The 144,179-nt window shown below is 44.6% G+C and overlaps 1 protein-coding gene across 1 annotated transcript; it reads right to left on the reverse strand.

Annotated features, from left to right (window-relative positions):
• Window positions 1-24,870: 24,870 nt before the first annotated feature.
• On the reverse strand, window positions 24,871-93,986 carry LOC141172980 (uncharacterized). Its single transcript, XM_073657592.1, has 9 exons — window positions 93,841-93,986; window positions 64,878-64,997; window positions 62,892-63,038; window positions 58,798-58,938; window positions 58,402-58,482; window positions 35,874-35,996; window positions 34,313-34,462; window positions 29,605-29,712; window positions 24,871-25,659 (listed from the first exon to the last, which is right to left on the reverse strand). The coding sequence occupies exons 1-9, from the start codon at window positions 93,887-93,889 to the stop codon at window positions 25,433-25,435; spliced, it is 1,146 nt and encodes a 381-aa protein (XP_073513693.1). The 5' UTR covers window positions 93,890-93,986; the 3' UTR covers window positions 24,871-25,432.
• Between the last annotated feature and the right edge of the window lie 50,193 nt (window positions 93,987-144,179).

A 144,179-nucleotide genomic window follows, 5' to 3' on the forward strand; every position in this document is an offset into this window, starting at 1 on the left:
GTTCATAGCACTTTTTGCCAGGCAGGTCTGTGCCAGTGCTGTGCAAGTGTTTTCACAGCATTTGGCGAAATGTAGCTCAGCCAATCCTTTTGGGCCTGTAGCCGTGTCTGATAGCCATTGGAGTAGCCTATCTGTGTTGCAAGCTACACCACCTGTGTATCTAATACCAATTTTTTACTACATCAAAGCCAGCCAATCATTTTGGGCCTGTAGCAGTGTCTGGTAGTCAGTGAAGTAGCCCATCTGAAGCAAGCTACACCACCTGTGTATCTAATAACAATTTTTTACTGCTTCTAACCCAGTAAATCTTTTTGGGCATAGTAGCAGTGTCTCGTAGTCAGCGGAGTAGCCCACCTGTGAAGGAAGCTACACCGCCTGTGTATCTAATTCTAATTTTTTACTGCATCTAACCTAGAAAATCTTTTGGGGCCTAGAAGCAGTGTTTGGTAGTCAGCAGAGTAGCCCACCTTTGAAGGAAGCTACACCGCCTGTGTATCTAATTCTAATTTTTTACTGCATCTAACCCAGGAAATCATTTTTGGGCCTAGTAGCAGTGTCTGGTAGTCAGTGGAGTAGCCCACCTGTGAAGGAAGCTACACCGCCTGTGTATCTAATTCTAATTTTTTACTGCATCTAACCCAGGAAATCTTTTTGGGCCTAGTAGCAGTGTCTCATAGTCAGCAGAGTAGGCCATCTGTGAAGGAAGCTACACCGCCTGTGTATCTAATTCTAATTTTTTCTGCATCTAACCCAGGAAATCCTTTTGGGCTAGTAGCAGTGTCTGTTATTCAGCGGAGTAGCCCACCTGTGAAGGAAGCTACACCGCCTGTTTATCTAATACTAATTTTTTACTGCATCTAACCCAGGAAATCCTTTTGGGCCTAGTAGCAGTGTCTCGTAGTCATTGGAGTAGCCCAGCAAGCTACACCACCTGTGTATCTAATAAAATTTTTTACTGCATCTAAGCCAGCCAATCTTTTTGGACTAGTACCACAGTTTGGCCACTCAGCTCTGCTCTGTTTCCATCCATCGTTTTTTGTGCAAACAACTACAGAGTTGCCAATTAGTTAACCACCAAAATGTGTGACAAAAGGCCTGCTGCTGATGGAAAGGGGAATAGGCGTGTTGGAAAGGGAAAAAAAGGTTGTGTCTGTGGGGTAGGTGGTAAAGCAACAGTAACATCTGCAGAAGAAAGACCATCTTCCAGCCAAACTAAGATGTCTACTTCTTTTTGTGGACAATGTGATATGATCCCTTTCTTACGGACACGTCCATCGCTACAAATTCCAGATGAGGCACAAAAACAGCAGGTGCTTCAACGGATATCAAGTGCTCCGTCAAGTGGGATCTCCTCCACCTCATCTTCAACATCACAAATACTCCAGTCCTCAGAGGTGTCACCTCAATCGCACTTGCTTCCTCACACCTCCCAAGTCTCCAGCTGCCTGTCTGAGTATGGGGTTACACAGATGGTTGAGTCTGCAGAGCTGTTTACTCATACTATCACCTGGGAATCAGAGGTCTGCTACAGAGCTTCTGTGAATCCAGATGAGGAAATGATCTGCACTGATGCCCAGAATGTTTATGAGTCAGATCCAGGCCCAGATGAAGAAGGTTCTGAGCATATTGTAGACCATCGCTCAAAAACTGTAACTCCTGTTGGTGGAGACAATGAGGAAGACGATGATGAGACTCAGATACCTGATTGGAGCAACAACTTGACTTTTCGGTCAGGGTAGGAAGAGGTTGGCTCTGAGGACGACGGGTGTGAGAACACACAGGGTGATGATGACGAGGTTGGAGATCCCACTTACTGTCAACCCACAGTCAGCCAGTCGATGAAGTCAGCAGAGGAGGTGGAGGAGGATGCTAGTGACGATGAGGTTCGGTTGCGCCTTCCTGGACAGAGACGGAGTACTGGAAGCACGTTAACAACTGCATCCTCAACCACAACTCTGCCTCTGACCACAATTGTGGTGGCTCTTCAGGTCACATGGGCTCTAAGCCTTGCATAGCCTGGGCATTTTTTGAGATCGCAAAGGATGACCCAACTCATGTTATCTTTAACATTTGTCACCAAAAGCTAAGTAGAGGCCAAAAAATCCATAGTTTGAGTACTTCATGCATGAACCGTCACATGGATATGAAGCATAAGTTGCAGTGGGAAGCTCACTGTGCTGCAATGCGGCCTAGCGGGCCGGGCCAACCACCATCTGCCCCATCTTGTGCATCCGCGGCCTCTTCATCCTCTGTGACTGGGGGGACAGCAGTCACACATGTTTTTAGATTCAGACCTGCAACCGCTTTACCCGCAACAGCCAGTGTGATTGGCAGGTCGTCAGTTCATTTGGAAGTGGAAACACCTGCTGTTGTTGAGCGCTCTCCGACATCGAGAGCACCACCTTTGGATCAAGGCAACATAACATGTCCGCCTGCATCTTCCTCACAGACCGGCACTTTGCCGGGGACACCCTACTCAACCCCGTCTAAGCACAACAGTCAGCCCTCGGTCCCTCAGATGTGGACAAGTAAAAGACCATTTCCTCCTAGCCATGGCAAAGCTAAGAGGTTGAATTTCACCATCTGCAAGCTGTTGGCTACAGAAATGCTGCCATTCTGCCTGGTGGACACAGAGGATTTTCGAGACCTTATGTCCGTCACAGTGCCCCAGTATCAGATGCCCAGTCACCACTACTTCTCAAAGAAAGCTGTGCCTGCGCTACACCAGCATTTCGCACACAACATCACTGCTTCCTTGAGAAACTCTGTGTGTGACGGTGCATTTCACCACAGACACTTGGACGAGTAGGCATGGACAGGGGCGTTACTTGTCGCTGACTGGGCACTGGGTAACTATGGTGACAGCAGAACAAGGGGCTGCTGTCCAAGTCTTGCCGTTCCCACGAGTTGTGCGTCAATCCTCTTTATCTCAAAGTTCCTCCACTGCTTCTGCCTCCTCAACCTTCTCTCGGTCCTCCACCTGCACCCAAAGCCTGTCTGGTAATGCCACCCGCGTTCTAACTGCGCAGAAGTAATCCTGAATACCTCCTTACTATGCTGGCAGCAGGGCTCAACGGCATCAGGTGGTGTTTACTTTGAAATGTCTGGGAAATGTGAGTCACACAGCTGAGGAATTGTGGTCAGCTCTGGAGACCGAGTTTCATGAATGGTTGTTTCCACTGAACCTGCAGCCTGGTAAGGCCATGTGCGACAATGCTACAAACCTGGGTGCGCCCCTCCGCCGGGGCAATGTCACACACGTGCCTTGTATGGCTCACGTGTTGAACCTGGTTATCCAGCAATTTTTAGCCCACTATCCCGGACTAGATGGCCTTCTGCAGAGGGCACGGTCACTGTGTGCTCACTTCCGCCATTCTCATCCCGCAGCTCAGCGACTTACATCTCTACAGAAGTCATTGGGCCTGCCAGTTCACCGGCTGAAATGCGATGTGCCGACACGATGGAATTCAACTCTGCACATGTTGCAGCAACTGTGGCAGCACCGACGAGCCCTGGTGCAATACGTTCTGACGTATAGCATGGGCCAACGAGATCCAGAGGTGGGGAAAATCACGCTGCAGGAGTGGTCTCAGATCAGGGACCTATGCACCCTTCTGCACAGTTTTGAAATGGCGACGAAGATGTTTAGTGCTGACGATGCCACTATCAGCATGACTATTCCGGTGATTTACATGCTGGAGCACACTTTAAAGAGTATTCGGAGTCAGGTGGTGGGATAAGAGGAAAGGGAGGAAGTACAGGAGGAGTCGTATGTGGAAGGGATAACATCTCCAAGGTCCAGAGGGTCGGCAGCACCAAGGAGGCAGGTATGAGAGGGTGGGGTAGAGGGATTGACAAGGGCGCATGATAGCAGCCAAACTGTTGAGGAAGGTGCAGGAGCCGAGGAAGAAGTGGAGGACGAACTGGCGATGGGCATGGAAGGCTCATCAGATGAAGGAGACCTTGATCACATTTCTGTTGTGCTAGGTTGGGGGGAGAGGGCAGAGGAAGGATGCATGATTCTTACCTCGCCACCAACACAACAAGGACTTGGTCCTCCTGGATGCGCAAGACACATGAGTGCCTTCTTGCTGCACTACCTGCAACATGACCCTCCGATTGTCAGAATTCGAAGTAATCTCGAATACTGGGTTGCCACACTCTTAGATCCCCGGTACAAAAGTAAATTTGCCGAAATAATTCCTGCCATAGAAAGGGATTCACGCATGCAGGAGAGGCTGTTACAGAATCTTACATCTGCTTTTCCACAAAACACCAGTGGTGCACGTAGTGAATCTCACAGTTCTAACTTGCCAACTGTGGGATTGTCGAGTCTTCATCACTCAAACCGTAACAGTAACACCGTATCTGCTGGTAACAGCAATTTTGTGCAATCGTTTAACCAATTTTTTAGACCATCCTTTGCAAGGCCACAGGAGACAAGAAGTCTGACACATAGTCAACGCCTAGAGAGGATGGTACAGGAGTGTCTCCAAGTGAACATCAAAGCCATGACTGTGTCACTGGACCCTTGCTCATTTTGGGCTTCCAATCTGGAAAAATGGCCTGAGCTCACCACTCACGCCTTCGAGATCTTGTCGTGCCCCGCAGCCAGCATTCTCTCTGAACATGTGTTCAGCGCTGCTCGTGGTGTGCTGACAGATAAGCGCACACGGCTGTCCACTGAGAATGTAGACAGACTCACGTTCATAAAGATGAACAAATCATGGATCTGCAAGGATCATCCTGGGGAGACTTAAAGCTTGAGGATTTTCGAAAATCACCTCACCAAACATTGTAAGCAACTCTGGGGCAATTGATGCCACTTAAGTGGTGTCTGTGCCACAATTTTTGTAAAAAATGGAGACTCTTTTTGGATTCCCCTTGCTGTGTTTTACATGACGTTGGCATCGTAAATTCCAGGTGAGTCGGGTCGCTCCCCCCCCTTTTAACCGTAAGAAACTACATACACTATGGCTTGGGGTAGCACAGATGGTTGAGTCTGCAGAGCTGTTTACTCATACTATAGCCTGGGAATCAATGGTCTGCTCCCAAGCTTCAGTGTCTGCTAGTCAGCGTAGTAGCCCAGCTGTGAAGCAAGCTACACCACCTGTGTATCTAATAACCATTTTTTACTGCATCTAACCCAGCCAATAATTTTGGGCTAGTAGCAGTGTCTTGTAGTCAGCGGAGTAGCCCATCTGAAGCAAGCTACACCTCCTTTGTATCGAATAACAATTTTTAACTGCATCTAGTCCAAGCAATACTTTGGGCCTAGTAGCAGTGTCTGCTAGTCAGCGGAGTAACCCAGCTGTTAAGCAAGGTAAACCACCTGTAGATCTAATTACAAATTTTTAACTGCATCTAGCCCAGGCAATACTTTGGGCCTAGTAGCTGTGTCTGCTAGTCAGCGGAGTAGCCCAGCGGTTTTGCAAGCTACACCACCTGTGCTTTGGACACTTAATTTTTTCAAAGGAAACGCTTCGGGCCCCCAGGACACTCAGGCAAGAGCATTGGGGATGCGCCCCAAGGCAAAGGGGCTGGGACTGGCGGTAGCACGCCTTGCGGCGGACCGCCAAGTTCGATTCTTATAAAAGCTTTTTAACTGCAGCAGCTTTAGTGGACGCTACTGGAGCTGGAATTACAGCGGCTGCTGGCACCAGACTTGCCCTCCAATAGATCCTTGTAAAAGGATTTAAAGTGTACTCATTCAAATTACAGAGCCAATTTAACTTACAGAGCTTAGACCTGCCTCCACCGCGGGGGGTCTCGACCCACCAGCGGACAGGAACCAGTATTGGGAGAGGGGAGCTGGCCGTCAGGGTCCACCACGGCTCTGGCACAAACCCGGCGACACGAAGGTCGAACGGGCAGGAACGGCTGTTCCCCGCCCAGCAGGAATGTGGGGGAGCTCAGGTCGGCCTTCCACCGTACTCCCTTACCTCCCTCGCCCTCTTTCCTTCTTGCGTTCTCCATCTAACCCCTCTTCTCTGTGGTGTCCGCTCTCCCTCCAGCTCTCTCCTTCTCACAGGTGAACTACCGCGTGTATTCACACTGTGGCGAATCTTTTGGGCCCAGGCATAAGAAGTCGTCGAGGTAATGGATAATATGTGCCTCCTTAGAAACGTCCATGACGACCCATTCGAGGAAGCAACTAAACACCTCAAATAGTAAGCATGATATGGAGCACCCCATGGGCAAACAGCAATCTATATAGTATGCACCTTCCCAGAAGCAGCCCAATAGGTGGACACTATTCGGAGGCACAGGTAACAAGTAACCGGAACGCCCCCTCAAAGTCTGCTTTGGCCATTAGGGTGCCCCTTCCCAACTTCTTGACCCGCCTGATTGCCTTGTCAAAGGAGGTACACTATATGCTACTTTACATGGTTCTGCGTCCATGTTGTCGTTTACTGACCTGCCCCTTGGATATGACAAATGGTGGATTAGTCCGAATGTATTGGGTTCCGTTTTTGGCACGACTCCCAACGGGGATACCACTAAGTCTTGTAAGGAAAGTGTTCTGAATGGAACCGCCATTCTACCTAAAGATATTTCTTTTTTTAATTTTCTTGTCACGACGTCTGGGTGTTAGTAGGCTGATTTTAGATTTTTGCTCCAGCCTTTCTTGATTTTAGAAGGGCATAACATGCCTATATCTGTGTCTCCTCCTCCTTTTACTCCTCCACCTCTTTTCTTTTCGCATGACTAGTCACTTTTCACTTTTCCATGTGTTAGTTGTGTCTTCTGAGCAGTTTGTCAGCTTTTGGACACATTTGATGGTGTTTTCTATGTGTTTTCTATGTGTTTTTATGTGTTTTTGTTTGCCTGCCATGGGTCTTAACGGTGTTCGACAGTGTTCGACGAACCGTTCGACGAACTGTTCGGCGAACATGCCGGTGTTCGACGAACCGAACCCGAGCACTACGGGGGAGGCTCAACACTAGTCTCGATATATTATTTGTCATGAAATAGTAGTATTTTTCTGTCCTCTCTGTATGGTAGTATTATTATAATAAGTTAGACTAATCAGAACGAAATTAATGCTAAATTCAAGAAGAGGCTCTTAATATCCCCGCCAAAAAAACATAAATAAATTGTATGTATGAATAGATAAATAGATAGATAGATAGATAGATAGACAGATAGATAGATAGATAGATAGATAGATAGATAGATAGATAGATAGATAGATAGACAGATAGACAGACAGACAGACAGACAGACAGACAGACAGACAGACAGACAGTGGGTACGGAAAGTATTCAGACCCCTTTAAATTTTTAATTTTTTAACTCTTTGTTTCATTGCAGCCATTTGCTCAATTTTTTTTCTCATTAATGTAAAAAACCCAGAAATGTAGAAATTTACATATATATAAATAATATATATATATATATATATATATATATATATATATATATACCAGCTATCGAACCCGTTCTACGCCCGGGTGGAGAGCAATTTTATTGGTATATGGTCTCCCATGCTGGTATGTGCTGCCCCCCATCCTGGTATTTGCACTGCCATCCTGTCATCCCATTCTGTCCTGGTATGCATGGCACCCTTCACCCCCAATCCTGGTATGCATGGTACCCATCACCCCCAATCTTGGTATGCATGGCATCTCTCACCCCCAATCCTGGTATGCATGGCACCCCTCAACCCCAATCCTGGTATGCATGGCGCCCCTCATCCCTCTTCCTGGCATTCATGATTCCTTCAAACCCAATCCTGGTATGCATGGCCTCCTCACCCCCATCCTGATATGCATGGTACCCCATCCCTCATCCCTATCCTGGTATGCATGGTACCCCTTAACCTGGTATGGATGGTATCCCTCATCCCTATCCTGGTATGCATGGCACTCCTCATCCCAATCCTAGCATGCATGTCACCCCTGATCCCAATCCTGGTATGCATGGCACCCCTTATCTCCAATCCTGGTATGCATGGCACCCCTCATCCCCAATACTGGTATGCATGGCACCCCTCATCCCCAATCCTGGTATGCATGGCACCACTCATCCCCAATCCTGGTATGCACGGCACCCCTCATCCCCAATCCTGGTATACATGGCACTCCTCATCCCCAATCCTGATTTGCCGGCACCCTTCATCCCCAATCCTGGTATGCATGGCACCCCTTATCCCTTATTCTGGTATACATGGCACCCTTCACCCCCAATCCTGGTATGCATGGCACCAATCATCCCCAATCCTAGTATGCATGGCACCCCTCATTCCAAATCTGATATATATTCCACCCCTCATCCCCAATCATGGCATGCATGGCACTCCTCATCACCAATCCTGGTATGCATGGCACCACTCATCCCCAATCTTGGTAAGCAGGGCACCCCTCATCCCCAATCCTTGCATGCATGGCACACCTTATCCCCATTCCTGGTATGCATGGCACCCCTCATCCCCAATCCTGGTATGCATGGCACCCCTCATCACCAATCCTGTTAAGCATGGCACCCCTCATTCCCAATCCTGGTATGCATGGCACCCCTCTTCCCCAATCCTGGTATACATAGCACCCCTCACCCCCAATCTTGGTATACATGGTACCCCTCATCCCCAATCCTGGTATGCATGGCACCTCTCATTCCAAATCTGGTATACATTGCACCCCACATCCCAATCCTGGCATTCATGGTGCACTTATCCCCAATCCTGGTATGCATGGCACCCCTCATCCCCAATCCTGGTAAGCATAGCACCCCTCATCCCCAATCCTGACATGCATGGCACACCTTATCCCCATTCCTGGTATGCATGGAACTCCTCATCCCCAATCCTGGTATGCATGGCACCCTTCACCCCCAATTTTGGTATGCAAGGCACATCTCACCACCGATACTGGTATGCATGGCACCCATCACCCCCAATCTTGGTATGCATGGCATCCCTCACCCCCAATCCTGGTATGCATGGCATCCCTCACACCCAATCCTGATATGCATGGCGCCCCTCATACCTCTTCCTGGTATTCAGGGTTCCTTCATACCCAATACTGGTATGCATGGCCCCCTCACCCCTATACTGGTATGCATGGTACCCCATCCCTCATCCCTATCCTGGTATGCATAGTACCCCTCATCCCGGTATGGATGGTATCCCTCATCCCTATCCTGGTATGCATGGCACTCCTCATCCCAATCCTGGTATGCATGGCACCCATCATTCCAGTACTGGTATGCATGTCACCCCTTATCTCCAATCCTGGTATGCATGGCACCCCTCATCCCCAATCCTGGTATGCATGGCACCCCTCATCCCCAATCCTGGTATTCATGGCACCCCTCATCCCCAATCCTGGTATGCATGGCATCCCTCATCCCCAATCCTGGTATGCATGGCACCCATCATCCCCAATCCCTGTATGATTGGCACCCCTTATCTCCTATCCTGGTATACATGGTACCCCTCACCACCATTCCTGGTATTCATGGCATCCCGCATCATCAATCCTAGTATGCATGGCAACCCTCATTCCAAATCTGGTATACATTGCACCCCTCATCCTCAATCCTGGCATGCATGGCACACCTTATCCCCAATCCTGGTGTGCATAGCACTCTTCATCCCCAATCGTGGCATGCATGGCACACCTCATCCCCAATCCTGGCATACATAGCACCCCTCACCCCAATCCTGGTATACATGGTACCCCTCATCCCGAATCCTGGTATGCTTGGCACCTCTCATTCCAAATCTGGTATTCATTGCACCCCTCATCCCAATCCTGACATGCATGGTGCACCTTATCCCCAATCCTGGTATGCATAGCACTCCTTATTACCAATCCTGGTATGCATGGCACTCCTCATCCCAAACTTGGTATGCATGGCACCCCTCATCCCCAACCCTGGTAAGCATGGCACCCCTCATCCCCAATTCTAGCATGCATGGCACACCTTATCCCCAATCCTGGTATGCATAGCACTCCTCATCCCCAATCCTGGTATGCATGGCACCCCTCATCCCCAATCCTGGTAAGCATGGCACACATCATCCCCAAATCTGGTATGCATGGCACCCCTCTTCCCCAATCCTGGTATACATAGCACCCCTCACCCTCAAGCCTGGTATGCATGGCACCCCTCATCCCAAATCCTGGTATGCATGGCACCTCTCATTCCAAATCTGGTATACATTGCACCCCACATCCCAATCATGGCATGCATGGCGCACCTTATCCTCAATCCTGGTATGCATGGCACTCCTCATCCCCAATCCTGGTATGCATGGCACACCTCATCCTCAATCCTGGTAAGCATGGCACACCTCATCCCCAAATCTGGTATGCATGGCACCCCTCATTCCCAATCCTGGTATACATAGCACCCCTCACCCTCAAGCCTGGTATGCATGGCACCCCTCATCCCCAATCCTGGTATGCATGGCACCTCTCATTCCAAATCTGGTATACATTGCACCCCACATCCCAATCATGGCATACATGGCGCACCTTATCCCCAATCCTGGTATGCATGGCACTCCTCATCCCCAATCCTGATTTGCATGGCAACCCTCATCCCCAATCCTAGTATCCATGGCACCCCTTATCCCCTGTCCTAGTATACATGGCAACCCTCATTCCAAATCTGGTATACATTGCACCCATCATCCCCAATCCTGGCATGCATGGCACACATTATCCCCAATCTTGGTATGCATGGCACTCCTCATCACCAAACCTGGTATGCATGGCACCCCTCATCCCCAATGCTGGTAAGCATGGCACCCCTCATCACCAATCCTGGCATGCATGGCACTCCTCATCACCAATCCTGGTATGCATGGCACCCCTCATCCCCAATCCTGGTATACATAGCACCCCTCACCCCCAATCCTGGTATACATGGTACCCCTCGTCCCCAATACTGGTATGCATGGCACCTCTCATTCCAAATCTGGTATACATTGCACCCCTCATTCCAATCCTGACATGCATGGCGCACCTTATCCCCAATCCTGGTATGCATGGCACTCCTCATCCCCAATCTTGGTATGCATGGCACCCCTCATCCTCAATCCTGGTAAGCATGGCACACCTCATCCCCAAATCTGGTACACCTTATGCCCAAACCTGGTATGCATGGCACTCCTCATTACCAATCCTGGTATACATGGCCCTCCTCATCCCCAATCCTGGTATGCATGGCACCTCTCATCCCCAATCCTGGTAAGCATGGCACCCCTCATCCTCAATCCTGGTATGCATTGCACCCCTCATCCCCAATCCTGGTATGCATGGCACACCTTATCCCCAATCCTGGTATGCATGGCATCCCTCATCCCCAATCCTGGCAAGCATGGCACCTATCATCCCCAATCCTGGAATGCATCGCACCCCTCATCCCCAATCCTGGTATGCATCGCCCCCACATCCCAATCCTGGTATGAATGGCTCCCCTCATCTCCAATTCTAGTATGCATGGCTCCCCTCATCCCTATCCTGGTATGTATGGCTCCCCTCATCCCCAATCCTGGTATGCATGGCACCCCTCACCCCCAATCCTGGTATGCATGGCACCCCTCATCCCCAATCCTGGTATGCATGGCACCCCTCATTCCAAATCTGGTATACATTTCACCCCTCATCCCAATCCTGGTATGCATGGCACCCCTCATTCCAAATCTGGTATACATTTCACCCCTCATCCCAATCCTGGTAAGCATGGCACCCCTCATTCCAAATCTGGTATACATTTCACCTCTCATCCCAATCCTTGCATGTATGGCACCCCTCATCCTTATCCTGATATGCATGGCACCCCTCATCCCCAATCCTGGTATGCATGGCACCCCTCATCCCTATCCTTGTATGCATGGCACCCCTCATCCTTATGCTGATATGCATGGAACCCCTCATCCCCAATCCTGGTATGTATGGCACCCCTCATCCCCCAATCCTGGTATGTATGGTACCCAATCCCTCATCCTGGTATGCATGGCACCACTCATCCTCCAATCCTGTTATGCATGGCACCCCATCCCTCATCCTGGTATATATGGTACCCCTCATTCCTATCATGGTATGTATGGTACCCCTCATCCTGGTATGCATGGCACCCCATCCCTCATCCTGGTATGTATGGTACCCCTCTTCCCTATTCTGGTATATATGGTACCCCTCATCCTGGTATACATGGCACCCCTCATCCCACTTCTGGTATGTATGGCCTCCTCATCCACCAATTCTGGTATGTATGGCCTCCTCATCCACCAATCCTGGTATGCATGACACCCCATCCCTCATCCTGGTATGCATGGCACCCCTCATCCCTATTCTGGTATGTATGGTACCCCTCATCCCTATCCTGGTATGTATGGTACCCCTCATCTTGGTATGCATGTCACCCCATTCCTCATCCTGGTATGCATGGTACCCCGCATCCCTATTCTGGTATATATGGTACCCCTCATCCTGAAATACATGGCACCACTCATCCCAATTCTGTTATGTATGGCCTCCTCATCCTCCAATCCTGGTATGTAAGGCACCAAGTCCCTCATCGTGGTATGCATGGCTCCCTCATCCCCAATCTTGGTATGCATGGCCCCCTGTTCCCTATCCTGGTATGTACAGTGCCTACAAGTAGTATTCAACCCCCTGCAGATTTAGCTGGTTGACACATGCGGAATTAACTTGGCATTGTGACATTTGTACTGTAGATCAGCCTGGAAGTGGGAAATGCACTGCCGCAAATTTTTTTTTTTTTTTTTTAAACGTTAAAAGTTAATTCAGAGTGTTATTTATTATTCAACCCCTCAAACCACAAGAATTCTGTTTGGTCCCCCTAAAGTATTAAGAAGTAGTTCAGGCACCAAGAATAATGAGCTTCACATGTGTGGATTAAAGATCTCTTTTGCCAGCCTTTTCTGACTATTTAAGACCCTCCCCAAACTTGTGAACAGCACTCAGACATGGTCAACATGGGAAAGACAAAGGAGCATTCCAAGGCCATCAGAGACAAGATCGTGGAGGGTCACAAGGCTGGCAAGGGGTACAAAACCCTTTCCAAGGAGTTGGGCCTACCTGTCTCCACTGTTGGGAGCATCATCCGTAAGTGGAAGGCTTATGGAACTACTGTTAGCCTTCCACGGCCTGGACAGCCTTTGAAAGTGTCCTCCCGTGCCGATGCCAGGCTTGTTCGAAGAGTCAAGGCTAACCCAAGGACAACAAGGAAGGAGCTCCGGGAAGATCTCATGGCAGTGGGGACATTGGTTTCAGTCAATACCATAAGTAACGTACTCCACCTCAATGGTCTCCGTTCCAGACGAGCCCGTAAGGTACCTTTACTTTCAAAGCGTCATGTCAAGGCTCGTCTACAGTTTGCTCATGATCACTTGGATGACTCTGAGACAGACTGGTTCAAGGTTCTATGGTCTGATGAGACCAAGATCGAGATCTTTGGTGCCAACCACACACGTGACGTTTGGAGACTGGATGGCACTGCATATGACCCCAAGAATACCATCCCTACAGTCAAGCATGGTGGTGGCAGCATCATGCTGTGGGGCTGTTTCTCTGCGAAGGGGCCTGGCCATCTGGTCCGCATCCATGGGAAGATGGATAGCACGGCCTACCTGGAGATTTTGGCCAAGAACCTCCGCTCCTCCATCAAGGATCTTAAGATGGGTCGTAATTTCATCTTCCAACAAGACAACGACCCAAAGCACACAGCCAAGAAAACCAAGGCTTGGTTCAAGAGGGAAAAAGTCAAGGTGTTGGAGTGGCCTAGTCAGTCTCCTGACCTTAACCCAATTGAAAACTTGTGGAAGGAGGTCAAGAATAAAGTCCACATGAGACACCCAAAGAACCTAGCTAACTTGGAGAAGATCTGCATGGAGGAGTGGGCCAAGATAACTCCACAGACCTGTGCTGGCCTGATCAGGTCTTATAAAAGACGATTATTAGCTGTAATTGCAAACAAGGGTTATTTCACAAAATATTAAACATAGGGGTTGTATAATAATTAACCCACACTTTTATGTTTAAAATTTAATAAAATTCAACTGAGCAACATAACTTTTTGGTTTGTAAGATTTATGCTTCTGTTCATAAAACCTACTCTCGTTTGCAGTTTGAAGGCTCTAACTTATTTGCATCTTATCAAACCAGCTAAATCTGCAGGGGGTTGAATACTACTTGTAGGCACTGTATGGCACTCCTCATCCCCCAATCCTGGTATGCATGGCCCCCTTATCCCCAATCCTGATATGCATGGTCCCCTCATCCCCCATCCTGGTAAGCATTGTCCCCTCATCCCTAATCTGGTATGCATGGTACCCCTCATCCCTATTTTGATATGCATGATACCCCTCATCTCTATCCTGGTATGCATGGCATCCTTCAACCCCAATCCTGGAATACATGGCACCCCTCATCCCCTATCCTGGTATGCATAATCCCCTCATCCCTATTCTGTTATGTATGGTACCCCTCATCCCTATTTTATTATGCATGCTACCCCTCATCCCTAATGTTGGTATGCATGGTCCCCTCACCCCCAATCCTGGTATGCATGGTACCCTCACACCCAATCCTGGTATGCATGGTACCCCTCACCCCACAATCCTGGTATGTATGGTACCTCTCATCCCCCAATCCTGGTATGTGTGGCCCGTTCACCCCCCAATCCTGGTATGTATGGCACCCCTCATCCCTTTCACGCTGCACACATACATAAAAAAAACACTTATACTCACCTTTCTTCCCTGTGCTCCAGCGCTGTGTTACTTTCTGCCAGAGGCCGGGAAGAAGTGCGGCACCGGAGTACGCGTGTGCCCATACTGCGCTGTCCGGCGCCATTTTGCTGAAGACACACTGCAAATGTGTATTCAGTAAAATGGTGCCGGATAGCGCTATGTGCATGCACCGATTCTGACATCTCACTCCTGCTCCAGTCTCCGGCGAGAACAGAGGTGCTTCGGCAACGCTCCTCCCGGTCAGGTAAGTATGTAAGTATGGCACCATACACTCTTCTTACCTGTAACGGCTCCAAGCGTTCTTCTGTCTGGAGCCAGACTGCGCAGGCATGTCGCGCTTGCGCAGTCTATAAAGTCTTCAGACAGAGGAGCGCTTGTAGCGTTATATAATATATATATATATATATATATGTGTGTGTATTTATTATTTAAATTATATATATATGTATAACATTTATTAATATATATATAAATGTATTATGCATGTGTTTATATTATATATATAATTTATTTTATTTATATATATGTATTATATATATATATATTCAATTTTACATATATATATATATATATATATATATATATCATTTATGTATTTTTTTTCTTTTCAGTTAATTTAATTCTGATTGGTATTACTTTTTACAAAAAGAATATCTATTGCAGGAAACAGTAACAAGAGACTTGTGCTAATATTATATATACACTGTGTTCCAAATTATTATGCAAATAATATTTTCTCAGATTTTCCCAAATAACCTATATGAATTGCAGTCATTGTAATTTTCCAGTCAAATAACTGTTAGAGTACAATTGAATGGTTTTTGTACAAACTGCCTATGATAACAGTATATTTAAAAAAAAATAAAACACTCAAACTGCACTTAAAATGCATGTTCCAAATTATTATGCACAGCAGAGTTTTCAACCTTTTCATTTTAATAAAGAACAAAAAAATGGTCATTTTTGAAATTATAAGCAATAGCAGGTTATTACAAACTGAAATCAAACAGTTTTCAACTCAAAACTTTATTCTAGGTGATGTAACATTTGCACATAGGACCCCTTGTTCAAAAGGAGATTCTGAACTCTCTCATTCATTGAATTTGTTAGGTTTTGGATGGTTTCTGCTTCAATTGTTTTGCATGAGGACAGAATACCCTCCCAGAGCTGTTGCTTAGATGTAAACTGTCTCCCGCTATCATAGACACTCCTTTTGATGATGCTCCAGAGGTTCTGAATGGGGTTGAGGTCAGGGGAGCATGGGGGTCACACCATAAGTTTGTCCCCTTTTATGCCCACAGCAGCCAGAGATGCAGATATGTTATGTGCAGCATGAGACGGGACATTATCATGCATGAAAATGATCTTGCTGCGGAATGCACGGTTCTTCTTCTTGAACCATGGCAGGAAGTGCTGTTTGAGAAACTCAACATACATTATGGAGTTCATCTTTACCCCTTCAGGGCTCCTAAAAGGGCCGACAATCTCTCTCCCCATGATTCCAGCCAAAAACATTACTCTACCTCCTCCTTGTTTGCGCTGTAGCCGTGTTTGCATGGGGTGTCCATCAACCAGCCATCCTCCACTCCATCCATCTGGACCATCGAGATCATTTCATGCATAATAATGCCCCGTCTCATGCTGCACATAACACATCTGCATCTCTGGCTGCTGTGGGCATAAAATGGGACAAACTTATGGTGTGGCCCCCATGCTCCCCTGATCTCAACCCCATTGAGAACCTTTGGAGCATCATCAAAAGGAGTGTCTATGATGTCGGGAGGCAGTTCACATCTAAGCAACAGCTCTGGGAGGGTATTCTGTCCTCATGCAAAACAATTGAAGCAGAAACCATCCAAAACCTGACAAATTCAATGAATGAGTGAGTTCAGAAGCTCCTTTTGAACAAGGGGTCCTATGTGCAAATGTTACATCACCTAGAATAAAGTTTTGAGCTGAAAACTGTTTGATTTCAGTTTGTAATAACCTGCTAATGCTTATAATTTCAAAAATGACCATTTTTTGGTTCTTTATTAAAATGAAAAGGTTGAAAACTCTGCTGTGCATAATAATTTGGAACATGCATTTTGAGTTCAGTTTGAGTGTTTTATTTTTTAAAAAATATACTGTTATCATAGGCAGTTTGTACAAAAACCTTTCAATTGTACTCTAATAGTTATTTGACTGGAAAATTACAATGACTGCAATTCATATACTGTAGGTAATTTGGGAAAATCTGAGAAAATATTATTTGCATAATAATTTGGAACACAGTGTATATATATATATATATATATATATATATATATATATATATATATATATATACACGGTATATATATATATATATATATATATATATTTATAAAAAATATATACAAGTACAGACCAAAAGTTTGGACACGCCTTCTCATTTAAAGATTTTTCTGTATTTTCATGACTATGAAAATTGTACATTCACACTGAAGGCATCAAAACTATAAATTAACACATGTGGAATCATATACTTAACAAAAAAGTGTGAAACATCTGAAAATATGTCTTATATTCTAGGTTCTTCAAAGTACAGTCTTGGCATTCTCTTGATGAGCTTCAAGAGGTAGTCACCGGAAATGTTCTTCCAACAATCTTGAAGGAGTTGCCAGAGAAGCTTAGCACTTGTTGGCCCTTTTGCCTTCACTCTACGGTACAGCTCACCCCAAACCATCTCGATTAGGTTCAGGTCTGGTGACTGTGGAGGCCAGGTCATCTGGCGTAGCACCCCATCACTCTCGTTCTTGGTCAAATAGCCCTTACACAGCCTGGAGGTGTGTTTGGGGTCATTGTCCTGTTGAAAAATAAATGATGGTCCAACTAAATGCAAACCGGATGGAATAGCATGCCGCTGCAAGATGCTGTGGTAGCCATGATGGTTCAGTATGCCTTCAATTTTGAATAAATCCCCAACAGTGTCACCAGCAAAGCATCCCCACACCAACACACCTCCTCCTCCATGCTTCACGGTGGGAACCAGGCATGTAGAGTCCATCCGTTTACCTTTTCTGCGTCGCACAAAGACACGGTGGTTGGAACCAAAGATCTCAAATTTGGACTCATCAGACCAAAGCACAGATTTCCACTGGTCTAATGTCCATTCCTTGTGTTCTTTAGCCCAAACAAGTCTCTTCTGCTTGTTGCCTGTCCTTAGCAGTGGTTTCCTAGCAGCTATTTTACCATGAAGGCCTGCTGCACAAAGTCTCCTCTTAACAGTTGTTGTAGAGATGTGTCTGCTGCTAGAACTCTGTGTGGCATTGACCTGGTCTCTAATCTGATCTGCTGTTAACCTGCAATTTCTGAGGCTGGTGACTCAGAGAAACTTATCCTAAGAAGCAGAGGTGACTCTTGGTCTTCCTTTCCTGGTGCGGTCATCATGTGAGCCAGTTTCTTTGTAGCGCTTGATGGTTTTTGCAACTGCACTTGGGGACACTTTCAAAGTTTTCCCAATTTTTCGCACTGACTGACCTTAATTTCTTAAAGTAATGATGGCCATTAGTTTTTCTTTACTTAGCTGCATTTTTCTTGCCATAATACAAATTCTAGCAGTCTATTCATTAGGACTATCAGCTGTGTATCCACCAGACTTCTGCACAACACAACTGATGGTCCCAACCCCATTTATAAGGCCAGAAATACCACTTATTAAACCTGACAGGGCACACCTGTGAAGTGAAAACCATTTCCGGTGACTACCTCTTGAAGCTCATCAAGAGAATGCCAAGACTGTGCAAAGCAGTCATCAAAGCAAAAGGTGGCAACTTTGAAGAACCTAGAATATAAGACATATTTTCAGTTGTTTCACGCTTTTTTGTTAAGTATATAATTCCACATGTGTTAATTCATAGTGTTGATGCCTTTAGTTTGAATGTACAATTTTCATAGTCATGAAAATACAGAAAAATCTTTAAATGAGAAAGTGTGTCCAAACTTTTGGTCTGTACTGTATATATATGTGTGTATATATATATATATATATATATATATATATATATATATATATATATATATAATATATATATAAAGTATTATTTATATATATTATAACATCCATCAGTCATATGTATTATACTTGCTGATGGTTTCTGAGTGACAATTTTTGTACAATCAAATGAAAAACGGTAAAAATAGCAAAGAGTTCAAAGAGTTTAGAATTTCAGTTGAAGAAAATATTCTCATCATAAGCAAAACTATTAGAAGCTTAAAAAATAATATTAACTGTGATAATAGCTATTAGAATTATCTAAAGTATATATACTGTAACATTTATTATTATTATTATTATTATTATTATTATCATTATTATTATTATTACCTAGTTTAATAAACATTGCAAGCTAATATTAAAAATCATGTGAATTCCGCTAAAAGTTATTTATTGCAGATTTTTTTTATTGTTTGTTTTTTTTCTTAAAAAGATATTATCATTTTTGTTACATTATTATTTTAGGTACACGATTAATTTGTCACCTTTAATCATTAGAATCTAGTTAAAATGTAACCACCAATTTGGTGACAGATTGCTGCTGTCAGTGCACAAGATTGACCTCTACCCCATTCACATGGGACTTTTAAGATCCTGTGTTGTCTGGATCAGTGGGGGTACCAGAGGTTGGATCCCCTACGATCGGGAAGTTTTCCCCCACAGTGTTGTCCTTTATTCTGTCATATCTAGCTAATTGGTGATAAAAAGATACGTACCAGGAAAAATGACCATATCTAAATTCAGTACTCCTATGATTGGTAAGAATCCAACATCAGGTCTGGGAATCCCCGATAAAATCCTAACCATAAATTTTCAGATCCACCATCATAGTACTTGGCTCCTCAGAAAACATCTAGCCGATGTACGTTGGTGCTTGGTTGAAGACGCTCTTGGTCAGGCTTAGATCACAGATTCTTGATCCTCCTCTTCTCCGTAATAATCCAAATAAAGGCACTCTCGAATTACTGCATACGATCAGAACTAATGGATCTCCCAATATTCATGCATGTGACTCTGCATCACGTAATTACTGACTTGTCTCTAAACATTACTGAAATGTTTTGGGTGAGTGCAATTTTTTGTCGAAATATCTGGGTGTGGAACAATTTCACAAAATATGCCTAATATGTAAAACCGGCTACGGCTGGAATTATTTTTTTTGTTTACCACTTTACTTTTTCTGTCTGAAAACTCACATGCAAAGCTCTGCAAACCTTATAAAGAAAGGAAGAATTCCTGACATTGTGAAGACTTTAGAACGTTGGCTCACAAATGACCTTTATCATCTATCTACAGGATATAGTAGTTGGTAAACTTTTGACTGCTTAGACCAACATGGAAGACAAAATTATGGGCCCCCAAGTCGCCTGTGTGAATGGAGAGGAAGTGCACATACTTGAACCCTGCTTTATTCACTGTCTTTAGGATTGTACCCAATTGTCTCCATAAATCCCATAGATAGTGAATGGAGCAGTGGTCAAGTATGTAAACTACTGCCCGATTCATACAAGCAACTTTGGGATCCACATTCTTGTATTTGGTGGGTTCCAGTGGTTGGAACTCCAGCAATTGTAGTTTTATCACCTACCGTGATGATAAATGTTATTTTTAGGCTAAATTCTTTAATTAATGTTGATGGTCCTAATTTGTCAATGTTTTTACGCCAGGAAACTGAAGTAAGAAGGTTGAAAAGTTGCTAAATTTTGTGACTATTAGCGTTTTCATGCAATTTTTGCTCAACTCTGATAAAATAGGCAAAGCTGGGAGTTCCTTATGCAACAAATCTTTCTCCAGTTTATGACTGGAGTAAGATTTGTGGTGCAGTGTACATGGTGGTGCAGCTTATCTGATTCACTAAGAGGTGTGTTCCTCACACTCTACCACGCCACCTCATCAAGACTGGCATGAGAAACGCAGGTTTTGATGAATTTGGGCTGATATTTCTAGGCCGATGTTTCTACTCTTGAGGAACTGGACCTAGATGGACTGACTTAACCCCTAAGGACAACACTTCCATTAGCTAGAAAAAAATATACACTACTGTGGGATTTTTCATGAGGTCAAGGCAGGGTTGGTCTACCAGAGTACCAGAGGATCCCATGGTGGCCGTAGCTCAGTTACATATCCCAATGATGTAGAGGAAGTCAGATCAGTAACAATTTCTCCGCTCAGTGAGTGACTGTTTTACTGCCCTATGGAATCTGGGTCACGCTGAGTTGTTAGTATGTTGATTGATAGCTTGGCCATCCAGTCTTGTGATGGGCATGCTGAGCTGTTCGTACTTTGATTGACAGCTCGGCCATCTAATCTGTGACTGGAAGTTGCTGGATTTTCTCCAGGTGTTCTCTGTTTTGGAGCTTGCCCAGCTACTTAACTTAGCTGTCTGCCTCTGATCCCTGCAAGATGTCGTTTTTACTTCCTTTTGAGTGTTTTCCTGATTCTGTTGTGCTCACATACTTACCGCGAAGCAGGATAGTCAAGAGGTTCGGGATCAGTGCTATGAGTGATCATAACAGACAAAGGGAAAAGACAAAAGCGTAGTCAGGTAACTGTCTGAGGTCAGAGTATCATGAAGGTAGTGGATCAATATAAAGGGGTAAGTCAAACGGATGGTCAAAAGTAAATCTAAGGTCAGCAATGAAGATCAGAATATAACTCAGATCACAGAGCAAACACAAACTTCACTTGAGCAAGGCTATAATTGGCAATCGTCTGACCGATGTCAGAGTGCTTAATAGCCCTGTAATCACCCAGAATAGATGACACCAGGAGGAGATCCCACAGACCCAGCCAGATAGGAAGGATGAGCTATCATTCACAATACTCACACCTCTGCCTCAGATTGGGTGGTAGAGCTCTCACTCACAATCCTGACAGCTTAGAAAGCTCTTGTTCCCATAAGGCGGCAAAGCTGTCATTCACTGCATCCATAGAACACTGAGTGGTGGAATCTTGACAATAGCACGCACCTGGAGTGGCAGCAACCAAGTCCTATGAAAGACCATAATCTTCCTTACCATTCCCATGCATAGTCCTTGCCATAGGACCCTTCGATAATTAAGAAACTAAAATATTATTTTTTTCTCTAAAAATTGAGCAACCCAACAGACTTGTTTTTATTTTTTTTATATATATTTGGAAAAGATAAGATTCGTTCTGTGCTAAAGACTCCAAAAAGTGCACAATGCCAGTCTTAATGAATTGGCCCGTAAGAGTACAATGATCGTCTGTGAGCTCCTGGAAAGTTACTCTTTGGTCATAGATGGACAGTAAAGGTTATTTTCATAGCAAATATTGTGGACTGTACTCTGAGCAGTCACGATGGCTCTTCAGTATCTAACTTGCTATAAATTTCTGTAGTCGAGAAGCACACATATTGCCCAGGGGGCAGTAGTGGGTGGATAAAAATGTACAGAAATCTGCACCGATTTCTAAACAGGTTATACATTGCAGGAAATAACCTAAACAATATAAAAAATAATAATCAATGAACTACTACTAAGAGTTTTATAGGACATGTGTCTCCATACAGTACACAGCATCCAGGGGAATAATCCCCCAGAAATATTCCTATAGGACAAACAGACATCCAATCAAGGTAAAAGCTATGAAGATTGATTTATTAGCTCGAATATATATTACTTGCATAGAAAAAAACAACACTTTGAGATAATTTAAAGTAAAAAAAACAGCGTGCTTCATATCTTGCCTGACCCAAGGTTTCGCTCTTCCAGGTTTGTCAAGAGTACATGGATGGTTTCCTCTACACAGTTGATGGAGATCCAAAGGAATAATCCAGGGGACATGATATACTTGATGTAGTTTTATTATCTATGCGTTTCAAAATCATCCAACTTCTTCATCAGGATTCGACCACAGTAGATAACAAAAACGCATCAAATTTATCGTGTCTTCTGGAATATTCCTTTGGACCTCCATCAGCTGCGTAGAGGAAACCACTTCATCAATATCCTTATGTTTCAGGGAAGGTGATAGAAGCTGCAATGAATTGACTGCGGGACCATCCTCCTATGACATCACGCTTAAGACTCCCCTTAAATGAAATTGCAAAGGAAGTAAAGTAAAAGAAAAAACAGACACGGGGATTAGCTTTATCGCGAGAACAGTAGGGAATTTTAAAATGAAGAAAACTAAAAAAGTTTTTAGAGTTTAAAGATAGATATTCATAAAGGGTATTATATCTATACGAGTAAACTTAGGTTAGGTACGAGTAAACTTCTTTAACTCGTACCTAAGCCCTGGAGTGTTTCACATACAGTATGTATCCATTGTTCTGGTGATACTGCATAAAAATCTTAATAGTTTTCACATTTGTGTTTCTGATAGACAGATTATCTCAGGTCTTTGTCATAAACACTTCCTCTAGGTGCTAAATGGTTTTAGTTAGTGTATTTGGAATGGAAAGTTGGCCTTGGGCCCATCATAAAAACTCATCCAAAGTGCTAGGTCGCCATCCACAGGAAAGATCACTTTTGAACTTCTGATACATCTTTGATCTAAGAGCGCCACTTTCAGGACAGTGTCAATGTCAGCAGGAATGTGTATGCTCCTGAAGAACTGAAAGACAATGACCTGATTAGATGCTTCTGTTATGTGGAGGTTTTACACAGAATATGTTTCTGAGTGTGTAGCTGATATACAATGACAGCAGATTTTTGTTATATCCTTGTCCGTTAGTTGGGTTCCTCCATTTTTGTACTTGCAAATACCCTGTTTATAATTAATGCCCTTTTAACCCTTCATCCCCGAGCTAATTTTTGTTTTTTGTTTTCAATTCTTTCGTCCCTTTTTCCAAGAGCCATAACTTTTTTATTTGTCCAACAATATAGCCGTGTTAAGGCTTTTATTTTGCACGAAGAATTGTACTTATGAATGATATCATTGATTTTACCACATAGTGTATTGGAAAACAGGAAAATTCCAAGTAAGGTGAAATTACCAAAAAAAAGTGCAATTTCATAATTGTTTTTTGGCTTTTTTTATTTACCATGTTCACTATATGGAAAAACTGAATGGGAAATATGATTCTCCAGTTCAGTACGAATACACAGATACCAAGCATGTATAGGTTCCTCTTTATTTAGGTGGTGAAAAAAAATTCTGAAATTTACACGAAAAACAGTTTTTGCATTTGTCACCATTTTCCAAGACCCGTAGCGTTTCCATTTTTCGAGATCTGGTGCCAAGTGAGGGCTTATTTTTTGCTGTCTGATCTGACGTTTCTATCTATACCATTCCAGCTAGTTACAATGCTTTGATCGCCTGTTATTGCATATTATTGTAATGTTGCGGCGACCAAAAAAAAAACAACTCTGGTATTTTGATTTCTTTTCTTGTTTCGCCGTTTACTGATCAGATTAATTTTCTTTAGATTTTGCATTTCTGAATGCAGTGATACCAAATATGTGTATTTTTTCTTTTTTTCTTCTTATTTTATTTGTAATGGGTTAAAAGGGGGGTGATTAGAATTTTGATGTTTTTTTTTTTAACTTTTTTTTTCACTTTTCACTGACTTTAATAGTCCCTTAGGGAAATTGAAGCCGCAGTCACATTGTGCTGTTTATATAGCAAAAATCACGGACTTTTAAGAATGCTGGCCACTGCTCCAAAAATTTTGCAGATTCTACTACTATTACTATGACTATTACTATCATTAATGCTCTCACTACTACTATTACTAATACTACTCTTTTAAAACTACCAACACCATTACTTCTACTATTACCACTATTATTAATCTGAGGAGCGGTGCTCTTCCGAAAAAATACACATGAGAATAACTTTTTGATTTATCACATAAAATCAATCTTCCAAATTAATAGAGTTGACTATTGCTCCTAAAAATTGAAAGTTTGACCAAGCGGCGCAGTAATGCTCGAAAGGCATAGTTGTTCGGTAACTTACCAATGTCCACAAAATATACAATAAAAAAGTCAGTGCTCCAATGTTCTTTTGTCCAAAAAGACAGATGCTTTATTTGCCCATAAAGTATAATGCAACATTTTGGGTAATGATCAAAATCATTCTGTACATATAACATATTTATAGTGCTTTGTGTCAAAGGGGTTGTCCACTACCAGGACAACCTCTTCTCATACCCCACCCTTGGCCCCAATAAAATAGAAAAGCTTATACTCATCTCCCGTGCTGGTACCATTCCAGCGGTGTCGGCACGCGCTCTCCCCATGGATCTCGTGCAGATTTGTGACACGTGACCCCGGTGCCCAATCAGTGCTGGCATCACTGTCCCCGCCTTTGTACAAATTGAACATGAAGAGGAAGTCCAAGAGCAGCCAATCTCTGACTTCCTCTTCATGTTCAATTCGACAATTAGACAGGAGGCGGGAACAGTGACGCCAGCACTGATTGGGTCACGTGTCACAACACTGCATCTTTATCAGGCACTGTATCAAGTGATATAGCCATAAGACACAATGTTAGGATTCAGCTCTGCTTGCTGATTTGATCGGATATCATGTGAATGTTCAGATACTGTTGAAATCCAGATGGTGGAGCTAGGTTGTCCCCCACTCAAGAGCCTCATAGCAGCTGCACAGTTTGCACTATAAACTCTCCTGAAGGGGAAGCTATGAATATGGGGATAACCCTTCAAAAGAAAATGCCTTTTCTAAGTCAGACAATGCCTTTAACTTTTACACTCCTGTTTCAAAATATACATGCATTAAAAGGCACTAGAACCATAATGAATGGCAGCACAGATGACAATATTGTTTTGGCAGTAGATTTTGTAGTAGATGATACATCATTTGTTGCCCGGGTGCAGGTATATGTGGTTTCTGACAGCACTGTACCAGCGGTTGAAGACTCATTTCTTTGGTAACAGAAACCTTCAGAGGCGCAGCCACCCTCTATTGAAGTCACAGTCTCGGAGCCTAGAAAACAAAAAATATGAATGTGTGTCACCCTGGCCTGGATGCCACAAAATGTAATAAAGCTGTGTCTGAGAGCAAGGGGGAGGTTCTCTAGTCAGGGGAACATGAGCATGCAATGCCTCCTTTCTCAGGCCAGTAGGGGGAGCTGGCTGCCCCTATAAAAGCTGGTACTGGGGGCAGGGTTAGAAAGAACTTGAAGGCCTGTCTCAGGACTGAGACTTGTCCCAGAGCAGAGCAAGGACAGACAGTTGTATTGCACCTAAGAGGAAGTGTGGCAGGAGGAGAGCCACAAGCCAGAGACAAGAGGCGAAGCGAGCCTGTCTTGGCAGATAACGGACTTAATTTACCAGACTTTGGTGTCTGAGGCTGGGAGGATTCCACATCCCCCAGCAGAGAACCAGTCCGCAAGGGACTGTATATTCCTTGGCCTAAGAAGTCTGGAGGCCCTGCCACAACCGAAGGGACCAGTAAAGCCGTACAAGGCTGGGAGCAGAAAGGAACCCACGTCGCAGGCCATACAGGCGAGAATACACGGAAAGCTGGGAAACGTGGGCTGTTACCCTATAACGAGGAGATAGCCAGAAGGAGCGCAGGAAGCACGGTAGGCCTACACCCTCACCCTGACCAGGGCCAATTTCCCCGTTGCTCTCAGACATCCAGGTCCCCTCCTAGCTGGGACTGTTTAAGGGTCAGTTTACCTGTTTTAGTAAAGACCCTGGACTGCAACCTGTTGTCTGTGTGCTCCTTGCTCCTCCAGCACTATCAGCACTGGGACTCTCACTACCATCACTCCCACCATCCATTATACTGCCCTGGGGCCGCACTCTTCCCGTGGGGAGTCACACCATCCCAGCTGCACACCTCATCAGCCCCAGCGGTCTGCCTTGCAGCGGCGGTACCTATTGACCGCAAATCCACGGGTGGCGTAGTCGGACATAATCGATAGCACATAACGGACTACCACTGGCCTGACCACCCTGAGCCACGGAACCGGGTTGCCACTACTACTCCCATCGTTCCCTATTGCCCGGATCCGAGTGCCCCACGTCCCAGGGGGCGAGTCAAATGGTTTTCATTGTAATTACCAGATGGGTTACAATTGTGATCCAAGGGGCTGCAACAGCAATTAGGACTAGAGGAAGGTCAACTGTGCCCTATGGCTAATTATGATAAGTGACAGCACATTTTTTAGTCTTGCTTGTATATCGCCAAAGTCCAGATTTTTGGAATGAAAGAGGAGTAGGCGACTCGCTGGCTGGTGCAGCGTTCTGGACTCTAGCACTGTGTACTGTGTACATGTAGGCAGAGCAGCACAAGCGGATGATGGCTGACCTAGCGAGCTGATGTCTACAGGATGTGCCCTGTGCTGGTGGAAAGTGTAGAAGCATTGAGTTGGGCTTTGAGGGACTTTGTTCAAAATTTGTTTTGGGGCTTGTAGAACCCTTGTTATGCCACTGATAACAATATACTGAAAACTATGCCGTATGTTATCTTCTTAAATAGCAACCGTCATTTTAATTAATTTCATAAATCTAGAAATACACATGAAAACTAGAAGCTTTGTAATATATCTTATCAGGGAAATCTTTTTTTTTCTCCTCCCGGACAAATCAGTTATTTTTAAAATTCTCAAATTAAGGGTAAAATCTGAATTCAGTGAAGACAGATTGTTACATTACTGATATAGGAGATGACAGAAGCTACATACAAGATTCTATGTAGATGAGGTGAGTGTCTACATCTATGGAGAGACTTATTAGAAGCTGCTGTCATCTCCTAATTTAGTAATGTCTTCACCAAATACAGATTTTACCTGGGAATTGAGAATTTTTTAAATGATTGATCAGCCCAGGAAGAGAAAGTTGCTATAGAATTTCCATTATCAATTTCCAAGTCCAAAATAGTCCAGCCTATTACAGCAGCATCAACATGGATAAGATTTTGATTTAGTATGAGACTGGCCCCCAAGTGATTCAGAGGGTCCAGGCACTACCCCTCTTGGGTGTAGCCAGTGGGTAGCTCACATTGGCTAGTAGCTCTTCCTTTGGTTGGACAACCCAGGAGAGATTGGTATGTTGACGACCACTGTATTGTGGTGTGGAGTGGTAGCCGTGAGCAAGGTACTCGTCACTTGCGACCCAGCACGTTACATGATGGTGGTGGCCCTGGCTGGGTGTGTGGACTTGTGCTGTGAGGGCACTATGTCTTTGCAGGCCACATGTAACCGATGACGCTGGTTTGCCAGGACCAGATGTTGGACAGTTCAATGAGGAAGACCACCAATCCAAAATAAAATTTTTACTCAATAAGGGATTATATACAGGAGATAGCGGGTACATATCTTGATGAATGTTTCTTTCAAAAGACGGAGCATTTTCCACACACTGATTTCTTCCTCTTTAATCTCTTGTCCTCTATCTTCAGGTTTCCTTTTTACTTCACCAAAACCCAGCTCAGTTTTACAGTCCAGTTTGTAAGAGTCCTATGCTCAACCTGCGGTTCTGCATCCTTTTCCCCTTAGGGGAGCTACTTTGTCACTATGGCCATTACTTATCTCCTCTGTCTCTGACACTCTGGAACTCCTGCCAGGGGCACTCTCTTCATCTTACATACATGTTCTGTTTAAGTCCATTACCTCTTTGGCTTATAAACTTTAGGTCGCACTACTAGGCATCCTCTCCTAGGACCCGTCTCTGATTGATCATTCCATAATTTTAGTCACTTATCTCTCTCCACCGGAGAGCTATACATCCTCTTGGTCTCCTCTCACTTTAGGGACACCCAAGTCATTCAACTCTGCTGAGCAATCAGACCAGAGGTCGACTCTAGCTGCAAGCTAGGCCCCATCTGAATCACTACCAGGAAGTAATCTCTGATCTTCCTACATAGCCCCTCCCTCTCTGGGCTTGTCCCAAATCCAAACTCTATTGATCCCCACTTGCTACCTGTTGCTGAGGGCAGAACACAACTTCATAACATGACAATTAGTGATGAGCGAGCATGCTCATTTATTCCTTTAACCGAGTATGATCAGGTGCTTACGGAGTATCTTCGGCATGCTTGTCTAATATGTTCGAGTCCCTGCGTCTGCATGATTAGTGGCTGTTAAACAGCCTGAACACAGGTGAGGATTCCCTAACAAACAAGCAATCCCTGGATGTGTTCAGGCTGTTTAACAGTCGTAAATCATGCAGACACAGGGGCTCTAACATAACATACGAGCACGTCGAAAATATTCGGTAAGCACCCAAGCATGCTTGAAAAACTCGAGTAATGAGCATGCTCGCTCATCACTAATGACAATACAAAACATTAAACAGGAAAACCTTATAATGCATCACATCACAACAACACACTTGGCTTCAAGGTGGAACATAGGCACCATATCCATTTCCTTACACCACTACATAGAGAACTATAATGATAGCCTAGCCACAGCTCACAGTACTGATTGGCGAGCCACCCAATTTGGGCATCAGACTGCTTATCACTTACCTTCCCGAGCAATTAACATATTAAGGCTAGCGCTCCATCCTTCTACTCAACAACTCAGGTAATGAGCCTGTGAAGACTCAGAAACTGAGCCACAGCCCACACTGCTGCCAGTCAACGTCTTGTTGCTTTATTGTCTGTTCTGCACCGAAGTAAGAAACTAGTAAACTGTCTCACCATTACCGCCATTATCATCCATAACTGACTGGGGTCAACCATTGCTGCTTCAAATCTGCACCAAAAATTTCAAATAAGAAGGGAAAGTAGGAGTCTATCTATAGTGGTTGTAGGGGTTGCAATACGGCGGCATATACATGGTATAAATGACACAATATTTTATATCTGTCACTTATTATGCATGCAAAGATCTTACTGTTAGGTGTGTTGTGACCTCAAGTCCAGAATTGTAATTGCAATTTATTGCACATTTTATTTTTCTACTTAATATTTCACCTGTACTTTGCTTTCCGGTTTTAACAAGACACATAGTTTGATCTCCTGCACAATTTAAATTCCACTCTGGACACTTTAGTCCATTGGGCGTCGAACTTCCATCTGGCGCTTCAACAAACAAAGAGCAGAAAAATATACTTTGATGAAATTGCAACTGAGTAGAAAATCAGAAAGAGGAACATTTTGCTGAATAAATAATTCTAAGATCAGGATGGAACTTTCCTTACATAGCAGACATTTATTTACAAGTGGAGCTAATATTATATTCATAGATTATGTTCAATATTGCAAGTTACTTTATTATGGCTTTCATGTATCAGAAATAAAAACTGAACCAACTTTTCTAAAACTCTTAATTAATAATATCTTACTTCTTAGTTTCTAGAGCTTCTAGGTGAACCTTGATAGAATTCTAGGTTCTTCAAAGTAGCCACCTTTTGCTTTGATGACTGCTTTGCACACTCTTGCCATTCTCTTGATGAGATTCAAGAGGTAGTCACTGGAAATGGTCTTCCAACAATCTTGAAGGAGTTCCCAGAGATGCTTAGCACTTGTTGGCCCTTTTGCCTTCACTCTGCGGTCCAGCTCACCCAAAACAATCTCGATTGGGTTCAGGTCTGGTAACTGTGGAGGCCAGGTCATCTGGTGTTGCACCCCATCACTCTGCTTCTTGGTCAAATAGCCCTTACCCAGCCTGGAGGTGTGTTTGGGGTCATTGTCCTGTTGAAAAATAAATGATGGTCCAACTAAACGCAAACCGGATGGAATAGCATGCCGCTGCAAGATGCTGTGGTAGCCATGCTGGTTCAGTATGCATTCAATTTTGAATAAATCCCCAACAGTGTCACCAACAAAGCACCCCCACACCATCACACCTCCTCCTCCATGCTTCACGGTGGGAATCAGGCATGCAGAGCCCATCCGTTCACCTTTTCTGCGTCACACAAAGACAAGGTGGTTGGAACGAAAGATCTCAAATTTGGACTCATCAGACCAAAGCACAGATTTCCACTGGTCTAATGTCCATTCCTTGTGTTCTTTAGCCCAAACAAGTCTCTTCTGCTTGTTGCCTGTCCTTAGCAGTGGTTTCCTAGCAGCTATTTTACCATGAAGGCCTGCTGCACAAAGTCTCCTCTTAACAGCTGTTGAAGAGATGTGTCTGCTGCTAGAACTCTGTGTGGCATTGACCTGGTCTCTAATCTGAGCTACTGTTAACCTGTGATTTCTGAGGCTGGTGACTCGGATAAACTTATCCTCAGAAGCAGAGGTGACTCTTGGTCTTCCTTTCCTGGGGCGGTCATCATGTGAGCCAGTTTCTATGTATCGCTTGATGGTTTTTGCAAATGCACTTGGGGACACTTTCAAAGTTTGCCCAATTTTTCGGACTAACTGACCATTTCTTAAAGTAATGATGGCCACTCATTTTTCTTTACTTAGCTGCTATTTTCTTGCAATAATACAAATTCTAACAGTCTATTCAGTAGGACTATCAGCTGTGTATCCACCTGACATCTGCACAACACAGCTGATGGTCCCAACCCCATTTATAAGGCAAGAAATCCACTTATTAAACCTGACAGGGCACACCTGTGAAGTGAAAACCATTTCCGGTGACTACCTCTTCAAGCTCATCAAGAGAATGCTAAGAGTGTGCAGAGCAGTCATCAAAGCAAAAGGTGGCTACTTTGAAGAAACTAGGATATAAGACATATTTTCAGTTGTTTCACACTTTTTTGTTAAGTATATAATTCCACATGTGCTAAGTCATAGTTTTGATGCCTTCAGTGTGAATGTACAATTTTCAAAGTCATGAAAATACAGAAAAATCTTTAAATGAGAAGGTGTGTCCAAAGTTTTGGTCTGTACTGTGTATATATATATATATATATATATATATATATATATACACTGCTTAAAAAAATAAAGGGAACACTCAAATAACAAACCCTAGATCTGAATGAATGAAATATTCTCATTGAATACTTTGTTCTGTACAAAGTTGAATGTGCTGACAACAAAGTCACACAAAAATCATCAATGAAATCAAATTTAATAAGCAATGGAGGCCTGGATTTGGAGTCACTCCCAAAATTAAAGTGGAAAAACACACTACAGGCTGATCCAACTTTGATGTAATGTCCTTAAAACAAGTCAAAATGAGGCTCAGTATTGTGCGGGGCCTCCACGTGCCTGTATGACCTCCCTACAATGCCTGGGCATGCTCCTGATGAGGTTGCGGATGGTCTCCTGTGGGATCCCCTTCCAGACCTGGACTAAAGCATCCGCCAACTCCTGGACAGTCAGTGGTGCAACATGACGTTAGTGGATGGAGCGAGACATGATGTCCCAGATGTGCTCAATCGGATTCAGGTCTGGAAAACGGGCAAGCAAGTCCATAGCTTCAATGCCTTCATATTGCAGGAACTTCTGACACATTCCAGGCACATGAGGTCTGGCATTGTCCTGCATTAGGAGGAACCCAGGGCCAACCGCACCAGCATATGGTCTCACAAGGGGTCTGAGGATCTCATCTCAGTACCTAATGGCAGTCAGGCTATGTTTGGCGAGCACAAGGAGGGCTGTGCGGCCCTCCAAAGAAATGGCACCCCACACCATTACTGACCCACTGCCAAACCGGTCATGCTGAAGGCGGTTGCAGGCAGCAGATTGCTCTCCACGGCGTCTCCAGACTCTGTCACGTCTGTCACATGTGCTCAGTGTGAACCTGCTTTCATCTGTGAAGAGCACAGGGAGCCAGTGGCGACTTTGCCAATCCTGGTGTTCTGTGACAAATGGCAAGCGTCCTGAACTGTGTTGGGCTGTAAGCACAACCCCAATCTGTGGATGTCGGGCCCTCATACCACCCTCATGGAGTCAGTTTCTAACCGTTTGTGCAGACACATGCACATTTGTGGCCTGCTGGAGGTCATTTTGCAGGGCTCTGGCAGTGCTCCTCCTGTTCCTCCTTGCACAAAGGAGGAGGTAGCGGTCCTGCTGCTGGGTTATTGCCCTCCTATGACCCCCTCCACATCTCCTGGTGTACTGGCCTGTCTCCTGGTAGTGCCTCCATCCTCTGGACACTACGCTGACAGACACAGCAAACCTTCTTGCCACAGCTCGCATTGATGTGCCATTCTGGATGAGCAGCACTACCTGAGCAACTTCTGTGGGTTGTAGAGTCCGTCTCATGCTACCACGAGTTTGAAAGCACAACCAACATTCAAAAGTGACCAAAACAGAAAACATTGGTACTGAGATGTGGTCTGTGGTCCCCACTTGCAGAACCACTACTTTATTGAGTGCGTCTTGATAATTGCCAATAATTCCCATCTATTGTCTATTCCATTTGCACAACAGCATGTGAAATTGATTGTCAATCAGTGTTGCTTCCTAAATGGACAGTTTGATTTCACAGAAGTTTGATGTGTTCCCTTTATTTTTTTTGAGCAGTGTATATATATATATATATATATATATATATATATATATATATATATATATATATATATACAGGGTGGGCCATTTATATGGATACAAGTAAATTAAATGGGAATGGTTGGTAATATTAACTTTCTGTTTGTGGCACATTAGTACATGGGAGTGGGAAAACTTTTCCAGATGGGTGGTGACCATGTGGCCATTTTGAAGTCGGACATTTTGGATCCAGCTTTATTTTTTTCAATGGGAAGAGGGTCATGTGACACATCAAACTTATTGATAATTTCAGAAGAAAAACAATGGTGTGCTTGGTTTTAACGTAACTGAATTCTTTCATGAGTTTTTTACAAGTTTATGACCACTTATAAAATGTGTTCAAAGTGCTGCCCATTGTGTTGTATTGTCAATGCAACCCTCTTCTCCCACTCTTGACACACTGATAGCAACAACGCAGAAGAAATGCTAGCACAGGCTTCCAGTATCCGTTGTTTCAGATGCTGCACATCTCGTATCTTGATGGTATGGTGTGGTATATGGGATACAAAGATATTGGGGCCATTCTTCATCAATGGAAACCACAATGCCACTGGATATCTTAAATTGCTACATGATGATGTGTTGCCCTCTTTATGCACTGAAGATGGCACGTTCCCTGAGTATTTCCAATAAGATGGTGCACCACCACATTATGGGTGTCAGGTCCGAGCATCCCTACATGAATAGTTTCCTGGAAAGTGGATTGGTCATCATGGGCCAGTTGAATGGCCACCAAGGTCTCCTGATCTGACCCCCTTAGACTTTTATCTTTGGGGTCATCTGAAGGCAATTGCCTATGCTGTGAAGATACGAGATGTGCAGCATCTGAAACAACGGATACTGGAAGCCTGATGTGCAGCATCTGAAACAACGGATACTGGAATGCCAAGAGTGTGCAAAGCAGTCATCAAAGCCAAAGGCGGCTACTTTGAATAACCTAGAATATAAGACATATTTTCAGTTGTTTCACACTTTTTTGTTAAGTATATAATTCCACATGTGTTAATTCATAGTTTTGATGCCTTCAGTGTGAATGTACAATTTTCATAGTAATGAAAATACAGAAAATCTTTAAATGAGAAGATGTGTCCAAACTTTTGGTCTGTACTGTATATTTTATACACCTGCTATAAATTTACTGCCCCCTGCTGGAAATATTTATGGTGAAATATTTGAGACATTGAATCCATGAACCTTTTTTTCCTTGGATTGGACTCGGCACTTGACGACTTACCAATGGGCTTTTCTGGCGTACAAAGATTTTCAGAACAACATGTAGTCGCCATCCTCTCTGAACTATGGAATGATGTGCTGAAGATCCCGGTTGCATTACATTCACTTGGTTGAGCGCAGAATCTATAAAACTTCTGGAAGATTAATATGTCTATAAAGAAAAAAGTATGAAAAACAAGTCACAAAGTTTTTAAGCTTTTCAGAATTCACTATAAGTACGATGAGGACCGTTCTTCCACTAAAAAAAAGTAATTCTGGTGTTCTGATTTATTTTCTCGTTACGCCATTTACCGAACAGATTCTCTTTATATTTTGATAGATCGGTGATTCTGAATGCGGCAATACCAAATATGTGTATTTCTTATTTTTTTAGTGTTTTAGTTTCAATGGGCCCTGAAAATAATGTGACAAAAGGGACATTTTAAATCAATAGCAGATCGGCAATGACAACCACGTGTGTCTCCTGCAGACCCTGGCCAACCCACTGTATCTCCACGATCATGTGACACCGGCGCGGAAGGGCAGGTCTTATGACGTTCTTCCGGCACGTGCATGTTAAATGCCGCTGTCAAAGATTGACAGCGGCATTTAACATGTTAACAGCTGCAGGTGGACCGTGATTCCACCCACAGCTGTTAGGGGTACATGACAGGTGATCAGATCATCTGTCATGTGCCTGAAAAGTGATGGAGGCGATCTATGAAGTACCTATACGTCATAGGTTGCTTTTCATTGCATACATAAATAGGAGGAATTGGTTAAACAAGAATTGCAAAGACTTCTTCTTTTTCAAATGTAAGGAAGAAACGAATATATGCACCCTGCCACACCTCCATCTCATCAAGCCACCTCTACTCAATATGCACTACTCCGATCCAGAAAATGGATGAGAAGGGTCCGTGAATATTCTTCAATGGTACTCACGACACATGCACTAGGTTTCTTGACATCTAGGATTTGCACAAACGCAGATGAATGTATTCGGTCTTCTTAGCACCAATTTTCTTCTGCAATTTCTGGAACTAGCACAAGTGCAGTGTGTTAAAAGAGATGATTCCGATGGACATGTCTCATAAGTTGTCTTTCGAAGCATCTGCTGCCATTTTCTGGAAGGGGGTAGTGCATGTTCAGGCTTTTCTGTTAGGGAGGCATGACTTCACATATTGGGAAAAGGAAGAATTGTTGGAAAATTATGTCTACAATAATCATTAAGTAATAATTACAACATTGACAGTAAATATGGGGGTGGAGGAGTTGGCCACTCTATGACTACTATTACTAAATGGGTGTTAAATTGTTATTCTCAAAAACAATCAAGGTATCCTCCACCCATTGGATAGGGAATAACTGGCTGATTGCTTGGGGTCTGATCACTGGGACTCTCAGGGCTCATAAGAAGGATTCTCTGGAACCTGAAGAACAAAGCTTTGCAGCTCCATTCTGAATGTGGCCAAAGTGCACATGCTCGGTTCACACTCCATTGAATGTCTATACGAATGACAGAAATATAAATATATATAGTAGAAATTACAACACACATTTAAAATAGCACCACCCCTTACTTGATGATATGCTATATCGAGAGGCACACACATTGCCAGCGGGGCAAGAGGAAATGGCGGAAAGGAGAAATAAACAGGTATCTGAGTTGATGTTCGAACAAGTGTAACATTGAAGACATTGACCTGAAATAAAACATAATGAATAAACTATGAAAATGTATCAAGATGTTGAGGAACAGAACAAGAATCCTGGAAGAATCTTAAACATTAGAAATGTAAATTGAAGCTCCTTGGCCCCAATGTAAAATCTGTAACTTGACCTTCCATCTACAAGGAGCCATTATCAATAATGGTGATAGCACAGCAGAAAAAAGACACAGGTCCATCACGACCAGCCTGTAATCTTACTATAGTTCTCCAGAGAAAGACAAAACCCCTGAGTAAGAAGCTAATAGACCCATATTAAGGGACCCATTCTTACTGTCTAAATTACAAGATTAAAGGGGCTGACATATCTTCTCATAAAAGTCAGCAGTTGCTGTATGCTATCGCAGACTTTTGAATCTTGACAGCATGCAGTGTGCACACCCTCAGAATTCCATGTTATTGCCGGAGAAAGTGATCAGTCACGTGACCATGAGTATGCAATGGCATTCACATGCAGACTAGATGTGCTTGGTCTCTTCAATTCACTTAATTTAAGAGAAGCTAGGCACAGATAGTCGAAATATGACCGGAAGTATGCAAATTGGCCGGAAGTATGCATACTTCTAGTCATGTGACCGTCAACTCTCATCGGGGAATCCTGACAGTGTGTGCACCACACGCAGTCAGGATTCAGAGGTTTGAGGTCACATAAAGTGAATGCAGCCTTTTATTTTAGAAGACCAGAAAATATCTTTAATTCCAATCTTAGAGATAAACAGATCAATTTAATTCAATTTAGTTAGAAAATCGCTGACCTCGACAAATTAGACAATTTGTGATCTGGTTCACGCAAATCGCCTAAAATGGAAATTGCCATTTTACAAACTGGAGGAGTTGCATCAGCTAAAAAAAGAACATTTAACATATGATGAGCTTCATCATAATGTTTTGAAACTGTCAAATCACATAATATAGCAAAGCCAATTAAATGGGACTATTATAGCCTGTATAAAAGCCAAGGTAGGGAATGCAGCAGATATTTTCAAGTGATTTAGGATAGTGATAGGATGTCAGAACTGAGCAGTAGAGATAGGGAGAGAAAGCCAGAAAACACTGAATAAACTGTACAGATAATGTGAGACAGAACAACAGTGAAAAAAATTAGTATGAAGAAAAGAGATATTTTTCAGGCCATTGGAGGCTTCAAGGTAATTTTAAATCACCACAAATCAAATTTCTTGGGAAAATTTAGCAAAACTGGTAAACTAGAATTTAGAATGATAAGCTCATGTACCCTGCATCACATTCACATTTTCTGCAATCTGAAATCCATAGTTTACACCATCCTTTGATTTTATTCACCTTGGCAGCAGCTGCCTGGCATTGGTTGCTAAAGTTGAGTTTAATGTCTACTCTCTTATTGTGTTAGTCAGTGACCATTTGTTTCCTGGGCACCAAGGAATGACTTTACATTTATCAGTTACCCTTCTGTAATACAATATTACCCTCCTATATATTAATTTCTTTAACTCCTTAAAGGAGTCGGCCACTACTTTTTATGATTGCCCCAATCGATGGACCCTGTGCCCCTAAGTGATTTTCTAATTAGCACCTGCTGTCCTTCTTGTCTGTGAGCGGCGCTACCACTTGCCGCTCACAGGCATCACGGGACCTGCTGCTGTCATGTCAAGTGAGGTGTGACATCAGTGACGCGGTCCCCGCGGTGGCTGATGGGCTGTGGGCAAGTTTACCCCACGTGTCACACCCAGCATCCACCGCATGCTTTCCCAATGAATGGGGAGAGGGAGAGCGCACGGTGGATGCTTCGTATGACGCGCGGGGTAACCCTGCCCACAATCCAGCATCCACTGTGGAACACAGAAGAGAGAGACCCCCAGCTGCTGCGTGGACTTGCAGTGACATCAGCGAATGTCAGAGCCGGCTGCAGAGGGGGTCACGTGATGCCTGTGAGCGGCCAGTGATAACCTCGCTCACAGGCAAGAATGACAACAGGAGGTAATTAGAAAAACACTAAGGGGCACAGGGTCCGTCAATTGGGGCAATCATAAAAAGTAGTGGCCAACTTCTTTAATGCCACATTCACACATCTGTTTGTCATGACCCGAGATACACTGACTGTCCATGGGTCTCCAGACCTGAGCTTGATAGCTTCATAGACCTATATGGGGCTGTGAAGTTCAGGTTTGGAGACCTCCGGACATTCAATGTATCATGGACTGTGCTCGGGTCTTGAGAAATGGATTTGTGAATGCGGCATTGAGCACGGTCCATGATACATTGACTGTCAGAATTGATAAAAAAAACAGTATTGATAAAAAATATATATTACCTGTTGCTGCCAAAGCAGAGAGGAAAGACGCCAATCTCCAGAGATACATGGCTAATGTGACAATAGTTCCATTCAGTGGAGATTTTATAACAGTGGATACAGGTTTTTTCCAAAACGAAACTTAACCTGTTTCATTTCCAGCAAACTGACATACAATGGAAACAAAGATAAATTCCTCGTGCATTTGCAGGGGTGTGGTTCTGTCTCATACATTAAAGATCTCACCTCCATCATACTGTATTGGTAGTAAGAATTGTGGTTTATGTCATAACTCTTGTAGAAGGCTTGTCCACTACTTTTTTACTGATGGTCTATCCTAAGGATAGGTCACCAATATGAGATCGGTGGGGGTCACTAGGAGGTGATTTGCAGTACTCGGCAGGGGCCACTAAAAAGTGTACAAAGCTTGGGTCTTCTGCTCCTAACTAGTGTTGAGCCACCCCCGTAGTGTTCGGGTTCGGTTCGGTTCGTCGAACACCGGGATGTTCGAGGAACTGTTCGTCGAACACCTTAGAACACTGTCGAACACCGTTAAAACCAATGGCAGGCAAACAAAAACACATAGAAACACATAGAAAACACCTGCAGAGGTGTCCAAAAGCTGACAAACTGCTCAGAAGACACTCTCTTTAAAAAAGCCGGCCGGCAAATTCAGCAGCGGCATACACCGGTACCCGACAATTTAGACAAGAAGGAATAGAGCATCACACATAGATTAGATAGATAGAAACATGTCAGTCACACATATAAGAAGCACAGTGACAGTGTTGGTTACTGCACTTGTCATTTAGTGTAAAGGATTTATTAAAAAAAATATTAGTGTTTTCATGCACCGTCTCTTTAAAAAAGCCGGCCGGCAATTCAGCAGCGGTACCCGACAATTTAGAACAGAAAGAATAGAGCTTCACACATAGATTAGATAGATAGAAACATGTCAGTCACATATATATGAAGTACAGTGATAGTGTTGCTTACTGTACTTGTCATTTAGTGTAAAGGATTTATTTAAAAAAATAATAGTGTTTTCATGCACTGTCTCTTTAAAAAAGCCGGCCGGCAATTCAGCAGCGGTACCCGACAATTTAGAACAGAAAGATAGAGCATCACACATAGATTAGATAGATAGAAACATGTCAGTCACATATATATGAAGTACAGTGATAGTGTTGGTTACTGTACTTGTCATTTAGTATTAAAATAAAGGATTTATTATCAAAAAAATTGGCGTGGGGTTCCCCTTAATTTTAGGCTCTAGCGGAGGTTAAGCAGACGGCTGGGGCAGATGTTTGAAGCCTGGGAAGGGGGTAATACCCACGGAGCTTCCCAGGCTACTAATATCAGCCCCCAGCTGAATACATAGCCTTTACTAGCTATTAAAATGGGGGACCCCCCAAAAAAAATGACGTGGGGTCCCCCCTAATTTAATAGCTAGCAAAGGCTAGGCAGACAGCTGGGGGCTGATATTAATAGCCCAGGAAGGGAGCCATGAATATTGGCCCCCTCCCAGGCTAGAAACACCAGCCGTCAGCCGCCCCAGAAATGGCGCATTCATAGGATGCGCCAATTCTGGCACTTAGCCTCGCTCTTCCACGCTGCCCTGGTGCGGTGGCAGGGGGTAATAGGGTTGGGGTTGATGTCAGCTTATAATGCCAGCTGACATCAAGCCCAGGTTAGTAATGGAGAGGCGTCTATAAGACACCCCCATTACTAACCCCATAGTCAAAGTTAAAAAAAACACAAACACCCAGAATAAAGTCCTTTAATTGAAATAAAGACACAATCCTTTATTGTTCTAAATTAAACCATACTTACCATCACGCCCATTCCAGCTGAAGCCAACGATCTCCTGCAATAAAAGAAAAATAATAAAGCAACCTCATCCTTACCTTTCCATGGTTCCCACGACAGCTTCAGCTCTGCTACATCGAGATGACAGGCTGGACCGCAGCAGAACGCTGCCATCCAGCCTCTCATCCCGCAGACACTGAGAAGCGCAGGCTTGCTTGCGCTGCTCAGCGTCTCTCTGTGACGACATCCAGATGAGCCGAGTTCATGTCCAATGAACTCGGCTCACCTCATGCACGTCACTGACAGCGTGGGAAAATTCTCACGCTGAAGCGCTGATTGCAGGAGAATTTTCCCACGCTGTCAGTGACGTGCAGGAGGTGAGCTGAGTTCATTGGACATGAGCTCACCTCATGCACATCACTGACAGCGTGGGAGAATTCTCCTGCACTCAGCACTTCAGCGTGAGAATTTTCCCACGCTGTCAGTGACGTGCATGAGGTGAGCCGAGTTCATTGGACATGACCTCGGCTCATCTGGATGCCGTCACAGCCAGACACTGAGGAGCGCAAGCATGCCTGCGCTTCTCAGTGTCTGCGGGATGACAGACTGGATGGCAGCGTTCTGCTGCGGTCCAGCCTGTCATCTCGATGTAGCAGAGCTGAAGCTGTCGTGGGAACCATGGAAAGGTAAGGATGAGGTTGGTTTATTATTTTTCTTTTATTGCAGGAGATCGTTGGCTTCAGCTGGAATGGGTGTGATGGTAAGTATGGTTTAATTTAGAACAATAAAGAATTGTGTCTTTATTTCAATTAAAGGACTTTATTCTGTGTGTTGTGTTTTTTTTAAATACTTTACTAGAAATTCATGGCGGTCATGTCTAATACTGGCGTGACCCCATGAATTTTGGGCTTGGGGCCAGCTGATAATACCAAGCTGGCCCTAACCCCTTTATTACCCAGTGAGCCACCGCACCAGGGCCCTGTATGAGTTGGGTACAGCGCCAGAAGATGGCGCTTCTATGAACGCGCCATTTTCCGGGGTAGCTGCGGACTGCAATTTGTAGCGGGGGGGGGGCCCAGAAAGCTTGGGCCTCCCTGCGCTGCAGATTCCAGCCCCCAGCTGCCTAGTTGTACCTGTCTGGACACAAAAATAGGGCGAAGCCCCACGTACTTTTTTTTTAATTATTTCATGAAATTCATGAAATAATTAAGAAAAAAAGGCCTTCCCTATATTGTTGTGTCCGGCCAGGTACAAATAGGCAGCTGGTGGATGGGGGCAGCCCGTTCCTGCCTGCTGTACCTGGCTGGACACAAATATAGTGCGGAGCCCCACTTCAATTTTTTTTAATTATTTCATGAAATTCATGAAATAATTAAGAAAAAAAGGGCTTCCCTATATTGTTGTGTCCGGCCAGGTACAAATAGGCAGCTGGTGGATGGGGGCAGCCCGTTCCTGCCTGCTGTACCTGGCTGGACACAAATATAGTGCGAAGCCCCACTTCAATTTTTTTTAATTATTTCATGAAATTCATGAAATAATTAAGAAAAAAAGGGCTTCCCTATATTGTTGTGTCCGGCCAGGTACAAATAGTCAGCTGGTGGATGGGGGCAGCCCGTTCCTGCCTGCTGTACCTGGCTGGACACAAATATAGTGCGGAGCCCCACTTCAATTTTTTTTAATTATTTCATGAAATTCATGAAATAATTAAGAAAAAAAGGGCTTCCCTATATTGTTGTGTCCGGCCAGGTACAAATAGGCAGCTGGTGGATGGGGGCAGCCCGTTCCTGCCTGCTGTACCTGGCTGGACACAAATATAGTGCGAAGCCCCACTTCAATTTTTTTAAATTATTTCAGGAAATTCATGAAATAATTTAAAAAAAATTGACGTGGGGCTTCGCACTATATTTGTGTCCAGCCAGGTACAGCAGGCAGGAACGGGCTGCCCCCAACCACCAGCTGCCTATTTGTACCTGGCCGGACACAACAATATAGGGAAGCCCTTTTTTTCTTAATTATTTCATGAAATAATTTAAAGAAAATTGACGTGGGGCTTCGCCCTGTTTTTGTGTCCAGCCAGGTACAACTAGGCAGCTGGGGGCTGGAATCCGCAGCGCAGGGAGGCCCAAGCTTTCTGGGCCACCCCCGCTGCAAATTGCAGTCCGCAGCCACCCCGGAAAATGGCGCGTTCATAGAAGCGCCATCTTCTGGCGCTGTACCCAACTCATCCAGGGCCCTGATGCGGTGGCTCACTGGGTAATAAAGGGGTTAGGGCCAGCTTGGCATTATCAGCTGGCCCTAAGCCCGAAATTCATGGGGTCACGCCAATATTAGACATGACCACCATGAATTTCTAGTAAAGTATTTAAAAAAAACACAACACCCAGAAAAAAGTCCTTTAATTGAAATAAACACACAATTCTTTATTGTTCTAAATTAAACCATACTTACCATCACGCCCATTCCAGCTGAAGCCAACGATCTCCTGAAATAAAAGAAAAATAATAAAGCAACATCATCCTTACCTTTCCATGGTTCCCATGACAGCTTCAGCTCTGCTACATCGAGATGACAGGCTGGACCGCAGCAGAACGCTGCCATCCAGCCTGTCATCCCGCAGACACTGAGAAGCGCAGGCTTGCTTGCGCTCCACAGTGTCTCTCTGTGAGGGCATCCAGATGAGCCGAGTTAATGTCCAATGAACTCGGCTCACCTCATGCACGTCACTGACAGCGTGGGAAAATTCTCCTGCACTCAGCGCTTCAGCGTGGGAGAATTCTCACACTGAAGCGCTGAGTGCAGGAGAATTCTCCCACGCTGTCAGTGATGTGCAGGAGGTGAGCTGAGTTCATTGGACATGAGCTCACCTTATGCACGTCACTGACAGCGTGGGAAAATTCTCCTGCACTCAGCGCTTCAGCGGGAGAATTCTCACGCTGAAGTGCTGAGTGCAGGAGAATTCTCCCACGCTGTCAGTGACGTGCAGGAGGTGAGCTGAGTTCATTGGACATGAGCTCACCTTATGCACGTCACTGACAGCGTGGGAGAATTCTCCTGCACTCACCGCTTCAGCGTGAGAATTTTCCCACGCTGTCAGTGACGTGCATGAGGTGAGCCGAGTTCATTGGACATGAACTCGGCTCATCTGGATGTCGTCACAGAGAGACGCTGAGCAGCGCAAGCAAGCCTGCGCTTCTCAGTGTCTGCGGGATGAGAGGCTGGATGGCAGCGTTCTGCTGCGGTCCAGCCTGTCATCTCGATGTAGCAGAGCTGAAGCTGTCGTGGGAACCATGGAAAGGTAAGGATGAGGTTGCTTTATTATTTTTCTTTTATTGCAGGAGATCGTTGGCTTCAGCTGGAATGGGCGTGATGGTAAGTATGGTTTAATTTAGAACAATAAAGGATTGTGTCTTTATTTCAATTAAAGGACTTTATTCTGGGTGTTTGTGTTTTTTTTAACTTTGACTATGGGGTTAGTAATGGGGGTGTCTTATAGACGCCTCTCCATTACTAACCTGGGCTTGATGTCAGCTGGCATTATAAGCTGACATCAACCCCAACCCTATTACCCCCTGCCACCGCACCAGGGCAGCGTGGAAGAGCGAGGCTAAGTGCCAGAATTGGCGCATCCTATGAATGCGCCATTTCTGGGGCGGCTGACGGCTGGTGTTTCTAGCCTGGGAGGGGGCCAATATTCATGGCTCCCTTCCTGGGCTATTAATATCAGCCCCCAGCTGTCTGCCTAGCCTTTGCTAGCTATTAAATTAGGGGGGACCCCACGTCATTTTTTTTGGGGGGTCCCCCATTTTAATAGCTAGTAAAGGCTATGTATTCAGCTGGGGGCTGATATTAGTAGCCTGGGAAGCTCCGTGGGTATTACCCCCTTCCCAGGCTTCAAACATCTGCCCCAGCCGTCTGCTTAACCTCCTCTAGAGCCTAAAATTAAGGGGAACCCCACGCCAATTTTTTTAATAATAAATCCTTTATTTTAATACTAAATGACAAGTACAGTAACCAACACTATCACTGTACTTCATATATATGTGACTGACATGTTTCTATCTATCTAATCTATGTGTGAAGCTCTATTCTGTCTGTTATAAATTGTCGGGTACCGCTGCTGAATTGCCGGCCGGCTTTTTTAAAGAGATGGTGCATGAAAACACTATTATTTTTTTTGATAAATCCTTTACGCTAAATGACAAGTACAGTAAGCAACACTGTCACTGTACTTCATATATATGTGGCTGACATGTTTATATCTATCTAATCTATGTGTGAAGCTCTATTCTTTCGGTTCTAAATTGTCGGGTACAGGTGTATGCCTCTGCTGAATTGCCGGCTTTTCATGTTTCACTGTTGGCACTGTTCCCATCGATTTGGGCAATCACTTTAATGCCACAACCACCATGGCTGTGGCATTACAGTGAGTGGCAGACAATCCCTGCATGATTGGTGCTCTAAATAGCGCCAGAGATGCAGGACAGCTTTTGGTGCACGAACAGTTATCGAACATAACCTCGAACAGCCGAATTTTTTGCAAATCGTTCGGGTTCGTCGAACAACTCGAACACCGCCCAAAACAGCTCGAATTTGAGATTGGCGAACAGTTCTAGTCGAACACCGCTCATCTCTACTCCTAACACTGTTCACATTTTGCCATCACCAGGTTTGATAGCAGCTGACCGGTGGGAATGCCATGAGGATAGGTCATCAATGGTGAAGATCAAATCTGTTCTTCAACTCGAATTTTTAAGAAAAAAAATTGGGATTCTTAAACAGTTCACATAAAAGGACAAAAAATCAAAAGAAACCATAGAATAAAAGGCAGCCTTCATGACCAACACCAAATGGTACACTACAGGAGGCAGAAGACTCCCATGATAAAGACAGCAGGCAGCATAGGTGCAAAATACTGATGAAGTGACCACTCCCAAACCTAGCAATTCATGGAGGGAGTGGTTGTTTAGTATTATAAATGCACACAGATGGGGCTTGCATAGGACATCAGTCACACAGATACGTGTGAAGAGCAGTTTATGGTTTACATCCTATCAACGAAACCTATACTATTAGATCAGGCGGGCTGCCCAACGCTATGTAAATGCACCCCATCGGACAGACGCCCAAATTTACCCAACCAACACTAGATGGTCTAGCTTCATCCTGCAAACAAAGGGAAAAATGTGCAATAAAAAGATGTGTAAAGGACTGGAGAAGCTGTCCACCCTCCCCCTCAAAGATGTTACAGTTTTATAATGCATTGTAGTGCTATAAATGTAGTTTCATCTATTTTTTTTTGTTTACCACTAAACTAAAGAAAGGAGGAATCCCTGACATTTTGAAGAATGTAGGATGTTGGTTCATGATGCATGAAAGCTTTTCCACCAGAATATTGGTGTAAAAAGCTTTGAAAAGTTGCCAAATTATTGTACAATGCAAAAATTTTGTTTTCATGTCATTTTTGCGCCACTCTGACAAAGTGGGTGAAGCTGTGGTAGGACAGGTACGTGACGAGACTGGAGTAAAATTTGTGGCAAAGATTACACAAAGGAGCGCCACACATTGCGCCTCAACTGATTCACTAAGAGGCATGCTCTTCCAACTCCACTTCATCTACTCAGGAAAATTTGCATGGGAAATGCCAGTCTTGATGAATCAGGGCTGATGTTTCTGCTCTTGAGGAACTGGATCTACATGGCCTTACATAACCAATGATGGTGCCGCTTACTTTAGCTAGAAAAATATATAACTACAATGGGACTTCGTCAGGGAAAGGCTGGATTGGTCTACGTGATTACCAGGAGATCCCATGGTGGCTGTGGTTCAGTTACATGATCCAAAGATTTAGAAGAATATCACCCTACTTCAAGTTGGTTTGAAGTTTATTACTCAATGCCTGGGCCAATTATTACATTTTTGACTCACCAGTGCCATAAAAGAATATGTTAATGATATTACTGGTATGTGTACAATGATAACAAGATATCATTCATGTGTTCTGTACAAATTATTGGTTGGTCTTCAGAATAATGTCTCCCGATGGACACTCTACTGAAAGATCTTCAGGTTACATATTTTCTGTTAAAACTTCAAGATGCTGATGGCAGTTTGTTGATTGGTCTGTCATCATGAATGCCAAAAATGCTGCTAATAAATTCTTCAATGTCCCAACTCTATAGATAGCACTCACCCTGTGTGGTACCAACCAAGTCCAATGTAAGACCATAATCCCATTATTATCCCTTACCATTCCCATGCATAGCCTTGTCATTAAATCCTTCAAACTAAATTATGATTTTTTTTTCTAAAATGTGAACCCAGCAGACTTGTTTTTATGTTTTGCTTCATTAGTTTGAAAAGAATGGCTTCCTTTGGTACTAATGTGTCATCCAGGGGGAATATAGGGGACTCGGTACACAGGCCTTTTACCTTGTTTAGGAGGTCACGTCAGTCGGCTCCCGGGCCCGTACTCTGGGTTTTAGTGTACAGTTTGTCTCGTGACGCCACCTGTGGTTTCCGGTAATGGTTACCGGCGCTGCTGCAGACCTCCGGAGGGGTAATGGGATGGCAGCAGGGATGTTTCTGCTCCTCACAGGCGGAGCCGGCCCCTGGGGTAGTGTAGGTGCAAATGGTGGTGATGGTGGGGCTTGTAGTGCTGGAGAGATGGCGCAGCAGAAATAACTGACGGAGGCAGTGCAGTGCAGTCATCCGATTTTTACTCACAGTTCTTGATCAAGTTTCTCAGGTGCACTGTATGGGTGTCAGCCTCCGCGTCGCACTGCGTCTGCCAGTCAGGGGCTCAGCACTGCTTCAGGTATATTAGAACCCCCTTTCTTATGTTCCTTTCTTTGATCGACTTCACACGCTGGGTCTTCTCCCTCCTGCCCTGCGCTCCCCCACACACAGTCCCAATCGGGTGCTCAGAAGTCCCTTCTGGGCAACCTGGAGTTCCCGGACCTACTTGATGCCCTTCACGGCGACTAGGGTGAGGCTGTGGCAACTGCACCTTGGAAGTGCAGAAGCCTCCGGTTTTTCCAGCCGAGACCTGGAGTAACACAGCTGGTACAGGGACCGGTTCCCTTCCTGCGCCCTGATCCCTCTGACACCTGGCAGATTTGGGGCGTGCGGGTGCCGTCCTGCACTCACCGTACCCCGTGGGATCCCTTCTGTTACCGGAGCCTTTCTCCTCTGCTCCCCTCCTGGGCTTCTTTTAGTAGGCCCCACTTGTGTAGCAGAGCTCCTGAAGAGACTCTGCTCCCCTCCTCTCCTTACTGTATCCACACTGATTAACTGACCTGCCACCCTAAGATGGCTTCCCTTTATATACCTCCTACAATGGTGCTCACCTACTCTACATCCTCCACCCACACCCACTACTGTTTCCCCCTCTCTTTGGTCCCCCCCCCACTCCATCCAGGGACAGGGCTCAGCAGGAACACAATGCATCTTGCCCTTCCAGCCGGCCTGGAGCAGTGTAGTGTTGAATGTGGGTGTTGGGGTCCCGGGCAGTACTCCCTCCTTACCTGAGAGAAGGAGACACCACACCTCTCGGTGAGGTGCAGTATCTCTGTGGCGACTGAAGCCTCAGGGGCACCTCACTAAAGACTCCTTAAAACGTGAACGCCAGTCTTAATGAATTGGCCACTAAGAGAATAATGATCATCTGTGAGTTCCTGGAAAGTTAATCTATGGTCATAGATGCATAGATGTTACTTTCATAGTAAATATGGTGGACTGTACTCTGTGCAGTCACAATGGCTCTTTTGGATCTAGCCTGCTCTATGTGTCAATAGTTGAGGAGCACATGTGGCACCCCAGGGGTCTGGTTTCCACAGTAACAGCAGTGTTATGTCTGAGAGCAGGTGGGAGGTCTCTTGGTCAGGAATCCTATGCATGCCACACCTCCTGCCCAGTCCTGGGAGGGGAAGGACTTCCCCTATATTTAACCTGGGGCTGAGGCAGGGTTAGGGAGAAGAGTAGAGAGAAGAAGAGAAGCAGTGATAGGAAAGAAAGATCAGGAGCTCTGTGGGAGTCGTGCTAAGAGGAGATCAGGGCTGGAAGCTGTAGAGCTCGCCCTGATTGAAGATTTCTTACCGAACCCGGAGTCCGAGGCTGTGGGGACTAACTCCTACCCAGCAACAGAAACCGGCCGGCAGGGGATTTCAGGACCTCTGGCCCAGAAACCCGAAGGCTCGGTCACACATGTGGGACCAGCACCGCCGTCGTGGAGCGGAAGCTACTAGAAGGCCCCGAGTCACCGGCCATACGGGTGAGCACCACACGGTACACTCAGGGACGTGGGCTACCTTTACCCGCCTCTAGCAAGGTAACCAGAAGAGTACAATTAGTTGGGGAGGCCTACAACTCCGCCTGGCCAAGGGGGATCCCATCTGCTCAAGGACTGACCAGGCCCTGACCGCTAGCCAGTACTCCGGGAGGGTCTATCTTTGTCACCAGTAAAGACCCTGAACTACACCGTATCGTTTCTGAGTGATTCCTGCTACCCCCATCATCCACGTCGGCTGCCCTGAGGCCATACCCCTCCCGTTGGGGGTTATACCATCCACGCTGCACCATCCTCCCACCGGCCTCAGCGGTTTGCCCTGCAGCGGCAGCTCCATAGCTGCATTCAACGGGTGGCGTAGTCGTCCTACATCTACTGCTAATATACCGCCACTTAGTCTGACTCCCTGGGCACGGACGGGGTCACCGCCACGAGACTACTACCCCTATCAGATCCGGCTCCGGGTAGTCCCTGCGTGCGCAACGCTACATCACATAGGCCCAGGGCGCGTCAACTTTTGGCGTAGTCGGCAGGATCTCGTGCCCGCAACCACCGGGTACTGCGTGCCTGAAAAAGACTGTTCAAACTTACCAGTGGTGAAGATTCCCGCCATCCGGCGCCATCTTCTACCTTCTTCCCGCCATCCGCGAAGTTTTCCCGCCATCCGGCGCCATCTTCTGCCTTCTTCCCGCCATCCGTGGAGTTTTCCCGCCGTTGGACGCCATCTTGAAGACGCCGCGCGGGAAGAAGAGGGGCGTGGACTCCGAAAGCGCGCGAGAACTGAAGCCCCGCCTCACGTCCGGACGTTTGCGTAAGGTCCTGGAAGGAGCCCAGCAGACGCCGACGTCACAGGAGCGCGACGGAAGGTCCTCAATCCTGACGATCCACTGCGGAGCCGCGGCCTACGGAAGAGGATCATCGCAAGGTAGGCCACGGTCCACTAGGGGGGAGGAAGATGTCGGATACGGAGGAGAGCTTCACTGCCTCAACCCCCACCAGCGCCACCGCTGCTGCAGTCATGCCTTTCACCATGCCCTATATCCCGGGAGCGGCCTGGCTACCCCAGTACTCAGGGGAGTCACATACTCTGCATGACTTTAGAGAAAAGCTGGATAGCCTCTTCCAGGTGTACCCCCTCACAGAAAAGCAAAAAGTGAGCATCCTGGTGGCCCAATTAACTGGGGCAGCCCAAAGGGAGGTAAAGTCCTGGCCACCTGGGGGAAGGACTGTCGCAGGGATACTAACCCGGCTGAAGGATACCTTTGATACCCGCACCTCAGCCGAGATCAAGCTTAGATTCTACGGGTGCAAGCAGCGAGCACAAGAGAGTATAAGGGACTATGCACTAAACCTACAAGAGGCCCTGAGAGCCATTAAGCAGACCGACCCTGACGGCGTGGGAGACGAGGACCGGCTGTTGACTGAACAATTTATAGAGGGTTTATATTGCAATGCCTACCGAACCCAGTTGCGGGCAATGGCCTTACAGGACCCTCATCTGGGATTTGCACAGTTCAAGGACAGAGCCATCCGGGTGCTCCGAGAACCGGCACCAGGTGGCGTTGTGACCCACAGACGCCCCACTACCACTTACCACCAAGAGGCGGCGCCCTTGTCGGCAGGGCCTGTGGGAGCTGATGCGCAGGCTTTGAACAATGACCCGGCTCCCGACCTGCACCATCAAGTCCAAGAGCTAGCTAAAAGCGTTGCTGCGCTAACCCGAACTGGGCAGTCTTTACAGGTTTCTACTCCAGGGAAGATCCAGCTGGCATCCGGACCGGAGGACATCCTGTGGCGCCGACCAAGGAGGACCCCACCGGCCAGAGGAAGACCTAGCGACCGATACAACGAGGACGGACAACCTATCTGCCGCCGCTGCAATCAACCCGGACATATGGCAAGGTACTGTCCTTTAAACTGGCACAACCTAGGGTAGAGGGCCAACCCCTAGGAAAAAGATCATCAGGCCCATCAAACTGTCGTGACAAATATGTGGGAGGACGTCCAGTCTTGCCTGTGGTACTGGATGGCATTCCTATGAGTGCCCTACTGGACACTGGGTCACAGGTCACCACCATCCCGTACGTGCTCTTCAAGCAGTACTGGAATGACTCGGATATAACCCGCTACCCTGACGACGACTTGAGTATCATCGCCAGCAATCGTCAGCCCATGCCACAGATCGGATTTAAAGAGGTGACCATTAAAATCGGTAGAGTCGAGCTGGCAGCCCAGGGACTGATCATTGTGGACATTGATAAGCGCGAGAGTCACCCTAAGATAACTCTAGGAACTAATGTAATTGAAAATTGTCTTGCAGAGGTGATTTTTATTTTACAGCAGGTTGCCAAGAACGCCAGCTCCGGCCAGCAGCGAGTGCTCCAAAAAGAGATCCGGGCACTGATGCGACGGCAACAGGTGGAACTCTCCGGCGGTGAGATTGGTAGCGTGAGAATGTGTGACCCTTTCCCTATTGCCATGCCCCCAAAAAGTGAAATGATGATTTGGTGCCGGGCGGCTATTGGTCTGAGAGGTAGAGATTACCAGGCAATGATAGAACCAGTTTACTCAGACTGTAGGCCCACCATTTTGACAGCACGGGGGGTGGTCAATGTACGCCATGGGAGGGTGTCCGTTCGCATAATAAATATCGGGAAGAGGGAAGTGTACCTGCCCCGGTATGCCACGCTAGCCAAATTGTATACCATCAATCAGAATTCTATACAGTCCGTAGAACCCTTGCCTCCATCTTCTCCGGAGGAAGGTAACGGCTCTAAACAACAAATGGAGGATTGGTGTCAGCAAATACATTTGGGTACTGACTCCACTCCCTCTCACCAGAAACAGGGAGTCTACCGGGTGGTTCAAGAGTACGAGAGAGTGTTTAGCAAACACCCGTTAGACTTCGGGCGAGTCAAGGGGGTAGAACATCACATCCCCACGGGAGACCATCCTCCCATAAAAGAGAGGTATCGACCCGTACCCCCTGCACACTACCAACACGCCAAGGGGATGCTTAGAGACATGAAGGAGGCTGGGGTAATCAGGGAAAGCTGTAGCCCCTGGGCAGCTCCACTAGTCTTGGTCAAAAAGAAAGACAACACCATGAGAATGTGTGTAGATTACCGGAAAATAAACCGTATCACACACAAAGATGCGTACCCCTTACCAAGAATAGAGGAGTCTTTGGCTGCTTTAAAATCTGCTAACTTCTCCTCCACCTTGGATCTCACTAGCGGGTACTGGCAGGTTCCTGTAGCAGAGGCGGATCGGGAAAAAACCGCATTCATCACCCCGATGGGACTTAGTGAGTTTACCTGCATGCCGTTTGGACTCTGCAACGCACCAGGAACCTTCCAGCGATTGATGGAGTGCTGTCTGGGACACCGGAACTTTGAGACGGTCCTGTTATACCTGGACGATGTCATCGTCTACTCCAAAACCTACGAGGACCACCTGAAGCACCTGGCGGAAGTGTTTGAAGCTCTGGCAAGTTACGGCCTAAAGGTGAAACCCTCCAAGTGTCACCTCCTGAAGCCAAAGGTGCAGTACCTGGGACACGTGGTGAGTGCTGACGGAGTGGCTCCCGACCCTGATAAGATCACCGCAATTAAGGAATGGCCAAGCCCCTCCAGTGTAAAGGAAGTGAGGCAGTTCCTCGGGTTGGTAAGCTACTACCGAAGGTTCATACCCGGTTTCACCAAAAAGGCAGCTCCTATGCAGGACCTCCTGATAGGCCAGTCCAGGAAGGCCAAGAACCAGAAGCCGCCCTTCAGATGGGAGAAGTTGGAAGAAGAGTCCTTCCGCCAGCTGAAGATGGCCCTCACGGGGGATGAAATCCTGGCGTACCCTGATTATAGCCAACCCTTTATCCTCTACACCGACGCCAGTAACATCGGGCTAGGAGCCGTACTATCCCAGATCCAGCAGGGGAAAGAACGGGTAATTGCTTACGCCAGCCGAAAACTGCGACCCACCGAAAGAAATCCTGAGAATTACAGCTCATTTAAGCTAGAGTTCCTGGCAGTGGTGTGGGCAGTCACCGAACGCTTTAAGCACTACCTCGCTTCTTCCCGGTTCACCGTGTACACGGATAACAACCCGTTGACACACCTGGACACTGCAAGACTCGGTGCCCTAGAGCAGAGATGGATGGCCCGCTTGTCCAACTATGAGTTTACAATCAAATACCGGGCAGGACGCTCCAATACCAACGCGGACGCCCTGTCCAGGATGCCAAACCTACCGGACGAGGGTGAGGATTCAGAAGATTTGGAAGAGGTCGAACTCCCTGCGTTCCACCGTCATGGGACTATCCAGTATTCCCACCGTGTAAGGGGTAAGCAAGCCGCTACGTTCAACCCCTTACCTCACTACAACTGGGCGGAAACGCAAGACAGTGACCCTGCCGTCCGGCTGGTGAAGGAGATGCTGACTCAGCCAGAAGCTCGCCTTGACCCAGACGCTCCGGAGGAGGCCAAGCAACTGTGGGCAGAGAAGAGTCGACTGTTCCTTTACAAGGGGAAGTTGTGCCGCAGAATGGTTAACTCCCGGACGCATGAACTGATCTGGCAAGTAGTGGTGCCAAGAAGGGACGCAGCTATGGTGATGGAGGCATACCACGACGGGGCTGGGCACTTCGGATGGAAGAAGCTGGAGTTCCTGCTGCGCGGGCGGTTCCATTGGGTAGGCATGAGAGGAACCATCGAGAGGTGGTGCAGAGACTGTGGCCCATGCAACCTAAGAAGGAAGGACCGTGCCAGCCAGAAGACCCCCCTTCAGTCCATCGTCACCCGGCAGCCGTTGGAACTGGTAGCCTTGGATCATGTAAAACTGACCCCAAGCAGAAGTGGCTACGTCTACGCATTAACCATCGTGGATCACTACTCCCGGTTCTTGGTTGTCGTCCCCGTCAAGGACTTAACGGCTCAAACAGCAGCTAGAGCCTTCCAGCAGCACTTCTGCCGTCCACACGGCTACCCAGAGCAGGTGCTGACGGATCAGGGACCTGCCTTTGAAGCGGAGGTCTTCCAAGAGTTCTGTACTCTGTATGGCTGCCGGAAGATCAGGACGACACCCTATCATCCGCAAACTAATGGACTTTGTGAGAAAATGAACCAGGTGGTGATAGATCTTCTAAAAACATTGCCCCTGGAAGAACGCAGTCTGTGGCCTGAGAAGCTGCCCGACCTGGTGGACCTATACAACTACATCCCTGTAGGTTCCACCAACTGTACCCCGGCTTACCTAATGAGGGCAAGACCCGGTAAGCTACCTGTTGACCTGGAGATGGGAGTCCTGACACCCGAGGACACTTCACCGGAAGCAGACTGGGACACAGAGAGGCAGCAGCAGTGCCGGAAAGTACAGGAGAGCGTGGAGCGAAGTCTCTGTCTAGCTAGGGAAAGACAAGAGAAAACTTACAACCAGTATGCTCCCGCTGTTCCCTTGGTACCCGGAGAGCAGGTCTTGAAGAGGAAAAGACGGCTCCACAAGTTGGACGACCAGTGGGAGAAGGACCCGTACATCGTACTGCCCTCAAGCCACGACAACCCGAAGGTCTGTACCATCAGTAAAGACGGAGGGGAAACCACAACCATTGTATCCCAGGATCACCTGAAGAGGTGTCCCGAACAGCTACGTTATCCTGAAGAGGAACAAGAAGACCCTCGACCCGTAGAGGAAAGGGAAGATGTGGTTAGTACTGTGCTCGGAGACTTCCCTCGGTCCTGGACTCAAGTCAATGGTGCAGTTGTGGTACCCGTCCTCACGTTCCTCCAACCAGCATCCCAAGTACTCACGGAGCAACCAGTAGAGCTGGAAGAACAGCCGGTCCAGGAGGCAGAAGACTCCACACAAGCAGATCAGGAGGATCAACCCTCTGCTTATAGTGAGCCTGCCATACCCCTAGTGAGCCAAAGAGCCTGTAGACAGCTGCCCAGTTTACCCTTGACAGCTCCTACACCCTGTAGTTCAGGGCCAGACAGTCAGCTCCGTAGGTCCACTAGGGCCACTAAAGGCCAGTTACCCGCACGTTGGAGAATTTGAAGTGTTTAAATTGTTTTATTTGTGGTCACCTGTCTGTTACTTGTAAAAAATTATGTGTTTCTAGTTATTTTTAGGAGTCCTTGGTGGATTTACCGGGAATCCTTGTACAATTGGTTGGAGCGTAACTTAGGAATGGACTAAAGACTGTTAAGGACTCGGGGCAGGACAGACCCCTACCTGGTTACGTCTCCCTGTTTTGGTGAAATGGACACCTTGCTTTGCTTCAAAAACTGCACCCGGTTGCGGATACGCCGTGACCATTCTAATATGTTTTTTTTTTTCTATTGTACCGTTTCTGTTTGTATTGGTTATGTTTTTCTAAAATATGTTTAGTCCCGGAGTACTAAATTTCACTAGGGGGGAATGTGGCACCCCAGGGGTCTGGTTTCCACAGTAACAGCAGTGTTATGTCTGAGAGCAGGTGGGAGGTCTCTTGGTCAGGAATCCTATGCATGCCACACCTCCTGCCCAGTCCTGGGAGGGGAAGGACTTCCCCTATATAAACCTGGGGCTGAGGCAGGGTTAGGGAGAAGAGTAGAGAGAAGAAGAGAAGCAGTGATAGGAAAGAAAGATCAGGAGCTCTGTGGGAGTCGTGCTAAGAGGAGATCAGGGCTGGAAGCTGTAGAGCTCGCCCTGATTGAAGATTTCTTACCGAACCCGGAGTCCGAGGCTGTGGGGACTAACTCCTACCCAGCAGCAGAAACCGGCCGGCAGGGGATTTCAGGTCCTCTGGCCCAGAAACCCGAAGGCTCGGTCACACGTGTGGGACCAGCACCGCCGTCGTGGAGCGGAAGCTACTAGAAGGCCCCGAGTCACCGGCCATACGGGTGAGCACCACACGGTACACTCAGGGACGTGGGCTACCTTTACCCGCCTCTAGCAAGGTAGCCAGAAGAGTACAATTAGTTGGGGAGGCCTACAACTCCGCCTGGCCAAGGGGGATCCCATCTGCTCAAGGACTGACCAGGCCCCGACCGCTAGCCAGTACTACGGGAGGGTCTATCTTTGTCACCAGTAAAGACCCTGAACTACACCGTATCGTCTCTGAGTGATTCCTGCTACCCCCATCATCCACGTCGGCTGCCCTGAGGCCATACCCCTCCCGTTGGGGGTTATACCATCCACGCTGCACCATCCTCCCACCGGCCTCAGCGGTTTGCCCTGCAGCGGCAGCTCCATAGCTGCATTCAACGGGTGGCGTAGTCGTCCTACATCTACTGCTAATATACCGCCACTTATTCTGACTCCCTGGGCACGGACCGGGTCACCGCCACGAGACTACTACCCCTATCAGATCCGGCTCCGGGTAGTCCCTGCGTGCGCAACGCTACATCACATAGGCCCAGGGCGCGTCACACACACATTGCCCGAGGCAGTAGTGGATGGATAAAAATGCACAGAAATCTGCACCGGTTTCTAAACAGGTTATACATTGCAGGAATTTAAAAATTAATAGTAAATGAACAACTACTAAGAGTTTTATAGGACAGATGTCTCCAGATAAGATGTCCCCTGATGTCTCTATACAGTATACAGCATCTAGGGAAATAATCCCCAAGCACTATTCCTGTATGACAAGCAGACATCAAATTATGGTGTAAAACTGTAAGGATTGATTTATTAGCTCCAATGTATTTTATATAGGCAGTAAAAACAGCACTTTAAGATAATTTAAAAGTTCATAAAAAAGCGTTCTTCGTATTTTGCAGGATTTCGCCCTTACAGTTTTGTCAAGAGTACATGGTTGTGTATATGATCAATGATTTAAGTAATCTCCCAGGCAATTTAGGAAATTTATATTATCAATATAATCAACAAATCAAAGGTAGCTGCATAGCCACTCAGTGTGACTGTGAATTGATTTAAATGAGATATACTGCAGTATCGGCACTATTTTTGTTTTATTACTGAATCAATACAAACAAGGAGGACCGTTTAAGTCCCCTCAGTCTTAATTATCCTGCTGAAAAAAACACTGAAACCACATCTCTGCTTTCTGAAAAGTTTTGCTTTCTATTGCATTTTTTCTTTTTAAAGGCGGGGTGTTTATTTTTGTAACACAACAAAAACGCTGTCAACATTCTGAAAACGTAGATGCAATTTTTTTGTATACTTGTAATGATCCATTATGAGACCTGTCCTTGACATTTAAATACAATGGCCTGTTGCAGGTGCTTGCTTTTGGGATGCAAATCTTTTCCCTTTATGAAGGATTAGGTGCATATTTCTTCTTTTTTTAAAAGAACACTTTCATTTTTTATACCCATTTTATTACTTCAAATTAGCAATATAAGTTTTGTTACTGCTGCAGCATCCTTTTCATGTGTACTTGATGAAGCTAACACATTCGTTTTTTTTTTGTATTTTTTATTTCTTTATTTTTCGTGGAGCGAAAAAAGGTGATTTGAATTTTTATTATTTTTTTCTGATTTTTCATTATTTTTTTTTATCTCTTTTGCAGTCTCCTTATTCCCCCACCACTTTGCTTGCATTTTTTAATTTATTATTTATTTATTTATTTTGCTTACTGGCAAAGAATAAAAAAAAAGTTTGTTAGACATTAAGACTTCATACGAATTTTTCGTCTTAAATTTGACATCATAAAAAGAAATGAGGAAATCTTGCAACAATGATGTTGCAAAATAAATTAATTTTTGTGAGAATTTATTCTTTGTGAATCTAAATTATTCTAAAACGTTTTTCTTTGAAAAGACATGTATAGCACTGTATCCAATCCCTTTCATTGTCTTTAACTAAAACATGTTCTCTCACCATCCAGATTCACCATAAAATGGCTGCTGAATTCCCTGCTTCTGCTTTTATACAAGATCTGATAGACCCTCCTGATTGGTTGTGCTAAATTATATGAAGTGATATTTGCATGGCATTATCAGGGAGCTGACCTCCTGCTATATATACATAGTGCTCCATTATGAATTACACTGACATGGCATGTGTGAGATAATTTTCAGTGCATATTATCTTGGAGATCATCTAACAGCCATGGTCCCCCAATTGACTGAGGGTATAACAGTCTTTTGTCAAGTTTTCAACTCGGTAGAACAGCTTAACCAGGTGCTGTAGAGATGCAATTCAGCCAAAAAAATGTTTTTCAAAATTGCACTTGCACACATCATTGTTAATGAATGGGCTCACCAAATTCCATAAGGGGCACACACCCCTTAATGAATTACTCACATTTCCTAACTGGAGTGCAAGAGGGACTGGAGTACATTTCTGGAGCAAGTTATGATACTAAAGTGATGTAACTTTTCATGAATTTGTTGGCATAACCACTCCCCATTCCACCCATGCCATGCTTATATTGGCATTGCTACCCAAGACTGGGGAGTAAATGTCAAAAGTTGCAATATTTTTGCAAAATTTGTGAGCTGCGCAAAAATATTGTGACTTATTAAGGTTTTTTTATGCTAATATTTTAATATAACCAACTTAATAATTCAGCCCCTTAATATGTTAACCAAAAACTTTGCTTTACGTGTTTATGGATTAACCCTATGTTGTAATCTGTGTTGCTTACCAGCACACGTTGTGGCCAGGAAAGGTATCGCAAGTACCCTGTCAAAAAGTCTTTAAAACGTTTTAAATTAGGAACAATAAGCAATTTTTCACTGGGTGAAGATTCTGAAATGAAGTTCTAAATAAGGAAATAAAACAGCATATTTATTTTTTGGTATGTTGGTTAATACAGCGTTTGAAGATCATCTATATATCTGCGCTCAAATGGCTAGTAATGGAAATACAATCAGTGTGATAGTCTAAGCAGCAATAGTAGCAATTCTCTATCAAAATTAATGTCCAAGCTCAACAATATCATACATTATTTTGCATTACAGCTAAAATGAGTGGGAATACAAAAGATAACAATGCTGTTTTTACAGTACAGGTAGTAGTAGATGAAGAGCCACTTCCAGGAGTGCATGAGTATGTAATTTCTGTATGGACATCACCTCTAGTGGAAATCTCATTACTTGTAAAGCAGAAGCCTTCGGAGGCACAGCCACGATTGATTGTAGTCAATGTTAGGGAGCCTATGGAAAAAAACTGTTTTATTGTCTCAGAGTATTGAAAAAGTAGTCTTATGCCATAAATAGCGATCACTGGGCTAAACAGAACAAGATGGCAGAGGTGCTTGTTGAAACAATCCTACTGATCACAGCAGTATCGACACAGTGACATCCATGTAAATGAAGTCAAGTTTTACACTACATCTCAAATCACAAAAATGAATGGGGATAATGTGGCTGAGCTGCAATATGATATAGCAGATGGGGGTCCTCATAGGCGGGGCCTATCATCACAACTTAATTATATGAATAAGCCATTAATGTAAAAATCTCTTTTACCTATGGTTTGCTTTTTAGTTACAAGACGACACATTGTTTCCTCTCCGGTGCAATCCATGGTGTCCAGATCTTCACATGAATCGCTACCTAAAGCACACCTGGGACATACAAGTCCATTGGGTTCTACACTTTGATCCGGCACTTTAATAAAACATAAAAAAAGAATAGGCAATGTAATAATAGACTGTAATAGGCAATGTTATTGGCCAGTGACTATAACAGGTGATATTATGGGTCATTGACTGTAATAGGACATGATATGGGCCTAAACTAAAATAAACAATGTTATGGGGGAAGCGATTATAACAGATCATGTTGTGGGGTATGGCTTTAATAGGCCATGCTATGGGGCAGTGATAATAACTGGCCATTTTATGATGACAATGACTATAAGGCTTCTTTCACACATCCGATTTTTTTTGCGTACGAGAAAATTGGACCAATTATATTATTATTATTATTATTATTAATAATTTATATAGATCCATTGATTCCATGGTGCTGTACATAAGAAGGGGTTACATACCAAATACAGATATCACTTACAGTAAATAAACTAATGATTGACTGGTACGGAGAGAAGAGGGCCATGCCCTTGCGGGCTTACATTCCACAGGAACGGGGAAGGAGACAGTAGGTTGAGGGGTTGCAGTAGCTCCGGTGTTGTTGAGGTAGCAGCAAGCAAGGTCATGGCAGGCTGTAAGCTTGTTTGAAGAGATGGGTTTTCAGGTTCCATCTGAAGGATCCAAGTGTGGTGGATAATCGGATGTGTTGAGGCACAGCATTCCATAGGATGGGGGATATTTGGGTGAAATTTTGGAGGCGATTGTGCAAGGAACGAATAAGTGTGGAGGAGAGAAGGAGGTCTTGGGAGGACTGGAGATTATGTGAGGGAATATATCGGGAGATTAGTTCAGAGATGTACGGAGGAGATAGGTTATGGATGACTTTGAAGATCAGTGTTAGTAGTTTGAACTGGATATACTGTTGAAATGGGAGCCAGTGAAGGGATTTGCAAAGGGGGATAGCAGAGGAGTAGTGAAGCAAGAGATGGACCAATCGCGCAGCAGTGTTAAGGGTGGACTGGAAGAGTGCGAGAGTGCTAGCAGTTAGGCAACATAGGAGGATGTTGCAGTAGTCGATGCAGGAGATGATGAGGGCATGCACAAGCAGTTTAGTAGATTGAGGGTTGAGGAAAGGACGGATTCTGGAAATATTTTTGAGCTGGACGTGACAGGAGGTGGCGAGAGCTTGGGTGTGGGGTTTGAAGGACAAGGGAAATTCAAGGGTTAGTCCGAGGCAGCAGATTGTCGGTACAGGGGAAAGAGTGATGTCATTTATTGTGATAGAAAGATCACTTGGGAAAGATGTGCGAAATGGGGGAAAGATAATGAGTTCAGTTTTGTCCACATTGAGTTTGAGGTAGCGGGAGGAGAAGAAGGAGGATATGGTTGCTAGATATGCTGGGATTCTGGACAGCAGAGAGGCATCACCTGGGCCAGAGAGGTAGATCTGGGTGTCATCAGCGTACAGATGGTACTGGAAGCCATGGGATTTTATGAGCTGTCCCAGGCCCAGGGTATAGATTGAGAAGAGTAGGGGTCCTAGGACAGAGCCTTGAGGGACTGCAACAGAGAGAGGGAGGTGCGAGGAGGCAGTGTGAGAGTGAGAGATGCTAAATGTGTGGTTATGTTGGGAATGGAGGTTATGGGGGTAAGGCAATAGTGTGGAAAACAAAGAGGTTGTGGTGGTCGGACAGTAAAGACTTGCCGTGTTTGGTCAATCTTATTTTTGAAGTGTGTGGCAAACTCCTCAGCAGAGATGATGGAGGTCGGAGGGGGCAGTGGAGGGCGGAGGATAGAGTTAAAAGTGTTGAATACCTGTTTGGAGTTGTAGGATAGGGAAGATATGAGGGTTGTGAAGTGGGCCTGTTTAGCAGTGGTGAGTGCTGATTTGAATAGTAGTGTTGCTTGTTTGAATACAGTGAAGTCATCTTGAGTATATGGCTTCTTACAATGCCGCTCCGCAACCCTGGACGCTTGTCAAAGCTGTTTAGTGAGGTTGTTGTGCCAGTGTTGCCTGTTGACTCGTCGCTCTCTGCCATGCATAAGAGGGACGACCGAGTCAATAGCTGATCTGAGAGTGACATTGTAGAAAGCAGTGGTGCTGTCTGTGTTGTGAAGTGAAGATATGGATGTCAGTGGTAGAACAGAGTCAGAGAGTGGGTGTCTAAATATGCATGGTTTCTGAGGGGGGTGTGCCATTTGCTGGACATGTGTGACAAGTGAGGAGGACAGGGATGAGAAAGTGAGTAGATGGTGGTCAGATAGGGGTAGGGGGGAGGTTGTGAGGTTAGATAAGGAGCAGAGTCAGGTGAAGATGAGGTCTAGTGTGTGTCCATCTGTGTGTGTGGCTGAGGAGGATCACTGAGTAAGTCCAAAGGATGAAGTAAGCGACAGGAGTTTGGATGCTATTGACTGCCGAGTGTCAGTGGGGATGTTGAAATCACTCATGATGTGTATGGGAATGTTAGCAGAGAGAAAGTAAAGAAGCAAGGTGGAGAATTGGTCAATAAAGGCAGTGACTGAGCCTGCAGGTCGGTATATGAGGTTGGAGGGAGAGTAAATGTGGACAGAGTGGACTTCAAAAGAAGGGAGATTAAGGGAGGGAAGAGGAGGAGTAGGGCTAAAGGTGCAGCTGCTAGAGAGGAGAAGGCCCACTCCTCCACCATGTCTGTTACCAGAGCGAGGAGTGATTTATGGAGCTCTGGCCAGCACATTATATTATACTAATCAGAGTTTGATCAGAGCGTGGCACGAGTGTCATCTGATTTTTTTCACGAACCTGTTGAATGGCATGGTCAATATTGATCCGATCCTCGGATCAAAATTGGACATGTCTCCGATATATGTAGTGGACCACTTGGTCCGAGGAAAAAATCGGACATGTGAATGAAGTCTAAAGGTCAGTTTTCTGGGGGAAGTGACTGTAAGGTTAAGTGCCCATGTAGCGTTTTTGAAGCATTTTTGCGAAGTTTTTACGGCTGCAAAAACGCTGCGAAAATGCTTGTAAAACAGTCTGCCATGCAAAGCAATGTGAATTCGGATGTGCTGTGCACATGATGCGCTAATTTATGCGCCGAATTCGCATTGCGTTGCAAAACGCAGCATGACCATTTCTACCGCAATTCCGCTGCAAATTCGCGGCCATTGAGGAACATTGAAATGCAGCAAACCCGCAGGTATATGTGGATTTGCTGCATTTCAATTAAATTCAATGGCCGCTAATTTTCAGTGTAATTGCAGTGCGTGTGGTACCCGGGATGAAGAGGAGACTACAACTCCTCTTCATCCCGGCTACCACGCGGTGAAAAAAAGAAATAAAAAAGTTAAAAATAAACAAAACCTGTATATTCACCTCTCCGGCGGCCCCCGGTCTGCTCCCTGCCACGTCCTCTCTCCTTGGCGTCCCGCGGTGTACTGTCAGGACCTGAGGTGACGTCATTTAGTCACCTGATGGTCACGCGACCGCCGACGTCGGCGGTCAGGTGATGGTCGCGTGACCATCAGCTAAGTGACGTCACCACAGGTCTTGACAGTACACCGCGGGACGCTGAAGAGAGAGGACGTGGCAGGGAGCAGACTAGAGGAGACTGGAGAGGTGAGTATACAGGTTTTTTTCTATTTTTAGTGTTTTAATTCTCTTTTTTTTTACTATAGATGCAGCATTTAAAGCAGCAGTTGTTCACACATTATAAATAAATGCCAGTTGCATGTATTTATATTGTGTGACCAACTTGTCAAGCATTTTTCCAAGTGATGCTCAAAATCGCTTGGAAAACTGCTTGAAAAAACACAAGCGAAAACGCATGTAAAAACGCTGAAAAAAAGCTTCTCTCTGGCAGAAAAAACTCATGCAAATCTGCATGCATTTTTTTCTGTCAGAGAGAGGCAACACCTTTCTGCATCAAATCTGCTATGTGGGAACATAGCTTAATGGACAATTCTATGGGGCAGTCACTTTAACATGCAATGTAATGAGAACAACAATAGTTTTCTCTTTATCACCAATCCCTCTACACATTCAGCTATTACCTTTGGGTTTTTCTGGCATGCACAGATCCTCAGAACAACATCTGGTGGCTACCCTCTCTTTACTGTAAGGGGTAGTAAACGTCCCCGTCACGTTACATTCATTTGGTGGAGCACAAAATTTTTCAAAGCTCTGGAATACAATTTCAGCTGTAGAAAAGGCAAAATGTGCAAGAGGAAACCAAACAAAAAAAAAACAGATATTCGTTTTTAGAAGAATGTGAACATATTAATAATTTTTTACATAAAAAGTTAAACATCCCTTTAAAAATAGACTAATCACAGGTTTTCCCAATTGTTGGATGCCCCTGCGGGTCCAGTTGCCACAGAGGTACTGCATCTCAGCCAGTGGTGTGGTACCCCACTCTCTCGTAAGGAGGGAGCACTACCCGGGACCCAACCACTCACATTCAACACTACACCATTCCTGAGGGAGGGTCCAGATAGCTTCTGAGGGAGAGCACAGAACTGGTCCCTGTTTGGAGGGTGGAACTAAGTAGAGGAGGTGGGTGAAGGAAGTAGTTTAGGGGAGCACTGAAGTAAAAGTATAAAAAGAAGGGTAGAGACATCTAGAAGGAGTTCTGTCTGAGCGCCACTCCTGTTCCAGTGTTAGGAGCAGGAGTTCACGGAGTGAGGAGTAGGGCCCAGTCAGAGAGGCCCAGTAGGAGAATGAGGAGAGAAGACCAGAGCAGCGAGGAGTGCTCCAGAGAGAGAGAGGATCCTAGGGGCACGGTAAGTGCGGAATCCACCCATGCGCCCGAGTTCACACTGACTGTGAAGGGATCAGGCTGCAGTAGGGGACCAGCCCCAGACTAGTGGAGGACTGCAAGACTCAGCTAGCAAACCGGAGGTTGCGGTACCTTCAAGTGCCGTAGCCAACAACCACACATATTCGCTGAAAATGTGGCCTTATAGGACAAAAGGGGACAGACAGGACGTTGCCCAACTAGGCCCACGGCCACTGGCTCGGGACAGTGTGTGTGAGGCGCAGGGCAGGAGGGTGAGAGCCAGCACCGAGAGATGACCTGGGAAGGTACACAAGAAGGGAATCCTGATCAATTGCACCCAAATTATCTGAGAGTTGGCTGGATCACTTCCCCAGAGGACACAGGACAACGTGGCCAGTTATAATCTGGCCGGTGTAACCTGGAACTCCATAATAACTGGGAGTATACAGTTGAAGACTGCACCCCGCTGTGTCCTTCACATAATTGCTGCGTCACCTGCCTTGCACAACACCAACATCCAAAATCTCCTATTTAACTGCCCTGGGGCCTAGCTCTACCCGTGGAGAGCTGAACCATCTCTGCTGCGTCACCAACAGCCCTAGTGGATCTGAACAGCAGCCACCTATAGCCGCATACCATGGGTGGCGTCACGAAACATTATCCCCAAAACTTTATTTCCCCAATTGACCTTTCGTTTGTTGACATGCCCTGGGCCACGGACTGGGTCACTGCCGCTGTGACTACCCCAAATAGAACCGACCGGCCCGTCTACCGAGTACCCTACGGCCCCAGGGGGCACGTCAACAGCATGTTTGGTTATTTTGGCAACTGTTACATGGGCATGGAGAGAGCTGGGAAAATATCTAAGCTTAAAGAATTAAGCCTCCTAACTTCATAAATGGTCATTGTTGGATAGTGCTTGTAAAAACAAGCAGTTTTGCAATTTATTGCTTATAAAAATGTTCTATTCCTTTGATTACAGTACGTTGCCATGGAGACCGACCACTGTAAATTGTAATAAGTAGTAAATTGTATAAGCACTATCCAACAATAACTCTTTGCATAGACAAAATTTGCCTACGTAGTTTCCATAGTGGCTGGTTGTACCTTCCTATCACATCTCAGAAGCAAAAACAGATGGCGCCCAAACGATATTCTGTGAGTCTTGGAGTCTTGGAAAGATACAGATGCACAGTACAGTCAACTTTCATACTGAATATGGTAGACTCTCTATATTCCCAACAGCTTCTCTGTATCTTACCTGCTATAGTCATCTGCTGTCGAGAAGCGCACACGTTCCCCTGAGGGCAGGATTCAGTGGATGAAACTATACAAGAATCTACTCCGATTCCTGGACAGGTTGTACATTGCAGGCAATAACCTAAAAGAGACCGAAATTGTAGTAAGAAAACTATTACCACTACAGCTATTATCTCCACCAGCGCTATCATTACTATTACTGCTACTTACAATTACGCGTCCTTCTTCAGCTTGTACTACTATTACTGCTTCTAATACTGCTGCTATTATTACTACTGCGTCTTCTACTACTACTAATACTACTACTCCTACTATTGCTGCTATTATTACTGATTCTACTATTATTATTATTGCTATTGCTCCAAATGTTGGATCTACTTTTACTAGAACTATTACTCCTACTGCTTCTCCTATTACTACTGTTAATGTTATTGCTACTACTACAACAATAGCAACAACGCCTGCTGTTATTACTGTCACCACTAAAACCTCCAATACAATTACTGCTGCTACCATAAACATTTGTACTGCACTTTACTCAAACGGACTCAAATAGTAATGTAATGTATGTACACAGTGACTGCCCCAGCAGAATAGTGAGTGCAGCTCTGGAGTATAATACAGGATGTAATTCAGGATCAGTAAAGTAATGTATGTACACAGTGACTGCACCAGCAGAATAGTGAGTGCAGCTCTGGAGTATAATACAGGATGTAACTCAGGATCAGTAATGTATGTACACAGTGACTGCACCAACAGAATAGTGAGTGCAGCTCTGGAGTATAATACAGAATGTATCTCAGGATCAGTAATGTAATGTATGTACACAGTGACTGCACCAGCAGAACAGTGAGTGCAGCTCTGGAGTATAATACAGAATGTATCTCAGGATCAGTAATGTAATGTATGTACACAGTGACTGCACCAGCAGAATAGTGAGTGCAGCTCTGGAGTATAATACAGGATGTAACTCAGGATCAGTACAGGATCAGTAATATAATGTATGTACACAGTGACTGCACCAGCAGAATAGTGAGTGCAGCTCTGGAGTATAATACAGAATGTATCTCAGGATCAGTAATGTAAGGTATGTACACAGTGACTGCACCAGCAGAACAGTGAGTGCAGCTCTGGAGTATAATACAGAATGTATCTCAGGATCAGTAATGTAATGTATGTACACAGTGACTGCACCAGCAGAATAGTGAGTGCAGCTCTGGAGTATAATACAGGATGTAACTCAGGATCAGTACAGGATCAGTAATATAATGTATGTACACAGTGACTGCACCAGCAGAATAGTGAGTGCAGCTCTGGAGTATAATACAGGATGTAACTCAGGATCAGTACAGGATCAGTAATGTAATGTATGTACACAGTGACTACACCAGCAGAATAGTGAGTGCAGCTCTGGAGTATAATACAGGATGTAACTCAGGATCAGTACAGGATCAGTAATGTAATGTATGTGCACAGTGACTGCACCAGCAGAATAGTGAGTGCAGCTCTGGAGTATAATACAGGATGTAACTCAGGATCAGTAATGTAATATATGTACACAGTGACTGCACCAGCAGAATAGTGAATGCAGCTCTGGAGTATAATACAGAATGTATCTCAGGATCAGTAATGTATGCAGTAAGTGCATTGAGGTGAAGGGTGCATTGCTGGAAAAGGGAAAAAAAAAAAAACTCTTTAAATCTCTTAGTTTGCGAGTGTGAACAAGCTGCGTGTATCCGGAGCGTAAGTGCGAACGGAAGTAAGTGTGTGACTTGTTTTTCAGTGACTTTGGATTCAGGGAGTTTGGAAGGGAGGACTTTGGACTGAATTGCTGACTGTATTTCATTAATTCTTTACTTTACTTTTTACTTAACATTCTGTATATTGCAATCCCCATTAGGAAATGAGCTCCATTATTGACAATGCTATCCAGTGTACATCTTGCCACATGTATGTATTCCTTGAACTATCCAGTCGTGGGTGCATACTGCTGTGCGAGATGTGTGCACGTTGTGCGTTTGGAAGCCCAGATACTGGATCTAAATGAGCAGCTGGCAACACTGAGATCCATTGACAACATGGAAAGGAGTCTGCTGCTCACTGGGGTAGATGTGGGGGAGGGTGGTAGTCGGGAGCTGCAGGACAGTGAGGCAGCTAGCTGGGTGACAGTTAGAAGGGGTGGTAGAGGGAAGATTGCCAGGGAGGCTAGTCCTGATCTGGCACACCCCAATAAGTTTGCAAAGTTGGCAGATGAGGGGAGTGACGGTACAGGGGTAGCACTACTGCAACAAGGCATGTCCCCTGAAAGCCGGAGGAGTGTCAGCTCCAGTAAAGAGGGAAATAGGAGAGTAGGGCAGGCCAGGCAGGTGCTGGTAGTGGGGGACTCAATTATTAGGGGAACAGATAGGGCAATCTGTCACAAAGACAGGGATCGTCGAACAGTGTGCTGTCTACCTGAAGTCCGGCACATCGCTGATCGGATTGACAGATTACTGGGAGGGGCTGGTGAGGACCCAGCGGTCAAGGTGCACATTGGCACAAATGACAAAGTTAGAGGTAGGTGGAAGGTTCTTAAAGATGATTTCAGGGAATTAGGCTGCAAGCTGAAAGCAAGGACCTCCAAGGTGGTATTCTCTGAAATACTACTGGTACCACGTGCCACGCCAGAGAGGCAACGGGAGATTAGGGAGATAAATAAGTGGCTCAAGAACTGGTGTAGGAAGGAGGGATTTGGGTTCCTGGAGAACTGGGCCGACTTCTCAGTTGGCTACAGACTCTACGCTAGGGACTGGCTGCACCTTAATGGGGAGGGTGCAGCTGTGCTCGGGAGAAAATGGCTAGAAGGTTGGAGGAGTGTTTAAACTAGGGATTGGGGGGGAGGGTATTCATTTTATAGGTGGGGAAGATAGTGCAGATAGTGACCTGGACACAAATAAAGAAATTGGGAGTGGGGTTAGAACAGTCAATAAAGTAAGAAGGAATAGAGGTACAGAGAGATACATAAAATGCATGTACACTAATGCCAGAAGCCTCACTAACAAAATGGAGGAATTAGAATTAATTTTGTTGGAAAATAATTATGACATGGTAGGGATATCTGAGACGTGGCTGGACGAGAGCCATGACTGGGCAGTTAATTTACAGGGCTATATTCTGTTCAAAAATGACCATACAAACAAGCGAGGGGGGGGTGTTTATATGTAAAATCATCCTTAAAACCTGTCTTGCGGGAGGATATATGTGAATCTAATGAAAATGTAGAGTCCCTGTGGGTGGATATAAGGGGAGGGGGAAAAATAATAAATTACTGATAGGGGTTTGTTATAAGTCTCCAAAAATAATGGAAGTAGCGGAGAATATCCTCGTAAAGCAAATAGATGAAGCAGCGACTCAAGGAGAAGTCATTATTATGGGAGACTTCAACTACCCTGAAATACATTGGGGGACAGAAACATGTAGTTCAAGCAAAGGAAATAGGTTTTTGACTACTATGAGAGACAATTACCTTTCACAACTGGTTCAGGACTAGAGATGAGCGGTGTTCGACTAGAACTGTTCGCCAATCTCAAATTCGAGCTGTTTTGGGCGGTGTTCGAGTTGTTCGACGAACCCGAACGATTTGCAAAAAATTCGGCTGTTCGAGGTTATGTTCGATAACTGTTCGTGCACCAAAAGCGTGTCCTGCATGTCTGGCGCTATTTAGAGCACCAATCATGCAGGGATTGTCTGCCACTCACTGTAATGCCACAGCCATGGTGGTTGTGGCATTACAGTGATTGCCCAAATCGATGGGAACAGTGCCAACAGTGAAACATGAAAAGCCGGCAATTCAGCAGCGGCATACACCGGTACCCGACAATTTAGAACCGAAAGAATAGAGCTTCACACATAGATTAGATAGATAGAAACATGTCAGTCACATATATATGAAGTACAGTGACAGTGTTGATTACTGTACTTGTCATTTAGTGTAAAGGATTTATCAAAAAAAATAATAGTGTTTTCATGCACCGTCTCTTTAAAAAAGCCGGCCGGCAATTCAGCAGCGGTACCCGACAATTTATAACAGACAGAATAGAGCTTCACACATAGATTAGATAGATAGAAACATGTCAGTCACATATATATGAAGTACAGTGATAGTGTTGGTTACTGTACTTGTCATTTAGTATTAAAATAAAGGATTTATTATTAAAAAAATTGGCGTGGGGTTCCCCTTAATTTTAGGCTCTAGCGGAGGTTAAGCAGACGGCTGGGGCAGATGTTTGAAGCCTGGGAAGGGGGTAATACCCACGGAGCTTCCCAGGCTACTAATATCAGCCCCCAGCTGAATACATAGCCTTTACTAGCTATTAAAATGGGGGACCCCCCCAAAAAAATGACGTGGGGTCCCCCCTAATTTAATAGCTAGCAAAGGCTAGGCAGACAGCTGGGGGCTGATATTAATAGCCCAGGAAGGGAGCCATGAATATTGGCCCCCTCCCAGGCTAGAAACACCAGCCGTCAGCCGCCCCAGAAATGGCGCATCCATAGGATGCGCCAATTCTGGCACTTAGCCTCGCTCTTCCACGCTGCCCTGGTGCGGTGGCAGGGGGTAATAGGGCTGGGGTTGATGTCAGCTTATAATGCCAGCTGACATCAAGCCCAGGTTAGTAATGGAGAGGCGTCTATAAGACACCCCCATTACTAACCCCATAGTCAAAGTTAAAAAAAACACAAACACCCAGAATAAAGTCCTTTAATTGAAATAAAGACACAATCCTTTATTGTTCTAAATTAAACCATACTTACCGTCACGCCCATTCCAGCTGAAGCCAACGATCTCCTGCAATAAAAGAAAAATAATAAAGCAACCTCATCCTTACCTTTCCATGGTTCCCACGACAGCTTCAGCTCTGCTACATCGAGATGACAGGCTGGACCGCAGCAGAACGCTGCCATCCAGCCTCTCATCCCGCAGACACTGAGAAGCGCAGGCTCGCTTGCGCTGCTCAGCGTCTCTCTGTGACGACATCCAGATGAGCCGAGTTCATGTCCAATGAACTCGGCTCACCTCATGCACGTCACTGACAGCGTGGGAAAATTCTCACGCTGAAGCGGTGAGTGCAGGAGAATTCTCCCACGCTGTCAGTGACGTGCATAAGGTGAGCTCATGTCCAATGTACTCAGCTCACCTCCTGCACGTCACTGACAGCGTGGGAGAATTCTCCTGCACTCAGCGCTTCAGCGTGAGAATTCTCCCACGCTGAAGCGCTGAGTGCAGGAGAATTTTCCCACGCTGTCAGTGACGTGCCTAAGGTGAGCTCATGTCCAATGAACTCAGCTCACCTCCTGCACGTCACTGACAGCGTGGGAGAATTCTCCTGCACTCAGCGCTTCAGTGTGAGAATTCTCCCACGCTGAAGCGCTGAGTGCAGGAGAATTTTCCCACGCTGTCAGTGACGTGCATGAGGTGAGCCGAGTTCATTGGACATTAACTCGGCTCATCTGGATGCCCTCACAGAGAGACACTGTGGAGCGCAAGCAAGCCTGCGCTTCTCAGTGTCTGCGGGATGACAGGCTGGATGGCAGCGTTCTGCTGCGGTCCAGCCTGTCATCTCGATGTAGCAGAGCTGAAGCTGTCATGGGAACCATGGAAAGGTAAGGATGATGTTGCTTTATTATTTTTCTTTTATTTCAGGAGATCGTTGGCTTCAGCTGGAATGGGCGTGATGGTAAGTATGGTTTAATTTAGAACAATAAAGAATTGTGTGTTTATTTCAATTAAAGGACTTTTTTCAGGGTGTTGTGTTTTTTTTAAATACTTTACTAGAAATTCATGGTGGTCATGTCTAATATTGGCGTGACCCCATGAATTTCGGGCTTAGGGCCAGCTGATAATGCCAAGCTGGCCCTAACCCCTTTATTACCCAGTGAGCCACCGCATCAGGGCCCTGGATGAGTTGGGTACAGCGCCAGAAGATGGCGCTTCTATGAACGCGCCATTTTCCGGGGTGGCTGCGGACTGCAATTTGCAGCGGGGGTGGCCCAGAAAGCTTGGGCCTCCCTGTGCTGCGGATTCCAGCCCCCAGCTGCCTAGTTGTACCTGGCTGGACACAAAAACAGGGCGAAGCCCCACGTCAATTTTCTTTAAATTATTTCATGAAACAATTAAGAAAAAAAGGGCTTCCCTATATTGTTGTGTCCGGCCAGGTACAAATAGGCAGCTGGTGGTTGGGGGCAGCCCGTTCCTGCCTGCTGTACCTGGCTGGACACAAATATAGTGCGAAGCCCCACGTCAATTTTTTTTAAATTATTTCATGAATTTCCTGAAATAATTTAAAAAAATTGAAGTGGGGCTTCGCACTATATTTGTGTCCAGCCAGGTACAGCAGGCAGGAACGGGCTGCCCCCATCCACCAGCTGCCTATTTGTACCTGGCCGGACACAACAATATAGGGAAGCCCTTTTTTTCTTAATTATTTCATGAATTTCATGAAATAATTAAAAAAAAAGTACGTGGGGCTTCGCCCTATTTTTGTGTCCAGCCAGGTACAACTAGGCAGCTGGGGGCTGGAATCTGCAGCGCAGGGAGGCCCAAGCTTTCTGGGCCCCCCCCCGCTACAAATTTCAGTCCGCAGCCACCCCGGAAAATGGCGCGTTCATAGAAGCGCCATCTTCTGGCGCTGTACCCAACTCATCCAGGGCCCTGGTGCGGTGGCTCACTGGGTAATAAAGGGGTTAGGGCCAGCTTGGTATTATCAGCTGGCCCCAAGCCCAAAATTCATGGGGTCACGCCAGTATTAGACATGACCACCATGAATTTCTAGTAAATTATTTAAAAAAAACACAACACCCAGAATAAAGTCCTTTAATTGAAATAAAGACACAATTCTTTATTGTTCTAAATTAAACCATACTTACCATCACACCCATTCCAGCTGAAGCCAACGATCTCCTGCAATAAAAGAAAAATAATAAACCAACCTCATCCTTACCTTTCCATGGTTCCCACGACAGCTTCAGCTCTGCTACATCGAGATGACTGGCTGGACCGCAGCAGAACGCTGCCATCCAGTCTGTCATCCCGCAGACACTGAGAAGCGCAGGCATGCTTGCGCTCCTCACTGTCTCGCTGTGACGGCATCCAGATGAGCCGAGGTCATGTCCAATGAACTCGGCTCACCTCATGCACGTCACTGACAGCGTGGGAAAATTCTCACGCTGAAGTGCTGAGTGCAGGAGAATTCTCCCACGCTGTCAGTGATGTGCATGAGGTGAGCTCATGTCCAATGAACTCAGCTCACCTCCTGCACGTCACTGACAGCGTGGGAAAATTCTCCTGCAATCAGCGCTTCAGCGTGAGAAGTTTCCCACGCTGTCAGTGACGTGCATGAGGTGAGCCGAGTTCATTGGACATGAACTCGGCTCATCTGGATGTTGTCACAGAGAAACGCTGAGCAGCGCAAGCAAGCCTGCGCTTCTCAGTGTCTGCGGGATGACAGGCTGGATGGCAGCGTTCTGCTGCGGTCCAGCCTGTCATCTCGATGTAGCAGAGCTGAAGCTGTCGTGGGAACCATGGAAAGGTAAGGATGAGGTTGCTTTATTATTTTTCTTTTATTGCAGGAGATCGTTGGCTTCAGCTGGAATGGGCGTGATGATAAGTATGGTTTAATTTAGAACAATAAAGGATTGTGTCTTTATTTCAATTAAAGGACTTTATTCTGGGTGTTTGTGTTTTTTTTAACTTTGACTATGGGGTTAGTAATGGGGGTGTCTTATAGACGCCTCTCCATTACTAACCTGGGCTTGATGTCAGCTGGCATTATAAGCTGACATCAACCCCAACCCTATTACCCCCTGCCACCGCACCAGGGCAGCGTGGAAGAGCGAGGCTAAGTGCCAGAATTGGCGCATCCTTTGAATGCGCCATTTCTGGGGCGGCTGACGGCTGGTGTTTCTAGCCTGGGAGGGGGCCAATATTCATGGCTCCCTTCCTGGGCTATTAATATCAGCCCCCAGCTGTCTGCCTTGCCTTTGCTAGCTATTAAATTAGGGGGGACCCCACGTCATTTCTTTTGGGGGGTCCCCCATTTTAATAGCTAGTAAAGGCTATGTATTCAGCTGGGGGCTGATATTAGTAGCCTGGGAAGCTCCGTGGGTATTACCCTCTTCCCAGGCTTCAAACATCTGCCCCAGCCGTCTGCTTAACCTCCGCTAGAGCCTAAAATTAAGGGGAACCCCACGCCAATTTTTTTAATAATAAATCCTTTATTTTAATACTAAATGACAAGTACAGTAACCAACACTATCACTGTACTTCATATATATGTGACTGACATGTTTCTATCTATCTAATCTATGTGTGATGCTCTATCTTTCTGTTCTAAATTGTCGGGTACCGCTGCTGAATTGCCGGCCGGCTTTTTTAAAGAGACAGTGCATGAAAACACTATTATTTTTTTAAATAAATCCTTTACGCTAAATGACAAGTACAGTAAGCAACAGTATCACTGTACTTATTATATATGTGACTGACATGTTTCTATCTATCTAATCTATGTGTGAAGCTCTATTCTTTCTGTTATAAATTGTCGGGTACAGATGCTGAATTGCCGGCCGGCTTTTTTAAAGAGACGGTGCATGAAAACACTAATATTTTTTTTAATAAATCCTTTACACTAAATGACAAGTGCAGTAACCAACACTGTCACTGTGCTTCTTATATGTGTGACTGACATGTTTCTATCTATCTAATCTATGTGTGAGGCTCTATTCCTTCTTGTCTAAATTGTCGGGTACCGGTGTATGCCGCTGCTGAATTTGCCGGCCGGCTTTTTTAAAGAGAGTGTCTTCTGAGCAGTTTGTCAGCTTTTGGACACCTTTGCAGGTGTTTTCTATGTGTTTCTATGTGTTTTTGTTTGCCTGCCATTGGTTTTAACGGTGTTCGACGGTGTTCTAAGGTGTTCGACGACCAGTTCGACGAACAGTTCCTCGAACATCCCGGTGTTCGACGAACCGAACCGAACCCGAACACTACGGGGGTGGCTCAACACTATTCAGGACCCAACAAGAAGGGGAGCACTGCTAGACCTAATATTAACCAATAGGCCAGACCGCATATCAAATATACGAGTTGGGGGTCACTTCGGTAATAGTGATCACAAAATAATACGTTTTCATGTAACCTTTAATAAGATGTGTAGTAGAGGGGTTACAAGGACACTAAACTTCAGGAAGGCAAATTTCCAACGGTTAAGAGATGATCTTAGTGCAATAAACTGGGACGATATCCTGAGACATAAAGCTAAACAAAGCAAATGGAAGACATTTATTAACATCCTGAATAGGACCTGTGCACAATATATACCCCTTGGGAATAAACATGCTAGAAATAGGAGGAAACCACTATGGCTAAATAGAGCTGTAAGGGGCGCAATAAGTGACAAAAAGAAAGCATTTAGAGAACTAAAGCAAGTAGGTAGTGATGAGGCATTAAATAAATATAGAAAAATAAATTAATTATGTAAAAAACAAATCAAGACAGCAAAGATTGAGGCAGAGAGAATCATTGCCAGAGAAAATAAAAATAACCCCAAAATATTCTTTAACTGCATAAAAACTAAAAAATGATAGTGTTTGCCCCCTTAAAAATAGTCTGGGTGAAATGGTGGATGAGGATGAGGAAAAAGCCAATATGCTAAATGATTTTTTTTCAACCGTATTTACACAAGAAAATCGCATGACAGAAAACATGATTAGTGATAACAAAAATTCTCCAGTAAATGTCACTTGCTTAACCCAGCAGGAAGTACGGCGGCGTCTAAAAATCACTAAAGTTGACAAATCCCCGGGCCCGGATGGGATACACCCGCGAGTACTGCAGGAATTAAGTAACGTCATAGATGGACCATTATTTTTAATCTTTAAAGATTCCATAATAACAGGGTCTGTACCACACGACTGGCGTAGAGCAAATGTGGTGCCAATATTCAAAAAGGGGACAAAAACTGAACTTGGAAATTATAGGCTGGTAAGCTTAACCTCTACTGTGGGTAAAATCCTGGAGGGTTTCCTAAGAGATGCTATGATAGAGTATCTGAAGGAGAATAACCTCATGACCCAATATCAACATGGGTTTATGAGGGACCGCTCCTGTCAAACTAATCTGATCAGTTTTTATGAGGAGGCAAGTTCTGGACTGGACCAAGGAAATGCTGTGGATGTTGTGTATATGGACTTTTCAAAAGCTTTTGATACGGTTCCACACAAAAGGTTGATACATAAAATGAGAACATTGGGCATAGGGGAAAATATATGTATGTGGGTTAAGAATTGGCTCAGTGATAGGAAACAAAGGGTGGTTATTAATGGAAAACACTCAGACTGGGTCTCAGTTAACAGTGGGGTACCACAGGGGTCAGTATTGGGCCCCCTTCTTTTTAACATATTTATTAATGACCTTGTAGGGGGCATACAGAGGAATATTTCAATATTTGCAGATGACACTAAACTCTGCAGGGTAATCAATACAGAGGAGGACAATTTTATATTACAGGAGGATCTATGTAAACTAGAAGCTTGGGCTTATAAATGGCAAATGAGCTTTAATGGGGATAAATGTAAGGTAATGCACTTGGGCAGAGGAAATAAAATGTATAATTATATGCTTAATTGTAAAACACTGGGCAAAACTGTAACTGAAAAAGACCTTGGTGTATTGGTGGACGACAAGCTCACGTTTAGTGGCCAGTGTCAGGCAGCTGCTGCAAAGGCAAATAAAATAATGGGATGCATTAAAAAAGGCATAGATGCTCATGAGGAGAACATAATTTTACCTCTATACAAGTCATTAGTGCGACCAAACTTAGAATACTGTCTACAGTTCTGGTCTCTGGTGTATAAGAAAGACATAGCTGAACTAGAGAGGGTGCAGAGAAGAGTGACCAAGGTTATTAGAGGACTGGTGGGTCTACAATACCAAGACAGGTTATTACACTTGGGGCTATTTACTGTGGAAAAAAGAAGGCTTAGGGGCGATCTTATTACTATGTACAAGTATATGAGGGGACAGTACAAAGACCTTTCTACTGAACTTTTTACTTTGAGGCCTGAGACGGGGACAAGGGGGCATCTTCTACGTCTGGAAGAAAGAAGGTTTAATCATAATCACAGACGCGGATTCTTTACTGTACAGCCTACAAAATTGGAGTAATTTCCCAAATCAAATGTAAATCCATATTAATATATAAAAAACACTTTATTTCATAGATAAGATAAAATCACATAACAAAGTTAAGAAAATAGATCTTATGAGGTAAGGATACATACAAATGCAGAGCAGCAATAAATAAGTGGGTCCTAGGGGAACAACTGGCTGACCCTATTCAACTATAGCATATCGTAGTCTATAGTACATGTGTACAGTAAAAAAGTAGCAAGAGGCACTGTATGGAGTTAAAATGGTCTCCCCAAGGTAGGTACCTCCACACAGAGAGAAGCAATCATAGAAAGTCACTGAAAGAAGTTGAACAGGCAAAAATAGCGATCACAGGTGGAACCAGAGTGCTCACCCATAAGGTACAGAAGTTACCACTAAGCCACTCTGCAGCCCCGACGCGCGTTTTGCGTGGCTTCTTCGGGGAGCAGTGGTTGTGGAACGAATAGGCACCATTTTATCTCCTGCACAGACTGAACGCAGGTGACAGCGCTGATTACTGCAGCGCATGCGGAGTGACAGGACGTCCCCCCGCACCGCGTCACATCCGGCCAGTTTCCCGACGGAACCATGGGCAGGGACGTGCAACTAGTGACGTCACCATCCACAGCCCCGATGTACGGAAGCCCGACGGGACGCGGCCGGAGCAGGACGGCACTGCGCATGCGCGGCTCAGCTGCAGCCATGACAAGTAAGGGATGAAGTGAGGGCACAGAGATACAACTAAATGTATGTAACAAAGCACAGTATACAAGAAAGGGAAAACAGTGAATCAATATATAGAAAACGGCTGTCACCCTAATCGGGAGAGACACCAGTACAGTATAAACATATATACAGATGCAATGTCAATACAGATACAATAATGTCATTCCATTGAATCATTGAAATCTTGTATATGGTGATTGATTCCTGATTGATGAGATCGTTACATCCCTAGAGTGTCCAGTAGTTCCATGTAGTAGTCGAGGCATATAAATGGTGATAACAAGATGCAAAGCTATGAAGGAAAAATTTCAACATAAACAAAAGAAGTTAAAATCCACATAAAAAACAAGGGAAAAGATATTTCTATAAGAATGATGAAAAACTGTTCATTTCGTTCAAACCACCAGGGGTCACCGTGTCCAGGATAGCAATCCAGCGGCATTCAAGCTGCGCCAAAGTATACTCGTGCCCAAATGTACCATGTCAATGCCCCTGAATATAAGGGATGAGGGATCACAATTATGGCGCAGCTTGAAGTGCCGCGGGATAGTCTTGAGTGTTGAGACGTCAGAGATATCCCGCGCAGCAATCACGTCCCTGATATGTTCCCTAACACGCACCCGAAATTCACGGGACGTAAGTCCCACATAACTAAGATTACATGGACAGGTAGCCATATATACAATGTGTGTAGAGCTGCAAGAAATATAGTGCGTGATTTTAAATTCTTGGCCATTATTGGCAAAGAATGATTTAGTACGAATTATATTTCTGCACGCCATACAGGATCCACATGGGTAACATCCCCATCTTTTTTTGACCATCCCAAAGGGAGCAGGGGTGGGGGCAACATAATGACTCCTGACTAACGAGTCTCTCAGACTTTTACCCCTCCGGGCCGTCATTAATGGTCTATCAGGCAGAATCTTATTGAGTGTAGGTTCGGTTTTAAGAATTGACCAATGTTTATTGAGAATTCCTCGTATCGCATGCCAATGACTATTGTATGTCGATATGAACCTAATGGGGGGATCATTCTCTGGTAACTTTTTGACGCTAGTTAGAAGGAGATCGCGCTGAGTCCTCCTCGCCTGTCTATAGCCTCTTTTAATACTCCGTGCGCTGTAACCTCGATCATGGAATCTCTGTTGGAGGTCCCGAGACTGAGCCTTAAACGCCGCATCAGTAGAACAAATGCGATTTGCTCTGAGATACTGTCCCACTGGAATGGCCCGTATAGTAGACGGTATATGCGCAGATGTTGCATGAAGTAATGCATTCACTGATGTCTTTTTGCGAAAAACATCAGTCAGCACTAGGTCATCCTGTTGGACAGTAATCCCAATATCCAAAAAATCAATATGGGTCGGATCCCATGTGTAAGTAAGTCTAATATTTTGGTCGTTTGAATTCAGAGAAGAGAAAAAATCATGAAGCTCACTCTCGGGACCTTGCCAAATGATAAAGATATCATCTATATATCTATACCAGCAATGCGCATGGGTAGCGGCTCACGCGGCCCCCCCGAAAACCTCCCTCTCCCAGAAACCGAGAGAGAGGCTAGCGTAGGACGGCGCGGGATTCTTTACTGTAAGAGAAGTGAGACTATTGAACTCTCTGCCGCATGATGTTGTAATGAGTGATTCACTGTTAAAATTTAAGAAGGGCATGGATGCCTTTCTTGAAAAGTATAATATTACAGGTTATAAATACTAGATTCCTTGATAGGGCGTTGATCCAGGGATCTAGTGTGATTGTCGTATGGAGTCGGGAAGGAATTTTTTTCCCCAATGTGGAGCTTAGTGTTTGCCACATTGGGGAAAAACATTGCCACATGTTTTTGCCATTCTCTGGATCAACAAGTTAGGCTATGGGTTGAACTAGATGGACTTAGTCTTCCTTCAACCTTAAAAACTATGTTACTATGTTACTATGTTACTATGTAATGTATGTACACAGTGACTGCCCAGGCTGAATAGTGAGTGCAGCTCTGGGGTATAATACAGGATGTAACTCAGGATCAGTACAGGGTCAGTAATGTAATGTATGTACACAGTGACTATACCAGCAGAATAGTGAGTGCTGCTCAGGATAATAATACAGGATGTAACTCAGGATCAGGAATGTAATGTAGGAACACAGTGACTTCACCAGTAGAATAATGAATGCTGCTCTGGAGCATAATACAGGATGTATAATACAGCGGTGTTCGACTCGAACTGTTCGCCAATCTCAAATTCGAGCTGTTTTGGGCGGTGTTCGAGCTGTTCGTCGAACACAAAGGATTCGAAAAAAATTCGGCTGTTCGAGGTTATGTTCGATAACTGTTCGTGCACCAAAATCATAACTGGATTTTTTCTCAATAACGCTGAAAATTAATGTTAATACGCAGTTTGAGTGTACAGCGGGGCGGGGGGAGGGGCAGGGGATGGATCTCTGCAGGAATAATGAAGATCTCCATTTTTTTTTCTCTTTCCCGCATTTACAGTGGGGAGGTGCAGTCTGTCAGCCTATCAGCAGCGCACACACGGAGTGAACTGCTTTTTTTCACACAAGCAAGGGCATGTGTCATTGGCAGTGTATGTCACATGTCCTTGCCCTATAAGACCCAGCCATTTTCCCCGTCGCCACCATTTTCTCACTGCTGCAGCTGCGTGTTAGACGGCACCGCTGTGGCTGTGTGCGCTATACTTTGTTAATTTCAAGCCAATTTTCGCACAAATCTACAGATAGCTTGGGAGTAGGGAAGAGTTGTGATTGCAGTCCTTTTAAGGACTAGGTTACAGCATTTCCTACGACTTTTATCAGGCAGGTCTGTGCTCTTAAATAGATAGGTTGTGGGAGTAAAGACTAATTGTAATTGCAAGTAAGAAAAAGATCTTCAGCTCACCTGGCCCAGCTTGCCCAGCCCTCATTTCTATGATCACGGTGCTCGGAATTAATCCATCCCCATCTGGGAGAAAAATCCTCAGTGAAAGCAAAAAATAGTTTTCCAGCACACGATGTAGAAAAATTAAAAAAAGCTTTTATTTAATCCATCGTTAAAAATTGCAATTCCAACAGAAATAAAAGCATGTGTAGGCTGACGCGTTTCGGATCATATTTGACCCTTAGTCATAGCATGAATTGTAATTGCAGTCCTTTTCAGGATTAAGTTACATCAGTTCCTATCACTTTTTGCCAGGCAGATCTGTGCCAGTGCTGTGCAAGTTTTTTTCACAGCATTTGGCTAAATCTAGCAAAGCAAATCCTTTTTGGCCTATTGCAGAGTGTGTTAGTCAGTGGAGTAGCCTATCTGTGTTGCAAGCTACACCACGTGTGTATAGAATACAAATGTTTTTACTGCACCTAGTGAAGTAAAACCTTTTGGGCTTGCATCATTCTATTAGTCCATCTATACTGACCTCCATCAGGTTGCAAATTCAATCTAATTTTTTCTGCATCTAGCTCTGAAAAAATATTTCAGCTTCTAGCAGTGTGTGGGACTTGTTCTATTAGTCCATCTATACTGACCTCCATCAGGTTGCAAATTCAATATAATTTTTTTCTGCATCTAGCTCTGAAAAAATATTTAGGCTTCAAGCAGTGTGTGGGACTTGGTCTATTAGTCCATCCATACTAACCTCCACCAGGTTGCAAATTAAAAATAATTTTTATCTGCATCTAGCTCTGAAAAAATATTTAGGCTTCAAGCAGTGTGTGGAACTTGGTCTATTAGTCCATCTATACTGAACTCCATCAGGTTGCAAATTCAATTTAATTTTTTTCTGCATCTAGCTCTGAAAAAATATTTAGGCTTCTAGCAGTGTGTGGGACTTGTTCTATTAGTCCATCTATACTGACCTCCATCAGGTTGCAAATACAATATAATTTTTTTCTGCATCTAGCTCTGAAAAAATATCTCAGCTTCTAGCAGTGTGTGGGACTTGTTCTATTAGTCCATCTATACTGACCTCCATCAGGTTAAAAATTTAATATAATTTTTTTCTGCATCTAGCTCTGAAAAAATATTTCAGCTTGTAGCAGTGTGTGGGACTTGTTCTATTAGTCCATCTATACTGACCTCCATCAGGTTGCAAACTGAATATAATTTTTTTCTGCATCTACGTCTGAAAAAATATTTGGCCTTCTAGCAGTGTGTGGGACTTGTTCTATTAGTCCATCTATACTGACCTCCATCAGGCTGCAAATTAAAAATATTTTGTATCTGCATCTAGCTCTGAAAAAATATTTAGGCTTCTAGCAGTGCGTGGGACTTGGTCTATTAGTCCATCTATACTGACCTCCATCAGGTTGAAAATTCAATCGAATTTTTTTCTGCATCTAGCTCTGAAAAAATATTTAGGCTTCTAGCAGTATGTGGGACTTGTTCTATTAGTCCATCTATACTGACCTCCATCAGGTTGCAAATTCAATATCATTTTTTTCTGCATCTTGCTCTGAAAAAATATTTCAGCTTCTAGCAGTGTGTGGGACTTGTTCTATTAGTCCATCTATACTGGCCTCCATCAGGTTGCAAATTCAATATAATTTTTTCTGCATCTAGCTCTGAAAAAATATTTCAGCTTGTAGCAGTGTGTGGGACTTGTTCTATTAGTCCATCTATACTGACCTCCATCAGGTTGCAAATTCAATCTAATTTTTTTCTGAATCTAGCTCTGAAAAAATATTTCAGCTTCTAGCAGTGTGTGGGACTTGGTCTATTATTCATTCTATTCTGACCTCCATCAGATTGCAAATTCAATCTAATTTTTTTCTGAATCTAGCTCTGATAAAATATTTGGGCTTCTAGCAGTGTGTGGGACTTGGTCTATTAGTCCATCTATACTGACCTCCACCAGGTTGCAAATTAAAAATAATTTTTATCTGCATCTAGCTCTGAAAAAATATTTAGGCTTCTCTCAGTGTGTGGGACTTGTTCTATTAGTCCAGGGTTCCCCAACTCCAGTCCTCAAGGCCCACCAACAGGTCATGTTTTCAGGATTTCCTTAGTATTGCACAGGTGATGTAACTATTGCCTGTGCAGGTGATGTAATTATCACCTGTGCAATACTAAGGAAATCCTGAAAACATGACCTGCTGGTGGGCCTTGAGGACTGGAGTTGGGGAACCCTGTATTAGTCCATCTATACTGACCTCCATCAGGTTGCAAATTCAATATAATTTTTATCTGCATCTAACCCAGCCAATAGTTTTGGCCTAATACCACAGTTTGGCCACTCAGCTCTGCTCGGTTCCCATCCATTGATATTTTGTGCAAACAACTCCAGAGTTGTGAATTAATTAACCACCAAAATGAGTGGAGAAAGGCCTGCTGCTGGTGGAAAGGGGAATAGGCATGTTGGGAAGGGGAAAAAAGGTTGTGTCCTTGGGGTAGGTGTTAAAGCAACAGTAACATCTGCAGAAGAAAGATCATCTTCCAGCCAAACTAAAATGTCTACTTCTTTTAGCGGACAATGTGATAAGATCCCTTTCTTACGGCCACGCCAATCGCTACAAATTCCAGATGAGGCACAAAAACAGCAGGTGCTTCAAAGGATATCAAGTGCTCCTTTAAGTGGGCTCTCCTCCACCTCAACTTCAATATCACAAATACTCCAGTCCTCAGAGGTGTCACCCCAATCGCACTTGCTTCCTCACAGCTCCCAAGTCTCCAGCTGCCCATCTGAGTATGGGGTAGAACAGATCGTTGAGTCTGCCGAGATGTTTACTCATACTATAGCCTAGGAATCAGAGGTCGGCTCCAGAGCTTCTGTGAATCCAGATGAGGAAATGATCTGCACTGATGCCCAGAATCTTTATGAGTCGGATGCAGGACCAGATGCAGAAGGTTCTGACAATAATGTAGACCCTCGTTCCCAAACTGTAACTCCTGTTGGTGGAGACAATGAGGAAGACGATGATGAGACTCAAATACCTGATTGGAGCGACAACTTTAGTTTTTTGTCAGGGCAGGAACAGGTTGGCTCTGGGGACGACGGCTGTGATAACACACAGGGTGATGATGATGAGGTTGGAGATCCCACTTACTGTCAACCCACAGTCAGCCAAGAGATGAGGTAAGCAGAGGAGGTGGAGGAGGATGCTAGTGACGACGAGGACAGGTTGCGCCTTCCTGGACAGAGACGTAGTACTGGAAGCACGTCAACAACTGCATCCTCAAACACAACTCTGCCTCTGACCAGAAATCGTGGTGGCTCTTCTGGTTGCATGGGTGCTAAGCCTTGCATAGCCTGGGCTAGCGGCAGAGGTCACAGTTCGTTGCCCAACCAAGGCGTACAGGCGAGAGAGATGCAACTCCAATCCAGCAGAGGCAGTGGAACATTGTCAACGTTCGGGGACAGATTTCTGACACCCGCCCAGCTTACAGGCCCTGAGGAGTGGGGTACTCTCACAAGGAGTGGAAAGTTTCAAAAGATGGTGAGGGAGTACCTTGTCGACCGTACCAGCGTCCTCCGTGATTCCTCTGTTCCTTTTAATTAGTGGGTATCCAAGCTGGACACTTGGAATGAACACGCTCTGTACCCCTTGGAGGTCAGGGCCTGCCCTGCCGCTAGTGTGTTATCGGAGCATGTTTTTAACGCCGCTGGGGGAATTATAACTGATAAGCGCACTCACCTGTCAACTGACAATGCTGACAAGCTGACCCTTATCAAAATGAACAAGGCCTGGATTGGCCCAGACTTCTCATCACCCCCAAATGACAGCAGAGTAACATAAAGTCAAATCCACTGTGTTATTTCGGAAGGTGTATTCACATGCACTGCTTCACACCCACACATCGGTTTACGCTTCCTCATTTCGGCTGTTTTATGTTCTTCTACTTACCCTCAGCCTCCACCACCACTATACCACCAGGGTGCCAGCATTGCAAGTTCCTCCGTCCTTATTTTTGTCAGCTTTTGCTTGGAAGGCATAAGCAAATCCTATGGGAGACCCACTCCGCAATAATGGGACTTATGTTTGTAATATGCTGTACTGCATGGTTCTTGTAAGGGGCATTGCAAGTTGCTCCGTCCTAATTTTTGGAAGCTTTTGCTTGGAAGGCATAAGCAAATCCTATGGGAGACCCACTCCGCAATAATGGGACTTATGTTTGTAATATGCTGTACTGCATGGTTCTTGTAAGGGGCATTGCAAGTTGCTCCGTCCTAATTTTTGGAAGCTTTTGCTTGGAAGGCATAAGCAAATCCTATGGGAGACCCACTCCGCAATAATGGGACTTATGTTTGTAATATGCTGTACTGCATTGTTCTTGTAAGGGGCATTGCAAGTTGCTCCTTCCTAATTTTTAGAAGCTTTTGCTTGGAAGGAGTAAGAAAATCCTATGCGAGACCCACTCCGCAATAATGGGACTTATGTTTGTAATATGCTGTACTGCATGGTTCTTGTAAGGGGCATTGCAAGTTGCTCCATCCTAATTTTTGGAAGCTTTTGCTTGGAAGGCACAAGCAAATCCTATTGGAGACCCACTCCGCAATAATGGGACTTATGTTTGTAATATGCTGTACTGCATGGTTCTTGTAAGGGGCATTGCAAGTTGCTCCGTCCTAATTTTTGGAAGCTTTTGCTTGGAAGGCAGAAGCAAATCCTATGAGAGACCCACTCCGCAATAATGGGACTTACATTTGAAATATGCAAATACCTGATTGGAGCGACAACTTTTGTTTTTTGTCAGGGCAGGAACAGGTTGGCTCTGAGGACTACGGGTGTGATAACACACAGGGTGATGATGATGAGGTTGGAGATCTCACTTACTGTCAACCCACAGTCAGCCAAGAGATGAGGTAAGCAGAGGAGGTGGAGGAGGATGATAGTGACGATGAGGTCAGGTTGCGCCTTCCTGGACAGAGACGTAGTACTGGAAGCACGTCAACAACTGCATCCTCAAACACAACTCTACCTCTGCCTAAAAGTCGTGGTGGCTCTTCAGGTTGCATGGGTGATAAGCCTTGCATAGCCTGGGCATTTTTTCAGATCGATAAAGATGACCCAACTCGTGTTATCTGTAAAATTTGTCAGCAAAAGCTAAGTAGAGGCCAAAAAATACATAGTTTGAGTACTTCATGCATGAACTGGCACATGGACATGAAGCATAAGTTGCAGTGGGAAGCTCACTGTGCTACAATGAGGCCTAGCCGGCCAGGCCAACCACCGTCTGCCCCATCTTGTGCATCCGCAGCCTCTTCATCCTCTGTGACTGGGGGGACAGCAGTGACACCTGTTTTGGGACGCAGACCAGCCACCTCTTTACCCGCAACAGCCAGCGTGATTGGCAGGTTATCATTTTCTTTGGAGGTGGTAACACCAACTGGTGTTGAGCGCTGTCCGACATCGATAGCACCACCTTTGGATCAAGGTAACCTAACATGTCCGCCTGCATCTTCCTCACAGACCGGCAGTTTGCCGGGGACACCCTTCTCAACCCCGTCTAAGCACAACAGCCAGCCCTCGGTCCCTCAGATGTGGACAAGTAAAAGACCATTTCCTCCTAGCCATGAGAAAGCTAAGAGGTTGAATTTCACCATCTGCAAGCTCTTGGCTAGAGAAATGCTGCCTTTCCGCCTGGTGGACACAGAGAATTTTCGAGACCTTATGTCCGTCGCAGTGCCCCAGTACCAGATGCCCAGTCGGCACTACTTCTCAAAGAAAGGTGTGCCTGCGCTCCACCAGCATGTCGCACACAACATCACTGCTTCTTTGATAATCTCTGTGTGTGACAGGGTGCATTTCACCACAGACACTTGGACGAGTAGACATGGACAGGGGCATTACATGTCGCTGACTGGGCACTGGGTAACAATGGTGACAGCAGGACAAGGGACTGCTGTCCAAGCCTTGCCGTCCCCACGAGTTGTGCATCAATTCTCTTTATCTCGAAGTTCCTCCACTGCTTCTGCCTCCTCAACCTCCTCTCGGTCCTCCACCTGCACCCAAAGCCTGTCTGGTCATGCCACAAGCTTTCTAACTGCGCAGAAGGGATCCTGCACACCTCCTTACTATGCTGGCAGCAGGGCTCAAAGTCATCAGGCGGTTTTTACTTTGAAATGTCTGGGAAATGTGAGTCACACAGCTGAGGAGTTATGGTCAGCTCTGGAGAACCAGTTTCATGAATGGTTGCCTCCACTGGACCTGAAACCAGGGAAGGCCGTGTGCGACAGTGCTGCAAATTTCAGTGCGGCCTTTCGCCGGGGCAATGTCACACATGTGACTTGTATGGCTCACGTGTTGAACCTGGTTGTCCAGCAATTTTTAGGCCACTATCCCAGACTAGATGGCCTTCTGCAGAGGGCATGGTCGCTGTGTGCTCTCCTCTGCCGTTCGCATCCCGCAGCTCAGCAACTTACATCTCTACAGAAGTCGTTAGGACTGCCACTTCACCGGCTAAAATGCGATGTGCCTACCCGGTGGAATTCAACTCTGAACATGTTGCAGCGACTGTGGCAGCACCAACAAGCCCTGGTGCAATACGTTCTGACATATAGCCTAGGCCAACGAGATCCAGAGGTGGGGCAAATCACGCTGGAGGAGTGGTCTCAGATCAAGGACCTATGCACCCTTCCGCACAGTTTTGAAATGGCGACGAAGATGTTTAGTGCTGACGATGCCATTATCAGCATGACTATTCCAGTGATTTACATGCTGGAGCACATGTTAAACAGAATTCGGAGTCAGGTGGTGGCACAAGAGGAGATGGAGGAAGTAGAGGAGGAGGAGTTGTATGCGGAAGGGCTAACATCTGCAAGGTCCAGACGGTCGGCAGCACTAAGGCGGCAGGCATGTGAGGGTGGGGGAGATGGTTTTACCAGGGCGCATGGTAGCAGCCAAACTAGTGAGGAAGGTGCAGGAGCCCAGGAACAAGTGGAGGACGAACTGATGGAAGACTCATCAGATGAGGGAGACCTTGATCACATTTCTGTTGTGCGAGGTTGGGGGGAGAGGACAGAGGAAGGAAGCATGATTGTTACCTCGCCACCAACACAACAGGGACTTGGTGCTCCTGGATGCGCAAGACACATGAGTGCCTTCCTTCTGCACTACCTGCAACATGACCCTCGAATTGTGTGAATTAGAAATAATCCTGACTACTGGGTTGCCACACTGTTAGATCCCCGGTACAAAAGTAAATTTGCAGAAATTATTCCTGCCATAGAAAGGGATGCACGCATGCAGGAGTATCAGGAGAGATTGTTGCAGAATCTTACATGTGCTTTTCCACAAAACAACAGTGGTGTACGTAATGAATCTCACAGTTCCAACTTGCCAACTGTGGGTCCGTCGAGTGTTCAGCACTCAAACCGTAACAGAAACACAGTATCTGCTGGTAACATCAATTTTGCAGAAGCATTTCACCACTTTTTTAGCCCATCCTTTGCAAGGCCACAGGAGACAAGAAGTCTGACACATAGTCAACGCCTAGAGACGATGGTACAGGAGTATCTCCAAGTAAACATTGAAGCCATGACTGTGTCACTGGACCCTTGCTCTTTTTGGGCTTCCAATCTGGATAAATGGCCGGAGCTAGCCACTTACGCCTTGGAGATCTTGTCATGCCCCGCAGCCAGCGTTCTGTCTGAACGTGTATTCAGCGCTGCTGGTGGTGTGCTGACAGATAAGCGCACGCGGCTCTCCACTGATAATGTAGACAGACTCACGTTCATAAAGATGAACAAATCATGGATCCGAAACGACTTTTCTACCCCTGTGTCATCCTGAGGAGAGTAAAAGCTTGATGATTTGTTAAAATCACCTCACCAACCGTTTTAAGCTTTAAAATTACTAATCATGTTTATCTGTATCTTGGCTGGAAAATAATTTGGGCTTTGTAGCAGTGTGCAGTACTGATTCTATTAGGCCATCTATACTAAGCTCCACCAGATTTAAAATTACTAATCATTTTTATCTGTATCTTGGCTGGAAAATAATTTGGGCTTTGTAGCAGTGTGCAGTACTGATTCTATTAGGCCATCTATACTAAGCTCCACCAGCTTTCAAATTACTAATAAATTTTAGCTGCATCTAGCCCGGAAAATAATTTTGGGTCTCCTAGATGCGCAAGACACATGAGTGCCTTCTTGCTGCACTACCTGCAACATGACCCTCAGATTGTCAGAATTCGAAGTAATCCTGACTACTGGGATGCCACACTCTTAGATCCCCCACACTCTTCGATCAACCTTTTCATTTTAATAAAGATCAAAAAAATGGTCATTTTTGAAATTATAAGCATTAGCAGGTTATTAGAAACTGAAATCAAGCAGTTTTCAACTCAAAACTTTATTCTAGGTGATGTTACATTTGCACATAGGGCCCCTTGTTCGAAAGGAGCTTCTGAACTGTCTCGTCCATTGAATTTGTCAGGTTTTGGATGGTTTCTGCTTCAATTGTTTTGCATGAGGACAGAATACCCTCCCAGAGCTGTTGCTTAGATGTGAACTGCCTCCCGCCATCATAGACACTCCTTTTGATGATGCTCCAGAGGTTCTGAATGGGGTTGAGGTCAGAGGAGCATGGGGGTCACACCATAAGTTTGTCCCCTTTTATGCCCATATCAGCCAGAGATGCAGAAGTGTTATGCGCAGCATGAGACGGTGCATTATCATGCATGAAAATGATCTTGCTGCGGAATACACGGTTCTTCTTCTTGAACCATGGCAGGAAGTGCTGTTTGAGAAACTCCACATACATTATGGAGTTCATCTTTACCCCTTCAGGGATCCTAAAGGGGCCGACAATCTCTCTCCCCATGATTCCAGCCCAAAACATTACTCCACCTCCTCCTTGTTGGAGCCGTAGCCGTGTTTGCATGACGTGTCCATCATCCAGCCATCCTCCACTCCATCCATCAGGACCATCGAGCGTTGCACAGCACTCATCGGTGAACAAAACAGTTTTGAGGTCAGTTTTCATGTATTGTATGGCCCACTGGAGCCATTTCTGCTTGTGTACAGTGGATAGAGGAGGTTGACAGGATGGTTTACGCACAGCTGCAAACCTCTGAAGGACCCTGCATCTTGTTGTTCGGGGGACGTTGGAGGCACCAGCAGCTTCAAAAACTTGTCTGCTACTATGACAAGGCTTTTTTGCTGCTGCTCTTTTAACCTGACGTAATTGCCTGTAGGAAAGAGTCCTAAATTTTCCCTTATCAGCACGCACACGTGTGTACTGTGAATCAACTACATACTTCTTGATTGTGCGATGATCAGGATGAAGTGTCTTGGCAATGTTGATTGTAGTCATGCCTTGACCTAAACACTCCACAATTTGTTGCTTCTCAGCAGCTGACAGATCCTTTTTCTTTCCCATTTTGGCAGAAAATGTAGGCTGCTTAATAATGTCGGACAGCCTTCTTAAGTAGTCTTGCCTTTCATTGGACACACCTGCCAAACTAATTAGCACAGGTGTCTGCAGTTGCTTACAGTGATATAAAGAGCCCCGACACACATCACAATCAATGAGTTTAACTGACAAACAAACAAATTCTTCCCTTATTACTTCTAAACACTTTTTGCATAATAATTTGGAACACAGTGTACATGTGCTTTTCCACAAAACACCAGTGGTTCATGTAGAGGTATTGCACCTCACCCAGAATAGGTGACGTATTGCGATACAGGCCCGTGATTTTGGCTATAAAAGGATCTCCTAGACCCCTACCCCAAGCTTTTTAAGAGAATAATATATGGCGTGCCAGGAGACTCTATGGAGTGCTTTCTCAGCATCCAACGAGAGTATCTAATTACAAATTTTTAACTGCATCTAGCCCAGGAATTACTTTGTGCCTAGTAGCAGTGTTTGCTGGTCAGCGGATTATCCCAGCTGTTAAGCAAGCTACACCACCTGTAGTTTGGACACTTAATTTTTTCAAAGTAAATGCTTCGGGACCCCGGAATAATCAGTGAAGAGCATCAGAAGGCACCCAAAGGCATAGGGGCTGGGACTGGCGGTAGGACGCCTTGTGGTGGACCGCCGAGCTCGATCCTTATAAAAGCTTTTTAACTGCAGCAGCTTTAGTGGATGCTACTGGAGCTGGAATTACCGCGGCTGCTGGCATGAGACTTGCCCTCCAATAGATCCTTGTAAAAGGATTTAAAATGTATTCATTCAAATTAGAGAGACAATTTAAATTAAAAAGATTACACCTGCCTCCACCGCAGGGGGGCTCGCACAACCCACCAGCGGACAGGCACCAGTATTGGGAGAGGGGGGCTGGCCATCAGGGTCCACCGCAGCTCTGGCACAAAGCCGGCGACACGGAGATCGCACGGGCAGGAACGGACTGGCCGTGTCGGCTTCGCACTTTTTTGGTTTTAGAAGGGCATGACATGCCTATATCTTTGTCTCCCCCTCCTTTTACTCCTCCACCTCTTTTCTTTTCGCATGACTATATGTACTTGGCACTTTTCCATGTGTTAGTTGTGTCTTCTGAGCAGTTTGTCAGCTTTTGGACACCTTTGAAGGTGTTTTCTATGTGTTTCTATGTGTTTTTGTTTGCCTGCCATTGGTTTTAACGGTGTTCGAAGGTGTTCGACGAACAGTTCGACGAACAGTTCGGCGAACATACGGGTGTTCAACGAACCGAACCGAACTCGAACACTACGGGGGTGGCTCAACACTACTCAGGATCAGTACAGAATCAGTAATATAATGTATGTACACAGTGACTGCATCAACAGAATAGTGAGTGCAGCTCTGGAGTATAATACAGGATGTAACTCAGGATCAGTAATGTAACGTATGTACACAGTGACTGCACCAGCAGAATAGTGAGTGCAGCTCTGGAGTATGATACAGGATGTAACTCAGGATCAGTAATGTAATGTATGCACACAGTGACTGCACCAGCAGAATAGTGAGTGCAGCTCTGAAGTATAATACAGGATGAAACTCATGATCAGTATAGGATCAGTAATGTAATGTATGTACACAGTGACTGTATCAACAGAATAGTGAGTGCAGCTCTGGAGTATAATACAGGATGTAACTCATGATCAGTACAGGATCAGTAATATAATGTATATACACAGTGACTCCACAAGCAGAATAGTGAGTGCAGCTCTGGAGTATAAAACAGGATGTAATTCAGGATCAATACAGGATCAGTAATGTATGTACACAGTGACTGGACCAGCAGAATAGTGAGTGCAGCTCTGGAGTATAGTACAGGATGAAACTCATGATCAGTACAGGATCAGTAATGTAATGTATGTACACAGTGACTGCACCAGCAGAATAGTGAGTGCAGCTCTGGAGAATAATACAGGATGTAACTCAGGATCAATAAAGGATCACTAATGTATGTACACAGTCACTGTAACAGCAGAATAGTGAGTGCAGCTCTGGAGTATAATAGAGGATGTAACTCAGGATTAATGCAGGATCAGTAATGTATGTACACAGTGACTGCACTAGCAGAATAGTGAGTGCAGCTCTGGAATATAATACAGAATGTAACTCTGGATTAATACAGGATCAGTAATGTATTTACACAGTGACTGTACCTGCAGAATAGCGAGTGAAGCTCTGGATTATAATACAGGATGTAACTCAGGATCAGTAATGTAATGTTTGTACACAGTGACTGCACCAGCAGCATAGTGAGTACAGCTCTGGAGTATAATACAGGATGTAACTCAGGATTAGTAATGTAATGTAGGAACACAGTGACTTCACCAGCTGAATACTGAGTGAAGCTCTGGATTATAATACAGGATGTAACTCTGGATCAGTACAGAATCAGTAATACAATGTATGTACACAGTGACTGCATCAACAGAATAGTGAGTGCAGCTCTGGAGTATAATACAGGATGTAACTCAGGATCACTACAGGATCAGTAATATAATGTATATACACAGTGACTGCACCAGCAGAATAGTGAGTGCGGCTCTGGAGTATAACACAGGATGTAACTCAGGATCAGTAAAGTAAAGTATGTACACAGTGACTGCACCAGCAGAATAGTGAGTGCAGCTCTGTAGCATAATACAGGATGTAAGTCAGGATCAGTACAGAATCAGTAAGGTAAAGTATGTACACAGTGACTGCACCAGCAGAATAGTGAGTGCAGCTCTGGAGAATAATACAGGATTTAACTCAGGATCAATACAGGATCACTAATGTATGTACACAGTCACTGTAACAGCAGAATAGTGAGTGCAGCTCTGGAGTATAATACAGGATGTAACTCAGGATCAGTAATGTAATGTATGTACACAGTGACTGCACCAGCAGATTAGTGAGTGCAGCTCTGGAGTATAATACAGGATGTAACTCTGAATCAATACAGGATCAGTAATGTATGTACACAGTGACTGTACCAGCAGAATAGCGAGTGCAGCTCTGGATTATAATACAGGATGTAACTCAGGATCAGTAATGTAATGAAGGTACTCAGTTACTGCACCAGCAGAACAGTGAGTGCAGCTCTGTAATATAATACAGGATGTAACTCAGGATCAGTAATGTAATGTATGTACACAGTCACTGTAACAGCAGAATAGTGAGTGCAGCCCTGGAGTATAATACAGGATGTAACTCAGGATCAGTATTGGATCAGTAAGGTAATGTATGTACACAGTGACTGCACCAGCAGAATAGTGAGTGCAGCTCTGGAGTGTAATAGAGGATGTAACTCAGGATTAATACAGGATCAGTAATGTATGTACAAAGTGATTGCACCAGCAGAATAGTGAGTGCAGCTCTGGAGTATAATACAGGATGTAACTCTGAATCAATACAGGATCAGTAATGTATGTACACAGTGACTGTACCAGCAGAATAGCGAGTGCAGCTCTGGATTATAATACAGGATGTAACTCAGGATCAGTAATGTAATGAAGGTACTCAGTTACTGCACCAGCAGAACAGTGAGTGCAGCTCTGTAATATAATACAGGATGTAACTCAGGATCAGTAATGTAATGTATGTACACAGTCACTGTAACGGCAGAATAGTGAGTGCAGCTCTGGGGTATAATACAGGATGTAACTCAGGATCAGTACTGGATCAGTAATGTAATATATGTACACAGTGACTGCACCAGCAGAATAGTGAGTGCAGCCCTGGAGTATAATACAGGGTGTAACTCAGGATCAGTACTGGATCAGTAAGGTAATGTATGTACACAGTGACTGCACCAGCAGAATAGTGAGTGCAGCTCTGGAGTATAATATAGGATGTAACTCAGGATCAGTAATGTAATGTATGTACACAGTGACTGCACCAGCAGAATAGTGAGTGCAGCTCTGGAGTATAATACAGGATGGAACTTAGGATCAGTAATGTAATGTATGTACACAGTGACTGCACCAGCAGAATAGTGAGTGCAGCTCTGGAGTATAATACAGGATGGAACTTAGGATCAGTAATGTAATGTATGTACACAGTGACTGCACCAGCAGAATAGTGAGTGCAGCCCTGGAGTATAATACAGGAGGTAACTCAGGATCAGTAAGGTAATGTATGTACACAGTGACTGCACCAGCAGATTAGTGAGTGCAGCTCTGGAGTATAATACAGGATGCAACTCATGATCAGTACAGGATCCGTAATGTAATGTATGTACACAGTGACTGCACCAGCAGAATAGTGAGTGCAGCTCTGGAGTATAATACAGGATGCAACTCATGATCAGTACAGGATCCGTAATGTAATGTATATACACAGTGACTGCACCAGCAGAATAGTGAGTGCAGCTCTGGAGTATAATACAGGATGTAACTGAGGATCAGTAATGTAATGTATGTACACAGTGACTGCACCAGCAGAATAGTGAGTACAGCTCTGGAGTATAATACAGGATGTAACTGAGGATCAGTAATGTAATGTATGTACGCAGTGACTGCACCAGCTGAAAAGCTGCAGGTCATGATGGCTGATAATTTGGCAGTTTCATAGTACAACTTTCCTATTAGCTTAGACATGTCAGTCATTTTCTACAGAAGTCAATTTTATAACATATTTATTAAAGTATAAAGTGAAATATGATGATATTAGAAAATACACAATAAATACGGAATAGGGGGAAAGGGGCAGGTTCACCAGTATGAAGCCTTACCTGTCGCTACCATAGCAGAGAGGAGCCATACGTTTCTCCAGAGATACATATCTTCTGCAGCTTGTGCTTTGCGCCAGAATTTTCTTCTTTGGGAATCGAAACTTATCTCACTTCTGTTCTTATAAATTACAATTTCTAGGTCTTCCTACTTGGCAACTACACAAAAGGCAACAGACCACAAAAACCGGATGCAGAACTAAACTTTTATTACTAGAGTCAAAAGCAAACACAGCTCTAGCTCTGAATAGTATGTGGGGGTCTAAAATTTCTTGGTGCCCCCTCTGCATCCAGCACACAAAAATGCGCCGCACCCCTCTGTGAAGTCTTTGAAGTCATTAGCTATCTGTTCTTCTTACCATTCTTTTTAGATAAGATAAACGAGAACCACCGAATGATAGGTCCAATAAAGCAAAGGATACATACAAGACTTTTATTATCATAACGGCAACACGTGGCACTACATGCAAAAGGAAAAACCGCATTGCAGTGTCCAAACACAAACAGAAATCATACAATAGAAATTACATAGTGAGCTGCATTGAAACATACAGATAGTAGTACAACAGGTATACATATCAGACAAATGCTGAAGCTCCATTTAACATATGGTGAATAACACCTAGAAGACCAGGAATGGAGACAGATATCAGGCCATCTCATTAATATAATGGTACCATGTGCACCATCATCGTGACCATACCCATATCCAATGCATCTGGACGGTCAATACTAAATAAATAGGTGACAGCGTATAGTCAGTAAAAAGAAAATAATATACCTGTGTCTACAGCAGCTTATGTGGATGGCACATGCGGCAAACCCCGACGCGCGTTTTGGACAACAAGTCCTTCATCAGGGGGTACCGTCCAACTGAACCACCCCGTATATAAGGATAAGTACCCCCTGACGAAGGACTTGTTGTCCGAAATGCGCGTCGGGGTTTGCCGCATGTGCTGTAGACACAGGTATATTATTTTCTTTTTACTGACTATACGCTGTCACCTATTTATTTAGTATTGACCGTCCAGATGCATTGGATATGGGTATGGTCACGATGATGGTGCACATGGTACCATTATATTAATGAGATGGCCTGATATCTGTCTCCGTTCCTGGTCTTCTAGGTGTTATTCACCATATGTTAAATGGAGCTTCAGCATTTGTCTGATATGTATACCTGTTGTACTACTATCTGTTTGTTTCAATGCAGCTCACTATGTAATTTCTATTGTATGATTTCTGTTTGTGTTTGGACACTGCAATGCGGTTTTTCCTTTTGCATGTAGTGCCACGTGTTGCCGTTATGATAATAAAAGTCTTGTATGTATCCTTTGCTTTATTGGACCTATCATTCGGTGGTTCTCGTTTATCTTATGTTTGTTACCGAATGGTCTGCCATTCCCCATTGGTCCATACATTATAGCACTTGATATAGGTTAGACAAGGCCAATCTACGGGTGATAGTATGGTCTGTGTCTTGTGCTTCTTAGTTCAGTGTTTTTTGCCTTCATTCTTTTTAGATGTAGTAGTTTAACTGTTCCCATTTCCTTTAGGTTTTTGATTCAGATTTCAGAGATTCACTCTGGTTTGCATCTGAGGTCAATTCTTTCATGGCGAGGGCCATTGTAGGCAATTCCAGTGAAACTACTTGAGAATATTTGGATTTACAAATTTTAACTATTTAAAATAGTAGGAACCAAACTAATTTCATGCAGAATCAATTTGATCAGTTCGACGTGGAATTTTGTAGAAACAGCAATATAGCCTGTTGTGGACCCCATGTGATTATTCAAAAAGAAAGCACAGCAGCACTCTGTAAGGGCCAAAGTATATGCACACATAAAGAAAATAAGATCCAAACTGTATTATTGCTAAATAAATTGAGCTTACAAAAAATAAAGGTTCTTAGCACATAAATTGGCCAATTCATTAATGCCCATCAACCATGGCAAGGCGACCTATGCATGATGGGTAACTGTCCTCCTAAACATGCCTCTCTTGGGCTATAAGCCTACAGTTTAAATGGGCAAATATGCCCCTCTTGGGCTATAAGCCTACAATTTTAAGTGGAGAGGTAGAAACCAACACTAATTAATAGCATGTTTAGGAGGATAGTTAACCATCATACGGAGGTCACCTTGCCGTGGTTAATGGTCAAATATTAATTGGCCTATTTGTGCACTAAGAACCTTCATTTTTTGTAAGTACATTTTACCCATATGATTATTGTCTTAATGCCTGAATAGTCAATTGACTCATTTTGGCAATCTTGTACACATGTCTTCTATAGAATAGGAATAATGCACAAAAGCTGATATTTACTAAATCATTGATTAGTGTTACCACACTTCCATTGAATATAAAGAAGTGAATCAGAACTTTATAGCTAATGTTACCAGATGTAACCACAGATGAAACACACTTCACCTACCATCCACCATTGAAAATCTAGCTCAAGCTCATTGTGCTTCAAAATGGGAGGTTGAATAATGTGATTGACCACATGTTCTCCTTCAGCAGGCAGCTTATGGACTAGAGTGATAAGTCTGGCCACAAGGTCCATGATCTTTAATCATTTTATGGATAAGATTGACGTGAAGATGGGAGTATTTGCTAAAAAAGAAAATTGCATCTGTATCTATCTTTTGAACACATTTGGTAATATTAGATACAAAGTGATCAGGCTTTCCTTTATCCCTGGTAAGGTCCAAGATCTGTGTCTACATAACCTATTTGGTCCACTCAGGCCCACTGGTACTGAGCACCAAGGGCATGTCCTGTGAAACCACCAGTCCCTTAACGCAAGAATATACAGTTATGGCCGAAATTGTTGGCACCCTTGAAATTATTCCAGAAGATGAAGTATTTCTCCCCAAAAATTATTGCAATTCCACATTTTTTATTATACACAGAATTATTTCCTTTTTGTGTATTGGAATAACACAAAAACACAGAGTAAAAAAGGCAAATCGAACATAATTTCACACAAAACCTAAAAATGGGCCGATCAAAATTATTGGCACTTTTCCAAAATTGTGGATAAACAACTTTGTTTCAAGCATGTGATGCTCGTTCACACTCACCTGTGGCAAGTAACAGGTGTGGGCAATATGAAAATCACACCTGAAACCAAATAAAAAAGGGAGAAATTGTCTCAATTTTTGCATTTTGTGTCTGTGTGTGCCACAATAAGCATGGAGAATAACAAGGTTTCTGTGCCGTTTTTGCAATCATTAGTGTATCCAAGAAATAAATGGATGCTTTAAGAAACCTTGGATTTCCTGGGATCATTCATCCAAAAAATTAGCTTAATGCTTAGTATTTTGTGACGATCGACTTTCACCCTGTGGATCCGTGCAGCCCGGAGGATGTAGTAACCAGAGGAGGAGGTGAGCTGACAATCTCATCTTATATATATAGTCTGTGGTGATTGTGAAGTCGTGCTTCCAAGTTATAGCCTGATGGTACAGTGGGATCAATACGCGACCCATAAACACTGCACGCGACAAATGACAGAAGATACAGTACAGGCCAAAAGTTTGGACACACCTTCTAATTTAAAGATATTTCTGTATTTTCATCACTATGAAAATTGTACATTCACACTGAAAGCATCAAAACTATGAATTAACACATGTGGAATTATATACTTAACAAAAAAGTGTGAAACAACTGAAAATATGTCTTATATTCTAGGTTCTTCAAAGTAGCCACCTTTTGCTTTGATGACTGCTTTGCACACTCTTGGCATTCTATTGATGAGCTTGAAGAGGTAGTCACCAGAAATGGTCTTCCAACAATCTTGAAGGAGTTCCCAGAGATGTACCACCCCATCACTCTCCTTCTTGGTCAAATAGCCCTTACACAGCCTGGAGGTGTGTTTGAGGTCATTGTCCTGTTGAAAAATAAATGATGGTCCAACTAAACGCAAACCGGATGGAATAGCATGCCGCTGCAAGATGCTGTGGTAGCCATGCTGGGTCAGTATGCCTTCAATTTTGAATAAATCCCCAACAGTGTCACCAGCAAAGCACCCACACACCATCACACCTCCTACTCCATGCTTCACGGTGGAAACCAGGCATGTAGAGTCCATCTGTTCACCTTTTCTGCATTGCACAAAGACACGGGTGCTGGAACCAAAGATCTCAAATTTGAACTCATCAGACCAAAGCACAGATTTCCACTGGTCTAATGTCCATTCCTTGTGTTCTTTAGCCCAAACAAGTCTCATCTGCTTGTTGCCTGTCCTTAGCAGTTGTTTCCTAGCAGCTATTTTACCATGAAGGCCTGCTGCACAAAGTCTCCTCTTAACAGTTGTTGTAGAGATGTGTCTGCTGCTAGAACTCTGTGTGGCATTGACCTGGTCTCTAATCTGAGCTGCTGTTAACCTGCGATTTCTGAGGCTGGTGACTCGGATAAACTTATCCTCAGAAGCAGAGGTGACTCTTGGTCTTCCTTTCCTGGGGCGGTCCTCATGTGAGCCAGTTTCTTTGTAGCGCTTGATGGTTTTTGCAACTGCACTTGGGGACACTTTCAAAGTTTTCCCAATTTTTCGGACTGACTGACCTTCATTTCTTAAAGTAATGATGGCCTCTCGTTTTTCTTTACTTAGCTGCTTTTTTCTTGCCATAATACAAATTCTAACAGTCTATTCAGTAGGACTATCAGCTGTGTATCCATCAGACTTCTGCACAACACAACTGATGGTCCCAACCCCATTTATAAGGCAATAAATCCCACTTATTAAACCTGACAGGGCACACCTGTGAAGTGAAAACCATTTCCGGTGACTACCTCTTGAAGCTCATAAAGAGAATGCAAAGAGTGTGCAAAGCAGTCATCAAAGCAAAATATGGCTACTTTGAAGAACCTAGAATATAAGACATATTTTAGTTGTTTCACACTTTTTTGTTAAGTATATAATTCCACATGTGTTAATTCATAGTTTTGCTGCCTTCAGTGTGAATGTACAATTTTCATTGTCATGAAAATACAGAAAAATCTTTAAATGAGAAGGTGTGTCCAAACTTTTGGTCTGTACTGTACATCAGAATCGGTAATTAATGAGGAAACCAGGAGGAAAAATAAATTTGAGGCAGCATTCTTTCAAGGAGGTCAGAGCAGTGGATCCTCACGAGGCATAGATAATGACTTAATGACATTAGTTAAAAATCTGGAGCATAAGAAGTCTAAGGAAACAAGACAATGACTTGATGTGAAATTTTTAAAAATGTATTTGAGCAAAGAAATGGTGCCCAGAGAGTTAAGAATAAGAAAAAGCTTTCAAATATCCAGGGGACTTTGAAAGTGAATGGAACAAGATATTATCTACATGTTCCTTATATCTGATTGAATCAATCATAAAATATGAGGAGCAGGAGATTGTCAGGACCAAGGAAGAAATTAATAACGTTCTCCAAACCCTTCAGAATAGAATCAATGTTAAACTATGAGGATTTGAGGGAGAGAATAAGTGAAGGTATGGACAAACTGGAAAATGAGACATTAGAAATGAAGAAATTAAAATTTCAGAGACACTATAATGACTATGAGAAGAATGAGGTATACACTTGGAAACGTCATAAGCCAATTTTAAAAAAGAATCATGAACAAGGAAATAAAAATCCCAAAAGGAATGTTAGTTTCTCAAATCCAAACACATCTATCGGATCCATGTCATCCTCTCAAATCCAGAAACATCTATCGGTTCCATGTCTTCTGTGAATTCCATTGACACTAACGATTCTACAGGAGCACCAATAGATATGGGTAACCAGAACAATCTTAGAAGTATTATGGCAAATAACGGAGGAAACATGGGAGGAAGAAGATACCCGAAGAGAAAGAGAGACCGCTATCAACCTGCTCAGTCTGGAATTTGCCTATATATTTTCAGAGGAGGAAAGCTCAGTCCTTGCAAAGGGAATGGGTTTTGCTCCCACAAATAAATTTAATTTGTTCAGGAACCTACTAGATTTAAATAAATTTGCCTGAAATGTTACGTTAAAATGCCATTTTTTTAGAAAGTACAGAGGAAGAGGAACAAAACCATGCCTGTACAAATAATGAAAGTAGTAGTGTATTATGCAATCCTGTGCCAAATTTCCAAGAGTTAAAAAGCACCGAGGATTTAAGGCAAAGAGAAGCAGAAATAGAAGTGTACGAGAGTAGAGGAGTTGAAGGATAAGATCCTACTAGAGAATTTCAGGAGGTAATGTATAAACTACAGGGCAAAGCAACAGGGGTCCTGGACCAAAAATTAGTGGACTTTTTATATGTGCAATTCCCGGTGACACCAATCTACCACGCTTTACCTAAAATCCATAAGAACATTTATCCACCTGTGTTCTGACCAATTATTTCAGGTATAGGGTTATTGACAGAAAGGTGTGGAGCATGGATAGATCATCTGTTGTAGCCAATGGTATTTAGAAAACTTTCCTGGGTTTATTAAAAACACCAAATAAGTAATACAAACCTTTGAAAAGTTTGAGTGGGAAATTGACATGAGTTGGATTACTGCAGATGTGGTAGCTCTCTACCCCTCAATACCCTACAAAATAGGTTCGGAAGCTTTAGAATATTTCCTAAAAAAAATACAGTGGTTTAAAACAAAAAGTCCAGATTTTTGCCATCCAATTGGTGGATTTTTTTATTAACTAAAAATTATTTTTCCTTCAACAAAGAATTCTATATCCAGAAAAGAGGCGTCAGTGTGAGGGAGGGGGGATTTTCCCCTTCACTGGCAAATCTTACAATGGCCCTATGGGAAGAAAAATATATGTTTTCCACCATGAACCCATATTGTGAAAAACTACAATGGATGGGCAGGTACATTGAAGATTTTCTGTTTGTGTGGAAGGGGAGTGAGGAGGAAGCCAAAGGATTTTTACTGTATCAATACTAATACTTTTAACCTGAAATTTACATATACATACAACAAGTATAAAATCAGCTTCATAGATGTCACTTTGTCAGCGGAGAAAGACAAGAGTAAAGTTCTTATCACCCCCTTCAGGAAAGACACAGACAGCAATACGATCCTCAGAGCGAGTTCATGTCACCCTGCTCAAGTAGTAGGTAATATTCCCAAGGAAGAATTTATAAGAACAAGGAGAAATTGCTCAAACATCTCTGAATTAGAAAAGAAATGGACAGAGTGCAAAAACAGTTGGCGGAAAGAGGGTGTAAATAAAAGTCACTAGAAAAAGTAAAAAAAGAAGTGATGCTGGCAAATAGAGAGAACCAAAGAAAAGTCGGGAAATAATAAAAATATTACATTTAGTACACAATACAGTACAGAATATAATACGATTACAAAAAATCATCAAAAAATATGTTGAGCCAGGATTAAAATTGATAAAAATTATAGATACGAATACAATCAGATATGTAGCAAAAAAAGCACCCACAATGAGCGAGTATGTTCGGTTAACCCTTTTGGCGAGTATGCTTGGTCGAGTACCGAGTTTCTTCGGCGTGCTCGGATGTTATATTTGAGTCACTCTGTGTGCATGATTTGCAACTGTCTGACAGCTTTAATACATGTGAAGAATGCTTGTTTCTCAAGCATTCCTCACATGTATTAAAGCTGTCAAACAGTTCACAACCCACGTCAAGGGTCCTCATTGTCTTGCGCATCTCTAAACTAAAATTAAATTATGCTCAAATTAAAAACTATTCCCCAAAAGGACATAAATCCAGAAAACATCACAGAAAAAGGGCTTACAATAATTTTTAGATAATGATTTTAGACAGCAAATTAAAGGCAACATTGGTGGCTGGAATGGTTATGAAGGCAATGACTATGATAGGCAATGTTATAGACATCATGGACATCTAAGGTTGGATTTTTTTGCCTGTGTGAATTGGATGGGTTGTTACTGACATCTGTTGAGAATTTCATGTCAATAGCACCTTTAGAAATATATTTACTTAGAAAATTGGTGACGTGTTCAATACTTATTTTACCCGCAGTATCTGTAAAGGAGTAGAGAAGCTTTTGATATCCCCCTTTGAAGATATTCTGTTAATATAATGCATTGCCATGTTTTATATGTAATTTAATCTAGTTTGTGGCCTGCAGCTCTTTGCTAACCAGTGGACAGGGTTAACTATTGTGGTCAACCCATGAAGGAAGGAGTTATATGGGCAAAAAAACCCTCAAATCCTGTTGGTCAGGGAGATAGTGGAAAGCAAAGAGAAGAGAAAGACCTATGGTCCTGCAGATCTGCATTGAAAAGAGTGTTGTGTGTAAAGAAGGGAGACTATTCTCAGATAGCACGTTCTAGTAGTTAACTAGTATCAAGTGGCAGAAGGATTCTTCATCTCAGGCAAGTAAGGGCCTACAGAAATCCTTATCTGCAGTACACTCCCTGACAGAAGTTATGTCGCTTATCCATGTTAAGTAAATAAAAGCTTTTAACCTGACGTTAAATTCATCCATTGGTTTTATAAATTACTCTTTTGAAAGCTGAAACCCTCCCAAATTTGGTTTAGGTTAAGAAAATAAATTGGCATTAATGCTGAAATATTGATCATTTAATGAACACAGAATGGTCAGATTTTGGCAAGACAAAAGTTTTGTCGCCTGGTCATATAATGCACCCAATCATAGTTTACATCCTTACCAGTGTTCATTAAATGATCGGTTAATTAGTGGGTGTATATAAAAAGAAATCCAGCACCCCAGACCTTCACTTGAACTGGAACTTGAGCTCTGACAACATGCCAAAAATCCACCCTGCGACCAAAGCCTTTATTATCAAGAGGCTGAAGACCAGACCCACTGCAGAGGTGGCTGGCACCTTTAATGTGTCTCAACGTCAAGTACAAAGAATTAAAAAAAGATTTGATGAGACTGGAGATGTGTTTGACAAGCCCAGGTCCGGCTGACCCCACAAGACAACTGCTCAGGAGGAACGATTGTTGGTTAGAAAATCCAAAGCAAGTTCCTCTTCCACTGCAGCAGAGCTCCAACAGGCCTGGTCACCTCAAGTCCCTGTGTCAACTAGGACAGTTTGTAGGATTCTGTCTCGAAATGGCCTCCATGGTCAAATCAGTGCCCAGAAGCCAGCACTAAACAAAAGGCATTTGCAAAGTCCCACAGCCTGCTAAACAGATGGAAGCTGGAAAAGTGGCAGAAGGTGGATTTCTCTGATGAATCTTCAGTAGAATTACGCCACAGCTGCCGCAAATACTGCAGGAGACCTACTGGAGCCTGTATGGATCCAAAATACACCCAGAAAACAGTTAAATTTGGTGGTGGAAAGATCATGGTCTGGAGATACATTCAGTATGGGGGTGTGCGAAACATTTGCAAGGTGGAAGGCAATATCAATAGCCTAAAATATCAAGAAGTATTAGCTGCCTCTTACATTCCAAATCACAAAAGGGGTGAAATTCTGCAGCAGGATGATGCTCCATCTCATACATCCATCTCTACAACAAAGTTCCTCCAGGCAAAAGAGATCAAGGTGCTCAAGGACTGGCCAGCCCAGTCACCAGACATGAACATCATTCAGCATGTTTGGGGTAGGATGAAAGAGGAAGCTTGGAAGACAAAACCAAAGAATCTAGATGACCTCTGGGAGACATGTAAGACGGCATTCTTTGCTATTCCTGATGACTTCATTACTAAATTGTATGAATCATTGTTGAATCGCATGGATGCAGTCCTTCAAGCTCATGGAAGTCACACAAAATATTAAACATGACTCTAATAGCACCACAACTTCATTCACCAATGTTATGCAATATATATTTGTATTTTAAGATAATTATTTGTTTGAATATCACATTACTTTCTGTGGGCGACAAAACTTTTGTCTTGCCAAAATCTGACCATTCTGCATTCATTAAATGATCAATAATTCAGCATTGATACCAATTTATTTTCTAAACCTAAACTAAATTTGGGAGGGTTTCAGCTTTCAAAAGAGTAATTTATAAAACCAATTGATGAATTTAACGTCAGTTTATAAGCTTTTATTTACATAACATGGATAAGCGACATAACTTCTGTCAGGGAGTGTAGATAAGAAGAGAAATTTAGCCAAACCTGAAGGTCATAGAGGAGAAACTGGCCAAGCTGAGACATGTTTTCCCCCAAGGGGATTGTGACAAGTGGGAACAGTCACAAAGATGCAGTGGCACACCAAGATCATGTGGCCCACATCAATTTGAAGTTGAGAATAGCTGTGAGGGGCCGTCGTGACCCATGTTGACCTGTGTGGCTTTCACAAGGGAAGATGGAGGTTCCCATGATGGTTTGCTTGTTTATTGCAACACGTAACTGAAGAAATGTGCCGCTACATGTAACAGTGAAGTTCCTGCCTCTTGATTGTGCAGAAGATGTATTACTTAAGTGTCATGCGTAATATCTGATGTACACTGCTCAAAAAAATAAAGGGAACACTCAAATAACACATCCTAGATCTGAATGAATGAAATATTCACATTGAATACTTTGTCCTGTACAAAGTTGAATGTGCTGACAACAAAATCACACAAAAATCATCAATGGAAATCAAATTTATTAACCAAAGGAGGCCTGGATTTGGAGTCACCCCCAAAATTATAGTGGAAAAACACACTACAGGCTGATTCAACTTTGATGTAATTTCCTTAAAACAAGTCTAAATGAGGCTCAGTATTGTGTGTGGCCTCCATGTGCCTGTATGACCTCCCTACAACGCCTGGGCATGCTCCTGATGAGGTTGCAGATGGTCTCCTGTGGGATCTCCTCCCAGACCTGGACTAAGGCATCTGCCAACTCCTGGACAGTCTGTTGTGCAACGTGACGTTAGTGGATGGAGCGAGACATGATGTTCCAGATGTGCTCAATCGGATTCAGGTCTGGGGAACGGGTGGGCCAGTCCATAGCTTCAATGCCTTCATCTTGCAGGAACTGCTGACACACTCCAGCCACATGAGGACTGGCATTGTCCTGCATTAGGAGGAACCCAGGGCCAACCGCACCAGTATATGGTCTCACAGGGGGTCTGAGGATCTCATCTCGGTACCAAAATTGGGGTCACTCCAAAGAAATGCCACCCCACACCATTACTGACCCACTGCCAAACCGATCATGCTGAAGGATGTTGCAGGCAGCAGATCGCTCTCCACGGTGTCTCCAGACTCTGTCACGTCTGTCACATGTGCTCAGTGTGAACCTGCTTTCATCTGTGAAGAGCACAGGGCGCCAGTGGCGACTTTGCCAATCCTGATGTTCTGTGGCAAATGCCAAGCGTCCTGCACGGTGTTGAGCTGTGAGCATAGCCCCCATCTGTGGACGTCGGGCCCTCATACCACCCTCATGGAGTCAGTTTCTAACCATTTGTGCAGACACATGCACATTTGTGGCCAGCTGGATGTCATTTTACAGGGCTCTGGCAGTGCCCCTGGTGTTCCTCCTTTCACAAAGGCGGAGGTAGCGGTCCTGCTGTTGGGTTGTTGCCCTCCTACGGCCCCCTTCATTTCTCCTGGTGTACTGGCCTGTCTCCTGGTAGCGCCTCCATCCTCTGGACACTACGCTTACAGAATCAGCAAACCTTCTTGCCACAGCTCGCATTAATGTGCCATCCTGGAAGAGCTGCACTAACTGAGCAACTTCTGTGGGTTGTAGAGTCCGTCTCATGCTACCACGAGTGTGAAAGCACAACCAACATTCAAGAGTGACCAAAACATCAGCCAGAAAGCATTGGTACTGAGATGTGGTCTGTGGTCACCACTTGCTGAACCACTCCTTTATTGAGGGTGTCTTGATAATTGCCAATAATTTCCATCTATTGTCTATTGCATTTGCACAACAGCATGTGAAATTGATTGTCAATCAGTGTTGCTTCCTAAGTGGACAGATGATTTCACAGAAGTTTGATTTCCTTGGAGTTATATTCTGTTGTTTAAGTGTTCCCTTTATTTTTTTGAGCAGTGTATATACATTTCACCAGTTTGGTTAATAAAGAGAAGGTTATTTTTGCACATGTTGTCTGCAGCAGTGTATCTTAAAGATAGCAGCGCACACACCAAGCCAGGAGGTCCCTTTTTCTGTAATATCCTGGGACACGGAAATGACTCTCAGCTAAGGTGTCCTCCAGCATTACATATCTTCAGAGATGATTATCTGCAGATAGTCATGTACAATCTGTTGCAGCTCAGGGTTTATATCAGGATGTTTAATTCTTTGAGAAATGAAACTTATCTCTATTCAGTTCCTATAAATTTTGATTCTCTGCTCTTCTTACTTGGCTACAATACAAATACAAAATACCACAAAATCCAGAGCCAACACTACATGCCTATTCCTGCGGGCAAAAGAGAACACAGCTCTAGACGTGCATCTACATAACCTGTGCATTTTAAAACTGTTCTGAGTTGCATATATCATCCCCCAAAGGTTGACCCTCTAAACCCTATCTTCCCTCCGTTGGCTATTGGTATCATTCTGCTGTTGTTCCACTGCTCCCGGTTGCTCACGCACAGTGCCGACTCTCTCAATTGGCATCCCGCCAGCATAGCTCTGTTCTGTATCCTGTCTAGACAAGAGCTTCTAATGTGAGGGATGATTTGACTGAAAGAGGAAAAGCTTCTCTTATTACAATGTAGATAATTCATAAAAGGAAACAGATGAGGTGTTTGACTGCTGGTAACCAAGATTAGTGGTATACTACAGGAAGGGGCAGTGTTTAGAGGGGCTAAATGGAGACATATACTTCAGGAGGGGCGGTATATTGAAGATGCTTACAGGAGTTATATAATGCAGGATTGGTCTTTATACAGGAGGCTGAAAGGAGAGAAATGCTGCAGGATGGGGCTCTATAGATACACTGCAGGATGGGGCTCTATAAAGAGGGGCTGAGAGAAGAGATACACTGCAGGATGGGGCTCTATAAAGAGGTACTGAGAGAAGAGAAAAACTGCAGGATGGGGCTATTTACAGAGAGCAGAAAGAATGAATATACTGTTGCTGTGTTTGTTTCCAGCTGCTAACAGACCAGTGATACTAAATTGCAAATGCCACTCTACTGATAGATATCATCGAGTATTATCTTCTACCATATGCATTGATAGAGAACTGATCGCAGGTTCCCAAAACTAATCTTTCAGTAGTAGGCAACAAACACAGCTCCACACTTCTGTTTTTGAGGGGTTCCTCTACCATACCAATCTTCTCTCTACCATACCAATCTTCCCTATTCCATACCATTTCTCTCTCTAATATACCAATCCATCCTCTACCATACCAATCCTTCCTCTACCACACCAATCCTCCCTCTACCATACCAATCCTCCCTCTACCATACCAATTCAACCTTTACCTGACATGGCTGTGTCAGGTTTGACAGACAGTCATTCTGGATCCAGCTGGAGAAGGTCACAGCGCTTGACCTTGCAGACACCTTCTTGATCCTTTCATCATCCCTTCCTCTCTAGGACCCAGCGGTGATCTCCACCTTGTGCTGCTAATTGACACACCTTTGCTGGATCTTCAAATACGCTCAGTTTCTCCAGAGAATCGCTGGTGATATAGTAAATTCCTCTGTTAAGGTCTGAATTCTATTAATTGGCTAGATTCTCCTTGGAGTTCCTTTGTGAATTGTAGCTGTCATCTCTCTGGTGTTGTCACGGGTGTGTCAGAGGTGAAAGACAGTCGCCCTGCAGTGGGTTAAGAGGCTGTCTTTAGGACCAAGCGGCTACCTCTATCTTGCTAATTAGCTCTTTGGTCTGAGTGTATATATACCTGGTGTGTCTGAGATGAAGTTGCCGGCTATATCCATTTCTACTTGTGAAGCTTAGCAGGAGCAGTACTTCATCCTCTCTGGAGCTTGAGGCCATTTGCTTATTTGGAGTTCAACTAAAGCTAAGCCATTTCCCCTGTTTTGTCCATCCTTGTTGTCTATAGAGTTTAGTGGAGGTTGACTAGTGCTCATCTCCTTCTATCCCTAGACGCAGCCATACACCAGGGAGAGAAGGCGAGGCAGGCATCTCCCTTGGGTATGAGTTCAGTTGCAGAGCTTGCAGAGTGGCTGCACAGGCTGTCTCTGGAGGTGAATGACCTCTGTGGCGAGGTACAGCAGCAGCATCAGCGGTTACAGGTTGCCAAAATGGGGCTCTCTGCAGGTAGGCCTGTCCAGCCTGAAACCAAGGTTGGCCTTCCGGACTGGTTTTCAGGAGGTAGGGACACATTTTTTGTATTTAAGGAGGCATGAAAATTGTATTTTAAACTTCGTCCCTACTCCTCCGGTAATGAGGAGCAACGGGTTGATATTGTGATCTCTCTATTGCAGGGCGATCCTCAGTCATGGGCATTTTCATTACCGCAGGACTCGGTTTGTCTCCAATCTGTGGAGGGTTTTTTCGGAGCTCTGGCCCTCATCTATGATGACCCTGATTGAGTCGCCTTGGCTGAGTTTAGGCTACATCACCTTCAGCAGGGGATTCGGTCAGTGGAAACATACAGTTCGGAATTCCGTAGATGGGCAACGGATTCCAAATGGAATGACTCAGCCCTTAAAAGTCAATTTTGTGAGGTGCTTACTGAAAGGTTGAAAGATGCCTTGGCAGTATATGAAACTTCTCAGTCCTTGGAGGCTGCCATGTCTTTGGCCATACGTCTTGATAGATGCCTTCGGGATAGACGGGTGTGACCACCTTCTCCGGGGCCTTCTTGCTGGGGTTGTGTACCTCTGCCAGGGGAGCAGTCAGGGGGTGAACCAGTACTGGGGGAGGTGGAGGAACCCATGCAGTTAGGGGGTGTCTCTACATCATACATCTCCCTGGAGATTCGCAAGAAAAAAGGCGTATGATTTTTTTTGGGGAAAAAGGGACACTTTGTTGGGACCTGTCCTTCAATTCCTAAACAAAAGGAGACTCTATTAACTCTTGGTAGTCTGGAGTTGGATAAACAAGGGGTGCATTTGTGGCTAAACTGAAGTTCCCGCTTTGTCCTGACAGCAGAGGTGGTGCTAGAGAGCAAAACAGAAAAAAATTTCTGTGTTTGTTGACAGTAGAGCCGGGGTCAGCATGGTTGATACTGAGTTTGTGAAAACTCATGGTCTTGCTTGCTGTGCTTTAGCTGAACCTATTCCCATCTTTGCCATTGACTCAGCGCCACTTACACAGAAAGCATTTACTCAGAATTTACATAATGTGAAACTGAGGGTGGGGTCAGTTCATTGTGTAATCAATCCTTGATATGTTCTGGACAATCTTCGCACACCGATTGTGTTGGGTATACCTTGGCTTGTTAAACATAATCCGTTGGTGGATTGGCAAGCCAGGGAGACTATTGAATGGGGAGATTACTGCCATGAGAACTGTCTAAATATTTCCATTGCTACTGTCTCTACAGAAATATTATCTGCTTTTCTGTCTGGTTTTGAGGACGTTTTTTCTGAGAAGGGGTATCAGGATTTGCCTCCTCATAGTGCTTATGACTGTCCTATTAACCTGACCCCCGGAGCTAAACTACCGAAGTTCAGACTGTACAATTTTTCTGGCCCTGAGAGACAAGCCATGAAGGATTTCATTGCCGAAAGTCTGGAGAAGGGATATATCAGACCCTCATCTTCGCCCGTGGCGGCAGGGTTCTTCTTTGTGAAGAAAAAAGATGGTGGCCTACGTCCCTGTTTAGATTTCCGAGAATTAAATCAAATTACCATCCGTGATCCATACCCTCTTCCTCGGATTCCTGATTTTTTCAGCCAAATTGTGGGAGCTAAAGTATTCTCCAAGTGGTTGGACAGTAAAGACTTGCCTTGTTTGGTCAATCTTGTTTTTGAAGTGTGTGGCAGACTCCTCAGCAGAGATGATGGATGTCGGAGGGGGCAATGGAGGGCGGAGGAGAGAGTAAAAAGAGTTGAATAGCTGTTTGGGGTTGTAAGATAAAGAAGATATGAGGAAAAAAAAAGGGAAAAAATCCTCCTTATTTTAAAAAATACTTTATTTATTAATCCGTCATAGGAAGATTAAAAACATGCAAACACCTTTAGGACATCCAAGGAACAGAGAACGACGCATTTCAGCGAAGCGCCTTAATCATGGTAATGAAGATATGAGGGTTGTGAAGTAGGCCTGTTTAGCAGAGGTGAGGGCTGATTTGAATGTGAGTGTTGCTTGCTTGAATGCAGTGAAGTCATTTTGGGAATGTGTTTTCTTCCAACGCTGCTTCGCAACTCTGGATGCTTGTCGAAGCTGTTTAGTGATGTTGTTGTGCCAGGGTTGCCTATTGACTTGTCGTGCTCTGCCATGCATAAGAGGAGCAACCGAGTTTATAGCTGATGTGAGAGTTGCTTTGTAGAAAGCAGTAGCGCTGTCTGTGTCGTGGAGTGAAGATATGGATGTCAGTGGTAGAATAGAGTCAGAGAATGTGTGAGTGTCTAGATGTGCAAGGTTTCTGAGGGGTTTGCTGGTTACTGGACATGGGTGACAGGTGAGGAGGACAGGGATGAGAACGTGAGTAGATGGTGGTCAGACAGAGGTAGGGGGGAGGTTGTGAGGTTAGATAGGGAGCAGATTCGGGTGAAGATGAGGTCTTTTGTGGGTCCGTCTGTGTGGGTGGCTGAGGAGAACCACTGAATAAGTCCAAAGAATGAAGAAAGCGACAGGAGTTTGGATGCTGCTGACTGGCGAGTGTCAGTGGGGATGTTGAAATCGCCCATGATGATTGTGGTAATGTCAGCAGAGAGAAAGTAAAGAAGCCAGGTGGAGAATTGGTCAATAAAGGCAGTGAGTGGGCCTGGAGGTCGGTATATGATATCTACTTGGAGGTTGGAGGGAGAATAGATGCGGACAGAGTGGAATTCAAAAGAAGGGAGAATAAGGGAGGGTACAGGTGGGATAGGTCTAAAGGTGCAGTTGGTAGAAAGGAGAAGACCCACTCCTCCACCATGTCTGTTACCAGAGCGAGGAGTGTGGGTGAAGTGGAGGCCACCATAACACAGCACAGCAGGGCAGGCAGTGTCAGAGGGTGTCAGCTATGTCTCTGTGATGCCCAGGAAGGAGAGATGACGAGAGGTAAAATGGTCGTGGATGAAGTGGAGCTTGTTGCATACAGAGCGGGCGTTCCAGAGTGCTTCAGAGAGAGGGAGCAGGGGAGTGGGTGTCCAGGGCACGGGTTTTACATAGGAGAGGTTGCGGTAGTGTGCAGTTGGTTGGAAGCGATAGGAGGGAGAATTGGTGGGAGGTGTAAGCTGTGGGGGTCCAGGATTAGGAGATATGTCGCCAGCAGTGAATAGAAGCAGAGAGCGGGAGAGCAGGTGGGAGGAAGATAGTGTCCATCTTGTTTTATGTTTTGGCAGGATATATGTGAGGTTGAGGAGCAGGTCTGTGGATGAGGTCAGGTGGGGAGGTAAGAGGGAAGGAGAGATGATGATTTGGTTAGAGTTTTCTGGGGTTTGGGGATAGCGAAGGAGAGTGAGTATTAGTGGAGCAAAAACAGTAAGGGTATATGTAAGCATAATGAATGTTAAGTGTGAATGAGAAAGAGAAACTAAGTACAATTAGTAAATAGTTACTCGTATCTTCTGATCACTTCTGGCATATTTCTATTAGACCCTTAAGATCGACCCTTCAGAGCCGGACCTACAGTCTTAACCAGACCTGGCTTGTTAGATTTATGAAGCTCTTAACAGCACATGAGGTGGGTCAGGTATGTGCAGGAGGGGAGGAGCGGCTGGAAGACTGCTGACAAAGCACGGGTGGAGGAGGGGGGGAGTAATTAGGAGACAGAGGCTAAATGTTTTCAGGAAATAGACGGATGGGGATGGAGTATGTATTGGGATCAAAGGATCGAGGTGATAAGCTTGCAGATGAGATTAAACATACCCAGGATAGATAGAATGAAATTAGCAGGGATCATTGGATACAGACAGTGGTATCACAATGTCAGGCACAATCGTCTTCTGTAGACCCCGGCTGCCATGACAGTCCATCGGCACCCTGCAATCACGTGATACGGGCCTCAAAGGGTGGGATTTGTGACGCGCTTACTGCCGGAGAGTGTTAAATCCCACTGTCAGAGATTGACAGGGGGATTTATCTGGTTAATAAACATGGGTGGAGCTCTGATCAACCCACGCCTATTAGAGCACCTGATTAAATCAACCATCATGTGCCGGGAAAGATGCAGGCTCAGCGCTGGAGACTGCATCAAATTCAGGGAACGACATATGATGCAAATATACATCATATGTTGTGAAGGGGTTCTACTCAATGGGCTCTATTGATTATTGCATTTGTGACTTTTATTATGTGTAATTTTTTATGTTTTTCACCTGTTTTTCATTTGACCAAATTTTTGGGGGGGATTTTCACCTTTTGAAAAGTTTATTGTAAAGTTCACCAGTTTTATTTTTTTCCATGTTCGTCCTTGTGGATGGGGTATGGAGTTTCCCTATGTTTTTGTTTGATTTATCAATTGTGACCATTAAAAACGTTGCAAAATTTGGCACAAATATCATCCAGTCTCCCATCCTTGGAATGATTTTATGTACATCTGAAATTTTTGGCACAAATTTTGTAACACAGCATCTGTTGGAAATTTTTATGTTCTCCCAATGTTTGTGTGGATCTCCTGCAGTTTCCTCCCATACTCCACAGATGATGTTTGGAAATTAATTGTGGTATATAAGTGAATAAAATAAATACTGTATGCCTGATTATTTTTTTGAGGCTGATTCTTTTTAGGTGGCCAACAGATGATAGCAAAACACACAAAAAAAAACATTTGTGGTCACCTTGAAAGATACTGCTTTTTCTTGCACATTAAAAATATATTTTACCTATTTTATTCACATTATATGAAAACAGTAAAAAGGAGACAGTTTAAAACATTTAAAAAAAAAGTGATTGAAGAAATATTGTGAAAGCATTATTGACAGTGGCATCTAAGGGGTTAAATGAGCAGCCGGGATCAGAGAGACCCTGCAGGGAGTAGCTCAGGCTCACCCCCTGAGCCTGCTCCATTAATCCTTATTATTGCATGATTAAAAGATCCAAGATCCCTACTACTGCTTATTATTAACATCATTGGAGTTTGTGGTAGTGAAGACTGGATCCAAAAGCTTAAAAACATGTGGATCATGTATGCATTAATTTGTAATTAATTTTTTATTACTTTTTTTGATGCATTTACATTGTACAGTATATAAATTTACTGTATTTAAATTTAGAGAATATTTCTATTGTAATTTTTGTACACCAACGTTATATATATTTATTGTATTCATTTGATAAAAAACAAATATTATTTTATATTTTAATTCATTTATTAACTTTTCTGAGTTATTCAGTATTGTGGAACACCATATTTTCATTTATTTAATTTCACTTTGATGATATATTTTCTATTTCTCTATTTATTTCACCATTTTTACCTACGTACATGCACTTTATATCTTCACTTTAGTTATATTTGTCCACACTTTATATTATGTGGTCTAATTCATTTCTATATCTACAATAGGGAAAATAAATTTTTGATACACTGCAAATTTTGCAAGTTTCCCCACCTACAAAGAATGGAGAGGTCTTTAATTTTTATCATCGGTACACTTCACCTGTGAGAGACAGAATCTTAAAAAAAACAACAGAAAATGTGTCTGTGCTCCATGCAGGAGTATACCTTCAATCTATTTTTGCTTTAAGGCTGCGTGCACACGATGCGTTTTTCATGCGTTTATGCTGCGGAATTTCCGCAGCGGAAACGCATCAAAAACGCATGGTAATTTGCACCCCATGGTCCACAATGGCATTCCGCAATGTCAATGCACATGCTGCGGATTTTTCCGCAGCGTTTCTGCAGCGCTCATAAATCCGCAGCATGTTCATTAATTTTGCGGAAGCGCAGCGGAAGTGCTGCCATTGACTTGCATTGAGACGCATAGAATCCGTGTCTGTACATTTGTACAAGCGGATTATATGCGGTTCAATGTGCGGATGGTGCCCAGTTCTGGAGGAGAGAAGACTCTCATCCAGACCTGGGTACCATTGTACCTGTGAAAAAAAGAATAAAATAAAAAATAAAGTTTATATTCACCTGTCCGGCGGCCCCTGCAGCGCTTACCTTCCAGGACCTGAGATGACGTCGCGGTAATGTGACCGCAGGCTGTCTCGCGAGATGCCGGTAACCCGGAAGGAACCAGGAAGGAGCGCGACAGCACACGCGGCGGCATCGGGGGTAAGTATAGCTTTTATTTTTTTATTTTTACGGTCACACTGTATAAATCCATGCCGCTTGCATGGATTTATACAGTGTGACCTAGTTGTCAAGCACTTTCCAAGTGATGCTATCGCCTGGAAAGAGCTTGTCAGTCCACAAGCGGAAACGCATGCGTTAACGCATGTGGATACGCATGTGAATCCGCATGTATTCTGCATGTATTCTGCAGGAAAAACGCATGCACAATCTGCATGCGTTTTTTCTGCCAGGGAGATGCAGAAATGCTGCAGAAATTTTCTGCTTCACTTCTGCATCGTGGGCACATAGCCTAAAACTACATTATACTACTTCTACTCTAGTTAAATTGATGCCACTTTGTTGGTGTTAGGCCCTAATTTAGCTAAATGTGAACACTCCTGGTTAGCTCTCCATCTCCTGGGTTGGTGGTAGTGCAAGATGTTTTGGTCTCCATATCTTTGTATAGTTATACTGTAGTGAAATTAATTATTTGGTGCAGATATTGTTCTCCACAAAGGGGTACACAAACATGATTAACTCAAATTGGTTTTCAATAATCAACCATCTGCCGCCCCATCAAACACATCTGCTGCTTCTTCCTCCTCCTCTGTTACCGTGCCAAGTATTGTCATGCAGTCCTACGACCGCAGAACCTGTGGTTGTAAACTCACCCCAGTCAGGCTGAGTGAGAGCCCGTCAGCTTTAAGAGAAGCGGACATGCCTGCTGTGTTTGTTTCACTGAGCACACCACATGTTTCTCAATCCACCGAAACATCTCCGTCTGCACTTCACTCAGGTCTAGCAGTTTGTCCGTTTAACCGTACTCCGCCCTCTCTCAGCACTGCAGCCAGCACTCGGACCTGCAGTTGTGGTCATGTAAAAGATTGTTTTCTCCTACACATGACAAAGCTAACAGGTTGAACTACACCATCTCCAATCTATAAGCCACGGAAATGGTGGTTTTAGGCCTTATTTTTTTTTAAATGTTAACAGTTCTGCTTGTGTATCCATCTGCTGCGTTGGCTGTAGTAGAAGTGGTGTTGGTCCCCATTATACTACTTAAACTCTAGTGAAATTGGTTGGCTGTAGAGGAAGAGGTATCGTTCCTAATTGTACAATTTCTACTGTACTGAAATTGATGCCACTTTGTTGGTGTCTGCCAGTAATTTTTGGAAACATGGGGAATCCTAATTGGTTCTCCATCTACTGGGTTGGCTGTAGTAGAAGCGGTGTCGGTCCCTATTATACTACTTAAACTCTAGTGAAATTGATGCCACTTAGCTGGTGTCTGCCACTAATTTTTGGAAATGTGGAGAATCCTGATTGGGTCTCCATCTATTGGGTTTGGCTGTTGTGGAAGTGGTTTCTGTCTCCATTAAATACTTCTACTCTGATGAAATTCATGCCACTTTGGTGGCGTTAGGCCATAATTTAGGGAAATGTGAACACTTCTGATTGAGTATCCATCTACTAGGTTGGCTTTTGGGGAAGACTAGTGTTGAGCGAACATGCTCGACACTGCTCAGTACTCGCCCGAGCATCACGCTACTTGGGATGTTCGGCGAGCACCGAGCATTTCCGGGTTACTCGAGCGGGAGCTCGGGACTCCGCCCTGCATGTTTGGCGCTCTTTACAGAGCCAATGAACATGCAGGGATTGCCAGCCAGTCACTGTAATGCCGCAGCCATGTTGGTTGTGGGCATTACATTAATTGGCTGGCCGCACAGCATCACCTCGAGTATTTAAAACCGGGTGCCGCCATCTTGGACACAGACGGCTGGGACCAGACAGAGTGGGGACAGCGCTGCTGATTTAGGGAGAGATATATACTGCAAAATAGTTAGTGTAGGGTCTGTAAAGGCTGCCAGATCAAACAAACAGTCCTTCTCAGGACTAATATCCATCCCAGATATCAGGCAGGCAGGCTGTATAGGAGACGCAGTGGTTATACCAGCAAACGCTGCCTTACAGTCCTGTGTGCTCCTGTTGCTGAAATTGCTGGACTTAGCTCCAGGTCTCGGGGGTCAGGAAAAATCCTTTTTTTTTTCATCTAAATCCTCTTTTTTTTTCCTCCTTCACACTGTACAAATACCCGTCTTATTAACCTTTTGGTGTCCCCCCACCCCAAAAAAAAAAAAAAGTGTGTCTGTGACAGTTCAGACACAAATATATCTGTTTAAAATAGTCTGGTGTAGGCCAGAGAAACAGAAGTGTGGTTTTGCAGTTTCACGGTTCAAACCTCTGTATTATCCACTTTTGGGCCATTTGTATCTAAAAAAAAACAGTTTGAGTGTGTCGCTCACTGTTCAGCCGCAAATATATATATTTAATAAAGTCTGGTATACACCAGTAAATTCTAACTGTGGTTTTGCTGTTCCACTGTAAAAAATCTCTATTATCCTGCTTTTGGCATTTTTTGCCGTAAAAAAAAAACTGTAATAGTGTCTCCCTGATTGTTCAGACACAAATATATCTTTTGAAAATAGTCTGGTGTAGGCCCGAGCAATAAAACTGTGGTTTTGCAGTTCCACGGGTCAAATCTCTGTATTATCCTGCTTTTGGCATTTTTTTTCCGTAAAGAAAAACAGTAATAGTTTCTCCCTGATTGTTCAGATTGTTTAAAAGAGTCGGGTGTAGTCCAAAGGAATAGAACTGTGGTTTTCCTCTTCCACGGTTCTAATCTACTTTTTATTACCCTTTTTCCATTGATAGTGCGAGTGTAAGCTATTTTACTTCCTTTACAATGGGCAAGGCGCGTGGAAAGGGACGTGGAACTGGACGTTCTGGTGGTGGTGCGTGCAGAGGACGTTGCCGTGGCCAAGGTGAAAATGTGCCACAACCAACAGCCACATCTTCTCGCTCCCATTTCTTGACCGAATTACTAGGGCAGCACAGAACAACACCAGTATTGTGAACTGATCAGTGTGAACAGGTTAATAATTGAATAGCAGTTAATACTTCCAGTTACCAGGGCACCACCACCTCCGGTCTGTCTTTCACGCAGTCAAATCTTAGTAGCCATGAGTCTCGACCACATACTCCTCCTCACCCTGATGCTCCTTCCTCCCACCATGCCGAGTGTCGTCAGACAGCAACTGACCCCATACTTGGACACTCTGAAGAGCTGTTCACTGGTTCATTTCCAGATTTGTGCCCCTTGCCTTCACCGCTTGAAGTGGTGGAAGAGGAGATCCCATGAAACGATGCCCAAATATTTGAACAGCCACGGCCACAGGAAGTCGACGCAGGCAATTTGTCACAAGAGGTGGACGATGACGAGACACAATTGACAGGAAGTGAGGAGGGGGATCGTGGTGCACAAGAGGAAGAGGAGGAGGTGGTGGATGATCTAGTAACTGACCCAACGTGGCAGGAGGACATGCAGAGCGAGGCCAGCAGCACACAGGAGGAGGGAGGCAGAGTACCCCAACAGGCAGGAAGAAGCAGTGTGGTGGCCGCACACAGAAGGCAGGCAACAGTTCCCCGTAACACCAACACGAGGGATGTTGCCAGTACAACCTGAAGGTCTTCCAGAGTCTGGAATTTTTTTAAAGACTCTGCTGATAACCCCAAAAAGGCCATTTGTACCACCTGCCATGCCAGCATCGGCAGGGGTGACAAAACTACCAGCCTGACCACCACCAGCATGATCAGGCACATGGCAGCAAAGCACCCGACTTTGTGGGGCGTACCCCAGGGTCCACGACCAGTGTCAGCGGGTGTCACCACTGCTTCTTTCGCTGTTGTGCATGCAATAGTACCCCATGTTGTGTGTGCAAGGCAATCCCCGTGTCCATACTGCATGCAAAGATGCCCCTCCTCTCAGTCTTCACTTGTTATGGTAGTTTTTCAAGAAACAGCATCAACGTCCACGTCCACGTCCCATCGCTGCGTTCAACTGTCCATATCCCAGACCATTGAACGAAAGCGGAAATTCGCAGCTAACGCCCCACAGGCCACAGTCTTAAATTCACACATTTCACGACTGGAAATGCTGCCTTTTAGGCTGGTGGAGACGGAATCCTTCCGCAACCTTATGGCGGTGGCCGTCCCTCTGTACTCGGTCCCCAGCCGACACTATTTTGCCTGGTCCCAAAACATCTGCCGTGCCCTCAACAACGCAGTTACTGGGAGAGTCCACCTGACAACGGATACGTGGACAAGTGCTTGTGGCCAGGGACGGTACATCTCCCTGACGGCACACTGGGTAAACATAGTGGAATCCGGGACCCAGTCGGAACTTGGGACGGAACACATCCTCCCCACACCGAGGATTGCGGGCCCTATGTCAGTCAGAGTTGCCTCCACAGTGTACAGCTCCTGCGCATCATCCTCCTCCTTATTCTCATGTTCAGCCTCCATCTCAGATATCACCACATCAGTTACAAGCTGGAAGCACTGCAGTACTGCCTCCGCCAAGCGGAAACAGGCTGTGCTGAAACTCATGAGCTTAGGTGAGAAACCTCACACTGCTTGTGAGTTGTGGACAGCTGTGAAAGAGCAGGCAGATCTGTGGCTGACACCGCTGAACCTACATCCAGGAATGGTCGTGTGTGACAATGGCCGTAACCTGGTGGCGGCTCTGAGGCGAGGCGAGATCACACATGTACCATGCCTGGCTCATGCGCCTAACCTCGTGGTTCAGCGGTTTCTTAAATCGTACCCCGAGTTACCAGATCTGCTCGTCAAAGTACGTAGCCTGTCAGCTCATTTTCGCAAGTCGGCTACAGCTTCCGCCGCCCTTGCTGTGTTGCAGCAGCGTTTGCCGCTTCCGTCACACCGACTGCTGTGTGATGTCCCCACACGTTGGAACTCTACCCTCCACATGTTGCAAAGGATTTGTGAGCAGAAGAGAGCGGTTGTGCAGTACCAGCTGCAACAAGGCCGTCGATATTCAGGTCAGACTCCACACATAAGACCTCAGGAGTGGACCTGGATGTCTGACATATGTACCATCTTGACAAACTTTGAGGAGTACACCAAGATGGTGAGTGGCGATGACTCCATCATTAGCATCAGCATTCCACTTGTCTGTCTTTTGCAACGCTCTCTGCAGAGAATTAAAGAGGAGGCATTGCATCCAGAGTATGATGAGATGGATCAAGAAGCCGTAACGGCGATTACACACAGCCCAGACTCATCTCATCCCAAAGTGCATTGGGGGACAATGAGGGAGAGGAGGAGGGGGATGAACAGGAGCTTGTATCATGCACTGTAGATGGTAGTACCTGTACAACTGTCATACCGTCGGTTCAGCGTGGGTGGCCTGAGGACAGGGGGGAGGAGGAGTAGGAGGAGGAGAGCATGGTCAGTCGTCATCTTGGTGAGGACACAGAAATCTTGCCTGTTACCAGTCTGGCATGCATGGCTGACTTTATGTTACGCTGCCTTAACGTGACCCTCGCATTGTCAAAATGTTGGGTGACAGTCATTACTGTTTGGTGACACTTTTAGACCCCCGCTTCAAGGAGAACTTACTCTCTCTTATTCCTGAGATGGAGAGGTCTACAAATATGGTGCAGTACCAGAAGGCCCTTGCTGCAGAACTGTTAAAAAAATTCCCATCTGAACACGCTAGCGGCATAGGTCACAGTTCATTGCCCAACCAAGGCGTACATGCGAGAGAGACGCAAATCCAATCCAGCAGAGTCAGGGGAACACTGTCAACGTTCTGGGACAGTTTTCTCAAACCCTCCTTTCGGACAGACCCTGAGGCGTGGGGTACTCTCACAAGGAGTGTAAAGTTTCAAATGATGGTGAGGGAGTACCTTGCCGACCGTACCAGTGTCCTCCGTGATTCCTCTATGCCTTTTAATTATTGGGTATCCAAGCTGGACACTTGGAATGAACTCGCTCTGTACGCCTTGGAGGTCCTGGCCTGCCCTGCCGCTAGCGTGTTGTTGGAGCGTGTTTTTTGTGCCGCTGGGGTAATTATAACAGATAAGCGCACTCGCCTGTCAACTGACAATGCTGACAAGCTGACCTTAATCAAAAGGAACAAGGGCTGGATTGGGCCAGACTTCTCATCACCACCAAATGACAGCAGAGTAACATAAATTCAAATCCACTGTGTTATTTCGGGAGGTGTATTCTCATGCACTGCTTCACACCCACACATGGGTATACGCTTCCTCTTTTCGGCTGTTTTATGTTCTTCTCCTTATCCTCAGCCTCCACTACCACTATGCCACCAGGGTGATCATGGTCCGTGTTGCCATTATTGAAAGTTCCTCCATCCTTACTTTTGTCATCTTTTGCTTGGAAGGCATAGTCAAAGAATATGGGAGACCCACTCCCCAATAATGGGAATGTTTGCAATATTCTGTACTGCATGGCTCTTGTAAGGGGCATTGCAAGTAGTGTTGAGCCACCCCCGTAGTGTTCGAGTTCGGTTCGGTTCGTCGAACACCCGTGTGTTCGCCGAACTGTTCGTCGAACTGTTCGTCGAACACCTTCGAACACCGTTAAAACCAATGGCAGGCAAACAAAAACACATAGAAACACATAGAAAACACCTTCAAAGGTGTCCAAAAGCTGACAAACTGCTCTGAAGACACAACTAACACATGGAAAAGTGACAAGTACATATAGTCATGCGAAAAGAAAAGAGGTGGAGGAGTAAAAGGAGGGGGAGACACAGATATAGGCATGTCATGCCCTTCTAAAATCCAAAAAGTGAGAAGCCGACACGTTCAGTCCGCTCCTGCCCGTGCCACCTCCGTGTCGCCGGGTTTGTGCCAGAGCCGCGGTGAACCCTGACAGCCAGCCCCCCTCTCCCAATACTGGTGCCTGTCCGCTGGTGGGTCGAGCGAGCCCCCCTGTGGTGGAGGCAGCTCTAAGCTTTTTAATTTAAATTGTCTCTCTAATTTGAATGAATACACTTTAAATCCATTTACAAGGATCTATTGGAGGGCAAGTCTCATGCCAGCAGCCGCGTAATTCCAGCACCAGTAGTGTCCACTAAAGCTGCTGCAGTTAAAAAGCTTTTATAAGGATCGAGCTCGGCTGTCCACCGCAAGGCATCCTACTGCCAGTCCCAGCCCCTATGCCTTGGGGTGCCTCCTGATGCTCTTTACTGAGTATCCCGTGGTCCCGAAGCATTTCCTTTGAAAAAATTAAGTGTCAAAACTACAGGTGGTGTAGCTTGCTTAACAGCCGGGATAATCCGCTGACTAGCAGACACTGCTACTATCACAAAGTATTTCCTGGGCTAGATGCAGTTAAAAATTTGTAATTAGATACTCTCGTTGGATGCTGAGAAAGCATTCTATAGAGTCTCCTGGCACGCCATATATGATTCTCTTAAAAAGCTTGGGGTAGGGGTCTAGGGGACCCTTTTATAGCCAAAATCACGGCCCTGTATCGCAATACGTCACCTAGGCTGAAGATAAATGGAACTGTATTACCCTGAGGGCTCGGTTGCTACAGAGGTATTGCACCTCACCCAGAGGTGTGATATCTCACTCTCAGGTAAGGATGGAGTGTGGATCAGGACCCGACACCTGCATGCATTACACCACATTGCCGTGGGGCAGGGCGACCAATATGCCCCTGAGATGGGCACGACAGTCCCTGTCCCTGGCTGGAGTGGGGGGAGGGAACACTGAGGAAGGGGAACCCTGTAGTGCAGGAGCAGGGAGGAAGCAGTTCCTGGGTGCATTGAGAAGGGAGTATAAAAGGTGGGCACCATCTTAGTTCAGTGCAGAGAAGTCTGAGCAGAAGTGGCAGGGAGCAGGGGCTCTGCATGAGCTCTGCTCCGGAGGTGGGCCTAGTAACAGAGGCCCAGGCCTGGAAGAGGGAGAAGGAAGGAAGAGGAGCGGAGAAGGCTCCAGGAACGAGGAACAAAGGGATCCCAGGGGTGCGGACGGGCGAGTCGCCACCGCACGCCCGAATCCACCTGCGTGGAGGGGTCAGGCCAAAGGGGGAGACCGGTCCCCGAAACTAGTGGAGGCAGGAAACGACCCTCAGCTAGAAACCGGAGGCTGTGTCATTTTATGTGGCGCAGCCCCTCGCTACACCCGCTAGGAAGGCACCACATAGGGTCAGGGAAACTGGCGCCAAGTTTACCAAGAGGAGGCCCGAGGCAGCCGGACAGAAGGGTTGGTAAGAAAGGCCAGGCAAAGGACACACAAAGGGGGTCCTGTGAAGCGCTCCAAAGTTATCTGGGAGATGTCTGAGCCCCTCACCTGGTGAGCACAGTACGACGTGGGCAGCCGTTACCTGCAGACGTGGTCTGGATAATAAGAACTGTGAGTAAAGGCCCTGGACTGCATCACTGACTCCGTGTCGTTACTGCTGCTGCCCTGCACCATCACCCCCATCCTCCGCATACACTGCCCTAAGGCTATACTCCTCCCGTGGGGAGTTATGCTACGCTCTGCTGCACCCACAACACCAGCCTCAGCGGTCTGCCCTGGAGCGGCGGTTCACTCTGACCGCAATCCACGGGTGGTGTAGTCGGACATTTAAACATCAAAACCACATAAATAGTTCCGCCACTGGTTTGACCGCCCTGAGCCACGGAACCGGGTCGCCGCCACGGAGACTACAACCACCAGCATCCACCAAAAAGGGTCCGGCTCCGGGTGTCCCAAGGCCCAGGGGGCGCGTCAGAACATTTTCATCACCTTTCACAATCACCAATGGGACAAGGCAGGGATGTTCTCTGTCCCCTCTCTTATACATCCTAGTGACGGAGCACCTGCTCTCATCAATTCGCCATAACCCCAATATTAGGTGGATTGAGGTGGGAGGCACCGAGTACAAGTGCTCTCTATTTGCTGATGATGTCCTAGTATATATCACTCAATCACATATATCCATCCATGCTGTTATGGCTGAAATAGATCACTTTGTTACATGGTCAAATTTTAAAATCAATGCAGTGAAGTCTGAGGCCCTCGATGTCTCCCTCCCCAAATCCATATAGGATTCCATCCAGTCCAACTTTCCCTTTGCCTGGCCCTCACAGGGTATCAAATACTTAGGAATTCCTATTCATAGAGACCTCTCCCATCTATGTTATCTTAATTTTGGGCCCTTTATTGAACAACTCCATACAGACCACGGTTGGCAAGTTAGAACTGTAAGATTCACTACGTGAACCACTGGTGTTTTGTGGAAAAGCACATGTACACTGTGTTCCAAATTATTATGCAAAAAGTGTTTAGGAGTGATAAGGGAAGAATTTGTTTGTTTGTCAGTTAAACTCATTGATGGTGATGTGTGTCAGGGCTCTTTATATCACTGTAAGCAATTGCAGACACCTGTGCTAATTAGTTTGGCAGGTGTGTCCAATGAAAGGCAAGACTACTTAAGAAGGCTGTCTCACATTATTAAGCAGCCTACATTTTCTGCCAAAATGGGAAAGAAAAAGGATGTGTCGGCTGCTGAGAAGCAACAAATTGTGGAGTGTTTAGGTCAAGGCATGACTACAATCAACATTGTGCGATGATCAGGATGAAGTGTCTTGGCAATCGAGAAGTATGTAGCTGATTCACAGTACACACGTGTGCTTGCTGATAAGGGCAAATTGAGGACTCTTTCCTACAAGCAATTACGTCAGGTTAAAAGAGCAGCGGCAAAAAAGCCTTGTCATAGCAGCAGACAAGTTTTTGAAGCTGCTGGTGCCTCCAACGTCCCCCGAACAACAAGATGCAGGGTCCTTCAGAGGTTTGCAGCTGTGCATACGCCATCCTGTCGACCTCCTCTATCCACTTCACACAAGCAGAAACGGCTCCAGTGGGCCAAACATTACATGAAGACTGATTTCAAAACTGTTTTGTTCACGGATGAGTGCCGTGCAGCGCTCGATGGTCCAGATGGATGGAGTGGAGGATGGCTGGTTGATGGACACCCCACGCAAACACGGCTACAGCGCCAACAAGGAGGAGGTGGAGTAATGTTTTGGGCTGGAATCATGGGGAGAGAGATTGTCGGCCCCTTTAGGATCCCTGAAGGCGCTAAAGATGAACTCCATAATGTATGTGGAGTTTCTCAAACAGCACTTCCTGCCATGGTTCAAGAAGAAGAACCGTGTATTTCACAGCAAGATCATTTTTTTGCATGATAATGCATCATCTCATGCTGCACATAAAACATCTGCATCTCTGGCTGATTTGGGCATAAAAGGGGACAAACTTATGGTGTGACCCCCATGCTCCCCTGACCTCAACCCCATTCAGAACCTCTGGAGCATCATCAAAAGGAGTGTCTATGATGGCGAGATCAGTTCACATCTAAGCAACAGCTCTGGGAGGGTATTCTGTCCTCATGCAAAACAATTGAAGCAGAAACCATCCAAAACCTGACAAATTCAATGGACGAGAGAGTTCAGAAGCTCCTTTCGAACAAGGGGTCCTATGTGAAAATGTAACATCACCTAGAATAAAGTTTTGAGTTGAAAACTGTTTGATTTCAGTTTCTAATAACCTGCTAATGCTTATAATTTCAAAAATGACCATTTTTTTGGTCTTTATTAAAATGAAAAGGTTGATCGAAAAGTTTGGCGGATCTAAGAGTGTGGCAACCCAGTAGTCATGATTACTTCGAATTCTGACAATAAGAGGGTCATGTTGCAGGTAGTGCAGCAAGAAGGCACTTATGTGTCTTGCGCATCTCGGAGCCCCAAAATTATTTTCCGGGCTAGATGCAGCTAAAAATTATTATTAATTTTAAATCTGGTGGAGCTTAGTATAGATGGCCTAATAGGATCAGTGCTGCACACTGCTACAAAGCCCAAATTATTTTCCAGCCAAGATACAGATAAACATGATTACTAATTTTAAATCTGGTGGAGCTTATTATAGATGGCCTAACAGAATCAGTGCTGCACACTGCTACAAAGCCCAAATTATTTTCCAGCCAAGATACAGATAAACATGATTAGTAATTTGAAAGCTTAAAACGGTTGGTAGGGTGATTTTAACCAATCATCAAGCTTTTACTCTCCCCAGGATGACACAGGGGTAGAAAAGTCGTTTCGGATCCATGATTTGTTCATCTTTATGAACGTGAGTCTGTCTACATTATCAGTGGAGAGCCGCGTGCGCTTATCTGTCAGCACACCACCAGCAGCACTGAACACACATTCAGACAGAACGCTGGCTGCGGGGCATGACAAGATCTCCAAGGCGTAAGTGGCTAGCTCCGGCCATTTATCCAGATTGGAAGCCCAAAAAGAGCAAGGGTCCAGTGACACAGTCATGGCTTCAATGTTTACTTGGAGATACTCCTGTACCATCGTCTCTAGGCGTTGACTATGTGTCAGACTTCTTGTCTCCTGTGGCCTTGCAAAGGATGGGCTAAAAAAGTGGTGAAATGATTGCGCAAAATTGATGTTACCAGCAGATACTGTGGTTCTGTTATGGTTTGAGTGCTGAACACTTGACGGTCCCACGGTTGGCAAGTTGGAACTGTGAGATTCACTACGTGCACCACTGGTGTTTTGTGGAAAAGCACATGTAAGATTCTGCAACAGTCTCTGCTGATACTCCATTTCTATGGCAGGAATAATTTCTGCAAATTTACTTTTGTACCGGGGATCTAACAGTGTGGCAACCCAGTAGTCAGGATTATTTCTAATTCTCACAATTCGAGGGTCATGTTGCAGGTAGTACAGCAAGAAGGCACTCATATGTGTTGCGCATCCAGGAGCACCAAGTCCCTGTTGTGTTGGTGGCGAGGTAACAATCATGCTTCCTTCCTCTGTCCTCTCCCTCCAACCTCGCACAACAGAAATGTGATCAAGGTCTCCCTCATCTGATGAGTCTTCCATCAGTTCGTCCTCCACTTCTTCCTGGGCTCCTGCACCTTCCTCACTAGTTTGGCTGCTACCATGCGCCCTGGTAAAACCATCTCCCCCACCCTCACATGCCTGCCGCCTTGGTGCTGCCGACCGTCTGGACCTTGCAGATGTTAGCCCTTCCGCATACAACTCCTCCTCCTCTACTTCCTCCACCTCCTCTTGTGCCACCACCTGACTCCGAATTCTGTTAACATGTGCTCCAGCATGTAAATCACCGGAATAGTCATGCTGATAATGGCATCGTCAGCACTAAACATCTTCGTCGCCATTTCAAAACTGTGCAGAAGGGTGCATAGGTCCCTGATCTGAGACCACTCCTCCAGCGTGATTTGCCCCACGTCTGGATCTCGTTGGCCCAGGCTATACGTCAGAACGTATTGCATGAGGGCTTGTCGGTGCTGCCACAGTCGCTGCAACATGTGCAGAGTTGAATTCCACCGGGTAGGCACATCGCATTTTAGCCGGTGAAGTGGCAGGCCCAACGACTTCTGTAGAGATGTAAGTCGCTGAGCTGCGGGATGCGAACGGCGGAAGTGAGCACACAGCGACTGTGCCCTCTGCAGAAGGCCATCTAGTCTGGGATAGTGGGCTAAAAATTGCTGGACAACCAGGTTCAACACGTGAGCCATACAAGGCACGTGTATGATATTGCCCCGGCGAAGGGCCGCACCCAGGTTTGCAGCATTGTCGCACACGGCCTTCCCTGGTTTCAGGTCCAGTGGAGACAACCATTCATGAAATTGGTTCTCCAGAGCTGACCACAACTCCTCAGCTGTGTGACTCACATTTCCCAGACATTTCAAAGTAAAAACCGCCTGATGACGTTGAGCCCTACTGCCAGCATAGTAAGGAGGTGTGCAGGATCCCTTCTGCGCAGTTAGAAAGCTTGTGGCATGACCAGACAGGCTTTGGGTGCAGGTGGAAGACCGAGAGGAGGTTGAGGAGGCAGAAGCAGTGGAGGAACTTTGACATAAAGAGGATTGACGCACAATTCGTGGGGACGGCAAGACTTGGACAGCAGCCCCTTGTCCTGCTGTCACCATAGTTACCCAGTGCCCAGTCAGCGAAATGTAACGCTCCTGTCCATGCCTACTCGTCCAAGTGTCTGTGGTGAAATGCACCCTGTCACACACAGAGTTTCTCAAAGAAGCGGTGATGTTGTGTGCGACATGCTGGTGGAGCGCAGGCACACCTTTCTTTGAGAAGTAGTGCCGACTGGGCATCTGGTACTGGGGCACTGCGACGGACATAAGGTCTTGAAAATCCTCTGTGTCCACCAGGCGGAAAGGCAGCATTTCTGTAGCCAAGAGCTTGCAGATGGTGAAATTCAACCTCTTAGCTTTCTCATGGCTAGGAGGAAATGGTCTTTTACTTGCCTACATCTGAGGGACCGAGGGCTGGCTATTGTGCTTAAACGGGGTTGATAAGGGTGTCCCCGGCAAACTGCCGGTCTGTGAGGAAGATGCAGGCGGACATGTTAGGTTGCCTTGATCCAAAGGTGGTGCTATCGATGTCGGACAGCGCTCAACACCAGCTGGTGTTACCACCTCCAAAGAAAATGATGACCTGCCAATCACGCTGGCTGTTGCGGGTAAACAGGTGGCAGGTCTGCGCCCCAAAACAGGTGTGACTGCTGTCCCCCCAGTCACAGAGGATGAAGAGGCCGCGGATGCACAAGATATAGCAGATGGTGGTTGGCCCGGCCGGCTAGGCCGCATTGTAGCACACTGAGCTTCCCACTGCAACTTATGCTTCATGTCCATGTGCCGGTTCATGCATGAAGTACTCAAACTATGTATTTTTTGGCCTCTACTTAGCTTTTGCTGACAAATGTTACAGATAACACGAGTTGGGTCATCTTTATCGATCTGAAAAAATGCCCAGGCTATGCAAGGCTTAGCACCCATGCGACCTGAAGAGCCACCACGACTTGTGGTGAGAGGCAGAGTTGTGTTTGAGGATGCAGTTGTTGACGTGCTTCCAGTACTACGTCTCTGTCCAGGAAGGCGCAACCTGACCTCGTCGTCACTAGCATCTTCCTCCACCTCCTCTGCTTATCTCATCTCTTGGCTGACTGTGGGTTGACAGTAAGTGGGATCTCCAACCTCATCATCATCACCCTGTGCGTTATCACACCCGTCGTCCTCAGAGCCAACCTGTTCCTGCCCTGACAAAAAAGTTGTTGCTCCAATCAGGTATTTGAGTCTCATCATCGTCTTCCTCATTGTCTCCACCAACAGGAGTTACAGTTTGGGAATGAGGGTCTACATTATGGTCAGAACCTTCTGCGTCTGGTCCTGGATCCGACTCATAAAGATTCTGGGCATCAGTGCAGATCATTTCCTCGTCTGGATTCACAGAAGCGCTGGAGTCGACCTCTGATTCCCAGGCTATAGTATGAGTAAACAGCTCTGCAGACTCAACCATCTGTTCTACCTCATACTCAGACGGGCAGCTGGAGATTTGGGAGCTGTGAGGAAGCAAGTGCGATTGGGGTGACACCTTTGAGGACTGGAGTATTTGTGATGTTGAAGTTGATGTGGAGGAGAGCCCACTTAAAGGAGCACTTGATATCCATTGAAGCACCTGCTGTTTTTGTGCCTCATCTGGAATTTGTAGCGATTGACGTGGCCGTAAGAAAGGGATCTTATCACATAGTCCGCTAAAAGAAGTAGACATTTTAGTTTGGCTGGAAGATGGTCTTTCTTCTGCAGATGTTACTGTTGCTTTAACACCTACCCCACGGACACAACCTTTTTTCCCCTTCCCAACACGCCTATTCCCCTTTCCACCAGCAGCAGGCCTTTTTCCACTCATTTTGGTGGTTAACTAATTCACAACTCTGGAGTTGTTTGCACAAAAAAACAATGGATGGGAACCGAGCAGAGCTGAGTGGCCAAACTGTGGTATTAGGCCAAAACTATTGGCTGGGTTAGATGCAGAAAAAAATTATATTCAATTTGAAACCTGATGGAGGTCATTATAGATGGACTAATAGAATAAGTCCCACACACAGCTAGAAGCCCGAATATTTTTTCAGAGGTAGATGCAGAAAAAAATATATTCAGTTTGCAACCTGATGGAGGTCAGTATAGACGGACTAATAGAGAAAGTCCCACACACTGCTAGAAGGCCAAATATTTTTTCAGAGCTAGATGCAGAAAAAAATTATATTCAATTTGCAACCTGATGGAGGTCAGTATAGATGGACTAATAGAATGATGCTATGCCCAAAAGATTTTACTTCACTAGGTGTAGTAAAAAAATTGGTATTCTATACACAGGTGGTATATCTTGCAACACAGATAGGCTACTCCACTGACTAACACACTCTGCAATAGGCCAAAAAGGATTAGCTTTGCTATATTCAGCCAAATGCTGTGAAAAAAACTTGCACAGCACTGGCACAGACCTGCCTGGCAAAAACTGATAGGAACTGATGTAACCTAGTCCTGAAAAGGACTCCAATTACAATTAGTCTTTACTCCCACAACCTATCTATTTAAGAGCACAGACCTGCCTGATAAAAGTCGTAGGAAATGCTGTAACCTAGTCCTTAAAAGGACTGCAATCACAACTATTCCCTACTCCCAAGCTATCTGTAGATTTGTGCGAAAATTGGCTTGAAATTAACAAGGTATAGCGCACACAGCAACAGCGGTGCCGTCTAACACGCAGCTGCAGCAGTGAGAAAATGGTGGCGACGGGGAAAATGGCTTGGTCTTATAGGGCAAGGACATGTGACATACACTGCCAATGACACATGCCCTTGCTTGTGTGAAAAAAAGCACTTCGCTCCGTGTGTGCGCTGCTGATAGGCTGACAGATTGCACCTCCCCACTGTAAATGCGGGAAAGAGAAAAAAAAATGGAGATCTTCATTATTCCTGCAGAGATCCATCCCCTGCCCCTCCCCCCACCCCGCTGTACACTCAAACTGCGTATTAACATTAATTTTCATCATTACTGAGAAAAAATCCAGTTATGATTTTGGTGCACGAACAGTTATCGAACATAACCTCGAACAGCCGAATTTTTCTCAAATCGTTCGTGTTCGCCGAACGGCTCGAACACCGCCCAAAACAGCTCGAATTTGAGATTGGCGAACAGTTCGAGTAGAACAATGCTCATCTCTAATTGCAAGTTCCTCTGTCCTTCCTTTTGGCAGCTTTTGCTTGTAAGAAATATGCAAAGACTCTGGGAGACCCACTCCCCAATAATGGGAATAATGTTTGTAATATGCTGTACTGCATGGCTCTTGTAAGGGGCATTGCAAGTTCCTCTATCCTAATTTTTGGCAGCTTTTGCTTGGAAGGCATAATCAAAGACAATGGGAGACCCAATCCCCAATAATGGGAATAATGTTTGTAATATGCTGTACTGTATGGCTTTTGTAAGGGGCATTAAAACCATCTTGTTAAGCTACTGGGACCTCCTCGTCTCTTCCAAGGGGCATTATTATGGGAGACTTCAACTACCCTGAAATACATTGGGGACAGAAACATGTAGTTCAAGCAAAGGTAATAGGTTTTTGACAACTATGAGAGACAATTACCTTTCACAACTGGTTCAGTAGCCATCAAGAAGGGGGGCACTGCTAGATCTAATATTAACCAATAGGCCAGACCGCATATCAAATATACGAGTTGGGGGTCACTTGGGCAATAGTGATCACAAAATAATACATTTTCATGTAACCTTTAATAAGATGCGTAGTAGAGGGGTTACAAGGACACCAAACTTCAGGAAGGCAAATTTCCAACGGTTAAGAGATGATCTTAGTGCAATAAACTGGGACTATATCCAGAGACATAAAGCTACACAAAGCAAATGGGAGACAATTAATAACATCCTGAATAGGACCTGTGCACAATATATACCCTTTGGGAATAAACATGCTAGAAATAGGAGGAAACCACTATGGCTAAATAGAGCTGTAAGGGGCGCAATAAGTGACAAAAAGAAAGCATTTAGAGAACTAAAGCAAGTAGGTAGTGATGAGGCATTAAATAAATACAGAAAATTAAATAAATTATGTAAAAAACAAATCAAGGCAGCAAAGATTGAGGCAGAGAGAATCATTGCCAGCGAAAGTAAAAATAACCCCAAAATATTCTTTAACTACATAAATAGTAAATAACTAAAAACTGATAGTGTTGGCCCCCTTAAAAATAGTCTCGGTGAAATGGTGGATGAGGATGAGGAAAAAGCCAATATGCTAAATGATATTTTTCAACCATATTTACAATCGCATGACAGAAAACATGATTAGTGATAATAAAATTTCTCCATTAAATGTCACTTGCTTAACCCAGCAGGAAGTACGGCGGCGTCTAAAAATCACTAAAGTTGACAAATCCCCGTGCCCAGATGGGATACACCCGCGAGTACTGCAGGAATTAAGTAATGTCATAGATAGACCATTATTTTTAATCTTTAAAGATTCCATAATAACAGGGTCTGTACCACAGGACTGGCGTATAGCAAATGTGGTGCCAATATTCAAAAAGGGGACAAAAAATGAACTTGGAAATTATAGGCCAGTAAGATTAACCTCTACTGTGGGTAAAATCCTGGAGGGTTTCCTAAGAGATGCTATAATAGAGTATCTGAAGAAGAATAACCTCATGACCTAATATCAACATGGGTTTACGAGGGACCGTTCCTGTCAAACTAATCTGATCAGTTTTTATGAGGAGGCAAGTTCTGGACTGGACCAAGGAAATGCTGTGGATGTTGTGCATATGGACTTTTCAAAAGCTTTTGATACGGTTCCACACAAAAGGTTGATACATAAAATGAGAACAATGGGGATAGGGGAAAATATATGTATGTGGCTTAAGAATTGGCTCAGTGATAGGAAACAAAGGGTGGTAATTAATGGAAAACACTCAGACTGGATCTCAGTTAACAGTTGGGTACCACAGGGGTCAGTATTGGGCCCCCTTCTTTTTAACATATTTATTAACCACTTCGCGCCAGAGCCTGTTTTTGCATTCGTGACCGGGCCAATTTTTTCAATTCTGACCACTGCCAGTTTATGAAGTAATTACCCTGGAATGCTTCAACGTATTCCCCTGATTCTGAGACTGTTTTTTCGTGACATATTGTACTTCATGATAGTGGTAAAATTTCTTCGATATCACTTGCGTTTATTTGTGAAAAAATCGGAAATTTGCCGAAAATTTTGAAAATTTTGCAATTTTCAAACTTTGAATTTTCATGCCCTTAAATCAGAGAGATATGTCACACAAAATAGTTAATAAATAACATTTCCCACATGTCTACTTTACATCAGCACAATTTTGGAACCCAAATTTTTTTTTGTTAGGGAGCTATAAGGGTTAAAAGTTGACCAGCGATTTCTCATTTTTCCAACAAAATTTACAAAACCATTTTTTTAGGGACCACATCACATTTGAAGTCACTTTGAGGGGTCTTTATGACAGAAAATACCCAAAAGTGACACCATTCTAAAAACTGCACCCCTCAAGGTGCTCAAAACCACATTCAAGAACTTTATTAACCCTTCAGGTGATTCACAGGAATTTTTGGAATGTGGAAGAAAAAAATTAACATTTAACTTTTTTCACAAAAATCTTACTTTAGACCCAATTTTTTTATTTTCACAGGGGTAACATGAAAAAAGACCCCAAATTTTTTTGTGCAATTTCTCTTGAGCGTGCTGATACCCCATATGTGAGGGAAAACCACTGTTTGGGCGCACGGCAGGGTTCGGACGGGAAGGAGCGCCATTAGACTTTTTGAATGTAAAATTTGTCTGAATAATTAGCGGACGCCATGTTGCGTTTGGAGAGCTCCTGATGTGCCTAAACAGTGGAAACCCCCCACAAGTGACACCATTTTGGAAACTAGACCCCTTAGGGAACTTATCTAGATGTGTGGTGAGCACCTTGAACCCCAAGGTGCTTCACAGAAGTTTATAATATTGAGCTGTAAAAATAAAATTTTCACATTTTTCCCTCAAAAAATGTTTTTCATTCCCTAATTTTGTATTATCATAAGGGTAACAGGAAAAATTGCACCATGAAATTTGTTGTGCAATTTCTCCTGAACACGCCGATATCCCATATGTGGAGGCAAATTACTGTTTGGGCACATGGCAGGGTTTGAAAGGGAAGGAGCGCCATTTGACTTTTTGAATGTAAAATTTGTTTGAATAATTAGCGGACGCCATGTCACATTTGGAGAGCCCCTAATGTGCCTAAACAGCGGAAACCCCCCACAAGTGCCATCATTTTGGAAACTAGACCCCTTAGGGAACTTATCTAGATGTGTGGTGAGCACCTTGCACCCCCAGCTGCTTCACAGAAGTTTATAATATTGAGCCGTAAAAATAAAATTTTCACATTTTTCCCATAAAAAATGTTTTTCATTCCCTAATTTTGCATTATCATAAGGGTAACAGGATAAATTGCACCATGAAATTTGTTGTACAATTTCTCCTGAGTACGCCGATACCCCATATGTGGGGGAAAACCACTGCTTTGGTGTACGGCAGGGTTCAGAAGAGAAAGAAGCGCTATGTTGGCTGGGATAGGCAGCAGACACCATGTCACATTTGAAGAGTCGCTGACATGCCAAAACAGCAGAAACCCCGACAAGTGACCCCATTTTGTAAACTACACCTCTCAAGGAATTCATCTAGGGAAGTAGTGAGCATTTTTTAATTTTTAAATTTATACCATTGGGCAGTAAAAAAAGCATAATTATATTTTTACCACAAAAAAATGTTTTACCCTCAGATTTTACATTTTCACACAGGGCAATGGGTAAAAATGGTGCCGAAATGTGTCACAATTTCTTCTAAAAGTGTCAATACCCCATATGTGGCTGTATCGTACCACTTAGCCATACGGTGAGATTTGAGGGGGAAGGAGCGCTATTTGACAATTGGAGAACAAATTATTGTAGAATAGGCATTTGGATTTGGGAGCACAAAATTTTCTGAATTTCTTTTGGGGGGCAAGGACCATTTTGCTTTTCCAGAGCCTTTCTGCTACCAGTAACTTGGAAGTCCCTTATATTTTTAACAGATGATGGACCTGAGTGGGGACTAGCTTTTTTTGAGGACTGAGTTGAAGCTTTTATTGGGAACATTTTACGTAACATTTATCCGGCGCTCTAGGCTGAGCACTTACATCGGGGTTTCCATCTAATTTTCCAAGTGATGTAATTCAGATGAAACCCCTGCAGGATCCATTCACTGTAATGAGGCAGCAGAGTTACTCTGGACTCCGTCTGGCCTCTGTTTAGTGGTGTCCTTTTTTTCAGAAGTGCACAAAACTGTGGCCAACCGCACTTTTATGCACGCCTAAAACAAATGACACCGTGGGATCCCAGGCTAGACGGCATCCACAGTGGCCTATATCTGCCTCATTACAGGGAATCTTCCATCATGGGTTCTGGCTGAATCACGTATTTCAGAGATTTACACGGAAACTCTGGTGTAAGTGCTCAGCGCAGAGCACAGGATAAATGTGAGCAGAGCCTTACTGGGATCTTTGGGAGACATAATAAACAAATCAGTAGCAGGTGAATAATATTTGTTTTATTTATTTTTTATGCCGTTCCTAGTCTGATATAACTGATTAGATTACTTTATTCTTCGGGTCGGTGCGATTACAGAGATACCAGATTTATATCGGGTTTTTATGACTGACAGCTGTCACACACTAAAATACGCTTTTTTTGCAAAATCTAGTTTTTGCATCACCATATTTTGAGAGCTATAATTTTTCCATATTTCGGCCGATAGAGTCATGTGATGGCTTGTTTTTTGCGGGACGAGTTGAAATTTTTATTGGAACCATTTTTGGGCACGTGACATTTTTTGATCGCTTTCTATTCCGTTTTTTGGGAGGTAAAGTTAACAAAAACAAACACTTCAGGAATTGTTTTTTGAGTTTTTTTTTATGCCGTTCTGCGTGTGGTAAAAGTGATCAGGCATCGTTATTCTTCGGGTCAGTACGTTTACAGCGATACTACACTTACTGTATTTTTTTCATGTTTTGGCGCTTTTACATAATAAAACAATTTTATAGAAAAAAAAGTATTTTTTTTGCATTGCTTTATTCTGAGCGCTATAACTTTTTTATTTTTTGGCTGATGGATCTGTATGGCGGCTTTTTTTTGCGGAACAAGATGACGTTTTCAGTGGTACCATTTTTATTTCTATTCTGCTTTTTGATCGCATTTTTTTCCACTTTTCGTTTGGCGATATGATGAAAAAGCATATTTTTTTGCTTCGTTTTTTATTTATTTTTATTACGGTGTGCACAGAAGGAGTTAATTAGTGTGACAGTTTTATAGCTCGGGTTGTTTCGGACGCGGCGATAACAAATATGTGTACTTTTTTTGGTTTTGTAATAATTTACGGATTTATTGGTTTAATATTTTATTTATTTATTTTTATTTATTTTGTGATTTTTTTTTTTAATAGTTTAAAAACTTTTTTTTTACTTTTTTTTACATTTTTACTTAGTCCCTGTATGGGACATTAATTTTTATTTTTCTGATCACTGATCTCATGTAATGTAATACACATATATTACATTATATGAGATCTTCACTGACTGTTTCAGTCAGAGTCTCCTGTCTGACTTCAGCTACATACAGGCTGAAGTCAGACAGGAAGGACACCATATATGGCAGAGCTGGAGGCGGTCATGTGACCTCCAGCTGCCATAGCAACCCCAGGTCCTCAAACGAAACGGAGGTCTTCGGAGGTAAGTAAGACGACCCCCTCTCTTCCTGCTGTCTCCTATATGCCGTGATCACTATAGATCACAGCATATAGAAGACAGCAAAGGGTTAACATCACTGGGACCTGATCTAATCAGGTCCCGATGATGTACCCTGTCAGAGCTAACGCTCTGCACCGGAATCGCAGTGCTTGCAGGACCCTGGGGGTCCTGAGCACTGCGAGACCACCCACCGTTTTTAAACGTCGGCACTGCACAGAGCCCGGCAAGCGCCGACGTTTATCTACAGTGGGCGGTCGGGAACCGGTTAATAACCTTGTAGGGGGCATACAGAGTATTATTTCAATATTTGCAGATGACACTAAACTCTGCAGGGTAATCAATACAGAGGAGGACAATTTTATATTACAGGAGGATCTATGTAAACTGGAAGCTTGGGCTGATAAATGGCAAATGAGCTTTAATGGGGATAAATGTAAAGTATTGCACTTGGGCAGAGGAAATAAAATGTATAATTATATGCTTAATTGTAAAACACTGGGCAAAACTGTGACTGAAAAAGACCTGGGTGTATTGGTGGACGACAAGCTTACGTTTAGTGGCCAGTGTCAGGCTGCTGCTACAAAGGCAAATAAAATAATGGGATGCAGAGAAGAGCGACCAAGGTTATTAGAGGACTGGGGGGTCTGCAATACGAAGACAGGAAATTACACTTGGGGTTATTTACTGTGGAAAAAAGAAGGCTAAGGGGTGATCTTATTACTATGTACAAGTATATGAGGGGACAGTACAATGACCTTTCTACTGATCTTTTTACTCTGAGGCCTGAGACGGGGACAAGGGGGCATCTTCTATGTCTGGAGGAAAGAAGCTTTAATCATAATCACAGACGGGGATTCTTTACTGTAAGAGCAGTGAGACTATGGAACTCTCTGCCGCATGATGTTGTAATGAGTGATTCACAGTTAAAATTTAAGAAGGGCTTGGATGCCTTTCTTGAAAAGTATAATATTACAGGTTATAAATACTAGATTCCTTGATAGGGCGTTGATCCAGGGAACTAGTCTGATTGTCGTATGGTGTCGGGAAGGAATTTTTTTCCCCAATGTGGAGCTTAGTGTTTGCCACATGGTTTTTTTTTGCCTTCCTCTGGATCAACATTTTAAGCTATGGGTTGAACTAGATGGACTTAGTCTTCCTTCAAGCTTAAAAGCTATGTTACTATGTTACTAAGTTACTGGGACCTCCACGTCTCTTCCGAGGGGCATTAAAACCGTCTTGCTAAGCTACTGGGTCCTCCATGTCTCTACCGATATGCATTAAAACTGTCTTGTTAAGCTACTGTGACCTCCATGTCTCTTCCGAGGGGCATTAAAACTGTCTTGTTAAGCTACTGCTACCTCCACCACTTTTCCAAGGGGCATTAAAACCGTCTTGTTAAGCTACTGGGACCTCCACGTCTCTTCAAAGGGGCATTAAAATTGTCTTGTTAAGCTACTGGGACCTCCACGTCTCTTCCGAGGGGCATTAAAACCGTCTTGTTAAGCTACTGGGTCATCGATGTCTCTTCCGAGGGGCATTAAAACCGTCTTGTTAAGCTACTGTGACCTCCACGTCTCTTCAGAGGGGCATTAAAACTGTCTTGTTAAGCTACTGCGACCTCCACAGCTTTTCCAAGGGGCATTAAAACCGTCTTGTTAAGTTACTGGGACCTCCACGTCTCTTCCGAGGGGCATAAAAAGCATCTTTTTAAACCACTCTGAACTCCACAGCTCTTCCAAGGGGCATTGAAATGTTGTTTTTAATTAACTCTAACCTCCACAACTCTTCGAACGGGCATTACATTTCCTCCTAATTTTTGTCAGCTTTTGCTTGGAAGGCATAGGCAAAGACTATGGGAGACCCACTCCCCAATAATGGTAATAATGTTTGTAATATGCTGTACTGTATGGCTCTTGTAAGGGGCATTAAAACCGTCTTTTTAAGCTACTGGGACCTCTACGTCTCTTTCGAGGGGCATTAAAACCGTCTTGTTAAGCTACTGTGACTTCCACCACTTTTCCAAGTGGCATTAAAACCGTCTTGTTAAGCTACTGAGACCTCCACCACATTTCCAAGGGACATTAAAACCATCTTTTTAAGCTACTGGGACCTCCACATCTCTTCCGAGGGGCATTAAAACCGTCTTGTTAAGCTACTGTGACCTCCACGTCTCTTCCGAGGGGCATTACAAACGTCTTGTTAAGCTACTGCCACCTCCACGTCTCTTCCGAGGGGCATTAAAACCATCTTGTTAAGCTACTTTGACTTCCATGTCCCTTCCAAGGGGCATTAAAACTGTCTTTTTAAGCTACTGCGACCTCCACTACTCTTCCAACGGGCATTGCATTTCCTCCTAATTTTAGTCAGCTTTTGCTTTTCAATGCATAGGCTAACACTAAGGGAGACCCACTCCCCAATAATGGATAGAAGGTTTTTAGTATGCTGTAATCCACGTCTGTTTCAAGGGGCATTGCAGTTTCTTATAATTTTTGGAAAGCCTTCCATTCACTGCTTAGGCCAACAGTGCACAAGAGATCCAGTTGCTAGAAATGGAAAAAATGTTTTAGTTAAGGCCCTCTGACCTCCATGTCACTTCCAAGGGACATTGGAGTGCCTCTAAATTTTTGGTAGGCATTGCACTCACTGTATGCCCTATAACTGTGTAGCCAAACCGCTCCTTTTGGTACAGAAACATATCATACAAGACATGCGTGGTTGACTGGCCTGATATTGATGTGAATGGTCCCTGTTCCTCCTGCTCTTTCTCCTTTGCCACCACCTCATCCATCATATATCACCTGAAGCTTTGTTTTAACGGGAGTAATAGAACTGAGATAGTAGCAGGAAAACATCCAGCTATCCTCGGAGGAGGTAGGATATGCACCAAAACGCTGACTACCTCAGGCCTAGCCTCTAATACATACATGCGCTTGCATTCCAAGAAAAAAAAGCAGATGCTAACTTCTATCATCATCATGCTCCTCACCTTGGCACTCTCAACTCCCCTGATGGAGATGCCAGGGCCCACCGGAGGAGTCTGGTTCTCTGGTGGGCTCGTCCAATGCTGCCCTAAAGCAGGCCAGGCTAAGAATAGTGTGGGGAAGGTTACCGGGACAAATAGTGGCGGCTGGGTACTAAGTATGGAGACCTTGCTGCCGAAGCAGCCATGAGGTAGTGGCCAGGTTCAGCCTGCTCCTAACTAAAAGGCCCCATTTCAAGTTCAAGCTAGCAGTATGGTATTGCAGCCTGGGAGTGGGTGTGCGGTTGGCTGCATATTTGCGCTTGCATTGCAAGGAATGGGGGAGCTACAATTGAACATTGCCTTGGGACAAGGACTTGCACGGGGATAGTTGCAAGTCTGTATCTTCTGTTGCAGCAAGGATCACTTCTGATGGGCATACTTTTAGGCAGTGACCTGGGTGTTAGAGATGCTTCCAGGAGTCTTCCATATGCTGTTCCCATGTCTTTTCAGCACTGTATGCATGTGTCACACAGCACATGGCCAGATAAGATTGTAAAATGTTAAAATGACATTTCCCGGTGAATGCATTTGTCACGGTTGAAAGCAATTCAAAAGTGCAAAAACGCATAAAAAATGCTACTTGTGAACATAGCCCAAGATGTGGAGGAGTATTTTTGTTTTTGGTTATTTATTTTACCTTATACACAAGTCTTTACCCTGGAAAGGATGTTCCTTAACATACAGTATTTCACAGGAAAGCAGTTTCAGTTTTGTTTTTGAACGTTTTATTGTGAGCCCTTAAAAGTGGCTTAATACCTCTGACCACGTTGTTGACAGCAGTGACCTGGGGGTCAGAAATGCCTCCTGGGGCGATCCCCATGTTGTCCCCATGTCATTTGAGCACTGTCACTATCGTTTTGGGCACTTGTTAGGCTTTTAAAAGACTGCCGGTGGTGCCGCCACAAAAATGCTCGAGTCTCCCATAGACTAACATTGGGCTCGTTGCTTGGGTCGAGCACCCGAGTATCACGGCGAGCTCGGACTGAGCTTTGAGCACCCGAGCATTTTAGTGCTCGCTCAACACTAGGGAAGATGTGTCGTTCCTAATTCCACAGTTTCTACTGTACTTAAATTGATACCACTTTGCTGGTGTCTGCCACTAATTTTTGGAAATGTGGGAAATCCTGATTATGTGTCCATTAGTGATGAGTGAGTAACGTAATATTCGTAATGGCTATATTCGTAACGAGTACTTTGTAATATTCGTGTATTCGTTCCGAATAGCGAGTACAATGTAAGTCAATGGGAAATGCGAGTTATTTTCTGGTGGAACCTACAAAGGGGTCTGGGCGCCTGAGGAAAAGGCTGAAATGGATGGGAAAGTGATGAAACAGAAAGGGAAGAGTCTGGAGAATGAACCTGCATGCATTTTGTGACTCACATATGGTTTCCGCCAATAAGTTTGTCGCAGTGTTACACCACTTTTAAAGACACACAAGAACAACTACCGAGCCTAACCTAAATTACATGTAACAGGCCAAAAATGCAATATCAAATATATCACTTGACTGTGAAAATTGTACATTCACACTGAAGGCATCAAGACTATGAATTAACACATGTGGAAGTATATACTTAACAAAAAAGTGTGAAACAACTGAAAATATGTCTTAAATTCTAGGTTCTTCAAAGTAGTCACCTTTCGCTTTGATGACTGCTTTGCACACTCTTGGCATTCTCTTGATGAGCTTCAAGAGGTAGTCACCGGAAATGGTTTTCACTTCACAGGTGTGCCCTGTCAGGTTTAATAAGTGGGGTTTCTTGCCTTATAAATGGGGTTGCGACCATCAGTTGTGTTTTGCAGAAGTCAGGTGGATACACAGCTGATAGTACTACTGAATAGACTGTTAGAATTTGTATTTTGGCAAGAAAAAAGCAGCTAAGTAAAGAAAAACAAGTGACCATCATTACTTTAAGAAATGAAGGTCAGTCAGTCTGAAAAATTGGGAAAACTTTGAAAGTGTCCCCAAGTGCAGTTGCAAAAACCATCAAGCGCTACAAAGAAACTGGCTCACATGAGGACCACCCCAGGAAAGGAAGACCAAGAGTCACCTCTTCTTCTGAGAATAAGTTTATCCGAGTCACCAACCTCAGAAATCACAGGTTAACAGCAGCTCAGATTAGAGACATGGACAATGCCACACAGAGTTCTAGCAGTAGACACATCTCTACAACAACTGTTAAGACGAGACTTTGTGCAGCAGGCCTTCATGGTAAAATAGCTGCTAGGAAACCACTGCTAAGGATAGGCAACAAGCAGAAGAGACTTTTTTGGGCTAAAGAACACAAGGAATGGACATTAGAACAGTGGAAATCTGTGCTTTTGTCTGATGAGTCCAAATTTGAGATCTTTGGTTCCAACCACCGTGTCTTTGTGCGACGCAGAAAAGGTGAACGGATGGACTTTACATGCCTGGTTCCCACCGTGAAACATGGAGGAGGAGGTGTGATGGTGTGGGGGTGCTTTGCTGGTGACACTGTTGGGGATTTATTCAAAATTGAAGGCATACTGAACCAGCATGGCTACCACAGCCTCTTGAAGCAGCATGCTATTCCATCTGGTTTGCGTTTAGTTGGACCATCATTTATTTTTCAACAGGACAATGACCTCAAACACACCTCCAGGCTGTGTAAGGGCTATTTGACCAAGAAGGAGAGTGATGGGGTGCTACGCCAGATGACCTGGCCTCCACAGTCACCAGACCTGAACCCAATCGAGATGGTTTGGGGTGAGCTGGACCGCAGAGTGAAGGCAAAAGGGCCAACAAGTGCTAAGCATCTCTGGGAACTCCTTCAAGATTGTTGGAAGACCATTTCCGGTGACTACCTCTTGAAGCTCATCAAGAGAATGCCAAGAGTGTGCAAAGCAGTCATCAAAGCAAAAGGTGGCTACTTTGAAGAACCTAGAATATAAGACAAATTTTCAGTTGTTTCACACTTTTTTGTTAAGTATATAATTCCACATGTGTTAATTCATAGTTTTGTTGCCTTCAGTGTGAATGTACAATTTTCATAGTCATGAAAATACAGAAAAATCTTTAAATGAGAAGGTGTGTCCAAACTTTTGGTCTGTACTGTATGGTCACTTAAGTACCCCTTGACCATGTTCTGCAACTTATTCCTCCTTGGCTTTGTTACAGGCATAGATAGCCCTTGCTGTTGTGCTGGTTTATTGAAAATTGCCCAATTTGTGCACATTTTCCCCCCACCTCTGTTGGAGCTGGTGTTCGTGTCCCTCCCCATTATCCTTAGGTGTTGAAAAGAGCCGGTACCTCTGCCACCAGCATTGTCTGAGGGTGATGTTTTCAGCAACTGATCTACAACGGTCCTCTTGAACGATTCCATTGTAAAACTCTTTGTTGACTCCAAAAGGAGAGACGGAAATTTCTCCTTGTACCGTGGATCGAGAAAGGTGGCCAACCAGTATAGGTTGTTGGATAAAATTTGTATCAAGCGAGGGTCTTTCCACAGACACTTACACATGAACTGTGCTATGTGGGCCAAGCTGCAAAAAGGCAAATGTTCTGTGTCCTCAACAGTAGAAAAAAATGTTTTTTTTTTGCCTTCCTCTGGATCAACATGTTATGTTATTGGTTGAACTAGATGGACTTAGTCTTCCTTCAACCTTAAAAACTATGTTGCTATGTTACTTCCTCATCCCCAACCCATCCAGGCTGGACAGACATGAAGCTTGGGTTGGGTGTCCCCTCTGTAGCATTACGAGTCCCCTCTGTAGCACAGAAAAAGTCCTCTCCTTCCTCATCATCTTCATCTACCTCCTCATTACCCAATGTTGCCTAAGAATATTGGCTAGGCTGCGTAGTATCACCCATTGGGAAATCTGGCTCCATACCAACATGCTGGGCACTCAAAGCTTCCTCTTTGAGATTATGCAGTGATTGCTTCAAGAGACACAGCAGCGGGATGGTTATGCTGATAATAGCCTGATCACCGCTCATGAGACTGGTGCAATACTCAAAGTTCTCAAGAACCTCACAAATGTCAGTGATCCACACCCACTCGACAGTTATGTGTGGCGGCTGACTTTCAGTCTGATGGGCATGCTGAAGCTGGTATTCAGCTACTGCCCTTTGCTATTCACTAATCCTCGCCAACATATGATACATGGAATTTCACCGTGTGGGAAGGTCGCAAATGAGTCGGTGATTTGGCAAATTCAAGTGCTTTTGCAGCACTGTGAGAGCAGCAAAAGCGGTAGAGGAATGGTGGAAATGGGCGCTAATATGACGCACCTTCACAGTAAGTTTTCAGAAATTTCTGAACAACTAGGTTCAGCAAATGAGCCATGCATGGCACATGTACCAGCTTGCCCACCTTTAAAGCTGCCACCAGTTTACGCCCATTATCGCAGACGACCAGACCAGGTTGGAGGTGCAACAGGGAGAGCCACTGATCGGTCTGTTGTTTTAAAGCTTGCCACAGGTCTGCTCTAGTGTGTGCTTTCTGACCTAAACAAATCAGCTTCAGCAGAGCGTGTTGCCACTTTGCCGATGCACTGCTGCACCAGTCCCAGCTTGGCAGTGATGGGGATGGTAATTCAGCAGAGGATGAGGAGCAGGAAGAGGGGAGATAGGAAGCAGAATATGAAGAGGCGGAAACCCTGACAGAAGTTGGGCCCGCTATTCTTGGCGTGGGTTGGATGTGTGCTGTTCCAGTTTGCGTCTTTGTCCCACTCTCCACCAGGTTCACCCAGTATGCCGTGACAGAAATGTATCGTTCCTGTCCACAACAACTTGTCCAGGTCTCTGTTGTTAGGTGGACCTTTCCGGTTACGGTGTTGGTGAGAGCACGGTTCAGATTGTTTAAGACATGCTTGTGTAAAGCAGAGAGGGCACACCGGGCAAAATAGTGGCGGCTGGGAACACTGTATCATGGGGCAGCCACAGCCAATAGATCATGGAAAGACTGTGTTCCCACAAGCCTAAACGGCAACATCTCTACAGCTAGCAATTTGACAATCTACTATTTTAATATTTGTGCCTGTGGGTGCGTGGCTGGGTATTTACGCTTTCTTTCCAAGCTCTCAGGCATGAACAATTGGACGCTTTGCTGGAACAAGGAAGTGGATGTGGTTGATGTTTGTTGTGCATGAGCAACCGCAGCTTGTGGGCAAAAGGTATAAGCACCTGCTTCTTGAACAGCAGATTCTGAAGGACATAGCCCAGGCGACACGGCATTGGTTTGACCCGCAGACGCAGATTTGGTACCCTGGTGTTCCGCCCACCTTCTTGGGTGCTTGGGGGCCATGTGGTTTTGCATACTGGTGGTGCTTAGGTTGGCTTTGCCGTGGCCTCTGCTCAACTTGGTATGGCAGATGCTACAGACTACAATGTTTTTCTCTGAAGGACCTTCAGAAAAAAAATTCCACACGCCCCCGTGCCCTGACTTGATGCACTGCGGGGGTGCTCTTGGGAACAGTTGACCCAGTTCTCACTCTGGGAAAACCACAAACCCTTGGTGCCTGTGTTGGCGCTGCATATCAATCTTCCTCTGTGTTGCTGTCATGGCTATGCATGCCAACGGTCCAGGTCAGACCAGTGGA

This window comes from Phyllobates terribilis, unplaced genomic scaffold (assembly GCF_046119375.1).
Source record: "Phyllobates terribilis strain yellow unplaced genomic scaffold, ASM4611937v1 Scaffold_12__6_contigs__length_324123572, whole genome shotgun sequence".
NCBI lineage: Eukaryota > Metazoa > Chordata > Amphibia > Anura > Dendrobatidae > Phyllobates > Phyllobates terribilis.

What these genes read in the sequence shown, in the direction of transcription:
- LOC141172980 (XM_073657592.1), bottom strand. Translation starts at nt 93,889, where the DNA reads ATGTATCTCTGGAGAAACGTATGGCTCCTCTCTGCTATGGTAGCGACA. An exon ending in CTCTGCTATGGTAGCGACAG is followed by an intron (nt 64,998 to 93,840) that starts GTAAGGCTTCAT and finishes GGTCTCTTTTAG; the next exon opens with GTTATTGCCTGCAATGTACA. An exon ending in AACCGGAAAGCAAAGTACAG is followed by an intron (nt 25,660 to 29,604) that starts GTGAAATATTAA and finishes TTTGTTTTCTAG; the next exon opens with GCTCCGAGACTGTGACTTCA.